This window comes from Tamandua tetradactyla, chromosome 13, assembly GCF_023851605.1.
Source record: "Tamandua tetradactyla isolate mTamTet1 chromosome 13, mTamTet1.pri, whole genome shotgun sequence".
Lineage (NCBI taxonomy): Eukaryota > Metazoa > Chordata > Mammalia > Pilosa > Myrmecophagidae > Tamandua > Tamandua tetradactyla.
Genome location: NC_135339.1, coordinates 17,679,022 through 17,823,200, shown reverse-complemented (window position 1 = coordinate 17,823,200; position 144,179 = coordinate 17,679,022). Strand labels below are relative to the sequence as shown.

The following is a 144,179-nucleotide window of genomic DNA, read 5'->3' as shown; positions in this document are numbered from 1 at the left end:
TTAAAGTACTTTTCCAAAGCATTCTAAGTTTCACAAAGGGAAGGAACCATCTCTTATTTCCAGGAGCTAAGACTATCTGACATGCAGTAGACCCTTAACAGACGTGTCGAGCCAATGAATGAAGGGTGTTGGGCACTGAGCTACGTCCCCCACTAAAGGCATGTTCAGGTCCCAACCCCTGGCTCTGTAGGTGTGAACCTATATTATTAAAGTGTGCCCGTGCTGAATGAAGGTGTCCTTTAATCTAATTTGGCTGAAGTCCTTATAAGCAAAGGAAATTAGATACAGAAAGAAAAAACCCACATGGAAGAGTAGCTAGCTGGAAGCCAGTGGAACCTGAAAGGGAAAGGAGAAGATGCCTTTGCGTTGCCCTGTGATGGAAAAGTCAAGGACCAAGGACCACTGGCATCTGGAACCAACACCACAGACTTCAGGGAGAAAGCATGACCTTACCGATGCCTTGATTTTGGACTTCTAGCTTCAAAACCATGAGCCAGTAAATTCCCATTGTTTAAGCCAACTGATTTTAGCAGTCAGGAAACCAAGACAAAAGGGTAAAGGAATAATACAAAATTGTTGGCTGACTAAGTGTACTGGACTTGTGTGCACTCCTTCAGATCCCCTGCAGATCCTATTCTTATGCCAGGCATGGTGGTGTTGACCTTTTCCCTGTCATCTTTGACCAGCATGGTGTGGGACAGCCTGGCCAGCCCCCTGCAGGCTTGGGATGCCTTCCTCTCACTTCTTCTCTGGGTCCATGGGGTGGGATGCCCTTTGCATCTCTCTGAACGCACTCATAGCACAGCTAGGAGGTATGGGGCAGTTTAGAACCACCTTTGACCACTGGTAGGCCAGAGCTGATGATAAGTGCCTTCCTGTTTCATCCCCCAAGAATTCATAATGCTTCCAGCCACCCATAATGGTGGCCAACTCAGGACCAGTCCTCGGATTGGCGTTCCCCCCCTCCTTAGTTCACTCCCCTGCCTCTCACTCCTGCTCACTGGGATCATTTCCTTAATGAGCTCCTGATGCACAAACCTTTGTTAGGGGAACCCAGACCAAGATGTCAAATGACGTACTGGTGAGAAAACTTCTTTTCTCAATCTTAGTTTCCTGCTGGCCTATGATTTAGGGATGTCCTCCTTCTCAAAAGCATCCTTGCCTCTGAGTGGCAGGAAGCAGATTATTCCATGACCTTTCTCCCCTCTGGAGGATTCCAAGGTCCAGACCTGGAGGGAGATACTGGGAGGTCTCATGTCCATACAATGTCATCTGATTTGGCTTGACCACTATCAAGACTGGAATGTGGTTGCCATCTGACCACTATATCTATTTCTTGGGTGGTCTATTGGGCCAATGGTAAGATTAATTAGCATTTCTCTAACCCTCTGAGTGCCATAAATGAGGTATATGTAATAGGCCAGGCAATAATGATATCCTAGGGTAGGGAGTGGTGAATGGTCAAAGAAATCCACAGAAAGAGGTATTATCTAAAGTGAGTTAGAGGAGCACATGAGGGCTGCTCATGGGAGAAGTTGGGGCTGGGCGTTCTGAGCAAAAGGACCACTCAGGGACCATGTAGGGACTTGCAGCCCCTTGTATAGGGTCATGCTGCTAGTTACAGGTAGTTCTAGGATGTGGATCCCACTCTTCTGTCCCGAAATCTTGAGCTCATGCCTATACCTAGAGTTCACTTGTTTTCTCTGGGTATGGATCATTTAGGAATGCTTTAAGCTGAAAATAATGGAAATTCTAACTTATGGGCACTTCGACAAAAATGATTACTTTTGCTTACATCACAAGATGTGGGGAGGAAAGTGAATGCTGGTGTGTCAGTGCTTCAGTCATCTCTGCGGGTCTCTTGGCTGATCCCTGATCTCGGGTGCCCTTTGATCATGGGATGGCCCCTCCAACTCCAGTCCTCATGTCTATGGTCATGGCTAGAAGGAGGGGAAGGGTGGACTTTCTGCCTCCTGTTTTATCATGAAAGAAAACACTTTCCCAGAGATTCCCAGCTGACTCCTTACATCTCATTCACCAGAGCTTGGCCACATAGCTCTCCCTAACTGCAACAGAAGATGATCATTTCATTCACGAAATGAAGGGTGAACTGAATGAGCTCAATGGCGGCCCTTTCAAGGCACAGGGCAAGGACCACCTCCCAGGGAGACACCACTCTGCTCACACCCAACCTCTGCTTCTCTTTGGACACATGTGAGCAGACTTGCCTTTGAGAATTCCCAGAGCTGGGGTAGGAGAAAAGCCATTCCATGCAGCTGGAGGTCTCCCGGCAGAAACTTCACTTCATGTGCTGGCCATGTTTTAAGAAAGTGGGGCCTGGGTGGGACTTGGAAGCTCAGAAATCAGCCCTTCCTGGCTGGCCTCACTCTCCCAGGCCCTCAAAGTGTAGCCCCATGAGGGAGACAAGCAACCATGCCGTTTATTTGAGATGACCCAGTGGTGGTGGTGGGGGGGCACAGAAAGGCCACCTGACCCCACTGCTGAGCCCTCAGTCCCATCCCCCACGCAGCTGGTCTCCATTCAACACTGGAATTGAGACAGAGTGGCAACCACAGACTGGGCCCGGAAAAGGCCTGGGCTCTAATCTCACTCTGCCCCTGATGGGCTGGATAGCTTTAGACATGCCTCTTCCTATTGCTGGGCCTCAGTTTCCCCATCTCTAAAATGAGTGCTGGCACTTTCCCTTTGATTGCAATGAAGGAACCATGGTGGACTGGACAGAATGTGGATCTTAGAGGCGCACATGCTGGTTTTGTGCCCCGCAGCACTCACTCTCCTTTTCTCTCTCAGGCTAAATCTTTAGACATCATGTATCATTACTTTCATCTTCCCTGTGTCTCATTTTGCCCATTTATAAAATCAGAGGGTGATGGCTGAGAAATCCTACCTTATTAAACGCATTTCAGCACTGGGGTCAGGGGTGTGGAGGGCGAAGATATGGACAGAAAGGTGCAAACCCGGAATGTTTATTGGATGTGGAGACTCCATCTGCCTGGGGCGAGACCTGGGGTGCTGCCCGCTGGCGTCTGAATGAGACTCATGGGACCTATTGCACAACAGTACAGGAAGCATCTGGGGCCTCCAGCCTCCTCTACACCCAGGGCCTGCTGCTCTTCCCCACCCAGCAGCCGATGCACCACCAAGGGGGCAGAGAGGGAGGGAGAAAGAGCAGCGGAGCCCTGAGCTCATGCGGTCAATTAAGTGATCTCTCTGGAATGGGGACCAGCCCGCCCGAGAGGGGCACGTGCTGTGTTCCTGGCGTATGGGAAGTGTGCAGTCCAGGGCCATCTGGGATGTGTTTTCAAGGAAAATCTTGAAAACTGCAGCTCCAGCCAGGGGTAAACAGGATTTCATTAAACCACGGCCTGGCCCCAGGGACAGAGAGTGGGTTCAATTTCACAAAAGCAGCCACATTCTCTGCGTAATGTTCCTGGCAGCCATTTTGGTAAAAGGAGACACCTCCTTGGAGAAGATAAAAAAGAGCTCTGTGGTGTCTAGGTCTGGCCTCCTTATTATGGCCTTGCCTGCTCCCAACTTCCATCCATCCATCCGAATGACATTTTCCAAACACCTACGATGAGTTACAGAGCCCAGGCTTTTCAACCAGCCTTACTGGATTTGATTCTCAGGATGCCCCTATCGGGTGGATATTATCAACCCCTTTTTCACTTTTTACAAATAAGAAACTTGAAACTTTGGGAGTTAAATGTGCAATGTAGTATTGTACAGTGAGGAACTGCAATGTCGAGTCTTTCTGTCCTGTTCTGTAGAACCCAGCATCCTGGTGGCTTCTCCAAGTTCTCTTATTCTGTTTGTTGAGATGACATTCCATGGCCCAATTCTATTTGATTCTCATGATGCCCCCAGGAGATCATCAGAGCCAAGTTTATGCCTATTTTGCAGATTCTGAATATAGGGGTCAGAGAAGCGTGGTTACTAGCCCAGGGTGACTTTGCCAATTTGAGGCCAATCTGGCTGTCATCTTAGAATGCTTCCCTCACCTTTGCTGTGCCTGGCAAACAGAATCATATGCTTGCTAGGGTAAAGCTGCCACTAATTCTTTAGACATTAATTCCTGGGGGAAAATGTGCATTTCCAGGCCTGCTGGCAATTGCTTGGAACATGTTCTCTCTATCAGCTCTTCCCTCCATGGCTGGGCCTTAAGTAGGATTCAAAATGACTTCATGCTTTGGGAGGTGAAGGCCCCTCTGCATCCATGGAGCAGAACCTGACATAGGGTCAGAATACACGAGTTTGAACACAGCGTGTTTCCTCACTGGCAGTCTGATCTTAAGTGGTTTTCTGTACCACCTGTGGCGGGACCTGCGTCTGGGATCTCTTCTCCCAAGGCCCACCGTGCTTGCAGTAAAATTGCTATTTTGCTGGATGAAGCTGCAGGTTTGCAGTTAAGGCAACTGCAAACCCCTCAGAAGCCTAAAGTCTATGGAAGGAGCTTCTCTCTCCCATCCAAAAGGAGAAGAGCGAATGTTCACTGAGCATCCTCTGTCTGTTCCCCTGGGTTTCGTGCATTGCCTTGCTGAGCCCTCAGACGATCCTTATGACGAAGATGCTAATTTCCTCTTTCAACAGAGATGGAAATTGAGGTTGGGAGAGGTTAAGCAACTTGCTCAAGGTCCCGCAGCCTGGAAGGGGCACAGCTGGATTTTGAACTCAGGGCTCACTCCTGTGTCCATGCACAGTCCCTTGTGGCCGGTGGCCAGTGAAAGAAACTGATTTGGCTTTTTGTTCCAAGAACAACAGAGTAAGGGGGGAGGACCTTAGAAGCCGTTTCTTTGCCTTTAGGAATTCAGCTCTAGAAGGGGCTTTGGATGCAATTGTGGAGTCCCACTCACCTATTTGTCCATTGGTGACCTGAAGCCCTGGGATGGGGAGGGATGGCTCAATGTCACAGCTCAAGCTGACTTTGCAAAAAGCAATCTTCAAGAGCCCGCTGTTAGCTGAGTCTTTTCCCAGGCATAGTGGGGGAGATAGCAGACAGTAGGAAACCAGTGCCCTGCCCTCCAGAGTTCTGGAAGGAGCCTATTCTCAGCAGGGGGAGGGTGGCCCAGAGCCCAGTATACGTGGGTCTTGTCCTCTGTGGCTTTATGCCTCAGGCCCTTTGGTCCCACACTTGCCTGGTGCCTGGCCTTGCCCATGAGTTTTTCTTCTTCCAGCTGCATTTGGAAGCTCCTTAAACCTTAGGCACCATCTGCCCCCTCATTCCTCCAGTGATACACGGCCTGTCCCCCACTCTCTCCTCTGTTTATATGGCATAAAGAGAGAAGTGGTTTAAGAAGTCCCAGTGGAGATGAGTTTAGCCCCTTAATTGAAAGAGGCACCTGACTTTAAAAGCTAGGAGCTTAGTCTGGGCTCTGCCACTTAAGTGATCTGTAGGTCTTTATAGCTAACCCATTCCAAGCCTGGACCCCTTCCTCAGCCACCCCCACCCCATCCACCCACCAGACACACTGGGACTCAGCCAGGACAGGAGCTTGGAGCTCCATGTGGAAGTCATAGAGTCTTGAGAACCCTAGTGTCATGTTATTCCTCTGCTGAATGCTAGCAAGACTTCTCAGACTCCAGGAGAAAGCATTTAGAGTCCCAAGCAAATTTCTAGCCTCTTTTCCCATAGATTCTTCACCATCATAAGGACAGCTCAATGGGGTGCTCTTGCTTCATCATTTGGGTCTCTGTGACTAAGAGATTGGTGAAAAGTAAAGATTAACCCAAAGCCTTATGAACCATGGTTGCTCCTAAGGATGTGAGCATGTGTGTGTGTGTGTGTGTGTGCAAATGTAAGACCTTGAAAATGGCTGGAAGTGACCAAAAGAAACTTGTAGTTACATGGGAACCAGGAAAAGTCATTGTCTCTGAGGGGTCATTTTGTGCCAGGGCCTGGTGATAAATGGTGAGCAAAGTGGATGCCTTGCTTCCTCAGCCCTTACAGTTGGGTAAGGAAGGCTGATAACAACCATGAAGATGAATATATAATTATGATCTGAGAAAATGCTAAGAAGGAAACTACAGGCTAATGTGGTTAATGAGAAGCTGGCCTAATGTGGATAAGAGAAGAACTCTATGAAAGAGTGACATCTGAACTGAAATCTGAAGGATGAGTAGAAGGCAAAAACAGGAGAAGGAGGAGAGGGAGAGAAAGAACATCCTTGGTGGAAGGCACAGCTTGTGCAAAGGCCCTGAGGCAGGAGGAGCATGGACTATTTAATGAGCTGAAAGAAGACTGAGTACGACTCAAGGAGTGGGTCAAATTGAGCAGGTAGAGCAAATTACGTGAGCCCTTGAAAATGGTCAGAGGCAGCAGACAACACTGTTGCCCACATTAATGAACTTGTCCTTTTTCATAAGCGCAGTAGGAAGTCTCCAAATAGAGAAAAATGGGGAGTTACATCATCAAAATTTTGTTCTAGGATGGTCACTCTGACAGGTTTGGCAGGAGTGGAGCAATAGAGGGTGGGGGCAGGCAGGTGTGGGGAAATTACATCTATTTAGGAGGACTCTAGAGTCATCCAGACAAGAGATGATGGTTCTTCGGCCAAGGGTGACAGTGAGAGAGATGGAGAGAAACAGATGAATTCCGGTTTAACCAGCATGACCTAGTGATAGATTGTATTGGAGAGGATGAGGGAATAGGAAGCATCCAGGCTGAATGGATGGTGATGCCATTGATGGAAACAAAAACAGAGGGGCAGGACCAAGTGTGAGCATGATAACTCTTGGCCTATCCTTCAAAAGGCAGGTGTGACCTCCTGGGAAATTAAAGGAAGATGAAAGTGCACATCTGGCTGAGGAGAAAATGGGACCAGAATAAGCTCCAAGTATGGGCGATGGGAGGAGACTGGGGCCAAATGACTGATTGATTGAATCCTGTCCCCAAACAAAGACATTCTTAATCTTCATCCATTTTCCTGCGGGTGTGAACTCGTTTGTAAATAGGACCCTTTGAAGATGTATTATCAGTTCAGGTGTCGACGTATTTGTGAATGAGATCTTCTACGACCCTATTTAGGTGTGCCCAGCCCTTAACCCATAAGATCTGAGGAGTCAGAAGCCAGAAGTCAGAGCAAACAGGTGGAGCAGACACAAAGAGAGAGAGGTTCTTGCCATGTGATGAGAGGTAGAGATGCCAGCCAGGTAATCCCAAGGATTGTGCCAAGCCAGCACTGCAGACTTCGGGGAGAAAGTATGGCCTTTCTGGTGCCTTGATTTTGGACTTCCAGACTTCTAAACTGTGAAACAGTAAATTCCTGTTTATTAAACCAACTGCTGTGTGGTATTTGTCATGGCAGCTCTGGAAAACTAAGGCACTAGCTTTGAAAGACCAGCACAAGTCCACATCCCTTCCTTCTTCCTTCTCCAGTCCCGGCCCTGCCAAGTCATGCCCAGAGTCTTCCTGGAAGTAGGCGCGGGGGGCTGGGGTGGGGGGTGGGGTGTGTGTGTTACCTTTTGATCTCAGGTTGGCCACCATCCTTGCCCCCCACCCCAATCAGTCCCTTCCTGCTCTTCCCTCCACTGCTCAGCCTCAGGGCTGTTCCTAAGAATGCCCCCCACCCATGCCACACTTACCCCCACTGGGGATTCTCTAGTAATAACAATAGTAGTTATTTACATTGGCCATCTGACTTAAGTTCCCAGAAACTCTCTAAGGAAAATACTACTCATATCCCCATTCTACAGATGAGGAAAATTGAAGCCCAGAGAGTGCCTTAGTTTAACCAAAGTCCTTCTACTAGCAGCGGTAGACTGGAACTGGAACTTGGGTCTGTCTGGCTCCAAAGACAGAGTTTAACCTCTAATTCCCACTTGCTTTCCTCTGCTCGTTCCTTAGCCAGGCCAAGTCCCAGCTAGGGGTGTGAGACTGTTTCCAGCTCCCCACGTTCCCCGAGGCCCTTCATTGCACCTGAGAGTCCCTGACACCTTTTGCCGTACAGTAGGGTTGTGATGTCCAGGCCGAGGAGTGTCTGGGACACATAAGGGCCCCACACTCCTTCCTCTAAGCTTCTCTTAGGAACCAGAGCCAAATGCCACCCTCATGCATGCTCTTCTCACCCCATGTTCAGCTCAGTCCTAAATAGTGAGGACTCCTGGAATGGAGGGGCACCCGGGCACCACGCAGCCTCAATAATTCCACAAATGGGATCACTGTATTGCCCCAAATTAGGCCTTAGAAGACTATCCCTAGAACCCTCGGATCCATGCGGACCTCACGCCCCAGCCCAATTATTTACAAGGACAAGAGCCCCCGGCTTCGTACCTCCGCCCGTGCTCCCCCACCTGCTAAGGTGTCAATGGAAACCAACACTTCCTCTCTGGAAGTAAGTTCTCTTACTGGACGAATGATGGATGTGGATGAGGGAATTCTAAAGTCACTTTCAACTCTAAAATTCTATGATTCTGTCTGGAAAATGACCAAAAAATAGCATATCCCAAACTAAATGAAGAAGGTATCCTGCTAGCCCTATCTACCCTCCTTGTCAGACATTTCTGCAAATTCCTTGTCCCTAAGAACAATAATCTGGTGAAAGTTCCACAAAGGCAGGGATTTTATCTGTTGGGTTCTCTTCTCTATTCCGAGAGACTAACCCAATGCCTGGCACACAGTAGCCGCTCAATAAATATTTATGGACTCACTGAATACATAGCAATAATGTCCTGGGACAGGCAACAGGAACTGTCTTGGTTCCTTCAGACGTCTCCTCCTTCAGCAGGGTCCCTGCTGAAGTGGGCTCTTTGCCACTTTCTGGCAGAGCCAGTGTTTCCTTTTCAGGAGCCAGCACAGCCTGGTGGGAGTCGGGGTGGGGAGTGTCTTCTATTTCCAGATCCCCAGGGCTGGAAGGAACTTGGAGACCATCTGGCCCACCCCCTCATGTTACAGTGGAGGCAACTCATCCAGGAACGGGAGGCACTGCCCCTGTCCAGGGTGATGTGGACCAGGTCTCCCCATTTCTGCTGTGTTCTAGAAAGAATACATATTCTTCCTGTATTCTAGAAAGGACTTAAGAGAGGCTGCTAAGGGGGCCAATATCTTTGCCTAAGTTTGAAGTGAGTGAATCATGCTTATGTCCGCGAAACTTGGGAGGAAGGAGCCAGAAGATAATTGCTCAAATTAAATATTTCTTAGGCTCACTGAAGGTCCCTCCAGAGGCATGTGTCAGGTCAACCTCGGATATCTGGATGTGGTCCCTGGTGTCAAAGTGTTTCTGGTATAGGGTGTAGGGAAAGAGACAGACCGACACTTACAGGGTCTCCAGATTGAGCCTGGGGCATTGGGCTCTGTCATGTCTGGGTGTGTTCCATGCGCCTGCCAGGAATTTGTAGCATGATGCCAATAGGAGTTTTCCACTGCTGCTGTAAAAATCCCATACACTTAGTGGCTTAAAACAACCCAAGTGTATTAGCTCACGGTTTTGTAAGTCAGAAATCTGGGTAAGCCTTGCCGGCATCTCTCCTTAAAGTCTCAAAACAGCCTAATTCAAAGCGTTAGGTGGCCTGAGCTTTTACCTCAGGTGCTGGAGGAAAATCTGCCATGAGGCTCATTCTGGTTGTCACTCATGACTGCAGGGTTGGGGTCCCTGTTTCCTTGCCTCTCTCAGCTCCTTAGCGTCACCTGCATCCTTATGGCATTGTCCCCTCCATTCTTCAAGGCCAAGACATCTTCTTTTGCATCCAGCCAAAGAAAGCACGCTGTTGTTAAGGTTGGGCCCACTTAGATTATTTGAGATAACCTCCCTATTTTAAAGTCCATAATCTTAATGACATCTGCAAAGTCCCTGCTGCCTTGTAATGTGACGTAAATGCAGATTCCAGGGATTAAGGCGTGGCCATCTTTGGGGCCCACTCTGCCTTCTACAATGACTGTGCAACTCCTGGGGACCCACTCATCCCGGGAAAGAGGACCTCGGTGAGCAGAGGGAAGGCTGACTCTGAGCACGGCTGTTTACTTGAGGGTGTGGATGTGCCGGTTTGTTTATCCATTCACCCACAAAGGACATTTCAGTTGTTTCCAGTTTGGCAATTATGAATAGAGCTGCTCTTTGTGTGAACACAGGTTTTTATTTCTCTTGGGTAAATACCTAGGGTGGGATTGCTGGGTCATATCGTATATGTTTAATTTTATGAAAACCTGTCTAACTGTTTTCTAGAGGGGCTGTTTCTTTTTGTATTCTCTCCAGCAACATATCCACATTTCAGTTACTCCACATCTTTGCCAGCATTTGGTGTTGTCTTTTTTTTCTTTTCAATTCTAATAGATTTTAATGGTATCTCATTATAGTTTTATTTTAGATTTCATGAACTTATTTGTCTCCTGTAGATCTTCTCTGGGGAAGTGTCTGTTAAAGAGTTATTTGTATATTCTTTAATTATCCTGGGTTCAAGATTGGATATGTGATCTGCAAATATTTTCTCCCAATCTGTAGTTTGTCATTTCATTCTCTTAATGGTATCTTTCATAAGGCAAAAGTTTAAAATTTTGATGAGGTCCAATTTATCATTTTTTTCTTCTATGAACTATGCTTTTGGAGTCATTTCAAAGAACTCTGCCTAACTTATGGTCATGAAGATTTTCTTACAGATTCAAAAATTTTTGTATTTTACATTTTGACCTATGATCCATTTTGAATTACTTTTTATAAAATGCGTGAGGATTTTTTTTCATTTGCTTTTATTGTTTGTGTATGTGTGCATGCGTGTGTGTGTGCAATTAATGTTTAAATGTGCCATCACCGTCTATTGAAATGATAACCCTATCTCTTTTTAATTTGTCAAAGATCACTTGGCCATATTTGTGTCACTCTATTTCTGGGTGGCCTATTCTGTCCCATTGATCTGCACGCCTTTTCCTTCACCAGCACCCTACAATCTCCTTTTTTGTTCAAAACTGTGATGGCTATTGTGATTATGTTTCCCTTTTCTGTAAGTTTTGAATCAGCTCATTGATAGCCATGAAAATTCCAGCGAGATTTTCACTGAAAGTGAATTATTAAATCTACAGAACAATTTGGAGATAATTGACATCTTAAACCATACTATGTCTTCCATTATAAGAACATAGTATGTCTCTCCATTAATTTAGGTGTGCTTTACTTTCTCTCATCAGGTGTTTGTGGTTTTCAGCACATAGACACTGCACAAGTTTTCTTAGATTTATACCTCAGTTTTTCATATTTTTTGGAGCTATTGCAAATGGCATTGGCTTTTTACAATTCTAGCTTCCAATTGTTTATTGCTACTATTAAAAACATGATTGACTTTTTCATGTTAACTTGCATCCTGCAACGTTGCTAAATTCAATTAGTTTTGGATGCTTTTTGTAGATTCTTTGGGATTTACTACTATCATGTTGTCTGTGAATAGGGGAGGTTTAATGTCTTCTTATATGTTCCGTATTCTTTTTATTAACTTTTCTTGTCTTATTACACTAGAACCTTTAATATTATGTTGAATAGCTGTGGTGAGAGTGGATAACTTTGCCTTTTTCTTAATCTTAGAGGGAAAGTATTCAGTTTCTCAGTATTATGGTAGATGTTAGCTGTGGATTTTTGGTGGACACACTTAAGTTGAGGATGTTCCCTTTTATCTCTAGCCTGCAGATAGTTTCTGTCATTAAGTCATATTGAATTTTGTCAAATTCTGTATTTTCATCGATTGATATGATCATGCAGCTTGTATTCCTTAGTCTGTCCCTATGATGGCTTATTTTGATTTTCAAATATTGAACCAGCCTGGCATTTCTGACATAAACTCCATTTAGTTGTGTATTATTCTTTGTATATATTTATGGATTTATTTTGCTAATTGTTTTGAGTAATTCTGCATCTATGTTCATGAGGATATGTCTATAGTTTTCTCTCCTTATACTCTTCTTATACGATTTTAGAGTCAGGGTTCTGCTGGCCTTATAAAATGAATTGTGAAGTATTCCCTATTCTTTATTTTCTGAAGCGATTACATAGAATTGATGTTATTTCTTCTTTAAATGTTTGATAGAATTTGACAAATCTATCATTTTGATAGATTGTGAAATCGTCTTGTTCTGGAGTTTTCTTTTGTGGGATGCGTTTAACTGCAAATTCCATTTATTCAATAAATACAGGACTGCTCAAGTTTATCTATTTCTTCCTGGGTAAGTTCTAGTAATTTGTTGCTTTCCAAGAATCGGTCCATTTATTTAAGTTGTAAAATTGTTTGTAGTTGTCTGTGAGTGTCATCTTTGTCACCTGCCCAGGATGGAATCAGGCAATAGTCTCTGATCCTGATGAAGGTATCTTGAAGGAAGTTGCTTAGTTTGGAACAGGAGACTTATCGACACAGATTGAATTGTACTGACCCTTCTAACCATAGTAGTCCTTTTAAGCACCGCCAACATGGGGTTGGTGGAGAAGACATGCTTTTTGCAGGTTAGCACAAGAAGACAAAGGAAGTAAGGTAGGTCTGGCAGAGGGAAGACAGGAGAGCTATGCTAGCAGAAGTCCCTCAGCACAGAATCTGGAAGCCAGGGGAAAGGAGACTCCCCTCCACCAAAAAGGCTCTTTGGTGAACTCACATGAGCAGCATGCTAATGACTCCAGAAATAACTGGGGATGAGGGTGTGGCCTGGAGGTCCTGCGATAGCTGGTGGGAAGACAAATCAAATAAAACTCCTTTATTAAGCTGATGCCACACACGGGCTAATGTCTAACACAGGCTAGAAAAACCACAAGGCAATGCACTAAATGACAGAGCAAAGATTTGTGACAACGTTGTGACTATATGGAGGATGTGGTGACTACGTGCTGGGAACAAGAGCCAGAGTTAGAGTGGGGTCATGCCAGGCTTTCATCAAAGGAGCATGACCTGTGCAGGGGATGGATGATTGGCCAAGGTGGGTGGAACTTGGAGGAATTGAGGGTGGGGATGAATGAAGGGAGGTGAGGAGGGAGAGATGGGTTAGAAAAAGACAGAGAAGGATTGCATATACCACGCTGAGATTTGGAAGTGATCTTTTAGGGAGGGGAAGCTAGGGAGGTGTTCATCATGAAACAGGACTGGGATAGACTCATTGGCTTTGGGGAAAATATTGAAGTATTTCTATCCCCTTTAGTAGGAAGCCACTACTGTAGGCATGCTAAGTTAAACCTTTCTCCTCCACATGTTGCACCATGCTGGTCTCCTCCTGGGACTGCTCAACCCCGCCACAATCCAGAAAATAAAAGTCAATGCCTAGGTGAACAGGTCCTGCTTTGGCCTGTAGCTGGTGTCCATCCTGACGTCCTGGTTGCCTTCTGTCTGTGCATCCTGGTGGTTTGTCTCTCCCCCTGGATCTGAGGGTTAGAAAGCATTCTTTGGCAGTCATGAGGAAGATGTTATGGAAAAACAAGGCTGTAAAGGGACTGTGCCCTTTAGCTTCCTGGCCCAGGATCCTCCAACTGATGATGGCTGGCACGAGACTTCAGACCTCGGGGAGTTTTCCTTATTTGGGCTTGAAAACATAGACTTTTCATTTTATTTTGTTTTCCGTCAATAAAATAAAAGTTATAGGTGGGAGAAGTAGTTCCTTTGGATCTTGTCCCCCCTTTAAGTCAAATAAACATCTGTCAAGAAGGAACAAGACAGAATTCCTTGTGATCAGATGCTCCTGGTTTCACGGCAATTTATCAAAGCCCTTCTCTTCAATTAGAGAAATATTTGAAAAATCATCACAGCTTCTGCAAGCATCTCATGTATAATTCAAAGCGGTGGCTCTGGATGGAGCAAGGAGGCTGTGGAATCAAGGGTTTGCTTTGGAAAGTACACCCGCCTATTGTCCCTTTCATCACAAACCCAGGAACAAACTCTGGGCCCCATGAAAATAGCATTTAGGCTTGAGGGTGGGAGGTGTAGAAATATTAAACCTGAAGTGTGGAAACTTCTTCTGCCTTCCTTTGGATCCCCTGTGGCAGGTCCAGTTCTCAGTTCTTGGAGATTGGGTCTCCTTATGACATAACAGCAGCAGGAAGTAATTCCTCTTATTTTTGCAGCATTTTGCCTTCATTCCAGCCTCCAGTGCTGAGTGGCTCAAAGAGGGATATAAACAAAGGGGAAAAAACACAACCAAATAAATGATCAAATTATATCACTCAAAACACGCTCACTTTGCCTTCCACCACAATGCAGGTCCATCCCTCCTTATTTTATAGAGGAGGAAACAGGAATGGTCACACAGCAAGTTAGCAGTGATTAGTGTTCGTGCCTAGACCACTCGACACTGCCTCTGGGGGTATAAAACTCATGTTTTAATTATGATTCTGTTGCTTTACTTGAGCAAAACAGAGGTTGATAAGTGGGATTTTTTTTTCCCAGTTTCTGTTCATTGAAATTTTTTTTTTTTTGATATTTGTTTTAAAGCGATGAAGTCTTTAAAAGAACATCACATATGCTTTTTAAAGTGCAGTGGCTACATTGCTTTGTTGTTTAAATGACCCCATGCCTGTACTTTACTTAATCAACATGTTTAATTGATTGCATTTCTGAAATGCAACAATGGTAGACAGAGTCTTTAGGGCCTAAGAACCTGGTCCTTCCAACTCAAGGCACTTACCCAAAGGCATGATGCAGGAAGGGGTTTGAAGACACACTTCTGCACAGTGGAGAAAACCCTGAGGTTACTCATTCTGCTCAAATACGGCCACCACCTGCCTCTGCAATGTGGGCCTGACCCACAGGAGGCTCTGAGAGGGACAGAGAGGACCCATGCCCTGTGCAGTGGCTCGCTGGAGCCAGGCCCTCCAGAGGGTGAGTGCAGAGGCAGGCAGCAGCCCTCCTCAGTTCTGTGCTCTCAGGGGAGAGCGGGACACCAGAAGGCAGGATCACTTCACTCTGAGCTCTCAGCATCCTGTATCATTGGTAAGGAAGGCCTTTGAAGGGAGATGAGACAGTCTAGCCCAACCCAAAATGGGCAAGAGAGACACAGGGCACAAAGAGGAAGGTCCAAGAGCCTACTCAGTGCAAGCAGAGACATCTCTGGGTCCAGGAAGAGGGGGGCAAGCGCCCAGGTAGGAAGGTTCATACAGGAGGGGTCTGTCCTCCTCACTACTCCATCCCCAGAGCAGCTTCTGGAACATGGGAGAGGCTCAGCAAAGTGAATGAAGTAGCTCCAGCATTACCTGCCCCCAGAAGCCAACCGAGATACCTCAGGCTGAGTTGGGAGCCCTGTCCTCTGCTAACTCAATATCCCGAGCTTGTTCTTCACCAGAGCACTGCCATGTTGATTTATAATGATCTGATTTCCAGATTGCTTCCCTCTCAGGACTTTCTTTTGCATCCTCAGTATCTTCTCCAGGATCTGGTGCATTTTAAGCTCAAATGGAAGGAAGGAAGGAAGGGGGATAGGAGGCAGGCAGCAAGGGTTCCTTTAGCTATACTGGACCAAGGGCATCACCCATAACTGAGTGATAAGAAGATACTGGAAGAGAACAGCAGGGCCTGCTGCATCTTCTCTAGACTGTGAAATGTAAGGAATTGCACTTGGTCCTGCATTAGAGGAGGTCCAACCGTCCTGTTATTCTGTGAGAGTGTAAGTCTCATGGCTTCAGGGTCTATCTCCATCATCATCCTTTCGCTAGCACCAGCACACAGTAGGCACCTACTATTTGCTGAATTAATGAATGAGTCAGTGAATGAATAAATGCTTGGGTGCTTTTGTGTTCTTTATGAAATCCTGATTTATCGAGCCTTTCTCTGGGTGGATATCTGGGCAGGGCACACCACGGGCAGTGGAAGCCCGGGGCCTGGGGAAAGCTCAATGCAGCTGCTGGTGACAGAGCACTGGACCCTCCTCTGAAATATTCGACCCCACAGCCACTCCAAGGGGAGATCCCAAACTGGAGAAGAACATTGGCCTGAATCCAGCAGCCCCTTTACTAGCGTTACCACATCCTACCTCTACAAGCAGGTGTGAATCTGGAAACCTCCTTGCCTTTTCTGGGTTCTCAACTCCCTGTCTGTAAAATGACAGGGCTACTCCAGACAATCCTAAAGCTTTCCTAGCATTACGGACCAAAATGGGGAGGGAGGCAGGATGCGACGATGTTGTCTGGTTTCTCCCCGCAGGAGCAACGTCAGCTCAGGGGAAGTCTGTGGGATTGGGGGCCATAGCCTGGGCCAAGCCTTGAGAAGACCCTGTGAGTGAGCATGAGTGAGCACCCCTGTGTGGGGCCCGGGAAAAGGCGTTGGAGGCACGGAGGGGAGACTGCCATCACCCCCACCGTCCTGCCACAGGCTGCGGCGCCAGCAGGCTCCCAGACTGAAAATAGGACCTGCCTCTCTCCTGCAGGGGTGGGCTGCCTTCAGGCTGAGTGACGAGAATAGCTGAGCACAGCAAGGCCGTGCCTGTTTTTAAATTTTTTCCTTAAAAAATTGGGGATGGAGGGTGGGGATAACATACCATCGGCAAACCTGATGAAAGCTGTGGATCCTCTCCAGGAAAATGCACAGACAGATGATATTTTGCACCAAATGTAAGGAAGGCCTGAAAGCCCAGTTCTGAGCTCTGGGACCCAGATAACAATCCCATCTGGGATTGAGAGAGAGAGAGGAGACCTGGAGCCCAGGCTGTCTTCAGCACTTGGCTTGACCTAATTTGGCCTTCCTTCATCTTGGGGGGCTTCAGTCTGGCCATCTGTAAAATGGACGGCCAGGAGGGGGTGAATGCTAAACACTTTCCAGGACTCCATTCTAAGATGCCGAGACCTTCCCATCCACCCCCAAATACCCGTGAGCACCTGCTGTGGGTTGGGGGCCCCTCTACTAGCTGCTGAGTACAGAGGCCAGGAACCGAGTTCTTGGGCCTTCAGAGTTGACTTCTTTTTTTCTAGGATTGCAACCGAACCTTTGCTCTGATGAAGGAGCCACTAGTCTGCCTGAGACCAAAATGGCTCTCTAATTTGAAGACGACAGCATTTTGACCCTCTCTGCCTCTCTTTCCCCCCGGCTCTGTCCACGATGGCTGAACAAGGGACTGGACGTCTCCTTTGGCAATGCGGGCTCAGCTCCTGGCTTCCATTCCAGTCTCCTCCATAAAGTGGGTCAGGAGCAGGGTCACAGCCAGACCTTCAAGAGTCAGAATGAACTCCAGGACTGCTGCTTCTTGCCTCAAGTTCCCGAGGCCGGGGCTGGAGCCGAACTCTCAGCAGCCCGACCAAGGCGGCTCCTGGCGCGCCCACTGCGCCATCTGAGCGGGAAGAAAGAGGGTTCTCGCTCCCTGCCCCAGACCGCCTCATTCCTGGGCCAGCTGGCTGAGGTCTCCTTTTCCTCCACCGCCCTCCTTCCCTTTCCTTCACCTCGTTAACTCCTAGGCCAAGAGGAAAGGGGCCTTTTGTTCAGTAGAGGCCTTGAAAGAGCCAGCCTCTCCTGTCGCACAGTAAGATGAAGGAGCTCTGCAGGGGGAGAGGTGCTCTTTGAAAGTCTGTGCCTTCTGTCCTCCCGGGGACCTCTTCCCACCGCACCCCCACTGCCACCCCCAAAACCACCCCCCTCACTCACTTTGATTTCCTTTTTCAGCTTCTGGTTGGGAAGGGAGCCACAGCTTCCCTCACAATCATATGACATTGTTGAGATGGAGGCCATGAATCCCCCACAAAATTATGATGGATTTGAAAGAATGATCAATGAAAACCCATGAAGCAAGGACCTAGCTGTCAACTCCTTCAAGACTGTCCTTGCTCATCCAAAGGAGCTGGACTTCTCCACCTGTTTCCCTCTGTGACCAGGTACAAACTTTCTCCACCTCTGGGCCATCTCCTGGGCTTCCCTTGGCCTTCTCCACTCATCTTTCAAGACAGTGCCACATATACATCCTCTATGCCTTAAAATCTGAGAACCTGGGTGAAGTTTCTGTCCACCTTAGCCACCCGGCCTGCTGGTGTCAAGAGGAGAGGGGGTTATGGTGTGCCTGGGTGTGCCAGCTGCTTAGAGAGGCCCTCAGCTCCCATGCAAACCCATGAAATAGGTGATAACTGAGTCCTGGGGAGGGGAGTTTGATTAGCTGACTTGCCCCAGGACACACAGCCCAGGAGTGCAAACGTTGAGCCCAAAGCCTGAGTTTTGTCCCCATGTTCTTCGCAGCCTATATCTGCACGGAGGGTTTGTTACATCCTGACTTATTTTCCAGGGGTTGTTTGTGTGGCTGCTTCCACCGGTCTGGGGCTCCTTGAGAACGCAGGCTGTTATTCTCTGTGCCTCCCTCCAATGCTGTGCACAGAGGGGCTGTTCCATCAGTGCTTGAAGGATTGAATTAAATCTGTCCACATAGTGGCTGGTATTTTCCCCATACCTAGAGCAGCAATAATGAAATTTCCACCATATGCCATAAAGAATTGAAATGTTGATAATGTCACAACCTGGAGGAAACTGGAGCGCTTGAAATTTACAAATTAAACAATACCTTCTGTTTTTGGAGCATGTGCCATGAGACCCATTGTGCACATTTCTTTCTTTCCGGAGCAGGCTGATATTTAGTTGGTTCCAGGAGGGCTGCCATGATGTTTATAGTGGACACTGGTCCTGAGTGGCCATGCCCTCGCGTACCTTTGATCAGATATTTGAATATCACACCTGCCTACAACATGCTGTTACAGATGCTCCCTTTTACAGATGAGGAAACTGAGGCTCAGAGGGGAGAAGTAAGTTCCCCAAAGCCACACAGCTCGGCTTTGGCAGAGTCGGGCGTTGAAATCTGGGGGGGTTGACTGTGGCATGCTCCACCTTGACCTTCTCACAGTTCCCCACAAAGTCAGGTTTTCATCATCTCCTTTCCTAGACTCAGTTGGGCCTTCTCCGGCCCTAAATGTGACTTGTGATCAGTGTCCACACAGGAGTAGGGGTTCACCTGCAAACCAGATCTCCGGGAAGTAAAGTCCCAGAAAACGCTTCCGTTGGGCCACAGCTTTACCTTTGGAGGGCAAAGATCTGCTTCAGGCTGGAAATGATGCAGCAGAGCCCAAGCCTGCCTGGTGCCAGACTGGAAGGAGGAGCGAAGGTAGAGGCTGAGATTACTTGGTAAATGGACTGCATGTGCTGATCTTTCATTGGTTGTGTTTTGGTAACTCCACAGGGGTAAATTTGGGCTCTCCATGGCTATGTGGTATTGGGCAGGGTGCTTGCTCTGTCTGGGTCTCATTTCCTACCTGTGAAGCCACCTGGGCTAGATGCATCCTCAGGCGCTCCCCTGCTCTCCTACTCCATGAGAGTGGAGGTGGGCTCTGGGGCCCAGTGGGCTGTGTTTAAGTCTTAGCTCTGCCACTGGCCAGCTGTGAGACCAGAGGGGAGTCTGCTTAACTTCTCTGTGCCTTGACTTCTGCATCTATCATATGGGGACAAAAATAACAGTAGTTACTTCACATGCACACTGCATGTGAAAGGCTTAGAATGGTCTCAGTTCCATGGTGCATGCTCTCTGACCTTTCATTACTATTACCTTAAAGCTCTGTTCCTTGCTCAGAGAATATTCGCTTCATCACACAAATGGAAAACAAAGGCCCAGATTGTTTAAGAAACTTGCTCAAGGTTCCACAGCTGAGCCAGGGCCTGGAGTCAGTCCTCTGTGCCTCTCAGGGTCATCGAGCTGTGCTTCCCTCACTGGTCTCAGCAGCACGCTCCTTCTCCCACAGCCCCACCTGGCCCAGGAAGGAGGTCAGCAGTCTGCACAGCAGGAGAAAGTGGGGTTTTCTCCAAGGTGGAAGAAGCAAAATTCTCTCTGTTTCTCTATCACCATTGCGAACTATCCACCGCTGTCAGCAGTGGAGGAATGAGGAGACCCTGAAATCTGAGCTCACCTCTAGTCCCTTTACTTGCCAGCTGTGTGACTTTGGGAAAGTCAGGCAACCTCTCTGGGCCTTGGTGTCACCATCTGTAAAGGGAAGGAAAGCAACTGCACCCTCCTCACTCACTGGATTGTTATGAGCATTAACCAAGATGCTGAATGCAAAATGGCTTCTCGGGGGTAAAGACCCACATGGCAAAGCCCTCCTGAGGAATCCCTGCAGGTTAGGGCCCCTGCAGGAACAAGCTGGTATGCTCAGATGGGGTAATTAGGGAGACATAATGAAGGGACCAGTCACAAGAGTGGGGCAGGGAAACCACACAGGACATGGCAGTATCCAGAAGCTGATAAGAGCAGGAAGTTCTTGCCTCCCTCCACCCCAGGCTGGAGGTACAAGAAAGGGAGCAGGCCAGAGCACAGGGAGACAGAGAGGGCTGGGCAGGGAAAGCAGGTGACTGCACAGGAGCTGTGCCCTTGGGTTGAGGGCTGCTGCCCCCCACCCCATGGCCCCAAAGGGAGAAGATAGAGGACCCAATACTCCAACTTCTCTTCCCTCCTCCCTGGGTCTCCTGCCTGAACTGCCCACGAGCTGACTCCACCAGAAGCCAGAAGGACTCAGAGTCCATGTGGGCAGGCAGTGGAGACAGAGTGGAGGGCGGGTCGACAGTGGCACACAGGAGATGCCCAGTGCCAGGTCCCAGAGGCCTCTCCAGAGAACGCCCCCACTCTGCTCTGCCTCTGCACCCCGTGAGCTGACTAGACAGCAGCGGGATATGTGCTGGGGAGAGCACCATATTCAACCTGTCAGGGAGTTTATTGTAAAAGGAGATTTAGTCTCTTTTTTTGCAAGTAAAACAATGGAACCTCCATAATTGTTCCAGGAGAAATAAACATGCCAAAATATTTAAGTACTAATAAAACTGAAAAATTATCCCGGCATATTTAAATATAGATGTATTTTTACAGCGGGCAATGAAGGCAATAGGCAGCAGCATGCATTTCATCCAGCCATTTAATACCAAGCCGCCCACCCCTCTTTGAGGCTGGCGTGGGGAGGGGGGGATGGTAAGTGAGGGGGTGGGGCCTGCACAGTGATGGGAGGCAGCGTGCGTGCACACAAGCAGGCTGCAGGCAGTTACTGAGCTGGGACCTGGACTCCGGGTACTGAGCTCAACTGTTTACCTCGCTGAAGAGTCCCTCCATCCTCACCTCAACCCAGGAAGTGCGATCATCACCTCTCTCTGACAGCAGAGGAATCTAAAACACAAGAAGATGAAAGAACCTGCCTGTGGCTACACAGCTGGAAACTGCAGGAGCTGGGGTGAGCCTGACACAGGAAGTCTCCTCTGGACCGGCTCTCATTTCACACTATGAACTGGGGATACAACTTTACCGGGAGCTGAGTTCAGGGTCCTCTCAGCTCTGGCCAAGAATATTTGAACAAGTGTCCAAAGAGCAGCCTCCAAACAAGCGTCCCAGACCCCATTCCTACCTGCCTGCCCCATCAGGGCTGGATCCATTCTCAGCACCGTGGCCAGAGGCTCACTCTTTCTATATTTGTGTGTGTGCATGTGTGTGTGCGTGTGTGTGCAAACCTAACCCTGTCAAGTTCCTGGCCTAAAGCCTCTCCATGGCCCCTTATGACCCACAGAATCAACCTGAGCCCCTGGGTGCACAACCACGGCTCTGCCCATTTCCCCAGCTTTCTCCTCTGCCCCACCTTGAACTCTGCACCTTGGGGTGTTTTGCAAGCACAGCCTGCTGACCTGGGTCAGGTGTGTTCTGGGCATTTACCTCTTTCCAGAATGTCTTCATACTCTTCCTCATCTTCACCAACCAGCTCATATACATGCTTTCCAGCAATTCCTCCCAGATCCTCTAGATAGTGTTACATACCCTCTGCTCTGGGTCTCAGTAATGCCTCTTAGCTCAGTGCTCACTATGAGTTATATTGGAAATAACTACCTAGAGGCCCGTCTCCCCACTAGCCTGTGAGTTCCTCCAATGCAGGGGCTGCATCTTTGCCACCTGCATGTGCAGCACCTGGCACCTGCTGATGGCCTGAACTACTGCCCCGAGGAAGGAGGCCTGGTCCAGAGCCTCTGAGGGAGGCAGCCCCGCGTTAGCATCCTGACTGTGTCCCTCGGTCCCCGTGGCGCCCTGGGCACGTTTCTTAACCCCTCCAGGCTTACCTGCAAAGCCTGGCTAATGGTGCCCACCTCACGAGGCTGGGTGTAGAGCCGAGAATATCATTTGTAAACACATGGCAGAGAGCCTGGTACAGAACACATGTTCCATAAATGCTGGTCGAAGCTGAATCTCTGCGCCTTCACAAATGTCCCATCCTTGGGGCTCCTCCATCCTTTAGTGAGATATGTACCACCTTTACTTTATATCCAATCCCGGTCCTCAAGGCCAGTAGGCCTGAGAAGTACATGGTTCTGGGAGAAGGATTGGTCCCTTACAGAGGCCAGAGAGGTTAGGGAATTATAAATGGAGCTAAATTGATACCCAAGTCTGTTGACATCCAGGCCACTGCTATTTCCTGGGGCCCACGGTTCAGACAACAAACAGAGTAACAACTCAGTGACTCCCTGGGAGAAACTCTTGCTACTCTTGCTTGTTGTCCCACCCTTGTCCACATCCCTCCATTTGTGGAGGACCAGGCTGCCAAGCTCAGCTGCCTCTGGTGAGAGCTCCTCACCCTCATTGGGAGTCGCATGGTCAGTCAGCTCTCAGATGGAAACCTCAGATAACCCAGATTTTACTGCGGGACTCTGTGCCGCTTCCAGTGTTCTGCCAAAACGCACAGTGACCAGCCTGCCCATCTCCAACTGAGGGTGTGTTTCTGGCTCTGCCAAACACACAGCTGGGTGGTCTCAGGCTTCATGCCTTGGAGTGAGTCCTTCTTGGTTTTTCCATCCAAAGAAATACGACTGTTTCCTTTGTAGGGAAGAAAGGAGATTGCATATGATGGGTCAAAAACTATGAAATCACTGCGATTATGATCATCACCATTAGTCATCAGCACGTCATCATCATCATCAGTGCAAATAAAAATCATTTAGGGAGTGTCGCCGTTCCCTTGGCAGTCCAAACCCTCCATGGAACTTGATTTCTCTAGTTGAAATAACATCACAACCCACGTCTGATTTTATTATCAAATGGACTTCCTATTGATCTTCCCCTAGGTAGCAGAAACAGGAGTCAGTGTGTGTCGATGGGTAAAACCTGAGCGTGTGGGATGTACTTTCCTTGTTCAGGCCTCCCAATAACGGTGTGACCCTTATGTGGGAGGAAGCCGAGGTTCAGAGGGTTTAGGTGACTTGCTCAAGGTCGCACAGCTGGTACATCAAGGAGAAGGTTTGGAACTTATCTCAGCACTTGCCGTAGCCCGTCTCTGAAGCGATGCAGTTCCTTTCTGCCCACTCCTCCCCACAGAAGCCAAGGATCCGGACACGAGAGAGCAGGAGGACAGCCCCAGCCAAGGCCAATCCATTACCATTATCTGTGCCAAAGAGACACCCCTAGGTAAATGATGTAACCAGGGGGTTCAGAGCGAGGCCCACCATTAATCTCGTAGTTACAAACAACATAGGAAGATTATGCTGGCCTCCAGCCCAGTTAAGTGGACAATTGGACTTTTTCCAAAACAAATGTGGATACTGTAAATACAGGTCAGCTGGTGTGCAGGAAATCAGCATCCAGAGAAAGCCGCATCCAGAGAGATTTTCCAAAAGTCCTACTGCAAAGAGTGTGGGAGATGGCCCGTTTGCAGTAGGTCTCGACCTTGTAAAAGCTGTTTTTCATTCATTCAACATATCCTTGACTTGCTGAGGTCCTTCTGGGTGCCCAGCTGTGTGCTGGGCTTGGGCTTATGTGTGAAGTGTTGGTGATGGGAAGGGGCAGTGAGTTAGGATTCTGGCAACCATCCATCACCTGTTCTCCTGAACAGCCCACCTTCAGACAGGAAATTGAAGCCCAGAGAGGTGAGATAACCTGCCCACAGTCACACAGCAAATATGTGAGCGGACGTCTGGGGAGGAGGTCCCAAGTCTCCATTAAGTCGCTTGACTTCCGTAAATACCAATACTGTTGGTGTTCAAAATATTGCAATTTCTAGATTGCCTCTCATTCTCAGAAAGTGCACAAAACTCCTTGCCCAGAATTTATGCCCTGATTTTGGTTTCAAAACCATAAAGGTAGTGTAACTCTGACACCATTTATTTCCTCTGGGAGCATGTAGTTAGAGATTAAGACTTATTCCCAGGAATTGTTAAAGTACAACACCAGAAGGAAACAAAAGTGAATGCTGGCAGCACTTTGATTAAGTGCCCCATGAATGGAACAGACAATGAGTCCTTTTAAATCTACTCCTCCTCAGGGTATAAGAGCAGGGATTGTCTTCCTTCATCAACACAAACCCCAGATGAGCTGTGACTTCACTCCAGGCTTTTTTATAAGGGTTGGATCAAGCGGTCCTGGTGGGATTCCTCAAGTGGCATCTTTTCCTTGGGGTGAGTAAGGTGGGAAGAGTGTCACCACCACCAGGCTGGCTCCAGGGTTGCTCCTCTCTTCATAAAGCTCAGCCAGGGATGGATTCAATGTTCACTTTTTGATTTCCATTAGCAAACTTGAGATGGGATGCATTTGAGCATCAAGGAAAGACAACAGGGGAGTAAACACAGAAGGTCCTAGAAGCACTGGCTCAGTCTGAGGTCTTTGCGGGGTCATTGCTGGCTCAGCCTCAGGGTCCTGCCCACACCTCATGCCAGACACCCTAGGGGCTCTTTGTTTGTGCTGTGGGATTTCTTTTGGTGGGAGGGAGCATTAGCCACTGCCTGTAGATCCTAAATTCCTCATTCTTTTGACACAGAAGCCAAATCTTCAAGAAGTCTATATCAAGTATAAATGCTTAGGAAATTTTTGAGGAACAAAGGAAGAGAGGGAAGGGAAAAAGGGAGGGAAGAGAAGGAAAAGCAGGAAGGCAGGAAATAAAGAAATACATACACAAATGAAGACCCAATAAAAAAATATTCCTTTTAACAAAATGCATGAGCTGCGCTCAGTCTAATTGCATTTTGGGGGACTGACAGATGTTTTTGTGGGTTAAACACCTGACATATTTATAATAGATGCTCAATTAGTGTTTGCCAAATGAATGCATGAGTGTTATGGAGATTTTATGATTTATTTACTTATGGGGAAGTTTCCTTATGGAATCACACTGGATATTATTAGTTAGATCAAGTGAGATGTTCAGAATAAGACCAGTTTTAAGTTACAAAGAAATACCTAAGTACGGGATGAAATCTGCCCATTAGGTGGCCAGTTTGTACTAAATGTAGTGACATTATTCTTCCTGCCAGATCTGTTTGGTGTGACTTCACCTCTCCCGGTCAAGCTCTTAAATGGACAGTGAAAGAGCTCTTGTCTGAACACAGCCGGCAATTCACCTCTTAACTCTCAAACTGGGAGCGTTGAGAGTCTCTGGAGCTAGAGGAGAAGCACTCGGGGAGACAAAAGAGAGAGAAAAAGTAGTGCTCGTCTAATCGCTGATGGAAAAGGACTCATTAATACCCAGACAGAAGAAATAAATTTTTTTAGAAGGAATTTCTGATTCAAAACTGTTTCCTTTCAATTAAAACCCTGGGATGATCTCTTTCTTCTAAGAGGTAGATCTACAGCCTCCTAAATAATTTCTCTTCTAGGGAAATCAAGACCCTCCTCCACCTGTATCCCACCTCCCAGTTCACGATTCAGAAACGAAGCCAGGAAAAGGCTTCTAAAAATAGGCAAGGAGTGAGGTAGCTCTGAGACCCAACATCCCGCCACATTAACCCTGAGAACTCAGCCCAAGCAAATGAGCCTGGGAGCCATTAATGACTAATGATGTTGCATTGTCTTCCAATAACAAACCATCTCACCAGTTGGTTTTATAGGGGACCAGCTGTTGTTAATTGGGGAAGATGAGCATGAAATGGCAGCTTTCACACCTGACCAAGAGAGCCGCAGCATCATGGGGCAAAATGGAAATCCCCTGCTGCAAGCAGGGAGCTCCTTGGCTCTGCTTTCATGAAGGAGAGACCCAGAGAAACGACGTTCCCATTTCTCCCAGATCCTTGGAGGGCAGGGAACATATCAAAGAGGAGGAAGTATACAAGAGTGTTAGGATGATTTAGCATTCCACCCTCTCCTTCCCCAGGTCAGCAGCATCTACTTGTCATGCTCTTGTCCTCCCCATTTGCCTAGGTGTCCTTCTAATGGGATGCAGGTAAAACAAAGCAGGCATATGACCTCTTCATGTTGTATACCCAGACCCTAGCCCAGGGTTCTGGCACGTTCCAGGCCCTGTGGAGGAGACACAGCTGGCTACTCTACCTGACCCTGGCTCTGCCGCCCAGCCACAGGTGACCGGCCAGGGGTGGATTATCTGACCCAAGGGCAACGGGTCTATAGGTCACTGGCAACCAGTGACATGTGGGTCTGGCTCTCCAACAGGAGCCAGCTCCATCACATTTTATCCATTGTCACTTCATCAAAGAGAAAGGACAGGTTGTGAAATAGCGGCGAAGGCAAAGGGTATGTGGAGTGTGGCTGCAGTGTAGAGGGACTGGGGTGGCCACTGGGCCAGGAGCAAGCAAACACGAGAAGAGTCCATAGGGATGGGAGACTGGTGCAGACATTTGGTGAAGAACAGAGATGCCAGAAGATTGAGAGCCCCTTACCAAGAATAGTGCCTTAAAGCCTCTCTGTTCCATGAACCACAAGACCGACTGACTTGGGTCCTGTCCTTGACCTTCCAAGAGAACTCATGGTAGCCTTATGATGCCCCCACCATACTAAGACTAGATGGACTCAGCCTCTGTTTCTTTGCAACCCAGAGTTCGGTGTCTAGGAAAGCAGCTCACATGGGGCATCCATCAATGTCAGATAAGAGTTGTGGATATAGTTCTGTGAAAGGAGATTCCTGAGGTTTTGCAATGAAAGCCTTTGGAGCTGGGAAATCACATGTCTGGAATGCCCATCGTGTGTACTTCGTGTGATCTCCTGTGGTCCTTCCTAGGAGCCTGAAAGTACCTTGTATTATCCCAGAGATGAGGAAACTGAGGCTCTGTGAAGTCAAGTTCCCTGGTCGCTCTCAGTAAAAGGCAGAGCATGTCCTTGAACCCACTCAGCTGAGCCCCTACCTGCATTGTGCTGTTACTGGTGGCCTGTGAGAACCACTGCAAACCCCTGCACTGGCCGGGAGAGGCAGGGAACCCCATTTCAGGGCGCTCAGTCAAGCTGCCTTGACTCTTGCAGGCTGAGAAAAGCACAGGCCTTGTCTGCCTCTATTTGCCTCTATTTTCAGCGCTGTGAGAGACGGGAGTGCGGAGCATTAAAACATGTAGTGTAAATAAACCAAATTAAAGTAAAATTGACTCATTTAGCAACCAGACTCTGATCTTGCATTAGAGGCAATTGAAGAGATTTCACAGATTTTAGTAACCAGATAAGATTATTATATAAACAGACTTTTGCATTGAATGATGAGCCATATCTTGAGGAGAATATTTGAAATCAATAGCAATACAGGCTGAGAATTAAGTAATGTGGTTAAGCACCTTTGAATGATGCCATTTTTACGAGCTGATTAGAAATAAATATGCCAATTGCAGCAGAGCTGATAGCTGGAATAAAGCAATGATTAATCAATTTGGGTCTGAGAGGCAGGAGGCCACCTTGGGGAGGAAGTTGGCGGCCCCAGGCTCTCACTCGCCAAGTGGACTCCTAGGCTTGGAGCGGCTTTGTGGCTATGCCGAGAGTGCTGCGGACCCAGGGAAGGGACCAGAAAGAAGCCGTCAGTGTCCTCGTGCAGAACCTCAGCTCTGCCCACCTAGGCGCTGACCACCGCGGCGTGGCAAGGAGGCCTGAGGGTCCAGAGGATTAGCTGTAAGCGGCTTAAGATGCTCCCGCGGGCGAGCTGGCAGCCCCGGGAGGGACTGATGCCTGCAGATACCGAGTGGCCGATTACCATTCAGTAGGGAAATAACCGGTCTTGTGGCTGTCCTGTAATCATTCCTCACCTGGCCACTTGCACTGGCCTCCTGATGGGGCCTCGGGTGCGCCCGGGTGATGTATTCCACGTGGTTCAGCGGAGCGCTCTTTCTAAAGCATTGCGCCGGTCCGGAGCCTGCCGGCTACAAACCGCTGTTTTCCCCCAGCCCTGCCCCTTCATCTCTGGGCTGAAGCCCAGGCACCTTAGCTTAGGGTTCAAGGCTTTTCATTACCTGGCCCAGTGGCCCCCATTTGCCTCATCTCTTTCTACTTCCAATTCCCATCCTCAACAAGCAAAAGATTTCAGTGTTGTCCCAGATGTGCCCAGCATTGTCTGCTCCTGCTGCACCCTCTCCACCTCCTCTGTCTGCAGAAATGCTACCCTTTCTCCAGCCCAGCTGAAAAGCCACCTCCTCCATGAAGCCTGCCTGGAGTACTCCTTCTTCTCCCAACCAGGCGGAACCAACTGCTGGCACTGGTTTACCACCACCTGCTGAATGAACCTTTTCCTGATTCACATCATAGTCATCCATTGTTTCTTTTTTATTTCATAAATATTAATTGGTACCTTTGAGGCACTGAGCCCTAAGGTTGCCCTGAAGATGCAAGGAGAAAACACAGCTGTGATTCTTGCCTTCCTGGAGCTCAGAGTTTCACAAGTATTTTTATACTTTATGTAGCTGTCTTGCTCTGAGAGGCAATTCACTTTTCCCTACCTAGCACCTGGACCAGTACCTGGCACAAGGCAGGTCCTCAATGAATGTTTGAATGAATGTGTGAATGAGTAAATGAATGACAGGTTAAACAAATGAATGACTGGTGAAGGTGGGTCAGCAGGAGGGAGTTGCAGTGAAGCAAATTTTAAAAGGATATTCTGATAGCTGCCCAGCACTGACAGAAACCGCCTTCCACAGGGCTGCGCTCCCAGGAACCCGGAGCATCCATGCAGAGGGAGGACCGTCTGTCAGGGAGGCTCAGAATGGTTGTGAGATTGACCTTGCACTGCTGTTAGCTCCACGCCCAGGCCATCACTGACTTGTTATGTGACCTCAGGTAGAACAAGCACATCGTCTCTTTGAGCCTGTTTCCCCTTCTGTAAAATGGTCACAAGTGGTCAATCATGGATCCCTTTACTAAAATGAAGACAGCCAGGGATGCTTTCTCATGATTGTTGGTGATTTCCAACCAATCCCTTCTAAAATAGACCAGGAATATGCTGAGATTGTGGTTATTGCCTTGTGTTGGGTTCAGAGAAAAACAATAGCATGTATGAGATCATGGGAGAAAAATTAAGTATAATATTGTCACAACAGGAGTATGATCAATTCTGAGAGGCATCCCTGTGAACGAGTGTGGGCTGGGAATGCTTCCTGGAGGAAGTGCAACATGACTGAACTAAAGGATGAAATATTTGGGGAAAGAAGCAAAGAAGCTGATATGAGAACAGCTCTACATCAGCTAGGCAATACTCCAAAGCCCCCTATGATGTGTTCACATGCCATGACTTTGCCCTCACCTGGAACATGCCGGAGAACGAGGCTCAGTTTAGGAGGTGCTTCCTTGCTGTTGGCCTTGTGCAGGCCTGCCTCCTCCGGCCACATGAACCTCTGTGCCAGCCCCTTATGCAGACCTGGCTTGTGGATATGGGGGCTGATGCTGAGCTCCTGGGAAGGGCCCCCACCTCTGGCCCTCATGGACCCGCAGGCTGTGGGACTCTTTGGTTCAAGAGACAGCTCCTTGAATTTCCTAACGGCTCCCCAGAAGGTGGCTAGCCAAGAACAGGCACGGGAGGAAACCCCCATTACCCACATCTTCAGCTAGGCCTCTGGGGTCTCCCCATGGGAGCTTGGGGTGGGGGCTCATGGAATGAATGTCTGTGCTAGAGCAGCTCATCCGGGCAAGGCTCTCTGTCTTCACTCTGCTGTCTGTCTGTCTCCAGTGATAACAGCTCCGGGAGTTCAGGGCAATGTTGGGGTACAAGGTGATGGCAACCATGCAGGGGCCCTCCCAGAATGCTGCCAAACCCACGCCGTGGTCCACAGACAGAGCAGGAGTTTCCGGGGGGTGGTATGATGGCTCTCTCTCGTCCCCCACAACTTGTCACCTCCCTCTGGTTGCCCCCTTTTACCAGGGCTACAATCTGAGCAAACCGCCCCTAAATTCAAAGGACATATTATATATGGGAAAATTGAGGCTGAGGGAGGGGAACAGATTTGCCCAAGATCCCACGATGAACAGCCAAAGAGCAGAGACCAGAGACTCCTGACACCCCCTTCAGTCTTCTGCCCTCCATAGCACGGTTCTTTGGTCTCACCCGTTGTCTGTGGAGTTTTGCTCGCCCTAGGTAGAAGGTCTGCATTTGTACCGCTGTCCTCCCCACAGCAGGCATGAAGCTGTGCAGAGACCAGGCCCTTCTCCCTCCCTCCTCTTCTGCAGCCTCTGCCTCCCTGCAGCACAGCCCCCCCACCCCCGCCTCTGAGGTCGGCCCTTCTCCGGGTTCTGCCCACTGGGCCCGCCCAAGGCTCTTCCTTTCCCTCAGTCAGTGCCTGCAATCTCCGCAGCTTCTAACTGTCGGCCAAACTTTGCTCCTCAGGCTGTAAACCTGGTTACACGCTTCTCTCCAGTTCTTTCTCTTCAGGCTGAGCCAAAAAAGAAACAGCCGCACCCAAGTGTTCAAGTGAAACACACGTGCCTGCTTCACTGTTTCCTTCCAGCACTCCTTGGCGAGGAAGGGGATGGGATGGGGGAGGGCCAGGCCACACCCCCAGCCTCCCCCAGCCCGAGGGGGCCTGCACAAGCCACCAGGGCAGGGAGGGGAGGGGCGGGTACTCATCTCGCCAGGCTTCTGCGCTGCTAGAATGGCAGGGCAACTTCTCCTGGCCTCGGAGACCCATCCGTCCACCCAGCAGCAGCAGTAGTGCAGCTGGAGATTTCTCGCGTGCCCAGGAAAGGAGATATCTTTCTCCCTCTTTGTATGAGCTAACCAGTCTACATGTAGCTCAGTTCTATTGGCTGCTGCCAAATAGGCCCAGCTATCTCTTTCCATCCCTTCTCGACAATCACACCTACTCATCCAAGTTCAAGCCAAGAAGTCTGTTATAAGAAATTTTTTTTTAGAGTTATAGGCCTAGAAAGTTCTACTGCAGGGATTCTTATATGACACATTGAGTTGAGAACCTCTGGCCTTATAAGTGGCGATCTGGGCTCCTCCAGGCTTCATGGATTCAGGAACGACGCCTTAGCTGACCACGTGCCAAAGTCCAACTTTCACGATCTGGCACGGCGTTGGGGTACTGTAATGCGGGAAGAGCCGGCCGAAAATAGGCTGCAGAGCAATGCACTGGAAAATGTAATTGTTTCTTTTTTTTTTTTTTTTTTTTTGTGGTGGTTATAGACTTGTCAGGAAGGCCTGGGAGCATTTATTCCTTGTTCTTCCCTCCCCAAGGGGGAAATAGCACCCAATTTTTTAAAACTATAAAATTTTGCCCCCAGGGACTTTTTTTTTTCTTTTTCCTTTTAATTTTGATGTTTCAGAGCAAGGTAGTGAAGTTTTGCAGTCTTTGGAGGAGGCTTTTGAGTCTGAAAGGAGCAGATTCCTTAGCCTGGATGGCCTGAGGAAGGAAGGGGATGGAGAAGGAGAGCCTTTGGGGTCCAGGCAGGTGTAGAATGAGCCTTTGGCTTGGAAACCCTGGGATGGGGAGGAGCCGCCAGGGCGGGGCCTCATGAGTGGGACCAGGATCCCAGACCAGAAACAGCAGCCTAAGACCTCGGAGAGGGTCCTCACTGCAGCCCTCGATGGACAAGTGGTGTGGAGGTGGAAGGGGGCTACCAGGAGATTTGGTCATTTCTGAAAAGTCCACAAAGGAAGCAACAATAAATTAACAAAAACAGGTGGCTGAAACTATGACATTTTATTTTTAATCAGATAAGCACGGGGGTCTTACGTGAATCAGAGGACTGGGGAGAGGGCTCGAAGGTGGCAGATATTGGACCCCTCATGCACCCTGGTGAGTGGGGACTTGAACGGGGGGCGGGGGTGGGAAGCACACAGCACAGACATCTCGAGTCATTTGCCACCCCTTTACGTGTCTCAGGAAGGAAGTCTGGACCAGTGCAGGGATGAAAGGAGGCTCAGAGCAGGTGTAGCAGGAGAGGGAGGCCTAGAGTTGCTCCCCGGAATTTAAGGAGGCTCCGTTCCCTCACGCTGACCCTGCACTTGCACCACCCGCCTTCTTAAAGGTTGCACCCTGGCCTCCCTTGCTTCACCCTAGTCCCTCTCCAGGCCCATTCTGATGTGGCCGAATGGAGAGGACCCACACTGAGCTTCAATTTCCTAGGTTCAATTTCCAACTGAGATTCCTCACATCCACGTGGCACTGAGAACGAGCCTCACTTTCCTCCTATGTAAATGAGGCTTAACAACCTCTGCGCCAGCTCAGCGAGCAGCATGTGGGACATATGGGACAGGTCTAACGCATGCGCTCAGAGAACACAGGATCCCTTTAGTCCTTAGAGTCCCCAACCACTGACACTCAACCAAGACAGCCCCCTCCTGGGGTCTTGACATATGACGACAGGGGTTTTGGGGGCTGATGCTGTTACTGAACCTTTGAGCAGCAAAAGTGCTTTCATGAGCTGCTCATTTGGGATCCCCGTTCTCACTTGAGGTAATAGCCATCATTCCACAGCATGTGCACGCCTCTCCATGGGACCTGAAGTTCCCAGAATAATTACTTATACCCGATCACTTTGCCCAAATGTTTATACAGCTGGAAAAGAGGAGAGCTTTGGAGAATAAGATTTGAAACCACGGTTTTCGGGAAAATCATTCTAGAAGATAGATGGCACCGTCCTTTAAATAGTCAATTATGGTGAACACGGAGCGAGTTTAAGCTGCTTATCCCATCCTAGCCTCTGCACCATGATGTCCGCCACCCTGGGAGTCAGCTTTTCCAAAACCCTTTCCTGACCCCACCCAACCCAGTGGCCCGGTCTGGGTTCCCGCAACACTCCAGCTTCCTTACTCTAGACATCGTCTTTATCTTACTTTATTGAGACCTTTCACATCTGGACTTTCCTTCCTCTATGAGCTCTTTCAGGGCTGACCGCCATGTCTGATTCATTTCCCTGTCGCGGTGCCAAGCACAGGGTCTAAAACAGAGGTGATGGCCAGTGATTTTGTGGAATATAGAAAAAAAAAGCAGAAAAGAAAAGGAAAACCTAGAGAGCACACTGGAAAAAAGAAAATGAGCCCAAATGGAAAGCCCTGGGTCGCATGTCCGGCAGCTTCTGGGTGCCACCCACCCTGTTTTGTGTCAGCCTCACTGGGGTAACCAGAGGCCAGAGCTGAGGCTCTCGGGGCTCCCTGAGACCTGCCCACCTGCTCCTGCTGACGAAGCTCAGTTCACCTACCCTCCTCCCCATCCAACAGCTGAGAACACCCAGATGTGAAACGCTGACTCTTCCCTGACTTCTAAGTAAATACCCCCTCTTCCCAGGCCCATGTGTAAGTAGCCGCCATTGCTGAAGCTAGCAGGATGCGGGGTATATGGACACCCTCACCTTGGATGTTGACAGCCCCACTCTTAAGGACCTTTTCGCAAGTCCAAACCTGAACACCTGACAGGCTGTCTTGTCCCATCTCTGCAGCTCCCACCTCTTCTCCCTCCTCTCCTATCCCTATCCTCCCTTCTCCCTTGATATCAAATTCTTCTTTCTCCATTTGGCAGAGCAATTCTGCCCTACCCTGCTCTTACACCTAAACTTGCACAAGCATATTCATCCAGGGGCTCGGTAGACCAAAGGGTCTTCTCTTCAGGCAGACCCACCATAATTAAAGATGGTGCCGTCATAAATATCCCACCTTACCACAATATAAGTTTACTGAAATTAAGGATCAACTATTACTTTTCTTTGTAAACTACTCAATCCCTTGTTTATAGTAGGGGCTCAATATATATTCCTTTGATTGAATCCAAGAACACTAGAAGGAAGGAGCTAGAAAGACTTTAAATCTCATACTCCAATCCTTTCCCTTAACACCTGGGGAAAATTGAGAGCCCAAGACTGAGGTCACTTGCACCAGAAAGAGACAGAAATGGGGCCACAGCCTATGTCTCCTAACTTCCTGGGTGAAGCAAATACTGAAGGGCTTCCCCTCCAAGCTTTATTTCTACAATCAAGGCCAGTTCCTCGAAACTGGGCCCCTAGCTGGCAAGGAAAAATAATTGTCCTGTGGTTATTTTTCCACAACTCCCTTTCTCAAGTAACTAAAGATGTCACCGCCCTGCTGGTGGTCAGTACTAATTGCAGGCGTCTACCTAGTGCATGCCACGTGCTGGCCCTTTGCAGGCACCGTTCCACATTTCAGTGGCAAGGAAAAGCTCAGGTGTGACAGAGGTAATGACGGGTTGGAAGCCCCACTTCTTCCTGGGGACCAGTCCGTGTGCACTGTTTGAGTGAGAGTTCCTGGGTCCTTCACAACTCCAGAGGAGAGGCACAGCTGCTGAATGAAAAAAGAGCACATTGCCAAACAGTACATAAAATATAATTTAATTATGTTAAACATACAGTATTCCCATATACTTATAGGTACGTATGTATACACATGCATACAAAACGGTCCCAAAGGACACACTCCAACCCACAATTATAGTTATCTCAGGGGAGGCACTGGATGGGCAGGTTGGTGGTCAAATGGTACTTTAGCCTTATCTGCAATATTTTAATTTTCTGTAAGAAGTGGTTGTTCTGATATTATTTATGTAATTAAAATTAATATTGAAATGAAAGGAAATGGCAAAAATTTAAATAGGTGCTGTGACAATTTTAGTGACTGTGAGTCTAAGAATCAAGTCTCTTTCTGCTAGTTTGTGAGCAAGATTTGTTACTGCCGAAGCACTGGGGAAAATTAAATGGTAGTTTGGGTAGTAATTTCTCTGGAAATTGAAGGTCCCAGCATGGGGACTAGAGGATTTTTTTAAAGCGTATATTTATTTTCTACTGACAAAAGTAACATATATTCACAGTAGACAATTTGCAAACTATAGAAAAGTATACAAAAGAAAGTGAAAATCCCTCATAATCTGACCATGGAGTAATGCCCATGGTTAATATTTTGACACAGGGGCTAATGTGGGTTTCGACATGCCTGGCCTCTTACCCTGCCTCTGCCACTTACTCACACTGGGTAAAACTTACTACTAGAACAGTGAGAAGGGGAAGATAATACCCACTTCCTGGGGTGAGGACCAATTAACTGAGAACACTGTGCAGAAACTTCTAGGGGAGGGCTCAGGAAACACAAGGACTCAGCACAGGGTGCTGGCTGTATAACACCTGCTTGATTTTTCCCTTCACCAAATGGGGACCCTACCATGTCTAGTGTTGATTTTTTTCCTTTCCATGTGCCACTTTACTGTATTTTAACTTGGGCCCTTCTTGAATCCTTGGGGGTGTGGCTGGGGCTGTGCCAGGTATTGCTGAGTTGCTGGCAGCAGGAACAAGCTGTGTGTCTTGCTCTGCCCCTGCTCCAGAGCCTTCAGTGGCTCCCTACTGCTCATCAGAGTAAATCTCGTCTCTTATTTTATGCCTGGCCCTGCATGATCTGGCTCTACTCCAGCCACTCTGCCTTTCCCTCCTGCTTGGCCTGCCTCATTCTGCACCTGTGGTGGCCCCCGAGTCATCCTGACACCTTCGTTTGCCTGAGCACCCATGCCACATCCCTTCCCTTCCAGGACATCTCTCCATCGATGTCCTTGTCCCTTGTCTTCAGTGACCATTCTTCCTCACTCTCTCACTTCCCAGAGTACTTATGTTAATCAAATAATTTAAACTTCAGCTAGCCTATCTCATTCACTGTTCTGTGCTAATTTTTGTGTCCCCAGCTACACTGCATGTCTCTAAGTACAGGGTCTCCTAGTGTGTCACTTTTTTTTTTAATTGAGCTTCCTAGCACTGTGCTGTGTGCTTGGGAGAAAGCCACACACATGTTGGCTGGTGTTTTTGCAACAGCTAATGAGGGACCTGGCGTTTGTTTGTTTGTTTTTCCTAGCTTCAGGAATGTCTCTGGACTGGGTTAGCTATTAGCTAATAAACATTAAGACTTGGTTCCAGGTCTTGGATATGTGTTCCTTTTGCCTTCCCAGCATCTGATCCTCTTCCTTTTCATACCCCGTTTCCCATTCTCTGCCCATGTGCTTAGAAGTGGAGTCCACCATGGCTTAGGGATGTAGCCTGACCTCTGGTCTCAGCGATTTGCTTTGGTGACCTGATCTTATCTGACCAAATACAATTCTGGGACTCTTGCTAGAAATAGGGAGAAAGAAAGGAGCTCTTTCTCTGCTGGTATGTGTGTGTGTGTGTGTGTGTGTGTATTTTAGGACATGGATGATACTGGAACTTCAGACACTCATCGTATGAGACATCCTGCCCAAGAGTGAAGGCATCACAGTGGAAAAACAGAGTCAATATATGGAAGGGAGTATGAGACATATCGGTCTTAGATGGTACATTAGAATCCAGATCCAGCCAGGCCTGAAACAAAATCATAGCCCTATCCTTTTTAGTTGTGCAAGCCAAAACATCCTTTCCACCCCCAGGCCAAGCTGGTATGGCTTAGGCTTTCTGTGACTCAAAAGTCTTTCTGTGACTTGTGACTCAAAGACTCCAGACTATCTAACCTTTCAGTTTCCTTTTCTAAGACTTTCCCATCTGAATTCCCTTTCTATAGAAATTGAGGATCTTAGAACTGTAAAGTGTCCTAGAGCCCAAGTCCATCCTCCTGGTTTTTTCCTCTGCTCCGCAATCAAACTCTAAAGATGAGGAACCCGTGATGGAATCATCCCAAGACCATGCAAGGAGCTGCAAATAGAGCTGAACTCTTAGCGCAGAGCTGCAGCATCTCACCCTAGCCCATTGGTGAGGTCTGTCTGTGCCCACCTCTGCTCCTCCATGCCTGCAGGTCTCGGGAGAAACAAAGCAGTCCACAATATCACAAGGACTTCCAGGGGAGGTCCTGGGGGACTTGACTTGAAGTTGCAATACACTCAGCCTGCTGCTCATGTGCATTCCAGGAAATACAAGGGAACTGATCTCACTGCTTATTCAATTGGTTCCAGATATCAGAGGATTTGTTCATAGTAACAGGCACACTGAACCTGGGCATAAAGCTAACAGTGCCAGGAGCACCCAAAAGCGCTTACTTCTACCCCAAAGGCCTATCTGCTTAAAAGACAGGCCTAGGCTTGCTGTTAGCTCAGAACCAACATAATCCCATAAGTATCACAGTCACACACCATGACATGCACCCTTTTCAGTGGGGACCAGTCACTCTGAGAATTAGTGGCTGATCTAGATCTAGAATTTGGGTCTCTTGGCTCACAGCAGTATCCTTTCCACTTCTTCTCAGCTTCACCCCTCAGACCTCATACCCAGCTCTGCCCCACTGCTGGCCCTTCTTCTGGATCCAAGAGTTCTTAAGTGAATATAGATTTAGCTGCAGAAACCATCAGAACCATGGATGAATATACCAATGTGAGAGAGTCAAACTCCTTTAATACAAAGAATAGGGTATATTAGTCAGCTGTTGGTACAATAATGCTTTGCAACAAGCCATCCTGGAGCTTGGGGGCTTATGGTGGTAAGGATTTATTTTCATCCTTATAGCTCTGCAGACCCATTGAGAATCAGTACTACATATCAAGACTGGACTTGGCTCGGCAGATCTCCCTTGGGGTGTAGGTTGGATGAACTTGGCTCCAGGCTGAGAGTTGGGATCTGAGTAGCTCCAAATGCATGTAATCCAGGGTTCAGGTTGAGGGGCCAGCAGCTGTCTGTGGAAAGCTCTTCTCATAGGGAATCACAGAAGCAGAAAAGATCAAGTGGAAGCATGATGGCCTTGGCTAAGAACCAACACACTATCACTTCTACCTACATTCCATTGACCAAAAGAAGTCACCTCAACGTCAATTGCCCAGAGAAATACACTCTATCACCAGCAGGCAGAAATGCAGAAAGTCTCATGGCAAAGAACATGGATGCACAATTCTATTACAGGGAGGCTACGAAGAATTGAGAACAATGATCTAGACTACCATGTGGAGCCTCAATTTCCCCTTCTCCATTCCTGACTCAATGTATTGCCTCTCACTTACATCTTTGGCCTTCCTTCTTCATCGTAGATCCTCAAACTTGCTTCCTGTTAAGTTAATGATCCTCAGTTAAACTCCTACAGGGGGCATTTAGCTCTCTTTCCAGAGTAGAATCGATGGAAGGGCACCTCCCTGCTTTCAGTTGCTCATTGCTCCACCTGATACTGCCAAAGAGCCAGATGAATCTTTTTGAGGTCTAGATTTTTATCAGTCCATAACCAGTGTAGAAACCTTCAATGGCTTCCACTGCCTACAGCATTGAGGTTTAGCTCATCAACTTGGCATTTCAGCTATAAAACATTATACTGCTTAGTCCAACTATTGACTACTGACCTACTGATGTGCATTCACAGTTGGCCTCTACAGCTTCCCCACAGATCTATAAAAGACCTGGCCAGCCCCTAGCAGGGCAGAGGAGGAGAAGGATTCAAGCTTAAATGATCTTGGGCCAGCCACTTCCCCCTTCTGGGCCTTGGTTTTCCAATCTGGATGATCGCTGACCTGCTTTCCTGCTGTGGATTATAGATTTTTAGGTATAGCATAACAGCCAAAGGTCTGACACTGTGCCCAGCAAAGCTTGGCTTGACCTAGAATTTTGCCTTCTACAGAGAGCTCTGAATTTCCTGCTCATGGAACAACTTGGTTTGCTTGGGAGCGTCTCACTTGCTCACTGGTGTTTGAACCCCTACTTTGCATGTCTCTACCAGAATGGACATACTGGCCACTGTGGCAGATGGTGTTATTGATCCCCATTCCTCACCTTTCGTGGTAGCCACACCCTTAGCCATGTCCCTCTGCAGTTCCTTCTGATGTGGGTGGGCACACTTGCTTCCTTCTTTGGCCATGAGACTTGCCTTGGGTAGTGGAAAGAAGTAGAAGTGAAGGGGCCTGGGCCAGGCTTACATTCTTGACCCTCTGTTATCCCAGGCTAGCCCACGGGACCCAGGAGGAGAAGGAGGAACATAAGATGCAGAGCCACTCCCAACCACTCAGCCTGGATCAGCTGCCCCCAGCCAACCTGCAGACTTCTGAGCTAAATAAGTGCTTTGGTATATGCTGTTGAGTTTTGCTGATTGTTTGTTACTCAGCATTTTTGTGGCAATAGATAACTGGTACAGCAGCTTGGAAAAGGTAATCTTGGCACCACCATCAGCAATCCAGCATGGAATCTTGTCTTCTAGCCTCACCTTACACACCTCCAGGGATGGTTGCTCCTTTAGAGAGGTGTAACTGCTAAACTTCTTCATGAGCCAGAGCCTCTCTTTTCACATCCACCCTTTGGCCCTTTTCCTCCTGATAGCTCTTCAGAGATGTGAGAAGTGCTCTCACATCCTCCTGAGCATTTCTTTCTTCAGGCTAAACATCCTACTTGTCTTCAACCATCTCTCACCCCAGTCAACCAGCCTAGCCATCCACCATCCCTGGAGCTCTGCTGAACTGGACCGGCTCTGTCTTTCTCACACTCCACCTGCCCAGAGGGAAACACACTAGCTCAGGTGAGCTGATCAAAGCAGAGTATCAGATGGTTGTCGCTGCCCTCACTCCAGACACTGCTGATGCCTCCTGAGAAGTGAGAGCGCTTCTGGAAGTCACAAGACCAGGACACAGCACGAGCTGCCCATCCCCGTGCATGCTTTTGTTCCACCCTCTTGCTCTCCTGGCATTTGGAAGTGTCCCGAGGCACTTGGAAGACACGATCCACTCGTTGGCTAACCGCACTTGTCTGCCAGCTTTCCCAGGGGAAGGGGGCATTTGCAAACAAGCCATTCAGTTGCATGCAGCAATGCCTGAGATATTTCACTGGAGCCTACCAGTACCTAAAAAGCAGGAACCAAGGCAAGGCTTTCTCAGCTCACTTGTACGAAATTAATGACACAGCCTCTCTTCTCCCCAACAGATGGAGAAGGGTCTTCTTAGGACCCCCAGGAGTTAGACGGGGATGAGTTGGAATCGGTTTCAGGGAGATTTCTCAATTCGATCCCTGACTTTCACGGCCTCCTAATCAATTATTTGGCCTCTTGGCCAGCCCACGGCAGCACTGTAAATGCACGCAGACTCCCGGCGCCTGGAGGTCCACAGAATTGCCAGGCACAGACCATTTGGCTCACAAGCCGTGCAAAGCCTTGTTTACAGAAGCCAGCACCAGCAGGGGAGGGAAGGGCCTGCGCCCCAATCAACTGGTGGAACCAGGAAGCTGTGTGACTGCCTGGGCTCAAGTGGGCCTGTCTACCTTCGAAACAAGCCTCATGTAATGTCCCACAGTGACTGCTTTATTGTCCATTATCTTGATTGGGCTAGGAGGTGGGGTGGCTGCTTCTGCACCCAGCCTGGGGCTGGTTAGGTATCACAGGATTCAGGGCTGAAAAGGATGTTAAAGATCACCTGTCCAGGGTGGGCAATGGTGGTGCAGTGGCAGAGTGCTTGCCTGCCATGCTGGAAACCCGGGTTCAATTCCTGGTGCCTGCCCATGTAAAAAAAATAAAAAACATAGAGAAATAAAAAAGATCACCTTGTCCACTGCAGGTTGACTTTTTTCTTTTGTGGCAGCCAGTCTCTCTTGCATTCCTCAGGTGAGAGGAAGCTTATGATAAGTGGAAATCAGCCTCCCCATGGCTGCCACCCATTGATCCCAGCTGTGCCTCCTGCAATCCCAGAAACCAGACCCCACTTCTCTATCTAGATCATCAGTGAAGACACCAACCATGCTTCTGCTTTGCTTCTCTTGTTCATACAAAACAGCTCAGTCCCTTCACTGGTCCCGTATTCCTCCTGGGACAAGATTTCTGGACTGTCACACTCCTGTTCCAGGTGGAAGTAACCTCTCTCTCTCAAATGCACCATGAGCCTACAACTTGGCCATTAGAAAAGGAATCAGACAAGCTGGCATCGGCACCTGATCTTTCCTATAACATTTGGCTTGAGCCTGTTCATTCACCTGGAAAATGGGATGATGTACTTGCAGCCGTGGGTATGCATGTGGAACTCAAGTGAAACCTTGAGTGTGTGGGGGCGAGTCTAAGCACACATTAGTGGCTGTGCATCGGTACTGTTATTCCATGATTGTTACTAACAAAGAAGGCCCATCTTTTTGTTGGGATTGTCAGGGAGACAGAACTGCGGTCAGTCATGTACCTGCTCCTTCCGGGAGTCAGCGGTCATTCATCCCAGAGATAGGAGCCAAGGCCTAGACCAGCAGCCTTGACCCAGCCGGGTGCCTGTTCAGCGGCAGGACTCACAGAATGCAGGAGGGACTTTAAATCTACTTGGAATGTTTTTCCAAAGGACCAAAAAAAAAAAAAAAAGCCAACCAACAACAAAAAACATCTTCCTCAAACCTACATTTACACGATCAAAAAACTTGGTGTGATGTTCACTATAGCATTGATAAAAATAAAAAGTGATTACGAAGTATAGTATAGTCATCCAGCCACCAAATTGATGTTGTGTAGTTAAATGCTTAGGCACACGGAAAGATGTTCAGTATGGTATGCATGATACGATGACTATTTATAATCAGTATATGGGTCATGTTCACCAAGACGTTGACAGAGTTCATCTCTAGATATTGGAATGATGGGCCTTTTCCCTCCTTTTCGCTTGCATGTGTTATGTGACGTCTGCCCACTTGCTTAGGAAAGCAATAAACAAAGGTTTTTTCAAGTAAACAGAATTATTTTATGTAGTCATCTCTGTCATCTAAAAATTCCAAAACAAACAAACAAAAACCCTCCAAAATATATATGGCAGGGTAGTGCAATGGTGGCTCAGTGGCAGAGTTCTCACCTGCCGTGGCAGAGTTCTCGCCTGCCATGCCAGAGGCCCAGGTTTGATTCCCGGTGCCTGCCCATGCCAAAAAATAAAATATATAAAAAATATATATACATTATAGCATCTCATTTGTCTTGAGTTATATTCCAGCAAGATTTAATGGAACTTTTACATGCCAGAGCCTGTGATTTTGTTGCTGATTTTCCCATCTTCGGTTGAAAAAAATGCTTTTAACATTTTTGATAAGATTTTGGAAAGCACTTCTGTATTAGTAAGGGTTCTCTAGAGATACAGAACCAACAAGAGATATCTGTAAATAGGAGATTTATAAAAGTGTTTCATGCAACCGTAGGGATGCAAGAGTCCAAAATTTGTAGGGCAGGCCATGAGGCTGGCAGCTTCGATGAAGTTCTTTGATGAATTCTCAGGACAGGCTGGCTGAAGAAGTGAAAATTCTCTCTTCTCTCTTAAAAGTGTTCAACTGTTTTGATTAAATCCAACTGAATGGATTCCCTCTTTTGTAGAAGACACACACTTGATTGTAGATGTAAATCAGCCACAGATGCAATCAACTGACTGATGATTTAACAAACCAGCTTTCTAGTTTATCAACCAGCCACAAAATATCCTTGCAGTAATGGTTAGGCCAGTGCTTACCTGACAGACAACTGGGCACCATCACCTGGTGAAGTTGACACCTGAATCTAACCATCACAGTCCACCCCTTTCAACTTGGCAGCTATACACATCACCTTAAACTATACTTAAGCTCTCAATAACAGACATGTGTTTCACCTAACAATACTCAATTGTCCTGTGTACAACCAAAAATACACTAAATCTCTCCAGGGTAGGGTGCAAGTCCTTAGGTAACATTCACACTTAAACTTGATATCCTATAACTTAAATACTATAACATGAATAATAACTTTGTCACATGATAAGAAAACACGATATGTGCTTTATGTACAAATACAAATATACTTATAATAAAACAAGGAGAAATATTCATACCATCACAACTTCATAGAAGTATTAACACCTGTGCACATATCAATCACTCCTAGAAGACATTCTGTCTTTTTAAGGCCATAATTAATTCCTTCTCCATCATGTTTACAAATAGGCATTACTTTTTCTACTCTTAGCTGTCACATCAGTTGAACCCTCAAGGCTGTTATCTTTTGCTTTTTCTCAATAATTATGTGGCTGAAGCTCTGAAGGAAGAACCATCTCATCTCTCACCTGAAGTCACAAGCACTGGCTTTATAACAGCTGTTTCTTGTCTTCTCGTTAGCGTAGCCTTACTGTATACCAGGATTTCTTAACCTCAGCAGTGTTGGCATTTTGGGATGGATGGTTCTCCTTGTTGGGGGCCATCCCGTGCATTGTAGGATGTCTAGCAACATCTCTGGTCTCTACCCACTAGGTCCCAGTAGCAACATCCCAGTTGTGACAAGCCAAAAAAGTCTCCAGACATTGTCAAGTGTCCCCTGGGGTTGGGGGATGGGCATTGACCCCGGTTGAGAACCACTGCTGTACATTATTAACGATCAACAGACTCTAGAACTGTAGGGGAAGAAAGGATGATCACAGAAGCCTCTGGAGGGACAGGGAAAGAAATTGCCCAGTGAGGTTCCTCCCCTCCCCCTCCTGCCTCCTTGTGCCAGTTTGATTGGATCAGGGAATTGCCTCTCTGGAACTCTTTCATAGACCCACTCTGTGGTAAGCAGGGCTACCCACTTTCTAGCAACACTATTCTGAGACAGGCATCATCTGCCCAGAACCCATCCAAGAGAGGTTGCTGCAAAGAGGAAGACACAGGTGGGCATGGGATAGGGTAAGGGAATTGGTGGGGATGTATATGTATTGGCAGGGCATTTAAAAAGCCAGAGGAAAATTAAAATGGACAACAAGATGACAGGGGATGGGTGGCGTCTTGCTGCTGGACCCAGGATTCAGCTGGGTGTACTCCTGCAATATCAACCAGGTGCTCACGGGACCTTCTTCCATACCTGTTCCTCAAGAGCTGGGTCTGCTTCCGGGGATGTGATTTTAGCAGTTGAGGGATTGTAGGGAAAGGAAATGAAAATGCCCTTCCAGATCTCTTTTGCATCTGCCTCAGTCATTTCTGTGCTACTTTTAGCCTTGGCATGAAAAGACCTGACCTGGGGCTTGGGAGATGATGAAGGGGGATCATGCTTGATACATAATGAGGCCTCTAAGAGGTGTCCTACAGCCCTGCCTCCAGCTTCTGCTGGTCCATTCACATCCTGAGAGCAGCCCATCTCACATATACTTCCAGAATATTCTTCCTTCAGCATGGAGCTCATATCTTTAGATGGTTCTCTGCTTTCTACAGGATCAATCTCAACAGCATAGCATGGTCTTTTTATTAGTTTCCTAGAGCTGCTGCTACAAATTACTACAAACCTGGTGGTTTACTTGGCAGGAATTTATTCCCAAATGGTCCCTATGGCCAGAAATCCAAAATCAAGGTGTCAGCAGGGGTAGTTCCTTCTGGAAGCTCAGAGGGGAATTTGTCCCATACCTCTCTTCTCCCTTCTGATGGCTTTTGGCAATTCTTGACATTCCTTGGCTTGTGGACACATTATTGAATCTCTGTCTCTGTCTTCTGATTGCCTTCTTCTCTGTACCTGTGCCTTCTCTCCTTTAGGTGTCTTTTACAAGGAACCTGGTCAGTGGGTTTAGGGACCATCCAAATAATCCAGGATGAGCTCACCTTGAGATCCTTAAATTCAAGACATCTGCAAAGATCTTTGTTCCAAATAAGGTTACACAAGTTGCAGGTGGATATATCATTTGGGGGGCTGCCATTCTAGACACAGTCTTCAAGGTCCCCATGGTTGGGCTTTACTCAGCCCATTCATTTGCTCACTCACTGACTTTCATTCATTCATTTAGTTAGTCAGTCAATGAATGGCACTTGCGGAAGTAGGAGAAAGGCTGATCCCTTCCCTTATCTGCCAGCCCTTTGCTGCACGGCTCCCATCTGAATCAGCCTCCTGATATTTTCCCTGGATTCTCCTATTCCTTCTACCTTCCATTCATTCTCTTATGCTCAGGAAACATTTCTTGTCCTTCTTCTGAGCTTTTCTTTGCCGCTTGTCAGGGTCCAGATATAGCCCTGCCTTCTCCAGGAAGCTTTCCTTGACTCTCCTAACCCACACTGATCCACGCTCCAGCTGCAGGATGCCATCCAGACCCTCATTTGGCTCACCACAAACTGAGGTTAGGCTGAGGCTGTTTTTTAGAGGCCCCTACAAGTCATTCCCCAAGCAGTTATTGACCCCATCCTAGTGGGACCTGGTCTCCCACCACATGGGGCCTGTGAAGTGGGAGGCCAGGGAGAGGTGAGGAGGCCATCAGAGCAGTGTCCCGTAGTCTCTCTTCTGCCCTTCCACTTTATTCTATCACCTTCTGACCCCTACACCTCAGCATTATTCCCTAGGAGAAAATGCAGTTCCCTGACTTGCTCAAATTTGCAAAACCAGTCAGTGGTAGATCTAGGTCTGGGGAGACCTTGCTACGTAGTCACAGCACCGATCTTAGGGGGGATGGCTAGGACAAAATGCCCTGTTCACTGGTTTCCAATTTTGAATGCTTGCCACAAGGTTTATTTGCAAACGCTCCCCTTCTGCACAGATTTCCTTTAGTCCCCTGAGTTCACCATCACTGTTTATTGGCACAGATTCCTGGTCAAAGCACAAGGAAGAGAGAAGCAGCCCCTCAGGTGGCACTGACAGTGTGCTGGCAGGGTAGCGCAGTGGGAAGACTCAGCACAGGGGCAGCCTCCTGCACCTGCCAGGTAAGGGGTTCCCCTCACAGAAGCCGCTGGGATAACTTCCCACTCCCATCCTCCATCCCCTTTCTAGTTACCTCCATGCAGCTCACAAGTGCATCTGCGGCACCCTCTGCTGCTGCCATAGCTGTTCACTCTGCTAGAATGCACCCCTCCTCCTTCCCTGCCATCTCCACTTGCACCCCAAGACCCACTGTATATAGGCTTTCCACTGGCTTCAGAGGCAGAAACCATTATTCCTTCCTGAGTTCCCTCCTCCCCTTGCTCATGCTTCTACTGCAGTGCCCAGCCCATTGCATTAGGGTTGCACAGGTGAAGGGGTGACGCCTCCCCCAGCCACACCCAACTCCCCAGGGTGCTGCATCCCAGCACCAAGAAGGGACTCAATAAGCTGTGGAGGGAACACTCCTTGATTGTTCGCAGACTGCACTGCTCCAGGCTGTTATTACACAGTCAACCCTCTTTACCAAACCCTCCAGGCACTGGTTGCTAGCCTCCTAGAGTCACAGAAGGAGCCTGGGCTATAGGTGCTTGCCACTTGGCTCTGCCTAACTATGGCTGGAGACAAATATGAGAAACAGTCGTCTATAGTAATGTGCCCTCCAGACACACACACATGCACACAGGCACACACGCACACGCACATTTTATGGGAAAGTCAGGAGACCCTTTGGCCAGTTTCACAAGAAGTCATGTCTGCCCCCTGACTCTGGTTACCCCACCAAGCTCAGTGAGTGGTATCCTTACTTTATGGGGGCAAATTGCTTAGACTACAGAAGGTCCTGAGAAAAACAAAAGCAATTGTTAGAATGGAGGTGGTAATAAAAAGCATTTGTTTATTTATTTTAATAGCTTTTTGAAAATATAAATGACATTAATAAATGGCACATAAAGTATACAATCTGATAAGCTTCAACAAATGTTATACAACCCTGAAAGTAATCAAGACAGTGCTAGCACCACCCCCAAAGTTTCCTTTTGCCCCTTTGTGGTCTCTCTTTCCAGCCCCTCCCCAAATCCTTACCCCAGTCCCAGGCAACCACTGATCTGATTTCTGTGACTGTAGATAGATTAGTTCGCATATCTTAGAATTTTATGTGAGTGGAGGGGATTCTTTTTTTTTTTTTGGTCTGCCTTCTTTCATTCAGCAAAATTATTTTGAGAGTCATCCATGTTGTAGTGTGTGTCAAGAAACCCATTCCTTTTGCCTAGGGATTGCAAGGTTAGTGTAAGGATATCCCACAGTTTGCTTACCCCTTCACCAAGCTTGTTAGAGCTTGGGATTGTTTCCAATTTGGGGCTGTTACAAATAAAGGCACTATGAACATTCATGTACAAATCTTTATAAAGAAACATGCTTTCATTTCTCTTAGGTAAACGCTTAGGATGGAATGGCTGGGCCATATGGTAGGTATATGTCCAACATTTTAAGAAACTAACAAATGGTTTCCAAAGTAGTTGTGCCATTTTACCTTCTCACCAGCAGTGTGGGAGAGTCCCAATTCTTCCATATCTTCACCCATATTTGGCATGCTCAGTCTTTTGTAGCTTCAGCTGCCTTAATGGGTGTGTAGTGGTATCTGACTGTGGCTTTCATTTGCATTTCCTTAATGAGTAAGGTAAGGAGCATCTTTTCATGTGCTGATTTTTCATCTGCATAGCTTCCTGGGTGGAGTATCTGTTCACATCGTTCCTGTTTTTTTACTGAGTTTCGAAAGTTCTTTAAATATTTGGGCACAAGTCCTTTTATTTCTCCCAATTTTTGTCTTGCTTTTTCATTCTCTTAACAGTGTCTTTCAAAGAGCAGACGTTTTTTGATTTTGTTCAAGTCCAGTTTATCAATTTATTATTTCATAAAATCATTAGTTAAAAAGACAAGCTAAGTGGTTTGTTGCATCCAATCATTCAGTGTTCAGGCGGAACCTACTATGTGACCAGGAACTGCTGGCCCCGTGGAGGGAAACATGAGGGTCAGCTCCCCAGCCTCAGGTGCACGGGTAGTTCAGTGGTTAGAATGCTCACCTTTCACGTGGGAGACCCGGGTTCGATTCCTGGACCATGCACCAAAAAAAAAGATTCCCGGCCTCAAAGCACTCACAGCCCAGAAGGGAGGTGAAGTGATGACCTCATTGTATGAGATACACATTGTCACTGCTGTCAGAGAGATGAAGACAGCAAGGGAAGTCGTAAGTCATCAGGAGCACAGGGAAGGAAAGAGATGCAAGAGGGTAAAGAGGGCATTTTGAGAGGGCATTTCTCACCCTGAAGTATATGAAGATTTGTTTTTCTTTTGCTTTTGTTTCGTTTTAAGGAAGGCCAGCCTGACAATTTGCTTTTGTTTTTTCAGGGAAGATTAAATATTGGGCAACAGACTTAAAACAAAAGAGGTTTGGATCAAATATGGGCAAGAGCTTGACAGAGAGGATGTCAAGTGGAGGAAAGAAAGGACTAAGAAAGAAGAAAAAAAGATTAGTAGCAAGGAAATATCAAGGGAAGTCTCTACTCATAAAACAGAAATGAATGGATTACAGAGCAAGGACATTAAGCAAGATCTTTAAGAGGTTGCAGGAAATGGGAGAATTAGGGCAAAGCTGAGCTGTCATGTGGAACATTTTGCATAACAAACTACTGGTTAAAGCTAATACAAGCTTTATATTATAAAGGGTAAGAGGCAGCGTGTGCCCAAGAGATATGAGATGAGAGAGGATATAATGCTTAGAACTCCAGCCACGACTCAGACGCAGTCAACTTTGCTGAGCTTTGTGCTGCACCTGGGCAGGGCCTTTTGTAACTCACCTGGACCCGAAATGGAAACTTCCAGTCCATAAGACTTTGGGGTAGAGGAACGCAGTTTTTTTTTACTGCAGCATCTTGCAAGATCCCTTGTGTTTTCCTTCAAGTTGCTTCTTTTCCCTAAGGGAAAACATTTTTTTTTTAATTGAGAGCTAAAAATCGTTCCTTCTGCTGTAATGTAGATCTCAACTACAACAGGGTGAGCCTTCTCTGAGAGGAAAGTCGCTCCTCAAATTCTTGGTGGGTTCTGTTCAGAAGGACAGGTCTCCTTGGTGCCGGCTCTGGCGGTCATCCTGCTGGCCAAAAGGAATGGGGATAGCTAGAGTTAGAGAAATAGGATTGGTGGAGAATTTCCAGCCAAAATGGAAACTGTGTGTGACGATAGGTAAATAACCATCTCTTTTTGAAATCGAAGTCCAGACATGACCATTCCAACTTAGAAGGGCAGTGACCGCGGGCCAGCCCGAGGCACAGGAGACAAAGGGGTGACTCCAAACTAAGGTCCAGAGGCAGACGATCCCATGGCCATCCTCGGGCCTTTCATTTTTCATCTCCCAAGTGTTAACGCCAGAGCCAACTGGACCTCTGTGCTTCATCTGTGTCATTGAGAATAAGGTAACACATCATTTCACATAGCATGACCATCATTCTCAACTGTTTTTATTTAGGATTAGAATTGCAATAATCAAAAAGTAAAATATAACAATAGTTCAAAGAAGGTCGAGGCTGATTTATGTTTTATATAGAGATCTGCATAGGCAGATCTAGGGCCAGCATAGCTTCCAGGTCAGGGACCAGGAACCTTGTCAGTCACCAGTTTGCCATCCCTGGTCCTTGCCCTCACACTCTAAGGTGGTGTTAATGTTCCAGGAGAGAGAAAATGATGGGGAAGAAGAACCATAGGGACAAAGGGTGTGCGTTCCCTTACACCAAAGTCTCTTCAGAAAGGGTCCTGGGAGGTATCACTTGGCACATCCACTCATTTCTCATTGACCAGGACTGAGTCCCACGGTCACACAAGGGAGAAAGGGCAGTGTAGTCCTTATTCAGAGCAGCCAGACCTCCTGGTAAACATACCACAGGAGAAAGAGAAACAGAAATTGGGTGACAACTAGTGGTCTCTGCCCCACTGGCTAATCCTAAATTAGAGATAACCAAGGCATCATAAAGTGTTAACGGCCTGCTAATGGGTTCTTGCAGTTAAGTTTTTGGCACCCAGAGTGGGCATGCCATGCAAATAATTCCCTGGGAGAAAGGTCTGGGGAAGGCAAATGGAGAAGTTATGAAGTTTTAGGATGCTTGCTTTCCAATGTGTCAAAGAAGATGAGGAACCTGGGAGAACAAGAAGAAGAGTGACAGTTTGCATGTGCTGCCTGGGAAAAAGGCAAGAAGAGTTGAGATACAGGCGCCACTGAAACGGGGTGTGGTGCTTGAGGGACCAAGTAATCAAGTAGTGAGTTGTTGGGCTTTCCACCTGGTGGTGGTTGCAAAAGAACTTCATGTGGGATAAGCTATTCCTGAGTCCCCACTACGGACAAGGTCTCGTGTTAGGATGGTGAGATGGAGAAAGAGAAATTAGACAGAGACCTGCCCTCAGAGAGCTTCCTGTCTCCAATGTAAACTTGTCACCCCACCCATTGTTTTTTTTCTTTTTTTTGGTGCATGATCCAGGAATCGAACCCAGGTCCCCTGCATGAAAGGCAAGCGTTCTACCACTGAGCCACCCATGCACACCCCCACCCTTTGCTTTTTAACGTGTTTTGAACTAACTACTTTGAAAATTTACCTTACTTGTAAATGGAGTGGCTGTGATCTACAGGGAAGGGATAGTCAGCTGTGCTGAATAGCTCAGGTTCTGGCTGACACCAGCTTCAAATCCTTCCTCTGTCACTTTTACGGTCAGGGGTCCCCAGGACTTTCCCATTTTGAAACTGAAAGTCCCATGTCCTGAGCAGACCCAGATAGTTGGCCACCTGAGCTGTTTACAAGCCATGTGTTCTTAGGAAGTTACTTGATATCTTTGGATCTCAGTTTCTTTTACCTTAAAATGAGAATAATAATAATTCTGACATTTTATGATTTTCGTGAGTATTTCAAGGGAAGAAGTGAGCAGAGCTTAGCAGAGAGACTGTCTCAGTAAGCGTTAATATTATCATTTATTTTTATTCTTATTAATAGAATTGCTTTGAACCTGGTAGATCCACATATATTTTCCCTGCATTCTCCTGGGTGGAAACCACATGCTGGAGTGGAGTAAATGAAACTGAGCATTTGTGATGGTTTTATAGCAAATTTCTCATGAATGGCAAGGAGCTACTGTTATTGGGAAATTTTCTTTTCAAATTTAATATAGATCTCCAATTTCCCTTCTTTCACTTTCTGTATTATATGCTCATCATTTTTTCCATTGTCACGGGATCTAAAATGATGAATATCCTGTGAACAGGCATGTGAAGTAATTTTCTGAAATGTTGTAATAAATTTGCTTTTAAAAGGCTTTTCAGGTAGGTTGTAGGAAAGGTAGGGAAAAGTTTTCAAGTTCCTGTTTCCATTCATTCATTCTTTCTTTCAACCACCATTTAATTGTGTTCATGTCAGTTGTCAAGCCATGTGCCAGATGCTGGGTACACCAGGACAAAAGCTTCAGCGCCTGTCCTTAACTGTCTAACTTGGGGGGACAGGCCTATGAGTAAACATGTAGCACTGTGCTATAAAACCAAGGCGGAGGGTCCTTGCTAGGATGGTGAGAACTCCTCAGTTTACCTGAGGAGTGGACTCAAGTAGAGCTTCTAAAAGCAGTGATGTGCGAGCCAGCTGCTGCATCCAGGGTACACAGGAGGAGGTGATCTAGGCAGAGGTCAGCACGTGGGCACAGGCTCAGCAATCAAAGCCCCAGAGGCCTTTGGATAATGGTTGGGACTCTGATGACCCAGATGGTGATGGACACCTTGTCTGCAAACTTACCCAACAAACATTTGCTGAGCACCTATTCCTAGGAGAGTCAACACTAAATACATAAGACACAGTCTTTGCTTGAAAGCCTAGGACTTAGAACAGGAATGGGACATGCACACAATCAATGCAAGATACCCTTGCTGTACCTCCTCTAAGAAGGAAGAAGAAAGCAGCCTGGGACTAGGGAGGAGGATAATGGCAAGTGACCGGAGATGCAAGAACCCCCTACCTGGAGCTGAGCCTTAAACACCTGGGAGCACTCAGATGGACATGAAATTGATGGTTGAATAACATTCCAGGAGATGGAAATATATTGGGCACAGCTACCAGTAGGAAAGCACATACACATCTTTTGGCTTGGCTGGTAAATCTGGTGCTTGTGATACAAAGAGTATGAAGGGCTTTGAAAGTCAGTGTGAAGACTGTGGGCTTCCTTAGACCAGCAGAGTTTCATTTAGCATGGTGCTTTCTGAGGAGTGATCTGGAGTTCCTTGGAGGGGCTCAAAACTGGAAACTATTGCAATAATGTAAGCGAGAGTTAGGGAGGCCTCAGCCTAGGGCAAAAGATGGGGCAGGGTAGGCATGAGATTCGGGGGGCAGGGGAGGGAGAGTCAACCAATGCTCCAACTGTTGCATGTGGACAGGAAAAAGATGGGAAGTAAATATTAATTATAGCAGAGATGAAAACAAGTTATGCTCACAACATTATTTTTTTGCTGACTTGTTAATTTTTTAGATTGTTTGCTCCCAAACCAGTTCCATCTTGAGGCTGTGGAAACAAACCCTAAATGGTTAACATTAGAACACAGCCTTTTGCTCTTTTCTGTTTGCAGCCTGCTGTTCAGTTTCAAGCTTGAGTGATGAGGCTGCTAAAAAAGATTGTGCAACCAGGAATAGAACAAGTTTGGGGGTAAAGGTAATGTCCTCCTTTTAGATCATTTGAGCCTGAGGTGGCATCAAGCAATTGGAAAAGTAGCATATCCTACAAGAGACTGAAGCTGAGAAAGTGGATTTGAATGTCCAGGTGTTGAGTGGCTGCGAGGAAACCATGGAGAAGAGCATGGAAACAGCAGAAGGCAGGGCTCTGGGGACAGGTTTAGAATGTCAGAGAAGGAAAGAGAAGCACAGGAAAGGACTGAGAAGACTAACAAAATCAGGATGCAAACCAGGATGGTGTCACATCAGGAATTCTCTGGAGGGAATTTCAGGAAAGAGTGGTCAATTGTATCAATGTCTGTAAATCATGGGAGAGTGAGGACTGAGGAGATAGACTTTTATTATGAGACCGAGCAGCCTCACTCTTTGGAGAAGAGAATGAACAAACACCTGCCCTGGTGGCTGGACTCCACCTGCCTGAAAGATTGGACCCGCTAAGCCCTACTACAGTCCATACACTTTGGGCTCCTGGACTCTTAATGGACCATCCTTCTACCCTGGCATGTAATAAAAGGTGTGCACAGGAGGGACAGAGAGCAAACCTGCACACAAGGAAAGCACTGGACCATTCCCCTGTTAAGGAATGTTGCACACCAGACTTCAAAGACCTTGCCCATTGGCTGCAGGGCTTCCCAAACTTAATTTTGTGTATTGGTCACTCGGTTTATGACCCAGGAGATCTGGGGCCAGGCCTGAGATTTCTGTTTTCCAACGAGTTCCCAGATAATGCTGAAGCATGGTTTCGGGAAGAAATCATAAACTGGTGGCCCTGGGACCACATGTTTCAAACAAGAATGTTTTCTTTGACCAGTAGAACGTTCTAAAAATTAAAATTGTCAACATTTAAAAATCTGAAGATTTCATGTTAAAAAAAAATCCCGAGTTCTGTCTTCTCTTAAAACCCTCGGTGTCTTACTTTGCCTGAGCTGCTATCACAAATACCACGAACTGGTTTTGGCTTAAATGACAGGAATGTGTTAGCTCATAGTTTTTAAGCTAGAAGAAATCCAGAATCAACATGTCAGCCTAGCTTACTTTCTCCCCAAAGTCTTTAGCCTTCTGGGGCTGGCTGCTGGCCATCTTTGGGTGCCTTGGCTTATCTTTGGCTCCCGTTACATGGCGGTGTTTTCTCCTTTCCGGTTTCTGTGACTCCCAGGTTCTTTCTTTAAGGCTTCCAGTAACCATCAACCAGTTGGGCCACACCTTAACTTAGAAACACATCTTCAGGAAGTCTTATTTACAATAGGTTCATACCCATAGGGACATGGATTACGATTAAGAACAAATTGGGATATGTAATTTAACCTACCACATTCGAAAGCTGTCAATGCTGGGCCCACAGTCCTGGGCAGCCGCTGCCTGCTTTAGATAAGGCACATGCCCTCCAGTTTGCCCCTGGCCTCGCCACCAGGGGCACCCTTTGCACCCTCATGCTGCTGCCTGCAGTCCCGAGACCCTGGGGCTTTCCATTCCAGCTCTAGGGCAAGCCTAGAGCAGAAGGGTGGTGGGGCATGAGCGGGCTGGTCGCTGCCACTGTAAAGAGTGTCTATGCTGTTTATGCATCTTTGGATTTGCACCAGGGGGTTCTGGGCAGGTATCCTTCTGCCCGTTACCCAGCGGGGTTGAGGGCAGAGGCTGGAGCCCACGTGCAAGCTCCCTCGCCTGAGCCCCTCCCCGCCGAGCATACTGCCCCGGTTCCATCTCCGTGATTCACCAATAGTGCCCCCACAGGGGAACATGAGCCTGCAGCCCCCACCTACCTCTTTGTGCCCTTCTCCAGATTTTTCCTTTTGTTTCCCGGGAAGGGGCTGAGACAAGTCAAGTCACAAAAATGTGCTTCAACAGAATGGGATCCTGGAGTTTATCTAATAGGCGGGTTGGGAAAAATGAAAACGCTAATTACCTGAGGGAAAGCATAGAAAATGAGTCAGCTGATTGGACCACCAGGCAGCCAGTAGGAGCTGAATTTTTTTTTTTAAGAGGCTAATGACTTATTCTAGGGGATTTCAGCCGTGCACACATAACAAAAATAATTCCAAGTGTCTGCTAGCAAAATCCCATGCTGCCGAACATCGCATTTGAAAATTAATGTGACAAGCTGGAGGCCCACGATCAGAAGACAATGAAAGCTTACTCCCCAAGAAGTTTTTTAGGGTAGATAGAACTAGAAAACCTGAACTGGAAATCCAAGTCGGGCTATGCCCCACCTGTGGTCCGTGGAGGTGCCTCCTTTGTCTGAAAGATGGGGCCTGGCCTCCGAAGTTATTGAAGGTCCCCTTGGAACCTGGGGGGCTGCACATCAATTGCTTCGCTCATCACATGATTAAAATGATCTGTCTCACCCTCCAGGGGGACGCTGCCTGGTTATGGGGCTGGGATACCTCCTGTATGGAAAGACCTTCCCGCCCGGCCCTGCACCTGGTCCTTTCTAAAGAGCTGTGCGGGGATTTGGGCATCATGCTGTCTGACTCTGGGATCCCAGGACCCCAGGGTCCTGGCTTCCACTCTTCAGCCCGGGACCAGCCAGCCCTGGAGGCAGGGCACACTCTGGCCCTTTACGGTTCTTTGTCTGTAGCACGGTTCTTGTCTTTCTGAGCTGGCTGCCTGCCCCCGTCTCTGGGACCGATGCTGCAGCCAGATAATGAACAGCATATCAGCGCAGCCTGCGGAGGGGGGCCAGGGGGACAGGGGCCAGCCAGAGCCAGCCGGCCTGACTTATTATTCCTTCACTCTCAAACAAAACAAAATCATTGGCCTGCCAGGGTCATTAAGGACCCCGGGGTTGTCATAGAAACGACCTTTGGGGCCCCGGTGGTTGTTAATGCATGAGTGACTGCCTGCATTGTGTGCGCGGGGAGAGGTCAGAGTTTTGTTGGTGGCTTAAGAAAGAAAGAAAGAGAGTGAGGAAGAAAGAGAGCGAGCACAAAGCCCAGGATTGAGCGGCGACATTCAGAAAGAGGGCTGTGCACCGGGCCGCTGATTAGATGTCTGCATCGTGAGCACCCCATACGGGCGCGTAGTAGGCGCTCAGGAAGGGACTAACTGCAAAGATGAGTGGGCACGTTTCTCTGGTTAAAAAATGCCCCCCCCCCCACCTCCCCGGCACCTCCTTGCCAATGCACTCACTCCCTGACACGTATTTAGACAGGTAACTGCCCCGGCCACGTTCCCGGTCAAGAATGGCAAACTTATCTACAAGTTTTATAGGAAACTGGTGTGTCTTCATCTTGGATGGGAAAATTCCCAAGGATCCAGGTGAGTAAAGCGGAGGGGGGGCAGGCAGGGACTGCTGCAGGGGAAACACATAGGAGAGCAGAGCCTCTGCTGCAAGCTATGGGCTTTCAACCCCTTTCCTAACAAGGGCTCTGTGTGTCCCCTGCCAGGGCATCTGTGAACACCACCGGGAGGCATAGCGCCCCCTACTGACTGATGTCCAGAGCACCCAGCTCAGTGCCCACCTTCCCCCATGCCACCCACCAGGAGCTTGGGTTTCAGTACCAGCCCTGCCACCAACAACCTGAGTGTCCTCTTACAGTTCCCCCTTGCCTCAGTTTCCTTATTTGTAAGATTAGAGACCGACCACACGGACATCTCTCACCAAGCCTGGGCAAGGTCTGGTTCCCCAGACAGGGCTCTCCCTGGATTTAAGCTTCAGTGAGTGACTATTCTGATTTGTATTTTCCAGGTGGGAAGAAAACATTCTAGGAGTGTTATCTGGGTAGATATGGAACCATTTCCTCTCTCTGGTGCCCTAGTTACCTTGGTGGTGTCTACCAGATGTCTTCCCAGTGAAGAAGCCAGAGCCTTCTCAAGACTCTCTATTGAGTTGGTAGTGTGGCTGGAACAAAGGGTTTTTGGATCCATCTGATTTCAAACATCCCCCGGCCAGGCAGCTTCCTGCAACCCTCACCTAACATTTGGAAGTTGGAGCTAGAACCTGCCAACTGGGAGACACTAGGGCATTCACGCCATAGAGACTTCTTTTCAGGAATGGTTCAGAGATCTGTCTGCCATGCTCTCTACTCACCAGGCGATTCTCGGATCTTTGCTTCAGCAGAACAGGCTTCACTCACAGAATCCCTTCATCAGCTCATTGGCTCAAGAGCACAGTGGCCACGACATCCAGGACTCTGGGGTGAGCCAGGAGTAAACACACAGCTCATCACTGTCTCTGTGAATTGCAAAGTCCTGCCATGCAGCTTCCTTGCTGTTTGCTGAGTGCTTCTTGAGCATTCTGTATGAGCAGGAATCCCTTGAGAGGAAAGGAAGGCCTCATTCTCTTAAAGCACTGAGTGTGGTGCTTGCTCTGGAATGGCAATAAGTTATTGGAATGGATGCTTGATTTTAGTCTTTCTTTTAATTCTTACATAAAGGCAAGCAGATTTGTATGGTAAGCACACAATTACCACATGACCCAGCAATTCCATTCCTAGGTACATGCCCCAAAGACTTCAAATGAATACTAGTACCCCCATGTTCATAGCAGTATTATTCACAATTGCCAAAAGGTGGAAATAACCCAAGCGTCCATCCACAGATGAATGGATAAACCAAGGGTGGTATAACCATACAGCACAATATCACTTAGCCATAAAGACAAATGAAGTTCTTCTACATGCTACCACATGGATGAAGCTTGAAAGCCTTATGGTGGGTGAAACATAGGCACCAAGGACAAATATATGAATTATCTCAAATGTGCAAATGCATAGAGACGGCAGATTAGAGGTTACCAGGGACCGGGGGAAGGGGCAATGGGGAGTTATTGTTTCATGGGTACACATGAAATGGGATGATGAAAAATTTCAGAAACAAATAGTGGTACATTGTAAATATGATTAGTGCTACTGCATTGTACATTTTTAAGTAGTTAAAATGACAAATAAAAAAAAAGAGAGAAGAAAGGTTCTTAAAAAAAAAACCACGCAGCTCTCAGCCCCTCCGGACAGATGAAGGATCAGACAGGAGAAGGGAGAAGACTTGGCCAAGGTCACACAGCCAGCACTCGTTGTGCAAGCTCCACTTCTGCCACTCATCCATCCACAGAGCTGCCCAGTTCCCTGCGTGAGTACCAGAGAGTGAGAATCAAGGGAGTCTTGTTATTTACGCTCCTGTCGCATCAGATATATGTCTGTCTTTGTTTTTAAAATCTGCAGCACTGATTTAGGTATCTGTCGTTGCTGTGGTCAGACCCCTGCTCCAGTGTGTACATTAGGAAGGCACCTTCCTCCCGGAGTTAAGCGTTTTCTCTCTCTTCCTAACAGGCTGCAGAAAGAGAAATGTCTGTGTTCAGCTTGGACACCAGCTGAAGCTCTGCGAAAACCTGCTGAATTTTGCATTTGGCCCTAAACACAAAACTCAGTGGTGGAGGGTTCTTCTCTTTTTGACAAACTGCATCTTCCTACTTCAGTGAGGAAATGAAAATCCCTTGGAGTGTACAGAGGAAAAGGGAATCTGAGAGTAAACATTTATTTCAGCCTGCGGAGGCTTAAGTTTCCAGGAAAATGAATGAGGAGTTGCCAAGTCAGTGCAAAGGCTCCAGGCCAGATGCCACCAGCACAACTGGGGTTGGAACTGTTTCTGGGCCATGCAGGGGACTTGTCCAAGTCACTTCTCCTTGTGGAGTCTCGTCCTGTTTCTTGAAAACGGGAGGATTTCCGAAGCTTTGAAATGCTGTAATTCTGAAGCGTAGATTTCTATGAAGGATGATAAACTCCAGAGAATTTGTATTTAATGAAGTTTAACACTAGGTTATAAAACAGAAGAGCCTCGTGGGAGAGCAAAGCATCATCTAAACCGCAGACTTGAACAAGGACGTTTTACTTTGCATTAATATCTTCCCTTAGGGACCAGGAAAAACTCAACATTTAAAAAAAACATCTTGAATGTTTGCATTTCACGTGTAGAATATTTGTATATAGTGTTTGTAGAAAGCATGGATCTTATTTGGGGGGCTTGAAGGACAGGGCTTTGCATACAGTATTGAATCTTCACAACCCAAAGATGCATGAATTCATTTAACACGCAATGAAACCGAGGCTCAGAGCAGTGACTTGCCTAGAGTTATGTGGTAAAGTATAGAGAATTCCTTATCCCTTTGTAGAACTTCTCCCTCCTACAACTTAACAGGGTGGGCACCACAGTGTTAGAAATATGCATGTAATGATGTCAAAGAAGAGTATTTATATCAGTGGCTTTTACTCCTATTTCTCTATAAGTGGGAAGTATGGACAAGTGGTCTCTAAATCCAATTTGCTCTTAAACCCTAAATTTGAATTACTTATTTAAAAGCATATATAAATATAAATTCTGCAGTGCATCACATTCAAGAAATTTTCCAGACGCATGTCTCATGGCCAATATGTTTGGAAAAGGTTACTGTGCCCCCAGTTGCAGACTTAAAATACACATTACAATATTAAAGGCTCTGATACGTCCTGCAACTAAAACCCCTGCCTAACTATTTAATCTATTGAATTCTGGACACTTTTCTCATCCACATAGTACTTATTAAGATTTGGTGAAACTGCTTTGCTGCTTATCAGTCTTTGGAATACATTAGAATAATTATAGTATTCACAAATCCTCACATCTTCCATTTCTTGTCTTTCATTCTTCCTACTGGCAGGAAAGCGATGCATAGGGAAGAGAGAGCCCAGGAAGAGTCATGGGCCAGGAATGGATGTGGGAAGAGAGAGTCCATTTTAGGCTGCCCAGGGCTCACCTCCAGCTCCGGCTTGGGAGAACAGCAGCACACCCACAGCTCTGAAAGCTCCAGGAGAGTTCACTCACGAAAAACAAGAATCTGGACTTGAATTTGAGTTGAGTTATTCCACAAGAAACAGACATCACCACAGCAGTTTCTGAAATTTTGATACATGAAATATTGTCATGCACACTCTGTATTTATATACAGTAACACATTTATAGATGAAGATAAAACATTATAGCCCTCCGGTTCCAATCGGCCCTTTTAAGGACTTGCCTGCCTCCTCTTACTGCTTACTGGGAAGCACCAACATCCATATAAAATGGCATCACTGCAGTGCCTGTCATTTATGGAAACAGTTTCCTCCACTTCACCTACTTGATTCCTATTTTTCCTTTACAGCACAGCTCAAATGCCACTTCCTCAAGGATGGCTTCCCTGACTGCAGGCAAGATCTGGTCTGCTTTTTCTGCTACTAAGGCAACCTGTGCTATCCTGTAAGAACAGTTAGTTCAGGCTGATAATTACATGTTTACATAGTTATGTTTTAATGTCTGATTCTCCCTTAGACTGTAAACTTATGAGGAGGCCATCCATGGCTGTTTTGTTCATATCACACACCTGACACCCGGAATAAAGTGGCAAGTAGTAAGAGCTTAAAAAAAAAAATCTGTTGAATGAATGAATTAATTTCTGTGCTGAGATGTAGGCCTCATCTCTCCAGGCGTTTCCCTGATGCCTCGAGCGCCTCTGCTACCAATTTTGGCATCTCTCTTCTATCTAAATTGTCTCACTCTTGAAGTTCGATACATGATCCGGTGTTTCTTGTCTGCCGACCCGGACCCCTGCTGCTTCTGGCAGCCCATCACCCACAAAACAACACAACCCACCCTCCATCTGCTCCAGCTGCCACAACCCCAATCCTATGTCTTACTTAGGATAAGAGGCGTTTATGACTTGTTACCTACAAATAAAATCTCTGACTTTTCAACATTGGAGTTACCTCAAAAAACATTTCTTCAACTTCATTTTTTGCTCATTGAAGGAGCTAGGAAGCAGACAAGACAGTGAATTGTCCTTGGGCAGAGAGCAGGATGAGAAGGAAGTCTCTGGGTGTAAATCGTTTCAGGCCTCTCTCTTCTCTGTTAGACACGAGCCACCTACAAGCAAGAATCATGCCTTATTTACCTTTGGCAACACCAGTTCCTAACACAATATGTTGGCACATAATAGGCTCTAAATAAATGTTCAATGAATGAATAAATGAATGAAAACATGAGTGAATAAATAAAAAGCTCGAAGCAGCACTTATCTCAGCATGTATTTCTATGAAAGTTAGGTAGGATAGAGAAAAGAAGACTATGCATTTATCAACAAAAAAATGCCTAGAGGCTGAAGATAAATATCTACCTCCTTAAGCTGAATGAAATTATAGACAATAATTTCTTGTGTCATTTTAATAAAAATCTGGATATATCTTATTGAAACAGTCTGTTATGGGCATAATTGCAGTGATGTGTTATTCTCCAAATTAAAATGTGGAGGTAGTGGCTGAAGGAAGGGAGGAACTACTGAGCAACTTATGACCTCTTCTTACAATTAAATTTGATATAAGTATATATATATGTATATGCACATATATACATGCACTCACAATTTAATGTATATACATATATATATATATATACACACACATTTATATTTGAGATAACTTTATGAAAAAATAGGCTGTTAGGAATTTGTATTCATGAATCTGGATATGTGGGAAGATGTGTACTTTTAATGCTTTCAAATGTATATATATATATATATTATATATATACATATATATATATAAACTTTCCCTTAGAGGTTCTTAAGAAGTATTTTCAATAAGTGTAATTTGCTTTGCAATTAACACATTGAGTGTTTCCAAAGTGCCCCTTGTTCCTTTTTTTATAGCTTTAAGCTATCGTATGTCATGACACTTGTCACTTGCTAAAAACAAACCCCCTTTTCCATCTATGTTACACAGGTGAACTTCACTCGAGCCCGATGTGGGAAACCCAAAGATGCCAGAAAGAAAGAGCATTGCAAGCTAAGTCATAGGATGCATGAAATAGTAGTCCCTGCCTCGTGGATTGTGACGTTACGGCACCACAAATTTCTCAACACACTGTTTGGCCTGCAGAATGCATGCTCAAAGCCCAGCAGCTGTCCATGGAAGGAGACATAGGTGGGGGTGGACGGGGCTGGAAGTGGGAAAGGCAGGGCAGACGAATGGTCTGTCGGCCAGATAATGTTCATTTCCTCCAGGTCTCCTGGGATTGTTTTGGTAATTACTCCAGCTTCTTCAACAGCTTGTGATTTGTCCAAGGCCACAGAAACTGGATTTGCATCGCACGATGCATAATTCATACGGCACGGACAGCAATTATGAGCTAATTGAGGGGTGCAATGTTTAAAGAAAGGATCCATTATGAGGAACATAAGGGATATTGGGCAGGAAGAAGCTCTTGAGTCCGTGGAGGCTTGTTCCCTCTAATTCAGATTTCCCTAAGATGACTGTCTCTTGAAGGGCACAGAAGTTCTCCTCTCCCACAAGAAGTCTTGGGGGCTGGGCTGCAGCATTTGCTCCTCCTGCTGGAGGAGGGCGCACAGGGTGCCGGAGTGAATGCCCCTCTCTCATGTTCGGCCTTCTGGGAGCATGTTGTGCTGATGCAGTTATCTGGGTTAACGTGCTTACCATCACCATATTTTCCGAATTAAACATCAAGACCACTTCCTAGGGGAAAAGATAGTCTGGGAAATATAGTTTGAGGCAAAATATTTCCAGTATGAAATATGAAATCATCTTTGGGGAAGGTTATAGGACAGATTATGAAATGGTAGCTTCTCTGGAAAATCCACGAGCTGGACTGTCAAACTCCAAGGAGCCCTGGGCTGCTAGCGATAAGCCTTGAGTCTATTCATGGGCTTCTTACTGAAAGCCTGTAGGCAGGTCTCTAACCTCCTGAGGCCTTGGTTTTCCCATGTGTACAATGAGGGAATTGGGCAACATGGGCCCCAGGGCACCTTCCAACTCTGATACTTTTTATTTCTGAGCATCATTCCTCTTCTTTCTGACTCCAGGTTCTAAACCAATTTGCTATATCAACCTTTGTTCTCTGGGTATCAACTGCATGTGCCTGGAAACACAGAGGACATTCACAGTGTAACATGCAACACAGGACACAAGCACATTTTTTTTTAATTGGCTACGAGGAGAAAGAAAATAACTAAATCATTTCCTTTTCCAATAGCTTCAATTACAAAGTTAGATGCATATCCCCAAATGCTGAATCAATGATATTTTGTAAAGAAAGAGATTGTGCCAGACTTGTGATCTCCCTGTTGCTCAGGAGGTTGTAGGAGTTTAGGCATGGTGTGTTGTTTTTGCTTTGTCATCTTTTCAGAATCCCAGAGACCTTGGCACAGCTCTCCTCTGAAGTGTGCTCCATCATAGTCATTGAGCCTTTGCTTACGTTCTACCTCTACCAATAATCTTTTCACATAAACATCTTAGTGTCATATGAAATACTGCCTAAATGTGCTGGCTCTCATCAGCATGCCTAGTTGAGCTGGGCTGCAATATCACAACTCACCAGCAGAGGCTGCTTTCTGGGATAGTCTATATGCAAAACCCAAATATTCAGAAGATCATGGAACACTAAAGACACAGTTTTTTTGTTGTTTGGATAGGCCTCATATATAGTTCTCTGCATTATCCTATCTGGAAACTAGACATTCTATAATACTGATCTGCTAAGGCTGAAGAGTGCCTTTCATTGACTCTCATACAACTAGTTTGCACCTTGTCTCTTCATTTAAGTAGAGAGCCTGGACGGTGTACATGCCTTTTGAGTAATGAGGGCATTTAGCATATGCAAGGTGGAGATTCTGTTGTTTTCTGCCTGTGGTGCTAATGCAGCTATTTATTCTAGGAGCCAAAACAGATCTTTCACCTAAAAGTTGGGCTGTCATGTCTGTTTAAGCATTCAGCAGGCAACCAGCTCCACAGCTTATTTAAGAAGACTTTCAAATGGGTTTTTACCCAGAGTAACTGATCACCTGTGGGCTAAGGAGTTCTTTCTGTTCTTTCTTTTTTCCTCAAATAACTTTTCCCACAATTTAAGAAATCCTTCCCAGACACCTTAAGAAAGCATGTCCCTGCTTGCAAGGTCTGGTCTGGGGAAAATCAGAGTCACAATAGGGATACCCCAGGCAAAGAAAACTTTTAATTGCCTTGGAGAATAAGCACCAGTAAGTTCACAGTTGACTTTTTTTTTTAATAGATTTTATTTTTTTAGAGGACCATTAGGTTTTCAGAAAAACTGCACATAGGACGGGGCAAGGAGCAAAGATGTCCTGCTTGTCCCCAACTGACTTCCATGGGCTTGAGGACTGATGGCCGGCCTCTGCAAGTTATATTGTGGTGAGATGACCACTCACGGACACCCCATATTTAATCTTCATTTTTGAGTCTTTCTTAGCGAGAAATCGCAGTAAAACAAAATTGCCATGTTGCTCCAAGGGTGAGTTAGGAACGGCCCAGGAAAAGCGATTCCCTACGTTCTGTCTTAAATTTTGGACTTCTCATTCTGAGTGCATGTTGGCTTCTGCCAAATGCAATAAGATAAACACGAGCTCCTAATTCAGACTTGCCTTTCTTCATTCCCAGCTACTGTTCTTTTCAGTTTTCCGACTGCTTTTTTCATTTATTTTTCCCTAACTCTTCATGGCTCAGCTTAAAGGTGTGTTTCTTCATAAAGCCAGCTAATGAAGGGGAGCCAGTCCTTATAGTTACCCCAAAAGTAAATGCTGCAAGATTGAACAGATCCCATTCTTTGCGCCCACTATTACCACCCATCTTTGGGATTCAGATCTTTTTCTTTCAGCTTTGCAAATGCCAGGGGCTCCTCAGCAAAACATGATGGGTTTCCCCTTTAGGAGAACCTACCCCAAACATGTACAGAAGAGATAGGTTAGTGCTGCCGCCTTCTCTGTAAACTATTCACAAGTGTCCCTACTACCTTTGAAATATACTTTAATTTACAAAATTAGCCATTTAGTGCTTTGCAGTTTAATAGGTGCCTTCACATACATCTGAGCCCCCTAATGACCCTGGAGCTAATACGAGTTCTTTCCTCATCTTTACAGTGCTATACACGCCTGCCTCAAGGTCACAGAGCCAGCAAGCAGTGGGGCTGGGGCCAAAACCCCAGTCACTTCCAAGCTCTTCTCTCCCCCTAACAAGGCTTGCCCTTTGTGCAGTGCTTCACCGTGTTTCACAAGCCAGTCTGGGAGATGGCCATCTACCCATTTTACCAAATCATAGGCTGGGACTCGGAATTATGGACGATGTGCCTGAGGCCACCCAAGGGCTCTGGGGACAGAGCTGAGATTTGAGCCTTGCTTTTCGGACTCCAACTCCAATACTGAGTTCACGAGTGCCTATTTCTCAAACCGAGGTTCTTGACACCTTCTCTGGCCATTCACAAGTTCTTGATGCAACTGACTTAACTTCAGTGATAATCCCTGACAAGTGAAGATGAGGCTATTCAGATAATTTACGCTGCTGCTTCCCAAAATGGGCTCCCTTGACCAACAAATGGGCAGCACTTGGGAAATCATTAAGACCCCTAATTGCTCAGCCCCACCCCAAACCTGCTGAATCAGAAACTCGGGGGGTGGGGCCCAGGCATCTGTGTTTTAACAAGTTCTCCACGTGGCTCTGATGCATGTTGAAGTTTGAGGCTCTCATGTAGCTCAATGGTTTTCAACTGGGCTGTACATTGGAATTACCCGGGGAGCATTTAAGAGATGCTTATTTAATTGGTCTAGGGTGCAGCCAGAGCATTGGGATTTTTAAAAAATCTCCCCAAGTGATTCTAATATGCAGCCAAGGCACCCCATACCTTCTCCGAGGCCCTGTTTGTGCCACGGTCATGATGGCCCCATACTCATCTCTGCAGACCTGTGAGGACACAAGGCAGGCAAAGAATGCCTCCTTCACCAGGCCACGGCCAAATGGCATTAAGGTATGTGGTTCAGCGGACGCTTTGCAGAAGTTCCAGGTAAGGTCAGGGGTGGGAAACTGACCCACCGGGCTCCACGCAGCCACCCGGTCACAATAAACTTAAAGGAGGTGCCGCTGCCACCACTGTCGTGATATTCAGGTCACAGGTACTGATTTAGGTGCAACAAAGAAACATGACCTTCCACTTTACAACTGATATTACTCATTCACTTTAGCTCACATCCTGGTTTGTTTTTAAATCTGTAAATACATTACTATTTCCCATTGTATATAACCTACAAAACAGAAGAAGTTTGTCCCTAGTTGTGGCTTATACAGACATAAGCAACATTAAAATACAATAATGTAAGTCAATATTGGGGGGCCCTATGAAAATCTGCTTTTCTTTACAAAGGGTCCCAGGCTCTTCTCAGGTTTGGGAAATTGTTAGTACTCTGCTTTCTGCAGAAATCGATTTTGCGCAGCCATACTTGGGCTCACAGAACCCCCTTTCTAAGTAGAGACTTGAGGATCCCTTTTTGGGGGGATCTTGGCAGGTCCAAGGATTTGCGGCCACTTTTGGGGGCACCTGCAGGCCTATGGCTGGTCCTCTAGCTCTCGGGTTTAAGCAGAAGTTCTTTTTGAAGACTTCCAGGCAATTATTAAGAGTAATTTCAGGGGAAAGAAATTTGGCCAGTTTCTATGCAGTGCAAATTGGCCTTCCCTATCTATCTTTGAGGGCGCTTTGTGTTCGGCTGTGTTATCGGGCTTTTCCTAGAAGCATTGTTTCCTGTTTCAATATAATTGCTTCAAAATAATGTGAAGAGATCAATTGCCACTTGTCAGCTGTAATTTTCTGCTTCTGAAAAAAAAAAATAATGTGGAGAGGAAGGCAAAATATGGGATGGGATAGTAACCAAGAGGGAGGGAGGGGACAAAGCTCGCCTCTCCTCCGAGTGGGTTTTTCGGGGAAGAGAGTGCCCTGCTTGTCCCCATCTCTGCACCTTTTGCTGATGGGTGGTCCCTGCCTTCACCGTTCCCTGCACCTTCTCTTCCTAGCCGAACCCTATTCATCTTTCCCGGTCCTGCACCCTCAAAAGCAAAGCTTTTCCAATCACTGCAGCCCATTGTGGCTTCCGCTCCCTCTCAGCTCATTCTCTGATCCAATGCACAGTGCCTTTACTCAACAAATATTAATCGAGCATCTAAGTATTTGTAGGAAGGCTTTGGGCTGCAAGAAAATGAAAATGTCATTTAAAGGGGTTTAAACAAATTGGTGTTTCTTTTCTTCATATAACAGGGTAAGTGCTGGACAACAGGCTTGGACTCAATGTCCTGGGAATTCTTTGGACTTTTCCAACATTCTGGCCACGGCTGGTTATCAGACACTCCCCAAGCTCCAGGCCTCTCATCGGCTTTGAGGTAGGAAGAAGGGAAAGTCGAGGCACGTGCCACCGTGGTCCCTTTGATCAGGAAAGCACTTCTTTCCCCGAGCCCTCTAATAGACTCTTTAGCAGCTTTACTGAAGTATAATTGACATCCAATAAACTGCATATCTTTAAAGCGAATGATTTGATAAGATTGGCGTATTTACACTCATGTGAAAATATCACCGCAATCAAGATGATGGGCACATCTTTTATCCTCTAAATATTTCCCAGAAACCCCTGTCTTGCCCTGCAGATTACTTTCTTGTTTTCATTTATGGTTCTTTGGCCAGAACTTGATTCTGGGGCTGCCTCTAACTGCAAGGGAGAGTGGGAAAGTCAGTATGTTGGTTTCCCAGCAGACACGTGAAAATGGGATCGAGAACGAATGTAAGGCCAACTCCTGAGCGTTGCCTTGCCCGGCCTCCTGCCGCAGTGTCCGGGACACATTAGAGAGCAAAAGTGCCCCCTCCCTTCCGCCCCACGCAGCAGGCAGCAGTCCTAAAGTGTGACCTGGGGCAAGGCATAGAACCTCTCTGTGCCTACTCTTGCCATCCATGAAAGGAATAATCCTGCTGCCCTGCAGGTTGGCTGTGCCATTCGAGATGATGTGTACCTGACAGGTCACCCTTAGTCAATGCTGGTTGGCCATTAGGGTGACCCCGGAGGGTAAGAGTTCCCCAGGTGAGTCAGGGAGCAGCTCACTCGCTACCAGATTCACTGGGATGTGGGGTGAAACACCACTCACCTGCTAAAGGGCCCAGTTCCATCTGGACACCCTCATATGATCCTCCCAGGGCTCTTCCCGAACCTGCTGCTGCAAAACTCGATTTGTAGTCCCTGCCCAGTGAGTCCCACCTCTCCTGGGTCCTCCGATCACGGGCAGCCAGGACCCTGGCTCTCACTCGCTTTGGCCTGAGTCTAAGCCTGCATCCTGGGCCCCAAGGCCTTTGGGCACTCCATTTAGAAGGGTAGAGGCAGTCCATGCACTTTGGGACAGGGGATTACTGCTGACAGTTGTGCTTTCCCAGCTCACTCACCCACTGGGGTCTTCTTCACACAGCCCAGGATCCTTAAAGAAGACAAATTTCAGAGGGGGAGGCTTTGGAAATCACACTTAACTCTTGCGGAGGCAAGAAAGTGTCCACAATGGGAACACCAGGGACTCAATGGATGGGAGCCTCTACCCTTCTGACTGGAGTGCCCAAATGCCTTGGGGCCCAGCTTGCAGCCCTTAGACTCAGGCCAAAGCAAGTGAGAGCCAGGGTCCTGGCTGCCCATGACCGGAGGACCCAGTAACTTTACAGACCAGTAACCCCCACACTTCCCACAAACTAATGCACAGGGTGTTGGTTGCTTGAAGACCAGGTGTTGAGAGAGAGGAACCGAGGTCAAAATCTGTTTGAAGAGGTCTCATGCTACCTCAGAGACTTGGTGGTGCTAACACACCTTGGGAATCTCTAAGAACAGGCTAGGAGATACAGCAACCCCTTTTGGTGTTGATCAAGTTTGGGGGAACACTGATCTCAGCCGCAGATCAGGAGTTGGCTGGTTGTGGGGGGTGGAGGTGAGACTAATCGAGGTGTGAGATTTTCCTGCCTTCTTTTTCCCCTCTGGGTAATGGGGGTGCTCTTGGAGGTCGCCAAAACGAGCCCAGGAGCCTGGAGCAGAGCCTTTAATGAGGGCTGCTCGGTGATGAAAGGCCCTGTTAAGTTTCAGCCACCATTATTGCCTTATGGAATAAACGTGGCCAACTGAAGAGACGTGCATGAATAAATTTGAATAGCAAGACACAAATGTGGCCCTTAACTCCGACGAGCAAATAGAGTTTAATAAAGAGGTAAACTGAGACCGCTTTTATTTATTGCTGTGTAAATGTATTTAAAAAGGTATTGGCTCTCTGCAGCTGCAGAGGCCAGTTCCTCCGCAGCCTGGCGCTTTAATGCCTGCCGCTGTTATTAGAGCTGTAATGAATGGGCCGCTGTGAGTGCGCTCTTCAGAAGGACTGCAGAGGTACAAGATTAATGAGATGAGAGCATTGAAAGGTACAGACGGCCCCTGTTTCCCAGCCGCACGCAATGTCTGCAGCAGCACCTCTGGCTTTGTTTGCTCCATGGTGGCGGAGAGGCTGCCGCATGGAAATGACCCCGGGATCAAGCTGGAAAGATGTGCATTCCCACCAGCTTACATCCTTGGGCACCGTACCTCCTCCCTGTTAGCGGAGGGGGGTTGCTTTTCCTGGCCCCCTCCCCCCAAGGCAAACTTTCACTGCTGCTGCCGCCCTGCCCCTCCCAACCTGGTCTGGATTTGGTCTTGGATGGATTCCTCCTGTTCTTTGGGTCTTGGTATGGTCCCACCTCCCACCTGTGCACCCCCCTTTAAGGATGCTCGTGGAATCCTCCATCTGACTCCCGCAACCAGCAGCTATGGGAAAGGGCAAGTTTTAGGACAAAGGTTGTGGCACTTTTAGTTGCCTGCTAACACCCATGGGTCCACGTGAGTTGATGGCTGTCTGATAAAGGGAAAGCATCAATGGATGCTGAGGACATCCCTGCATCAGTAGTGTCATAAATTATTTATGGAAAGACTGTATGGAGGCTGGAGCAAGTCAACTTTGACTGTAGTCCTTCTGTGTATCAACTGTGCTGTTTCATGACCCCCTGGAGGCAGGTATGAAATCCACTTCATAGATTTTCACAGAGGTTAAAGTAGTATGTCCAAGGCCACAAGGACAGGAAGTTTCTAAAGGAAACCTACTCCCAGGTGGGAACAAATCCCCTTGTTGTGTCTAGGAGATCTCTTAGTTGACAAGCAGGACCTTCTTGCTCGTGGCCCAAACTTCAAACATGACCTGGAAGGATTGTGGAGAGCTGGGCGCTAGCCAAAAAGCCAAGATCACCACCCACCAGGGAGAAGGATATGAAGAGTTTGAGTGGTAGGCTGTAGCAGAAAAGGCACCAATAGATAGAGGCTGTGTGTCAGAGGACTAGGAATTGTGGGAAGGGCATCACATTGAATGGGGTGATGTTTCAGGAATGGCCTAAGTGAGGTGGGCAGCGAGCCATGTGGATATCTGGGTAAAGAATTTTTCAGGCAGCGAAAGAACAAGTGCAAAGGCCCTGTGGTAGAAGTATGCCCAAGTGTTTTAGAGTGCCCAGTGTGACTGGAACAGAGTAGATAAAAAAGAACATAATAGGAGACACTCTGGAGGGGCAACAGAGAGCCACACCCTCTATGACTTGGAGACTCCCAGGGGCTTTGACTTCTACTCTCACTGCCATGGGGGTAAAAGGAGGATGCCAGAGTTCTCCAAGGACTGGGGTTAAACCATGGTGCAGAGCAAAGAAAACTCAGGGAACAGGGATCAGGGCTCCCTACCTGGGGAAACAGGCCCAAGTAAAGAACTAGTATAAGATGAGGCTGAACGGAGAAGTCCCAAACTGAAACCTTCTGCCAATTTGCAAATCCAGACCAGGGTGGGAGGGGCAGGGCAGCAGCAGCAGTGAAAGTTTGCCTTGGGGGGAGGGGGCCAGGAAAAGCAACCCCCCTCCGCTAACAGGGAGGAGGTACGGTGCCCAAGGATGTAAGCTGGTGGGAATGCACATCTTTCCAGCTTGATCACTGAGCTTATGTTCATGGAAGATTTTAGATGTGGCCAGAGGCTGGGAGGGCAGTTTATGGTCAGCATAGCCACTGAGGAGAGAGGCAAGAAGGGCCTGGACTGGGGCAGGGCCGTGCCAGGGGAGAAGACTGTGAGTGTGTGAGTGTGCGTATGTGTGTGTCAGAAGTGTATCGTGTGGGTTTGGCTGTCGGAGCCAGCGAGAGGAAGGATGGGAGGAGGAGGGTGTGAGATCATTGGAGGCCAACGTGGAAGCTGGCCCAGCACCCCCAGGCCCACCTTAGAGCTCATTAGCCCATCCTCTAAAGGGTTGAGAAGTTCAATGAACTACAAAATGACCAGTCATGCCCCGTGGATGTGAGCCCTGTCCATCAGAGCTTTCTGGGAGCTATGCTGGTCACCCCAGGACTTTCTCATGTGGGGTTGTTGGCCCACCCATGGGTAGAGCAGCTAATTGGTGCCTCAGTAGGTTGGGGTCCTTTTTTCCATCAGCTCTGCAGTTTCTGCGTAAACAGGCATTGAAGCAGCAGCCAGCATGCGCCAAAGGAAAGTTTGCACATTCACCATGTGGCTCAAATTAAGCGAGTGGTGCAGTCACCAAAGCATGTGCATTAGAAAATAAACATTTAGTATGTCAGGGCTGCGAATGTTTTCATGTGGCCTGGTAAGGAAGGCAGATGTCAATTCCCTCTTTTTTTTTTTAATTCCAAATAAAACTGTCACTGGCAATATTTCTGATACCCCTTCACCAAGTGTCAGCTCCACAATTGCCATAGTGTATATGTGTTTGTGAATACATATGATGGTGTGTTTGTCATGAGGGTGAGAGTATGGGATAAAGTGCCTGAAAAAAGTGTGTCATTGGGTAAGAGTGTGTGAATTTGTGTCACAGCTCATGTGTGTGAAAGTGGGTGGGTGAGAATTTGAGTGTGTGCATATTGAAGTGTGCCTATGAGGGCAGGCTGCGCTGGGGTGAGTATGGGAGTGTGAGTTTGCATGTACTGTGTGTGTGAAAGTGTCTGGTGGGTTGTATTGTAACGGTGTGAAAGTGTGAGTGTGTATTTATGTGTGAGGATGCATGAGTATGAAGGAGGATAAATGTGCATGAGTGTGCATGCATAGTGCCTGTGAATGAATGTGTCTGTGACTCTGAATTTGCATGGTTGTGAATGGGTGTGAGTGTGGTTATAAATGGGTGTGTGTTATGTGTGTTTGAATTTGCATGTGAGAGTGTGGATGTGTATTGTATGTGAGCCTGTGTAGGAAGGGGTGTGAGGATGTGTGGATGTGGCTATGGGGGCGAATGCACGCATGGGTGTGCGGGTGTCTGATTTGTCTGTGGCATGTGTGCTGCACAGGGCTGGCCCGGCACACAAACCTGCGGGGGCTCCCTGCAGCCCGCCTGTCAGCTCCCTCCCACCTTCCTCAGCTGCAGCTCCAAGGCTGCTGCTAAGAAAGCAATCAGCCCTCCCATTTGGACCCCGCCCGCCCATCACTCTCCGGGGCTGGCAGGCAGAATGAGGGGAAGGTTCTGAGACCTGCCCCTCAGATACAAAGCTTCTCCTAAAACCCAGGAGCACCTGGCAGGGAGGCGGCCGCCTCTGCCCAAGGCTTCCACTGCACTCCCAATTCCCGGCGCCTTCCCCGTGCTGGCGGAAAAGGCATCGTGCTGGCGGAAAAGGCATCGGTTGCCATGCAGAAGCTATTCCATTGGAGCCTTCCCGTTCCCCACAAAAAGAACCCTCCACATATTATACACATTTTTCAATGCAATTATCCCCAGCCCACACACACAGCTTGGAGGATGAAACATAAAATACAGTCTGCTCTCCACACAGAGACCAACACTACAACCGGCATCATAATAAATAAATGAAGTGGCCTTCTCATCCTGCCTCCTCCTTTCCCTCCTCCTCCTCCTCCCCTTCCTCCCGCCCTCCTCACCTCCTCTTCCCCCTTCTTCTCCTTCCTTGCCTCCCCCCCCACCCCACCTCTGCCTGGCGCTGGGCTTGTTTTTGCTCCTTCTCGTCTGGATCCCATCCATCCCCTTCCCGCCCCCTCCCGGCGCAGCCACGGCGGGCATCATCACCGCGAGCTGTCACCCCCTCACTGCTGCCACCGTGGAACGCGGGCTTTGTTCGACAAGCCACCCAGGGTTCCGTTCGCTGCGTCTGCCGCAGAGGGCTGCCTGCACGAAAGGCTGGCTGCGAGCGGGCGGGGGCGGCGGGGGCGGGGGGGAGGGAGGGAGGGAGGGAGGGAGGGAGGTTTTCTAAGCAAATGGCTTCGCGGATCATTGAAGGGACGGTGGAAAGCATCCCCGAGCACCTAAAGCCGGATGCTCCGGTGCAAATGGACCGACGGGCGGCAGCTGGGGACCGACTGCGCGCGGCCGTGAGCGCTCGGGTTGCTAGGGAACAGCCGGGAGAGCATTTTGTCTTCAGGCTGCAGATCCTGGATCCACCTGAGGTTTCTAGTTCTAGAGCCACTGCCAGCCGGTGTTGGCCACGTGGGCGGGAGATGGGCACAGAAGGCTGTTCAGCCCGGGCAAGGTCCCGCGGCCCGTGCTCAATGGGATTGCATCAGCATTTGCAGTCACATGTAGGGAGGAGGCTTTTTGCACCGACTGGTGATTTTCTTTAAAAAGAAAAAAAAAAAAAAGATGCTAGTGCCCACTTGGCAGACAAACCCCCAGGCCACTAGGGTCCCAACACGCTAACGATAATGCTCCAGTTTGGAACCCAGGGCTCGTTAGTTTTCCTGAGTTGGCCACCCCTTCTGTCCCTCTCCCCCCATTCCTCTCTCCTGGTGCGTTCTCTGCATCTGCCCAGCTCCAGTGGCCCTCACCCGTCTGCCGACCTGTGTGCTTTGGGGAGCAGAGATGGTGGCTTTCCCCTCTGAGACTTTTTAAGTTCCTGGTTTTAATTAATTAATTAATTTTAAATGGCGTGGGTGCGGTTCTTGTCTGCATGGATTAATTAGGCATTCCTGGCTACGGACAAGGAGGCTGGTTCTGTTCACATTGATTTTTACTAGGCATGGGTTGTTCTAGCTTTTGGTTCACAGCCCCGTGTCTTTTAAGGAGCTGGTGAAATACTCCCCGATGCTCCAGGTCCATCTTGAGCAGCAGGAAGGATTCGCCTGAGCCCTGGTCTGGACGGGCTCCACCCCTGAAGGTGAGGTCAGACAAGTGGCAGGCTCCAGCTGACCTTCAGTCTCCTTTTTTGAAAAATGGACTTATTGAGGATTAAATAAAATAATGCACAGCATGGCTATTGAGGATTAAATAAAATAATGCACAGCACAGCTAAGCACAGTAAACGTCCCCACCCCTTGGGCCTAGGCCCCAGGGCAGGTTAGAAGCCCCATGATTGGGGCTTTGAACATACGTGCAGCATCCTTGCTGACTTACCTTCTGCCCAGCAAGGCCCCACCCTCCAGTGCTGGAATGTACTGGGATTTTCCAATTTGAACCTTGGTCAGAACTTAACCTGCTGGTAAAGCACTGGATAAGGGTTTATGTTTTCTAGGAATTTGCAGTTGTTTTCCCTGGCTTTTATTGCTGCCCCATGGCCCGGCCACAGGCCTTCTTGCCTGGGACCATACCTCTTCAAGTCTGAGACTAGGGTCCCCCAGAATGCCCCACCTGGCAGCCCAGGCCCTGGGACCCCCAAAAACTTTGACCTGCATGTCCTTGGGGCAGTGGCACCAAAACTACACTTGTGTAATTTCCTCTCCAGCACAGTCTCCAGAACAACCCAGAAGAAAAGAGTATGGGTCTTTTTGTCAGCTCTTTCTTGCAATAAAGGGAAGTGGCATTAATTAAACAGACCATCCATTTCATAACTAATATGCTCCTGGCTTGGGGACTGGCACGTAGACCCAAGCCCAAATATTTGTTGAATGAAGGAGCAGGCCCTTTTAGTATCTGATCTCTTTGAAGGCCCGAGGTAAACCAAAGAGGTGGATTATCACCCCCACATTGCTGATGGAGTACCATGAGGCATTCTTGTCCACAGTTGTGCAGCCAGCTCATGGGGCTTAAATCCAAGCCTGGTAACCCTCAGTTCTCTCATCACACTTGAGCCGTTTTCCTGGTGTCAAGGTAACACAAGGGGTCAGGGAATGTAGCTAGGGGGCATTGGCCAAATGGAGGCTGACGGCATGAGTGGGATCATGATTTGATATCGCCGACAAGTCGACAAGGAGGAAACTCAGGGCAAAAGTGGGTAGATGAAAGAAGGAGCAAGAAGTGAGAAGTAAGGAAGAAAGGCTGAGATAGATGTCACCTGACCTGATTCAAAGACTTGAGGTCAGAGAAGTGATCATTTGTGGGGTACCCCAAAACATCCCTGGAAATGAAACAAGACAGAGTGAGTTCTGCACACTAGGACAGCACCCTGTGAGTTGTAGCAAGAACCCAATGATTGGCAAGAAAATTTCCAGTACCCGTGAGTGGTGAGGGGTAGGGGCAGAATGACCTACCAGGTCTCACGTCTCCCTACTACTCTGCCTTTTGAGGAGGACAAGCACAGTGTTGGCTGCAGAACCTCTGGCTGCTGTGTGGGGTGTGCAAGTTTGGACCAGAGCTGAAGAGTTTGGAGCAAGAAAGGAGAAATTAAGGTAGCCTCTGCCTTCCCCATTCTGCATCCTTCCACCCCAAAAAGATTTGCCTCACCTTTAAATTCCCATTAAACTAATATTTGAAGAACACTGATGAAAAGTATACTAGATTGTGACCTGCCTGGAGTTTCCAGTTGCCTTGGGGTGCTCAAGGCAGGGTGGCGGGGGGGGGGGGGGGATTGAGCAGAACCAGTCACTCTGGACTCCTCCTCTCTACCTATGAGAAACTGTGATTATGGTGAGCATCATGCCTGGCTGTGCTCAACCCAAAACATCTATAACAACAGACGGAACCGAGGGGCCGACCTTAAGCTGCACCCAGCTTCCATTGCTGGGAGGCAGGGGACAACTCAATGAGCTTGCTGTCCTGGTAAATGGTAAACAACCAACTTTTCTTGGGGGGTAATGTCCTGGTTTGCAGCATTTGCCAATTGCCGTGGTATAAACATTCTCACTATGACTGATTTCAAACTCCTTCCTTGACATCACTGCTTATAGAGCTGGGAAGAGACCTGCTCTTACAACCTGAATAAGCAGGCTCCAGCACACCAGGAACACTCACTGGCAAACCCAGCTCCTGTCTCCCCATCTCCACTACCTGGAGGGAAACCAGAGAGAAAGACAGAGATGAGAGAGACAGAGAGCATGAGAGAGAGTCAGAGAGAGATACATAATACATTCTGACGAGAAATTGTGCACTTGAAAAATTTGTTAAAACACTAATAAAAACACACAAAAAAGGAGCCAACATCATTAGGAGAGAGAGAGGAGTGGTAAAGTACCACTTTACCACTTAATTCCTCACTTTAATTCTGGCTCCAATTTCAAGCTTTAGTTGCTCAAGAAAGCTTGGGGAGGAAGCTAGTAGAGGGATATGTGTGTGCATGTGTGTGCATGTGTGTGTGTGTGGACACTGCTGTGCAAAAAATGTGGATATTTTATGTCTATGGACAGAGCTTATTCTTGCTGACCTGCATGCAAGTCCCCTGCTCATGGGCGAGAGGCACAGCAGATCATCTCTGCTCAGCAGCTTCCCAATGAGCAGCTAAAATTTAAGTAACCTTTTTGCAAAAATGATTAATGCAAGAGGGTCACATGAGGAGGGCAGCAAGGCCTATGGAGGCAGGGAAGTAGCCCAAGTGGTGTCTCTAAGGGGCAGAGGTCAGCTCTCCCACTTTGCCCAGACTTCCATCTCTCCTCTTCTAGGTCCCTACTTGGGATTTCTAACCTGGGAACAGGCTTCCCCAGGGGGACCAGATGAGAAGTTTCTGTGACCTGCAGCAGAACCTCCTGATGCTTCCCCCCCCCAGCTCAGAGGTTACTGGGATCTGCAAGGCTGAGCTCCATCCCACCTTTTCAACGTAGCTTTCCAGGAATTGACCTCTTCAACCCTGAGAACTCTTTAACTGGCTGTTTTCTTTGTCTTCTTCAAGAACAGGGCTTATGTCTGAATCACTTCCATGTCCACCATACTAGCCAATGCAAAATGAATAATCACCTCAGCAGAAAATTCAGCTCATTTACACATCCCATTTGCAGATGGGGAAATTGGGGGCTAGGTCCGCTTCTGTTCTATACCTTACAGTTTCCCTAAATGTCATAACTCCTTCTGGTCCCTAAGTGCTTTCTCTGTACTGGAATACCTTTCTATCCCTTGTCTATCTGGCAGGCTCCAGCGCATCCTTCAAAACTCATTCCAAGACCTTCCTCTGTGAAGGTCACTAATTTACCCCTCTCTCCCACCCTCTACAAGCAGTGTGATTCCTTGCCCTTTGAGTCCTGCAGCCACACAGTGCCCACCTCAGTGGCTGTCCTTGTGACATGAACTATAATTCTGTCCCCATGTCTACAGCTCATCCTTATGGGCAGAACTATGCCTGACCTTGGAAGGAACATCCCTGCATCCCTGGGGCAGGGGTTACGGCAGGAGGAGGCTGGACTTCTGAATCCTGGATAAATATTATCTGCTGCCTGGTAGAAGAGAATGCATGCCTCTCTCCACCAGTGTCCCCAGACACCTCACTTCCCCAGACCACACACATGCCTGGGAGGGCTTGTGGAGGGACATTGATGTCCAATATAATGGAGGTCCTCCTGGGTAGGACTTTTCCAGTAGGGACCTAGAATTAAGGCCTTTCTGTTTGTCCTTTTCACACTCTTTTCAGTCTAACTCTTGAAGGGAATAGAGCTTAAGACTATGAGTTTCTTGAAAAACTTGATAATCTGGACTTCACTAAAATTAAAAACTTCTACTTATCGCAAGATAGTATGAAGATGTAGGAGTCCCAAGTTGAAACTGTTCTTAATACTATAACTCAACCTCATCTGTGGTCTCCACAACTTCACCCTACTCCCTCCCGCTTACAGTAGTAAAAACACATTTTACTCTTTTGAGAGCTAAACTAAGTCATGTTTTTCCTTTGAAAGAAAAAAACATACCACAAAGAGAGTGAAAACTTAAGCCACAGAGCAGGAGAAAATATTTACAATGCACCTGACAAAGGACTTCTATTCAGAACATATAAAGAACGTTTCCAAATGAAGAAGTGATAGCTCCCAGAAGAATGGGCAACAGACTTGAATAAACACATCGCAAAAGAGTATATCCAAAGGCCATTAAATATAAGAGGCTCAATGTCAGTAGTCATTAGGGAAATCCAAATTAAACCCATCATGAGATACCACACTGCACCCTTTAGAATGACTCAAGTTCAAAAGCCTGATAATACGGAGCGTTGATGAGAAAGTGAAGCAACTGGAACTTTCTGCACTACTGCAGGGAGTACAAAATGGCCCAGCCGACTTGGAAAACTCTCAGTATTTACCAGTGTGGAATATAGGCACCCCTGTGAGGCAGTAAATCCACCTATGAAAAGGTGACATAAAAGCATACATGTCGGGTTTGATTCCCGGTGCCTGCCCATGCAAAAAAAAAAAGCACATAAATGTCACCAAAATGCATGTGCAAGAATGTTCACAGCCACCTCATTCATAACAGCTAAGAAGAGGACGCCGCCCATATTCACACCAATAGGAGAATGGATACACAAAACACAGAGGGTATACCATGGGATTCTATACAGCAATGAAACGAACAAACCGTTTCTGTACACAACATAGAAGAGTCTCAGAATCGTAATCTGGAGACAAGAATTGAGACACAGAGGACTACACACTGCATGACCCTGTTTAAATAAAGTCCCCAAACAGGCAAAACTGAAAGAGGTCAAGGGAAAGGAGATATCCTTGGACCCCGAGTAATAACTGAGAAGGAACATGAGGTGGGTCTCTCTTTAAAAAATACACACATACATACCTACTATACAATTTTTTCTTAACCATTTGAGAATTTCAGGCTTCCTGCTTCTGTACGCTAAATAAGACATAGGACAGTCTCTTACATAACCATAGCACAGTGATCAAAATCAGGAAATTTAACATTAATCTAATGGAATTATCTAATTCACAGCCCATGCTCTAATTTCATCAATTATCTCAATAGTGTCCTTTATACCTATTTGTTCCCAGTCTTAGATCCAGTCCAGGATCATGCATTGCCTTCAGTTGCTGCATGTCTTTGGTCCCCTTTGACCTAGAACATTTCCTCAGCTTTGCTTTCTGTTTCTCAAAGATGATGTTTCTGAGTCCCAGATGGTGGTTTTGTAGAATGTCCCTCAGTTGGGTTCATCTGATCACTTCTGGCAGGAATCCCACAGCAATGCTGATGTGTCCTTCTCATGAGGCACAGCGTATCATGGGGCCTGTGGTGTTGGCCTCACCTGATATTGGTGACGTTTGCTTTGACTCCTTGGTTCAGATGGTCCCTGTCAGGTCTCCCCACTCTAAAATTCTTATTTCTCTCTTTGAAATTAGGAAGAGATTTTCAGGGAGATCCTTAGACAATGCATCTATTTTCCTGAGCACCTGAGATGCTCCTGATGAACAGACAGCGATGGTTTGCAAAGCCGTCACACCCCTTGCAGGCTTGGCCCATGGAGGGAAGTGACAGATGACATTCAGTAGAGAGCTAACTTTGTGCCAGGCACCGTGCTAAAAGAGCTTGGTGCATAACCTCATTTAAACATCACAACAGCTTTGCTACGAGAAAACTGAGTGCCCACAATCAGGTCTTTTGGAAATTGCATTAATAATGGTCTTCATAATGGCAACAACTATAGGTGGCATCCTACAGCCAGGCCCTGTTCTAAGCGTTTCACCTTATTCCTATTTTATAGGAACTGTTTTCATGTACATTTTATAGAGGAGGAGACTGAGGCTCAAAAGTAAGTAACTTGTCCACAGTCACCCAGCTGGTAATTGGGATTCACATTCAGGTAATCCAAGCGAAGGCCAGGTTTTTAACCACTCTTCCCTATGATGCTAAATGGTCCACCTGAGTTAGTGGAGCCCAGTAAGCACCTGTGCCTGGACCAGAGAAAAACAGAGGGGAGCGGTGGATGGGAGCCACGTGGGAAGTGGCACAGGGGACCGTGGGTATGCCCAACGAGCATAGGAGGGACTGCCGAGTGATGCTCCCTTGTCTCGGCCACCCCCACCACACACAGCCTGGCCCCACAGGTGCATTTCCCCTGTTTGGCCTCCGCAACCTGGTCACTTACTAGTGCAGAAAATGGAGCCTTTGGTCTGGGGGAACTCCTTGCTTAACGAGCATGGGACTCTTCCGATGAGTTCTTGGGTTTCTGCTGAAAGCCCAGCAGTCACAGTGCCAAATTTTAGTGACACTCACTCCAGGCCTGCTTGCAGCACTAGCGCCTGCAGCCACTGATGCTGCCCCCTAATTTCTCCTAGTCACCGGCCTTATGGCCTCATTGGGCTGAGCAGAGGGAAGGCTGTGTTCATGGCTTGGCTTGGAGCTAGAACATACAGATCTCTGTTGCCAGGCTACACATGGCTCCTTTTCCCCCCAGAAGGGAGAAATAATGATTAAAAAATACTCAGTTGCCCAGCAAGCTTCTGGGTGGCTTAGCTGTGAATATTTCACAGAGTCCACTGTCTCCCTTGGTTTGGGATTCGAGTTTCATCCATTTTAAGCAGACAGAGCAGGGGCTGGCCTGTGATCAATGCGAAAATCAGCATCCTTTTTTTCTCCTCCAGGGACATGCACCCCTTGTCCTCTCTTTGAATAGCAAGCAGAGTTCCCAAAAGGACCAGCGACATCAGTACGCCCAGGGGCAAAGCAAAAATCAAGTATTGGGAGGGAAGTGTAAATTCAAGGCAAGAAGGCAGAGGGTCAAGGACAGAAGAAAGCACAGATTGTTTAAGAAGAGGGGAGATGGCAAGTAGCAGGAAAAAGACTTCAATGGAGGCAGGGAACACAGCCTGGACGCATGCACCTATTCGGATAATTGCCTTCTCCCTGGAACCAGCCCGGTCTGGCTGGTAGAAAATCCCCAGGGCTGACCACACAACATTTTGGCCCTGTTAAAGAATAAGCCTGGCTTGCTTACATTTGCAAACACAGACTGAGACCCCATGGCCACAACGCTAGAAGAGGTCCCGTCTATACAGGCAGGACCTGTGTCCTGGATTTCTGAATTGTTTTGTGTTACTTTATTGTTTTTGATAAACTAACATGCTCAATGTGAGTTAATTTGTGTATCTTGGTAAGGCTCTTCATAAAAATGTATTTATGAAGTGTACAAAATATATAGCCTTGGTCAGGCTCTGTAAACCCTTTGTTACAGTTCTTGGTTTTTTTTCCCCACGTGGGCAGACACTGGGAATCGAACCCGGGTCTCCAGCATGGCAGGCAAGAACATTGCCTGCTGAGCCACCGTGGCCTGCCCTGTTGCTGTTGTCTTGGTTTGCACTATGGGGGAAGACCCTGGCAATCACTGAAAACCCCACCATGACATCTGGACATCTTCATGAAGAATGCTGCTCCAGGAGAACTCTGGGAGCTGAAAGGTGGTTATCATTTTCCCCTTTCAACAAAAGGGAAAACAAAGCTTGGAGGGTTAATAACTTACCCAGGGCCCACACAGCTGATTAATGGTAGAAATGGGGTTCAAATCTGATCTGGGAGATGCCAGCGGTTATGCATTCGCCCTTTCATATAATTTCCTCAAAGGAAAAAATGCAGTGCCCTTTCTCTGGGCTTCCCCAATCCCAGAGAACTGAAAGTTTAATTCCCTTAGCCAATTATGTTACTTCTACAGCCATTTTCCGCTGACAACATTTATATCCCAGAACAAAGAGGCCTGGCTTCCCAGAAGCTACCTCCATTTTCAGAAGCATTTTCCTGCTTCATTGCTGGAGTCAAGGATGACTCTGTTCAAGGCAGATTTCTCTCCCCAAGGCTTTCTGACTCACAGATTGGAGCAGCGTGATTAATCAGGAGGGGTTTTGTGGCACATGCCGTCAGACGTCCCACCATCTTTTTTCAGCAGGGGGGGATGTCCTTTCTGGAGTTGGCATCATCTTGTAATCAGCACGACCTGTGAGGACACAAAAGTGAGGCAACTAATCAGCATCATCACTCTGTACCAGACAAAATATCTCCCATCAGGTCTGCAGATTTGCCAGCTCCATTAGGCCCATGTGACACAAATCGTGAAGTTTTCTGAGTCAGCACAATCCTAGCATGCCCAAGTGTGTTGCTCAGAAAACCACACAACTCTTTCGTGCTAATCACCTAGGAGTTGATTGAAGTGGTGGTTGATTGGTTAATTTGCTCTCGGTCTTGGAGAACCTGTGTAAATTAATGGCCTTATTGGGAGAGATATGGTTAACCACAAATGGTTAGGCACTGTTGATTCTTTGCCGGAATGCATTTTCAGAGATAAGTTGGCTTTGATATTAAAGTTGAGTTTCCCCTGAGTCATGGGTTTACTCACTCATCCTTTGAACAAATATTTAGTTAGTACCAGGTACTGTGCTAGAGTCTTGCTAGACATTGGGGATGCAGCAGTGAAGAAGATGTAGCTTTTGCTCCAGGGGAACTGACATCCAAGCTCCATTCTAGGGTAGATTCTGTTTACTTCACCCTCAGGATCAAATCCAATGCTTGAGAGTTAGTTGATCTTCCCCGTAAATCAAATCCCAGAACCCATGACTTGATCTCATTACATCTTGGAATTCTGCCTTGTAACTTGGTGTCTCTCACAGAAGAAAGAAATTGATGCCTGGGAGGAAAGGGGCCAAGTGTGAGATTTTGGAATAGCTACTGAGATGGGGAGGCAGCAGGGGAGCCAGTGCAGAAAATTTACTGTGAGGTCCGGGCAGGCCAGTATGATGTGAAGATTTACTTCATTTCCTGGCTGTATGATCTTAGCCCAGTCAATATCACCAGAGTCTCAGTTTTCTCATTTATAAATTTGGGGTGATATTATCTTTCTCAAAGGATTTTGGTGAGAACTCAATGAGATACCTTATCCAAAGCACTTGGCATTTAGTGAGGCCTCTGTAAATGCTGCTTCCCTTTCACTTTCTCCTTTTAAAACTTGTCCGTGGCTGGGGTAGAGTTTCACTTGCACTGACAGTGACAATAGCTTAGCTATCAATACAACCCCTTCCAAAACAGAAAGCTGCTTCCTTGAACCTAAGAGACAATATGCTTGTTCCTTGGTATAAGTGTTAATAATCATATTGGAAAAACAGGCTTAAACCAGGACTGCCCCAGTCTGCAGGGACTTGTGTCCCTATTCCTTTGCTGATCTTGTCGGCTACAGGGAAATGTTGTTTCTTCAGTGGAATTCTGATCATGTGTTTGGTTTTGCCTTATGGCACAAGCAGACAGACTGCTCAGTGGCTGAGTGACAGACAGAAGATTCCTGGCCCCTGTGGCATTCACGCTATATAATTCTCCCTTGAATGTGGGTAGGGTGATGTGTCACTCCTAGGTGATGGCGTGTCACTCCTAGGTGATGGCGTGTCACTCCTATGATTAGGTTACCTTTGGTGAAGATGAAAGGGATTTGCAAATGTACATAAGATCCCAAATCAGTTGACTGAATTAATCAAAAGGGGGCTTACTCTGGGTGGGCATGAAGGGGACAGATGAAAGTCCTGAGTAGAGGGTCTTGGCCCTTCCTGAAGTGAGAGAGTCTCCCTGGCTGGCCTTGAAGAATTAGGTGACCATGACATGGCAGGGCCATGTGATCAGAATCTAAGGTAGCCTCCAGGAGCTGGCAGGTCCCCTGGCCAACAGCCAGCAAGAAAATGGGGGCCTCCATTCCTGAGCCTGAGGAAAATTCTTCCAACAACCTGAGGGGCTCTGGAAGCAAACCTTTCCCTAGTTGAGCCTCCAGATGAGAACACATCTCAGCTGATCTTTTGATTTCAGCTTTGTGAGACTGTGAGCAGAAAACCCAGCTGAGCCATGCCCACACTTCTTCCCTACAGAAGCCAAGAAATAAATTGGTGTTGTTTTATGTCATTAAGTTCATAATGCAGTGATAAAAAACTAGAACAAACCCCAAACTCACAAGGGTACTTCCATCATCCTCCTGTGTGCTCACTCTGGCCTGTCCCAGGATCTCTCTCCCTCCACATTTTCAAAACCCCACTCCATGCCAAACTTTCCTCATGTACAACTCACTACTTCCTCCTTCAACACACTACTTCCTCCTCCAGGTTCATAAAGCTTTCTTGTACACACACCAACTCTGTTTTCAATGCCCTTTTTCCTGCTCAGACTCTTTCATGAAGTAGGTTGAACTGTGTCCCTCCAAAATTATACTGGAGTCCTGACATCTGTGTGATAGTTAGGTTCAGTTGAAACTTGGCCAGGTAATGGTGCTCCATTGTTTTGTTGCTATGAACTTAAATCATCAGCACTGGGATTATGGCTGATTACATCTATGGTTGACTAAGGGGAGTACCTTCCCTTTATAAAAACCAGTCCATCTTAGGTGTATTGCATTCCAGCAGCCTTAGCAAACTAACACAGATTTTGATACTAAAGTTGGATATGCCAGAAATAAAATGTTTACAGAGGGCATTTATTTAGTTACAAATTTACTTATTGGGAAGGCACATGGTGACATCTGCTGCCCTTTCTCCAGGCTTCTAGGTTCAAACAGTTTTTCCCAGAAGGTTCCTTTCTGCATCTCCAAACATCTGGGTCTGAGCTGGCTCTGAACTCTGAGCTGCATTGTGCTGGACTGTGCTGAGCTCCTCGGAGTGGTGCTGAGCTGTTTCTCTCTCTTCTGACCTCTTCTTTTAAGACTCACTCCTCGTGCAAGGTCCTCCCCTTAGCTGACAGCAGACATAATCCTCCATAGATGAAGTCCATGTGCTGATGATTTAAGTTCATATCAACAGAATAACTGAGCACCAACATCTGGATGAGTTGACACCTGAACCTAACAACTACAACCTTGTACCTGGGAATGTGACCTTATTTAGAAACAAGGTCTTTGCAGATGTAATTAAGGACAAGGTCATACTAGATTAGGGTGAACTTGATGGCTGGTGGAGACAAACCCACAAACCCACTGGGAAGAGGCCAGGTGAAGATGGGAGCAGAGACTAGAATGATGGTACCACAAGCCAAGGGACACCAAGGATGGCTGGCCACCGCCAGAAGCTGGACGAGGCAAAGGGAGATTCTTCCCTAGAGCCTTTGGTGGTAGGATGGCCCTATCTGCACCTTGGTTTCAGACTTCCAGCCGGCAGAAAATGAGGGAATACATTTCTGTTGTCTTAAACCACCCAGTCCATGGTAGTTTATTATAGCAGCCAGCCATAGGAAACACACTATTTAACCGTATTTTGTTGGGTGACTTCTGTGTGCATACACTTCTTAAAGGTGGTTTCTTATACCTATGAGGGTGTTTACAGTCTTCTTCTGAAGATGAGAAGATGACAGCCGCCAGGTAAAGTGGCTCACCCAGGGCCAACCAGACACCAAGCAGCTGAACCAGGATTTGAACCAGGTTCCCTGACTCCAAAGCCTGCTCTCCTTCTAGGCATGCTGCCTCCTGACCTGTTTAAGTGTTGGGGTGCCCCGGATCCCCAACAGGACTGCATTGCCATGTGAACCCTCTCCTATACTTTGTCTCAGTTCCTCCTCCCGGAAACTCTGTGGAGTATTTTCATCTGTAATTCACAGGTGAGAATAGGGAGACATGAGGAGCATCCGCCCATTCATTTACTCATTCCCTATGCATTTATTGAACATCCAAGATGTGCCAGGCTCTGAGATAGCGAAGTGCCAGCCCCTGCCACCCGTCCAGGGTATCACAGTACAAGGTGGGTTGCAGATGCAGAAACAAAGCCTGGTGACAATTCAGGGTGAGATATAGTCCTGACATAAATGGAAGGAGTTGCACCCAGGCTTAGTGTGAGAGTCAGAATAGAGGGCTTCTAGGAGGAGATGGTGAGGTGATGTAAGTTGAACTGGAAGAAGGAGTAAGAGCTAACCTTGTGGAGATCAGGGTGGCAGAATAGGGAGACTAGCCTGAGGTATACAACTGGTATCAGGGAGACACAGGCCTGTATGGGTGGGTTCCACCGCATCTCACTGCTTCTCCAGGTAGATAGGGGTCCCTGGTTGGATGGTGGCACAGCATTTTTGTCTTTCTACCTCCCAAGGCTTTAGCTCCTCTGGTCTTCCCTTATAGCACCCAATAGCCAAAGGAAAACATACATGCACACACATATAACTACATTCAGATGCATACAGGCATACATTTACTCATACTTATGCCCCAAACACACACACAGTCACACGCATACATAATCACACGCACACACACATCTGCATCTTCACACACACATATACACACATACAATACTCACATACACACGTACCTATACACACACAATAACATGCACAGTCATACGCACAAGCACATACAAACGTATATATCCATACACATACACAGAGGCATATACACACATATTCACACCCACAGGCACATGCACACATATCCACACACCAATGTATACTCACACACACATACACACAGACCTCGACAGGAAACCCAACAGCAGCCTCTAGCCTGACAGAGCCAGTGAGATGCCCCACGAATTGGCTTTTATTATGCAGAACAGAAAAGCAGGTGACGGACTGTCAAGTACAGTCTCGTCCCAAGTTGCCTATTGAGAATCCAGCAGACAGCACTGTGGTTTCCAGGCAAATTCCAGCTGCTTCCCTGGTGCTCAGGGTACATAAACCCAGGAAGCCAAATGATGATTTTCCCCTTCAAAAGAATAACATTGTCCAGCCTTCCCTCCCTAGGCTGGAAAGATTTCTGTGGCACGCAGCACCCCCGCACAGGCCAGGCAATCCCGTCAGGTATAAAATGCCAGCTGAGGAACCAGGCAGTTCCATCAATTTCTTCTGAAAAGCCCAGAAGAAATTTGGTCGTAGAAAATCCCTTCCCTCTCTGCTAATAAAACTTATCAGTGCAGGGCAGGAGGCTGGGAGGAGAGGGACTGCAGACACTCGCCTTGCTAAATTACTTGAAAAAATGGCCCTGATCAGCCATCTAGGGGGGGAAAGGAAGTAATATAACATTTACGGGTCCCAATTTTTTCCCTGAGACTCCCCCATTCGCTCCTCTCCTCTCAGTGGCGCCGGCGTTACCCGCTCCGTTGGTGAGGAAACCGATGCCCCACGGGGCACCAGACCTAGCGAGGCCTTTGGAGAAAGACCCAGGTTGATGTGAGCACCCACCCTGGCCCCTTGCTTGGGCTCGGGCTGCTCGCCTTCCCTCTGAATCGCAGCTCCCTTGGGGCCAGGGGGGCCGAATCAAGACACAATAGAGAATGTGGGGGAAAGTCCTGGCTCAGATCCCGGACAGGGAAGGCACTCGGGCTCACACAATCTGCGTCCTTTCCCTTGGCAGCTCTTCTGGGGAATCTACCGAGAGCCTCAAGGGCAGCTCACCTGGGAGCTTACCAAGCAGGCACTTCGCTGGCACCCGACTCCTGGTCAGAGCCCCAGCTTCCGAACAACAAAGGAGGACGCCCACAGAAGCGAGCCATCCCTCCCCACGACCCAGAGGTGTTCTCCAGGCCCTTGACAGGGAGGCCCTTGGTTTCCTGGTTCTCTTGGACCTGCCACGTTGGCTCCTGGCTTCACCAGCCCTCTCTAGGGGTCCCCATCGGAAGCCCTCGTCTGTGGGACTCAGGTCTACCCCGTGACCCAGAAAGAATAGCCCCTGAGGCTGTGAAAGCCCCTCATGGGAATTCCAACTAGGCAAGGCGCTCTGAAACTGGACGGCCCTGAGAAAGGGAAGGCCTTCAACGTGACAGGGAATGTGGGCCGTGCAGCAGGGGAAATTCCCTGTAGGAAGCTCTACCAGACTGTGAAACAGTATTCCCCAGGAAATGGCCGAGGGGGTGCCCGGAGGTATTTAAAGTCTTGTTGGCCTAAGTAATAGAAACCACGTGGTGTAGGCAGTGGCTGAGAACCAGCCTCAGGGGAGCAGCGACAGACTTAATTTCCAAGCCAGCCTTAAGGTTCGTGGAGCCGTGCTGCTCTCACTGGGTAAAGATGGAGCTCGCTCACAGCTCAGAATAAGCCACCAGGTTGGAAGTGGGCACGGCCAAGATGGCAATTCCCAGCAGGTGGCCGCAGCTTGGGGGCAGAGGGAGGGGGGCATCGTAAAGCGGGTCTGCAATCTGCTGTCCACACAAGGAGGACAGGCTCATCTGTCCCTTGAAGTCAGAACACCTGAACCCCCACCCCCACCCCACCCCAAGCTCTAGGGTCCAAGCAGGTCCCTGGGCCATCCTGGGCCTGCTTCCTGTCTGGAATATTATAATACAGTAACTCTGCAAAACAGTACTTAGGTTACATGTAAGCCTAAGTACTCTATGGGGGAGCATAGAGAGAATTGTGTCTGATTTCCCCATGGTTATGTACAATTTGAAATTTGTGGGAAAATGAGGTGGCTAAGTCCTTTTTTTTTGCAATGGGCAGGCTTGGGGAATCAAATCTGGGTCTCCAGCACAGCAGGAAAGAATTCTGCCACTGAGCCACTAGTACACTGCCCACTAAGCCCTTTTTAAGAATAGTGCTGCTTTAACAACTAGACGCTATATTTAAATCCAGGAAAATGTCTCCATTCCCACTATGACTGTACACTCCTAAGGATAGAGACTGCAATATATTCACTTATCTCTATCATACCCGTACGCCGTAGTCCCCTAGGGAGTAGTTTTCATATGGGTGACTTGAAGCGTCTAACATTAATACCAAATGTCGAGACTGTGTTACTCGTTTTCAGATCAAATGGAGTTAGAGGGACAGACAGACACCCTGTCCATTTACCATCTCCTACCCCCAAACCCACCAGCTGATTGGCTTTATTGCCCCCACTCGGGGTCCATGTTGAGTATAACTAAGTTGGAAATCAGCTGATGTTGACACACAGTTGAGCACCAACTTTGGGCCCAGACTTGGCCAGATGTTCTGGGGGACACAGAGGTAAATAGGGTTTAGTCACTGCTGTCCTTGAGGTCAAGGTATAGCCAAGTGATGCTTCACCTTTTTAAGTCCCAGCCCAGTTTAAGACGCAATGAAAATTATGGACCATTTCCCAGTAAAGGCCCATGAGTGCTCAAAAGCACAATATTGCCTGCTTTGGGGTGGGGGGGTGCAGCTTTTGGGGGGGTGCAGAAGAAGGCCCAGCTAGGAGTGGATTTCCAGTGAAAAGCGAAAACTAATAATGGAGTCCATGTGCTGCTAATTCTGAAGAATCTGCTTCCATTAAAACCACAAATATGAGGAGACCACTGAAAAGGCATTTCATTCTCACTGATGATTTTTAAAACCCCACAAATATTACCTGTCATTACGGTTCCAGAGGATTTTAAGTTGAATAGTGAAAACCAAGGACAATGAGACAAAGATTCCAAGAAATAGATTTTGGAAAACCTAGTCTCGTTTTTAGTGTAGTGACTCAGCTGGGATTAACTGAACATTTACTATGTTCCAGGCACTCTGCTACACCCCACACATGCAAGATCTTTTTAAAGCCATGTAACTCTGCAAAGCAATGTATTTATCCTCATTTTAAAGATGACAAGAGTGAAATTCAGAGAGGATAAGCCACTTTCCAAAGGTATGAAAGCCCTTAAATGAAGGAGCCTCAATTCTAATCAGGCACAACCTAAAGCCTAAGCACTGCCTACCTTTTCTCAGAACACAAATTATCTATTAGAACAGGCAAAAGGGCAACATTTTCTAAACAATGAAACCCAAGTTTGGTTCTTTGAAGATCAGTAAAATCAACAAACCTTTAACTAGACAGACCACAAAATAAAGGACTCAAATTATTAAAATCAGGAATGAAAAAGGGGACATTATTTCCAACTTTACAGAAGTGAAATGGATTAAAAGGAAATAAAGCAATTAATAATTTGGCCAACAAATTAGATGACCCAGATAAAATGGAAAAATTCCTAGGAAGACACAAACTCAACACACACAATGTTGGTCTATACCTCTCATTCTATAAATTATATTTTATATACTGTGTTCTTACTGTATATATAATTTTGTATCATGTCTTACCATTATGTCTTCCAGCTTTTCCTTTGTTTTTAAAAACCCTTCTTTAATATCTTATTTTTCATGGTTGCCTAATATTCCACCATGCAGTTGTCACTTCTTTATTGTCATGTTGTTGGGTATTCAAATTCTTTCCCCAGGTTTTGCTATTATAAATACCCTGCTTGTTGAACATCTGTGCACATAAACTCTTACCTATATTTTTGGGTTACCTTTTTTTTTTAATTTTAGGACAAATTCCTAAAACTGAGATTATTGGATAGAAGTGGTTAGCTTTAAGATCATGGCATCTGTTGATATGAGCTTCCTTCATTTGTCCCAAATTTTGTATATTGGGATACTTGATGCAGATACTTAGTTTTCTAGGGAAAAAAAAAGAGTTGCATCCATCAGAACAACTTTGTGGCATGCGGGAAACAATCCTTGTCTTTGAAGTCAGTCTCCTTCGGAACAGAGCGCTGAACTGTGCATCCTCAAAAGATATGCTGAAGTCCTAGCCCCGGTACCTGTGACTATCAGCTTATTTGGAAAGAAGGTCTTTGCAGATGTCACCAAATTAAGATGAGGTCATGCTGGGTAAGGGTGGGACTTAAATTCAACGACTGGTATCCTTCTGAGAAGGCCACGTGAAGATAGACATGGAGGGAGGACGGCACGGGAAGGCACAGCAGAAATTGGGGTGATGCACCTATAAACAAAAGAATACCAAGGAATGCCAGGAGCCAGCAGAAGCTATGAGAAAGGCCTGGAGCCGACCCGCCCTCAGAACCTCAGGAAGGGGCCAACCCTTCCAACACCTCGATCTCCACCTTCTGGCCTCCTGGCCTGGGAAAGCCTCATTGATCCTCGGTTTTGCCTCCTGTAAAATGGGGCACTTACCTACTGTAAATAAGAAATTGTCCTAAAGCGCCCAGTGCCTGCCCCTCAAAATTTCTTCCTTCTCTTATCAGCCCCCAACCACTTCCTGAAACTCTAGCCTTAGATTCTGAGCTCTTCTCTGTGTCCGACTTGCGGGGGATGGGGTCACTTCTCTGGCCACCAGAGTGGACAACGGCATGATGAGATTGACGGGGGGGGCTCGGAGCCTGAAGCTCAGGACTCGTGCCCCATTGACCACTCAGCCTAGGCAGACTCTGAACATTTTAAAATCTGTCCCATCACTAAAAACGGAGGCAAAGAGACAATTTCACATCAGACTTTCTGTGGGGGTTGAGAGGCTGGGGATGACACTGTTTGGTGCTTCCCCTGCCGCCGCCACCCCATCCCACCCCAGCCTCTATAAACATCAGTTTATTGTCAGCAACACACTTAGCATCTTCCGGGGTTTGCTTGGGCATACCAAGCACAATTCATTCTCCCCCACCAGACTGGGTAAGTGCCGAATCACTACATACTATAGTAATTGCTAATTACATGTTTCTGTGTTCTGTAGTTTATTAGTAAATTGCATGTAGAGGGATCTAAAAGTAATTGCCCTCCTCCCGTAACTTCAGCAGCCTGCAGAAATCACAAAGAATTGCCTTATTTCCTTCCTATGCGATTCCCAGTGGCCGTTTGTCAAATATACAGAAGAAAAAAAAATTACACAAAACCCAAATATTCTTCGGCTTACTAATGATAGATGACGGTCAGGAGAACTCTTGAGCTGGAAAAGGCTGTTAAACAGCTGCAGACTAACTGTATGTAAATATCCCCCAGTGGGTAATAGCTTAATTTTGATCATTGTTCAAAAGAGCAGGCATTTTAAATTATTAATAGGTGTCAGTTACAAAAAGAATGTTTAACTTGAAACTTACAAGAAGAGAGCCTGGTCTGTACAAATGACACTGTGTCATTAGCCATCGTGGTGTGGGGGAGGGAGGAGGGGAAAGAAAAGGACTAAGAGGCCCAAGAGGGGGGAAGTCACTCTTGTTTTCCCCTCGGGCAGGGGCTTTGTGGTTTGTGGATGGGAGATCATTTCACCACCATGAAAACTGGATTGGGCTCTTCGTTATTTATGTATTTTGGTTATAACTAGGTTCCCTCTTTTTAAGGAAAACTGATTCCCACAAAGCAGAAAAACTCAAAGCTGTAGGGAAAGCTTAACTGTAATACCAGCTTCCTAGCTTTGCGGTGATGAAAACTTTTTCACGTCCAAAGGCATGGTGCTGACACCTTGCATTCGGAGCGATGCTCCGAAAACTCCAGCAAACTGAAGATCTTCTTTTAAATGATTCATGCGACAGCAGCATCAAATTGCTGGCATGTGGATTGGCTTCTGTGATCCCTTTACTAAAACACATATAGTATCATGGGGTTTTGGAGTTAACAAGAAAGAAGCAAAGGCCAGCTTTTCTGTTTCCTTGTCTTGGTTTTCATGGCAGTACTGACCTCTGGCATTCGGGTAGCCTTTGTGTATTAGAGATGGAAAGAGAGGAAAAGGCAGGGCAGGAAGGATGAGGGAGAGGCTCCAGTAGGTAGATTATGACCTGTTATAATAAGAAACTCATGCGGGATTATTTTACTCTCTGTGCCCCTCTCTCCCTCTCCATACCTATAGCATGGAGTGCTGTTTCTTGAAGGGTTAATATGCCCAAGGAACAGCACTCAGAATAGTTTGTCAAGTGCTTTCATGCACACAGCATCCTTCGTGCCTCACCAAACGATTCCAAGTGATATAGGACAGAAACTGTAAGAAAATGTCCATCAGAGAGGCCCACCTACTGCCCTAGGGCCACCCAGCTACCAGACCACAGAACCAAGGCTTGACTCCTGTGAACAAATCCCAGAGGATTTTAACTTGGACTTGAATCTTTGAGGCTGGGAGACTTTTAGCTAGGGCTTGGGCCCCATCTGCATTGTGGGCATTGGGGGTGGAGAGGATCAGTTGCTTTGAGATTCTTGGGATTAAGACAGAGCCCTAAGTAGCCTTCCTGGAGGTAGGGGGAGAACCCTTCACTGCCCTGCCTTCCTGAGGTTGTCCTCTCTTCCAGGACACCCCCATCTCCTCCCTTGTCATACATCCATTCACTCTTTGGCTGCTTAGGTGTCTCTTCCGGCCACCCAGGCTTCCCTTGTGTTCCACAGAGCAGGACTCACTGGTCCCTGAGCCAAGCTTGAATTGTAAATGCCACTCTAGTTAAAGCTCACTATGGTTGTATATATGTGAGCCATCTAGACTCCTTCAAAGAACCAAAAGTACCCTAGAGAAGGAGGGAGATGCCAACTTCACCCTCCTCTTAGTGGCTGGCCCAAAGCTAGGCCCAAGGAACGCATGGTTTATGCTGAAGACACATGCATCGGCAATTAAGCCTCACACAGTGGGGACAGGGCTAAAGCAGAGGAGAGCCGGCTATGGCTGTGACATCGAAGCTGGAGTGACTACTAAATGCTCAGGGATGGTTTCCTGGAGAACGAATGTCCTGATTATATTTTGAGGGATGAAGAAGAGCTTGCCAGGCAGGCGGATAAGGTGGGGAGGGTGTTTCCACTAGAACTGCATCTTAGTTTTTTGGTAGTTTGTTGTCTTTTCTTCCCCAGCACCTCTGGAGTTTGTCTAGAACAAACTTGGGCCCCACAGCATGATGTCTTAGAGAATTTGGGTCCAAGTGGCTGTGTCCAAAGGCTTTACCAGCCTCAGACCAGGCTCTGTGAGCTCCTTGTCATCAATACTCTCTTGGAAATGAAGCCACTGAAACCAGAATGGCCGATTTGGGGCACTTGTGTGTTTATAATATTTGACCAATTGTCATAAAATAACAGCTGGCAACTTACGGAAACTTACTGTGTGGAAGGCATGGCGCCTCATGCATTAAGTGCCTCAATCCACTTTATCGAAATAACAATAACTTGGGTGCTATACATCATCACATTTCACAGAAGAGGATCGTGAGGCTTAGTGAGCACAGAGAATTTGACTAAGGTCACCCAACTACATAGATCTACCTGGAGTTTGCATTTATGTACTTAGCCATGTGCTTCCCACCATGGCACGAGGCAGGCAGCAGCCAATGAGATGACTTGTTCTTCAGCTATGGTCTACGTAGGGTCTCCTGTGCTCACAGGGTGAGGGGACACGCAGGCGAAAGGCATTGTTCCTGCCCTCAGGAAACTTCATCTATTCAATTACTCTTCATTGTGAGGAAGCAGGGAGGTTTGAAGCTGTGTGTACCCTAGAAAGTCATGTTCTTAAGTTTAATCCATTCCATTCCTGCAGGCGTGGACCCACTGTACGTAGAATCTTTTGGTGAAGCTACTTCAGTTTAAGTGTGACCCACCTCATTCAAGATGGGTCTTGATCCTTTTACTGGAGTCCTTTATAAAAGGAATGAATACAGACAGATAGAAAAAAGGCATGGGAGCAGGAAGCTGAAAGCAATGAAACCCGGAAGAGTAGAGTAAGACCAGCAGCTGCTGCTATATGCCTTGCCATGTGGCAGAGGAGCCAAGGATCGCCAATAGCGACCTTTGGGAACAAAGTCCTGTCTATTGATGCCTTGATTTGGTCATTCTCACGGCCTCAACCTGTAAGCTATAAATTCTCATTATTAAAAGCCAACCCATTTCATGGTAACTGCTTTGAGCAGCCTAGCAAACTAAAACAGCTAGCTAATCATTGGGCGCTGGACTGGGAACTGGATTACTGAGAAGAGACACACACCTACCCTCCAGAAGCTGAGACCAGGGCGGGGAGGTCTCCTGTGGTGCAGGGGTGGTTTGCCCATTTAAGGACATCATGAGAGAGAAGTAAACCCCACGTCCTGCCTTGGAGAGTGTCTTTCTTCATTTCCTTGGGTTGCTGTAGCAAAGCACCACACACTGGGGGGCTCAAGATAACAGAGGTTTATTTTCGTACAATTCTGGAGGCTAGAGGTCCAATATTAAGGTATTAGCAAGGCTCTGTTCCTTCTGTATCCCTCCTGCCTCTTTCCTGGCTTCCGGTGGTTGTCAGCAGTCCTCAAACTTCATTGGCTTGTGGCCGTTTCACTCCAGTCTCTGCCTCTGTCTCTATAAGGTATCTTCTCCCTGTGTGTCTCCAGCTAAATTTCCCTCTTCTTATAAGGACACCAGTCATACTGGATTAAGGGCCTGCCCTATTCCAGTATGGTCTTCTCTTAATACAACCAATTCCTTCTGCAACAATGCCATTTCCAAATAAAGTCCATTTTGAGGTACTGAGGGTTAAGACTTTAGTGTATCTCTTTTTGGGGACACAATTCAAGCTATAATAGGGAGTTAGCATGGGCTTTTGGGAGTGGGAAGTGATTAACCAGGTAGAATACGTAGGTGGACAAGACAGAGTAGAATAGCCAAGGCATAAACCCACGAAAGACCACAGTTCTATGTAGCCAGAGAGAAAGAAATGCCAGGGAGTGAGTGTGCTGGGGTGGAAAGACAAACTGTGGTCCAAGTTATGAAACATCTTGAATGCACTGGGAAAGAGTTAGGATTTTATCTCACAAGTAATTTAAGGCTTTTTGTGAGCTGCCTTTTAGCCAAGATATAGCCCTATCATCCAACCTGGACTTCTTGCTTGTCGGCTTGCTTGAATTTTTTTTTTTTTTTCTGCAGTGTGGATTCTCAAACTTTGGTATGCATTAGAACCACCTGGAAGTTTATTTAAACACAGATTGCTGGTCCCCAAGCCCAGAGATTCTAACTCAGCAGGTCTGGGGTGGGGACAGAAATCCTCATTTCTCCCATGTCCCCAGGTTGTGGTTGGTGTGACTGGTCTGTTATCTGTCCTAATCCAGTGACCACAAGGAGAGTGAGGGTCCCTGTTAGGATTAGGAATGGCAGAGGCCCTCAGGGAAGTCAGAGACCTTAAAAAGAGATGGTGGGCAGTGCGAGGATAGCTCAGTAACAAAATTCTCGCCTGACACGCAGGAGTCCCGGTTTTGATTCTCGGAGCCTGCATATGCCAGAAAATAATGAAAAGTTTTGGGAGTGCAAGGGTAGTTCAGTGGTAGAATTTTTGCCTGCCATGCACTCCCCCCAAAAACAAACAATCAAAATCAAACAAAACCAACCAAGTAAAAAAACATTCAACAAATGGTGCTGCAATAATGGGATACATGGAAAAATAATGAAATGTGACCCCACCATACAGCATACAAGAACAAAAAAAAAGGAGATAGTGTTCTTCCTGTGAAGATATTCATGTCCAGATGTGATACCTCAAACTGCTAAAACTATCTTGCATCTGTGAGGGAAAGCAGTAGGACCATGTCAACTCACTGAGTGAGGAGATGGAAAGCACATGGGTCCTTGGTAATGTTATTGAACCAGGAAACTAGCCAACCCTGGAAAACACCAGCCCACGGACTCAGAATGTGAGGCAATAATTGTGCTTTATTATTTAGACCATTTCAGATCATGTGCTCTGTTGCATGCAGCTGAAGCCGTCCTAATAGACCCAATAGTCCTTCTCTGCTTCATTTTCCTGCTGGTTAAACATCAGTGCGTTATGCCTAAGCCTCTTCATTTTCCTCACCCCTTTGCTGACCTGTAAAATAGCCTCTGCTTTCCAATGGACTTTTTTTTTGTTGTGAAAATAATATATATATATATATATATATATACACATATTTAAAAAGCTATAAATTTCAAAGCACACAGTAACTATTAGCTGTGGAACAGATGTCAGAGTTTGGTATGGGTTACAATTCCACAGTTTTAGGTTCTTACCTCTAGCTGCTCCAAGACGCTGGAGACTAAAAGAAGTATCAATATAACGATTCAGAAATCATCCTCATTTGTTAAGTCTTCTCTTCTCTTCCAGTGGACATTTTTGTGCAGCCACACCCCATCTCTCTGGCCAGCCTCTCTTCTCTGCTCACCCAACCATCTACTGACGGACGCTTTCTGTGAGCATCTCTAGTCTTCCTCACATGGGGTCAACATTTGTGGGCAGTCTTTATTTCCTCATTCAGCCTCCACATGTAATCTCAGGAGGAGCACAGTGCCTTTGCTTCTATGACAATAAGCCTCCTTTATCCCCTCCAGCCCATTCCCGCAGCCACTGTCCTGGTCCTGCCCCTCCGTCAGCATCCCATCATCTTCCCCCTTGAAGCTTCTCCTCCCCACCTGCTAGCTATCCTCTGTCCTGGCACCAAAGGGATCTCCTTAGAACAGCGGTTCTCAAAACATGCTGTCTGCTCAGCTCACAACCTGTATTGTGATGAGCGCTTCGAGTATTTCTGAGCACCCCAAAGTTTAGGAACTATTAAGTTAGACCCATCAGGTTTTAACCTTGAGCCTCATCGTCACTGAAGGTGGAGACCTCAGCTGAATCAGGTTTCATTTTACAAGGGAGAAAGAGAAAACAGGTCTTAGGTAAAGAAACACAAGGATCTACTTCGGGCACCCCGGAGAGAATATCAGTGAAAGCTGGGTAGGTAGGGAGAGTATAATGGCTGTCAGGATTTTAAAAGTCATTTCATAAATATTTATCATGTAGCTACTCTGTGCCAGTCACCTTTGAGTCATCAGAGAATTCTTCATGTTTTTGGCACCCCAGCACTGAGCGCCCTTTCTTTCAGCAGCACTGCCCAAATGCTCCCTTGGGAAGTCTGCCTTCCTCTTCGTTTCCGGGTTACCGGGAGCTGCCTCTAACCCCACCTTCAGGAGTGGGCATGTGACTCTCCCTGGCCAATCAGAGCGCGGCACAGGCTGGCAATGGTGATTGGGTCAGGGGTGGGCATGTGATCGAAGCCAAGGCTCCCCTCAGGCGTCATCCTGGTCCTGGTGAGTAAGGAGATGTTCCTCTTTGTTGTCTGAAACAATAAAGATATAATCCTGGAGTTTCTGGGAAGCCGAAGATGTCCTCTGAGAGTGACGCCAAGGACAACTGAGAGATAGACTAATCGGGTGCTGACGATGCTGTTTGCTCCCACGAACACAACAACTCCTGAAACGTGGTCAGTCTTGAGACTTTTCAGTTGTTCAAGCCAAAAAATTACCTGTTTATTTTTTTTTTTTTTTGCTTTAGCTGGTGTGCATTTGATTCCCTAGCATTGCAAATGCAAGAGTTCTAGTTAATTCACTGGTATCAAAAAGACCACAGCCCAGAATAGATAGAAATGTGGGGGAAATGAACTTTTAAATACATGCTCAGAGCAAGAAGGACAAGGACAAAATTAACCTGCTGCTCAAGCTCAAAAAGAGAATGCAGCTGTGCAATAATGGAAATGGACCCGTGTCATTCCCACCCAGAGGATGATGTTCTCTGGAATGAAAGGAGAAGCTCAGGACTGTGGAGGGGAGAGGAGAACCCACCTGACAGTTTTCGATTAAGACTTCTGGCCACTGGGTTAAAAGAGAACTTGAACTCGGATCATTCAACCTTGTCTGGAGAAGTGAAGGTGCTGAGTGTTTTGATGCAAACTATCCTTTGGACCATGGCTGCCAGCCCAGTGCTAGACAGACAGCAGGTCCCCTGAAAGAGTCTGAGGATGAATGAAGATGAGCAAGGCTGATTCAGTTTTCGAAAATGACATGAAGGCAATATTTAAAGGCTTATGCCTGATATTCCTCAGGGATGACCAAGCAATTGAAGGAATGGTTCATAAACTTATTCGGGTTCCTAGCAATCAGGGTGTCCATTTCAAACAAATCTTAGTAAAACCATCTGATTTCCTTTCCCCTTCCTCCTTCCATTCTTCCTTCTGTCTTCCCTTCCTTCCTTCTATCTTTACATTTCTTCCTTTTTTGAGTGTTTATAATTATTAGATCAGGAAAATGCAATTTGGCACAGTAATTTGAACTTCCAAGGTTTTTATGATATTCATTTGGATAACATGAAGAAAATCTAACTAAGGTAATACAGTTTAGAAGGTGGACTTATAACCACTTCAAGAACCATACCCTGGGCTTGCTGATTAATTCATTCCAGTTCAACTTGTCAGTTCAGAAGCTCTCCAGAGGCGTGAGATAAGGTTTTGTCCTTGGCTCCTTCCTGTTAAAACAAATGTCGTGAATACTTAAATGAAGGCATAGAAAGCTCCTTATCATGTCTATGGTTGCCACTGAACTGAGAGGGATGACAAATGAGGTGGCTGGGAGTGTTCCAATCCAAAAACCTCTCAATGGCTTCTAGTGATGCAACAAAACTTACATAGCAAAAAAAAAAAAAAAAAAAAAAAAAAAGATGAAGTAAATAAGCTTCTGCAATTGTGTCCAAAACTTGTACAAGCATAAAATGAGAGGGCAATGTCAAGGAAACAAGCTCAGTAGGAGAAGAAAGGAGGTTTGGGCATCAACTGTTGAATATACATCTGCATTTTGCTCTAGCTCTCAATGGCTAGAAAGAATTTGAAGTTGCACTAACAAAAGTAGAGTCTGTAGGACAAAGGTGGGCAAAACCCCATCCCTAGTCAGGCCTCACCTGAAGTCTTGTACTCAAGAGTCAACCCCAAGATTGGAGAGAAAAACTGACAATCTTGGACATGCTCAAACATTATCACAAGAACAGAAGCAAGTGTAGATGTTAACCTTGAAGAAAATTCAGAAGACCTACAATCGTTTTCAAGTCTTTGAAGGACTATTGCATGGAGAAGCAAGTAGACACAATGTCTGCTACCCAAGAGTTAGAATTGGCATCAAGAACTACAAGTCTTCCTTATTTTAGGTCCTTCCATATTTTGAGCCCAAACCCAGCAGTTATAGCTCCCCAATGTTGGAACAGCTGTGCTGGAGGGAAGTGAGTCCCCCACCAGCAGACGTGGGACACCAACTTAGCAGGGGTTCTTGTTAAGGAAGCACAAGCATTGGCTGAGGCACTTTGAAGTGGTAACAATCTCAAGATTTTCTCTGCCTCTGCACGTCTGGGTGTCAAGATTCATAGAGGGAGGGGACAGCCACAGTGCCCCATATTGCAGCAAGTAAGAAAAAAAAGCAATATGAGACTAGTCCACTGATCTGATATCTCAGTGGTCACTAGTGACCGTTTGGAAAGCAGTGGGGACATTTTTCTTTTCATTTCAGGGGGCACTGCTCTAATTATCTCACAAGTCTTCACAGTGATATGGAAAAATGCTTCCAAAATTAAATTTCCATTGAGAGCACACATTAATAACACACCAAAGGACACATAAATTACAACTACAAATCATATCCCATTGCAGATGAATATACTGAAAAATGTCACATTTCAACAGTATCAACAGGCATACAGTAATTAAGCAACCACTGGTGGCTGGAAAAGCTATATTGGATTCACTATGGGCACACATAGAAATCTTTATAGATAAAGTCTAACAAGTCTCCCAGTTTGGAGCCACACCTTAGAGTAGGATTAGATGTGCAGGTTCTGGAATAAGGCTGCTATGACTTTCCATCCCAGTTCTACCAGTACGGGCTATGGGACCTTGAGCGTGTTACCTCACCTCACTGACCCTCAGTTTCCTGATCTGAAAAATAGGGAGCTTACATAGTGTTCTTGGGAATATTGATTTAGAGAAGGCACGCAAAATGCTTGGACAAAGCGAGTACCCAGACAAAGTAGGCTCTCTTTTGGCTCTCACGGGCAACAATTGCACATGTTTAATCGAGGGTTAATGTCAAAAATCATCCAACTGAGACCACACATTAGTCTCCCACTTGACGAATGTTTAGTTCGAGTGGGTATTTCCAGTTATTTTTAAGCTGAAATGTGATTGCTGCTTTGACATCATGATTACAATGCTTGTGGTTGACGGGGTGAAGCCCTCGCACCTAAAGTGAAGGGATTGTCATCTGTTTTGATTCACACTCTTAGCCTGAGAGAATGACTAATAATCAGTGTCCTCTGTTCAACAACCAGGCTACCGCTGCACCATGTCTGGTGCGTGACTATTCCTCAAGGCAGTCATAGCATGAAGGAATATACCAGTCTGGTGTCGGCAGGCTGTGATCACCTCTTAGCATGTGGCTTTTGCCCATCCTCTCATCCCAGCCTATGATGATGTCACCTGACTCTCATAGCAACCCCCTGAGACAGGTAGAGTGCCCTGTTAAGGAACTCACATTTTGTTGACCATCCTTAAACCTTTAATCTGTCTCTGTACATATCTGCCTTTGAATACCACACTGGACCTGCTGTTTTGCATAAGGACACCTTGTCATCTTTTCTTCCCCATTTTCTCAGCTTTCCTCTCTCTCTCCTGCCTTCACCTTGCAATCTGTCTCCCCAAATCCCAGGCAATCAGCATCAATAATGTGGAGTGTGTCCCACATAGCTTCCTCCATATTCACGTAATCATATAAAAATATACTCTCTGTTACTCTTGATTTTACAAAATGGAACCATGTTATAATAACCTCTATGCATCAGAGGCCCCTCCAGGTAGACTGTAACATGCTTCTTTAAATGGCTGCACAATCTTCCATGCTATGAGACAGAGAGAGGTACAGCCATATTTCCATCCATTCCCCTCCTGCTGAGCACTCACTTTGCCATCTCATTTCTTAGTTCTCTAGAGACACTGAAGCATCCCTGAACACACATGCCCCCATCCTTTCTGGTGCTTCAGTGTCACTAGGCTAGATTTCTACATCTCTATTATTCAGAGAAGATCTAAAAAATAAAGGCATTAAGGGTTTTGTCTGGAGTCACACAGCCCATAAGTGTCAGAAGTGTTTCAAACCAGGTACTCTGTACACTATTCTGTCTTCTCTTTATTCCAATTGACACTCCTCCCTTAGAAGTTTAGAAATAAGCTTCTTTCCAGCAAACTGAGTCAAGACTTGCCCTGTATCTCCCATGCTCTGGGATGGAGATGGTCAAATGACAGGGTCTTAAAGTAACTCCGAGTGACACGAGGTGGCTAGAATTCAGTGCCAATGAGGTTGCCATCGGGTTTCCATGCTAGCTGCTGCCAGTGCCGGTATGTATCAAAGACTTGGGAAGATATACTACATAGATTTCATTTGCTCACTAAATAGTATCGAATACTGACAGTGCTCCAGCCTGGTGGGAAGCAGACCTTGTTTCAGCCCGGTTGGAAGGCGACATCCACAACCTTGGGCTTCCCATTCATTCCCGTCCTGGGAGGCATTAACAGCAAGACTTGAGGGTGCCAGTTCCTGGGCATATTGTCAAGGGGCTTCAAGTCCCTAGGGTCTGAATCACATACCCACAAAAGGCATGCTCAAGTCTTATTCTGCACTGCTGTGGGGTGAACCCATTTATAAACAGAACCATTGAACATGTTCCTATTAGTTAAGGTGTGGACTCATTTGTGGGCAGAATCTTCAAAGATCCTGTTTAAATGAGGCCTAATTGAATCAAGGTGGGCCTTCATCCATATGGCTGAAGTCCTCATAAGCAAAGGAAACTGGACACAGAAGTAGAAGCTGGAAGTCAGCAGAAGCCAGAGGAGCCGACACAAGGAGAGAGAGAGAGAGGGCTCCTTGTGATGGTGGCTTGATTGCTATAGACTCTGGGAGTAAGCAAGCCCTGCATACCTTGATGTCGAACTTCTAGCCTTCAAATCTCTGAGACGATAAGTTCCCATTGTTTAGGCCAACACGTGGTCTGATATTTGTCATAGCAGTCCTGGCAAGCCATGGCACTCATTTGGCCATGTAATTCTGTGGTCTAGATCCAGAGTCAAACTGTCCTCATCCATGCACGGAAGATGGGAAAGTTACAGAATGGAGCATAAGTGGTCCTTCAAACCTGCCACTCCTCCCAAGGAGAAAACTGTCCCAACAAGTTGGCAGTAGAGTTGGGATATGAACCCAGGGCTCCCAGCTCCACTGGGCCTGGTTCTTTGCTATTGCTGTTGCAGCTCTGTGTATGTCTGTGCCATGGTCCTTCATTTTCTACAAACCTTTATGATCTTGTGCACTGATTGGCAACACAAGTTATTGGGTCCAGGTAGGCCTGAATCTGAGTCTTAGCTACTGCCTGTTGGCTGGCCTTGGTAAAAATATTTAACCCCTATGGTTAATAATAGCACCCAGTCGACTAGAGTTCTGAGAGCTAAGTGAAAATGATTTTGAAGCTTAATGGGAAGCTTACCACGTTGTACACCTGCCATAAACACTGGCCATGGGTTTTATTTCCTACTTATTTCTTCTAATTTTTGCAAAACCTCTCTGCGATTCCCTAAGCCTACAAATACAACTTGTTTTCCCTGTACAATGCTTCTCTTGACGTGTATATAGATGTGTGTCTGCTCTGCAAAATGCTTCCAAATCCTCTTTTGCTGAAATCCCCGAGGAGTTGCTGGCCTGCTCTTAACTTCTCCAGAAGTAAAACTCTGCCAATGGCTTTCTGGTGAACACAGCAAGGCACACGTCAAGACACCAACCAGGAGGGAGGTGGCCAAGGGTGGGAGTAGCAGACAGGGACATTGTACAGTAGACCTGGCTGGGCCAGAGCCATCCATCTTGATTCTTGTCTCTGTGTCCAAGCCTAAAGGGATTTGTATCTGCAAGGCTGTCTTTGCCAGGCTCAGGGAAGCAGAGAAATTGTTTAATTTGTAAGTTTTATTTCTGCCACAGAGGAAAATTCTGGGGCAATTAAAGCTATTCTAATCATTTATTGTAGGCAGGGACTGTGAACAACCTTCCGAAACAGAAATAAATGGAAGCTTCTGAGTTCCATTGGCAGGGCAGGGCCCATGTGCCTGTACCCTCAGTGTCCGGTGATGAAGTAGGACCAATTTGGTGATGTGGAATGAGGAGGACATCATGAAATGCTCACTTTTTGTGGAAATCCAATAAAACGAACTCAAAGAGTGGGTTACTAACTCATCCTGCCGTGTGAATAATTCATTGTGAAAGTAGCCACGCAGCATCACATTTTTAGGGCCTATGCCCTCACCTGCTCTTGCCTTGGGAGAGATGGGTTCCCCCACCTGCAGGCTGCCGGCCGCCTGCTCCTGCGGGACACTGGAGCCTCCATTTGATGCTGATGTGAACTCAGAGTCCAGTGACCCCGGGGGCCTGCTGAGGTTTGGGTGCCTCCTAATGACTGGGGGGACTGGCTCGCAGGCTTCTGACTGCCCCAGGATGCAAGAGGAATTCCTGTTGTGATCAAGGCTGCTGCTGATGATTATATTTCGTTCCTCCAGGCGAGCCTGGGGACGAGGGCCCATCAATTATGCACTTCTAGACACACCTCAGGCTTGTTCCTCATGTAAGGGATGTTCCCGAATGGATCCGCTCTGAACAGGTGCGCCCCCACAGTGCTCCGAGAAAGAGAGAAGAGACAAGGCACTCCCAGCGAACAACCTCCAGGCAGCCAGGACACCAAGACCTAAGTGGACACAAAGGAAGGGCTGAGTTGTTCTGGAGGCTTCTCTCTCAAACATGATTAATGTACCATCCTTACTTTGGGTTCTGTGGCTCAGCGGTGCCCTGCACACATGTTCTCACCTGGATGGTGAGCCTAAAATGGATGCTGGGGGTGGGGGTGCAAGGGTAGTTCAGTGATAGAATTCTCACCTGCCATGCACGAGACCTGGGTTCGATTCCCGGCCCATGCATTTCCCCAAAACAAACAAGCAAACAAAAGAAAGAAAAACAAGCAAACAAAAATTCAACAAATGATGTTGCAATAACAGGATACTCAACATGGAAAAAGAATGAAATGTGACCCCCGCCATGCAGCATACAAAAAAAAAGAAAAAGGGATGCTGGGATGTGGATGGGCAAACCACTTTGGTTGGATAGATGAGGATCTGAAACTTGGAATGCAGTAGGAGAAAGGTACAGTTGCCCGGAAGTTTCTGGCTTGGCTTGAAATGGTCCCTGATCTGGTGGGCAAGTAATTCCTGTAGCTATTATTTAACCAAGAAGGATTCCCAGCAACTCTGCTCATTCATTTCTTGTGGTCTGATGCAGAGCCAGACCCCATGCTCAGGATTAGAGACCCTTAGATGAGTCAGACCTAGTTCTCATGCTAAAGGAGCTCCATTTTAGGCTGGAGGTGGATGCTGAATCACATCTCAGTGGTGGCAAAGGCTGTGCTGAAGTTGGACGAGACTCTGGGGGCACCAAGGGAGAGCAATGCTGCAAGTTGGTCCATTGCACGCCTCCATCCATCCCTTGCTGTCCCTCCCTCCCTCTTCCTCACCCATGCAACTTAAATGGGGGCTTCTTTTCACCTGGTATGTTTGCCCCACCACTCCACATTGCTGGCTTCTTCCCTTCCTTCAGTTCTGAATTTTACTGTCACCTTTTCAGAGGAGCAGTCCCTGGTCACCATATGACTTCTTTCCTTAGACAGCCTATCATATTTGTAATTAAATATATTTTTTTTATGTTCTCTCTCTGTATTAGACTTTAAGTTCCGTAAGGGCAAGAACCATGTGTGACTTGTACACTATTGTAGCCCATTGCATGGCACAAAGGGCTGTCAGTAAATACTGAATGAATGAGTAGATGAATGAACATAAGGCAGACCCAGAGGAGAACCAGCAGAGAGGTAAAAGCAGGCAGCCTTCACAGGAGGGTTGAAGAGAGAGCACTAACTCTGCCTTTCTGTTACAGAATGTCTTCCTTCCTCATTTGGAAGTCCAAAGACTACTTATTAATTCACAAGAGGGGACAGAATTCTGCAGTGACCAGATGGAGTGTATTATCCAAATGTCAAGAAACTTGTGCAACACTGTATGATTAGTAGGTTTCCAATTGAGCCTGGAATCAGAGTGTGTGTTTGTTTTTGGGGGGTGAGGGCAGTGGAGTTGGTGGTGAGGGGGCGGATTGCCAAGTAGATATGAGCAGGCTGTGGTAGAACTTGGTAACATAGCCCTTCTCTCATCCTTTCAGAGCCCATCCTTCCGGAGACCACAGCATTTGGTTTTATCAGACTCAACTTCTTTCCTCTGGACAGTGTTGGTAGAGACCAACATGTGCTGGACCTGAGAAGCTTTCCCGTGTGTACTCCAACACACACCCGTATCCCATCTGTCTTCATAGCTTTCACAGCAAGGGATGAGTGTGTGGACCTCATGTTTCTGGGCCTCAATGTGCAAATTTATAGCTTGGGGACTTAAAATGCTGGCCCTGTAGCTTAACAGAGAAGGACTGGGATGATAGAGACCATAGGCAGTAAAGAGAAGGCCCTAGGATTGCTAATGCACCTCAGAGATGAGGGGTAATTACCCAACTGAAGGCTGTTTCCTGATGGCTTCTGTGGGGATGGGGTGGGGGCCAGAGGGTGTCATTTACTACCCAGAAACCTCATCACTCCTTAGGGGTAAAATGCTGGCCTTGTATCCAATTCTAGCTCTCCCATAGTCCTTGTGTTGTGACTTCTCTGAACACCAATGTCTCCTTCTGTAAAGTGAAAAGAATGACAACTCCTTTAAAGAGCTACTGTGACTTCCAGAATTTGGCAATAAAAAAAAAAATATGTCAACTTCCCTGCTTAGAAACCAAATGAGATGGCCATAACTAGGGATGGGGAGACAAGAGAAACCAACAAAGTAGGAAAGCAACTAGTTAATCAATTAAGAAAAGCAGCAAGAAGTACCCTACAATGGGATTGGAGAAGGAATGACCATTATAGTTTGATATGGAAGACATTATAAGAATAATGTGAGAACATATGGACTTCTGGATGACCAAGATGGTTGTATAAAGACACTCCAGGATGTCATTTCCCCACAGATTCTTTGAACATCCAGCACAAACTGGCAGAGCCATCTTCCTCAGAATTCTGGAAAACAGCTTAAGGTATGCAATAATTGGGTGAATGCCAAATCAAGAAAATGCAGCTTTAAAAAAATAATAAGAGAAACCAGTGATATTCTTGGTGGCCTTCCTCTACCACCTCCCCAATTTGGTATGGAGCCAGCATGGTTCCCATTGTGGGTTCCTAGTCCTGTTCTGGAGGGAGCAGAGTAACCCCTATGCACATGCAGCGATGCTTATATGTCAGTGCCAATCTATTGGGTGGCAGCCTGAAAGACTGAATCAGGAAACTCATCTCTAGCTCACCCTCCCAGAACTTGCCTTATGGACAGAAGCAGAAGCACTGTAAACAAAGAAGTGTAAGAAACCTGGGGCAAAGGATTAACTACTTTAAATCATCACCTTCACCTTAGGCTGATCTTTTTACTGGGTGTGTGAAATGAACTCGGTTTATTGTCCCATGTTATATGTCCCGTGCATACTCCTACACATACCCATATCCCATCTGTCTTCATATCTTTCACAGCAAGGGATGAGTGTGTGGACCTCATGTTTCTGGGCCTCAATGTGTAAATTGATAGCTTGGGGACTTAGAGTGCTGGCCCTGTAGCTTAACAGAGAAGGGCTGGGATGATAGAGACCATAGGCGGTAAAGAGAAGGTCCTAGAATTGCTTATGCACCTCAGAGATGAGGGGTAATCACCCAACTGAAGGCTGTTCCTGATGGCCTCTGTGGGGATGGGGTGGGGTCATCCCATGGAAGGGAGAACAACAAGGAATGCAGACCCAATTTGCAAAGACTGTGAAAGTATTTGTTACTTTGGTTTGTTTATTTTTCTTAGCCCCGGCACTCCAAGAAATCTGCGTCATATCACTAATTGGATAGATATTTAAGGAGCAGACAGCTAAGGGACTAAGTTCCAGAGCAAATACTTTAAAATATTAAAATGTAGAGTATGTAACAAAAGATTACAAGACAAACAAATAAATAGGAAATAATGGATCATTCAAAGGAACAAAATAAAAATTCCAGAAACCATCAATGAACTCTAGCCTATGGACAGACTGGGCACAAAATGTTTTAAAAAGTCCCTAATATTCTTAAAGAGATAAAGGAAAACACAGAGAAACAACTAAAGGATATGAGGAAAATAATAGATAAACAATATTATAATCTCAAAAAGGAAATAGAAATTTAAAAAAGGAACAAGATGGAATCACTGGAGTTGAAGACTACAATAAATGAAATGAAAAATTCCCTGGATACTTTGAATAGCAGATTGGAGCTGGCAGAAGAAAGAATCAAAGAACTCAAAGACAAGGCAATTGAAATTATTGAGGCTGAGGTATAGAAAGAAAAAATAATGTAAAACAGTGAACAGAACCTAAGAGATCTGTGGATACCATTAAGTGTACCACTATACACATTATGGAAAATCAGTGGTGAAAGTCTGAAAGCTTTCCCTCTAAGATCAGGAGCAAGACAGGATGCCTACTGTCACCATTGTTATTCGATATTGTACTGGAGGTTCTAGCCAGAGTGTTAAGCAAGAAAAGAAATAAACAACATCCAAGTTGAAAAGGAAAAAATGAAACTTTCCCTCTAATAGATGGCATGATCCTTTTATGGAAGATCTTGAAAAATCCATGAAAAGCTATGGGAGCCAAAAAAAAAAGAATTCAGTAAATTGGCAGAGTATAAGATCAGCATGCAAAAATCGGTAGTGCTTCTATACACTATTAATTAACAATCTGAAGAGGAGATGAAGAAAAAATTCTATTAACAAAATAGCAACTAAAAGCAAATCGAATACCTAGGAATAAATTTAGTCAAGGATATTGTTTTAGTTTGCTAGCTGCTGGAATGCAATATACCAGAAACGGAATGGCTTTTAAAAGGGAGAATTTAATGAGTTGCAAGTTTACAGTTCTAAGGCCAAGAAAATGTCCCAATTAAAACAAGTCTATAGAAATGTCCAATCAAAGGCATCCAGGGAAAGATACCTTGGTTCAAGAAGGCTGATGAAGTTCAGGATTTCTCTCTCATGTGAGAAGGCACATGGCAAACAATCAGGTCTTCTCTTTCGGTTGGAAGGGGATATGGTGAATACAGCGTCATCTGCTAGCTTTCTCTCCTGGCTTCCGGTTTCATGAAGCTCCCCGGGAGGTGTTTTCCTTCTTCATCTCCAAAGGTTGCCGGTTGGTGGACTTTCTGCATCTCAATGGCTACATCGTCCTGCTCTCTCTGAATCTCTCATTCTCCAAAATATTTCCTCTTTGATAGGACTCCAATAAACCAATCAAGACCAACCCAAATGGGTGGAGACATGTCGTCCCTTAATCCAGTTTAACAACCACTCTTGACTAAGTCACATCAACCAGGGAGATGATCTCATTACAGTTTCAAATATACAGTATTGAATAGGGATTATTCTACCTTCATGAAATGGGATTTATATTAAAACATGGCTTTTCTTAGGGGGCATACTTCCTTTCAAACCAGCACAGATATAAATGACTTGTACATGAAAAACTAGAAAATATTGCTAAAAGAAATCGAAGAAGACCTAAATAAATGGAGGGATATTCTGTGTTCATGGATTGGAAGACTAAATATTATTAAGATGTCAGTTCTACCCAAGGCAATATACAGATTCAGTGGAACCCCAATCAAAATTCTAGCAGCCCCCTTTTCAGAAATGGAAATGCCAATCATCAAATTTGACCTTGAACAGACAAAACCATCCTTGAAAGAAGATTAAAGAACTCATACTTTCCCATTTTAAAACTTATTGTAAAGCTACATAATCAAAACAGAATGGTAGTGTCATTAGGACAGGCAAAGACACCAATGGAATCAAATTGAAAGTTCAGAAATGAACTGTCCAATATCTGGCCAATTGATTTTTGACAAGGAGACGAAGTTCACTCAGTAGAAAAAGAATAACCCTTCCAACAAATGGCAGTGGGAAAACTGTAATGCCATATGCCAGTGAATACAGTGAACCCCTACCTCACACCATATATAAAAATTACCTTAAAATGTATCAAAGACCTAAATGTGAGAACTAAAACTATAAAACCTCTTGAAGAGAACATAAGGAAGGCTCTTCAGGCCCTGTGTTAAGCAATGTTTGCTTAGACTTTAAACTAAAAACATGAGAAACAAAATAAAAATAGAAATGGCACACCATCAAAATTTAAATCTTTTCTACGTCAAGAACTTCATGATGTCAATAAAAAGAATGGAAGAAAATATCTGGAAATCGCATATCCAATAAAGGTTTAATATCCAGAATATATAAAGAAATCCTATAACTCAACAACGAAAAAACAAACAACCCAATTTAGAAATGGGCATAAGGCTTCTATAGAAATTCTTCCAAAGAAGATACATGAATGGTCAATAAGCACATGAAAATATGCACAACATCATTAGCCATGAGGGAAATGCAAATTAAAACCACAATGAGATACAACTTCACATCCACTAGAATGACTATTATTTTTTAAAAAACAAAAACTAATAAGTGTTGGAGAGGATGTGAAGGAATAGGAACATTTGTTCATGGATGGTGGGAAAATAAATGTTGCAGCTGCTGTTAAGATAGCTTGTGGTTCCTTAGAAAGTTAAACACAAAATTACCACGGTGATCCCTCTTCTACATATATGTCCAAAAGAATTGAAAACAAGGAATTTAACAGATATTTACACACTGGTGCTCATACTAGCATTATTTACAACTCCCAAAAGATGGAAGCAATCTAGTGTTCATCAAGAGATGAAAGGGCAAACAAAATGTGGTATATACACATATGATGGAATATTATTCAGTGGTAAAAAGAAATGAAGTTCTTGTTCATCACTCAGATTGAATAAAATAAGCCAGATACAAAAGGATGAACATTGTGTGATCTCATTGATATTAAATAATTAGAATAAGCAAATTCATAGAGTTAGAGACTAGAAAATAGCCAATGAATTATACCTTTTAAAAATTTGTAAGACAACAGGCTCAAATAGTTAGTTTCATAGGATTTTTTTTCCTTTTTTAAAATTTCAAGGAATAGGATAATTACTAAATTATATAAACTATTGCAGAATATTTTTAAAAGATGAAATGACTCCTAATTCATTTTATAAGTTATAATATTCTTAATACCTAATCTTTATGAAGGTAATATACAAAAAATAAGTCTACAAGATAATATCACATGAATTTACATGTGAAGATTCCAAATCAAGTATGTATATCAAATTTGAGCAAAACATTGACAGAATAATGAACTATGATTAGATTGGATATAATCCGAAAATGCTAGATTTGAAATCTATTAATATAATTTATGAAGTTAATAATAAGGAGAAAAGGTATTTCGCATTTATCCTGTTAAAATATATTAACATAAAAATTTCTGTAAAGAAGATTGCCAGATTGGACTTCATCAAAGTAAAAATCTCTCGCTCTTCAAAAGACCCCATTAAGATAATGAAAATATGAGCCGCAGAGTGGAAAAAAATTTTGCAAATCATATATTTGATAAAAGATGTGTAACCAGAATATGAAAAGAACTCTTACAACTCAATAAGAAAGCAAACAACCCAATTTTAAAAGTGAGCAAGAAATTTGACCAAACGCCTTGCCAAAGAAGATATATAAATGGCCAATAAGCATATTTGAAGGTGCTCACCGTAATGAGTATTAAGGAAATGCAAATTAAAATCAAAACAAGATTCCACTACACCCTACATAATGGCTCTAATCAAAGGGGCTGATAATGCCAAGTGTTGGTGAAAATGTGGAGACACTACAACTTTCATACGTCACTATGGGAATGTAAAGTGGTACACATACTTCAGGAAACCATTTTACAGTTTCTCAAACAAGTTAAACATACACCTCCCATACACACCAACAATTTCCCCCCTAGATAGCTACCCAAATGAAATGAAATCCTGTGTCCATACAAAGGTTTGTCTGAAGATGTTCATAGCAAAATTATTCGTAATTAGCAATATCTAGAAACAACCCAAATGTGCATCAACTGATGAATGGATGAACCAACTGGTACATCCACAAGATGGAATGCTCTTCAACCAATTAAAAAAAGGAATGGACCACTGATACAGGCAGGAACATGGCAAACCTCAAAAATATTATTATGTGCAGTTAGACACCAGACACAATAGACTACCTATAGTATGATTGCATTTACATGAACTTTCTAGAAAAAGCAAATCAATGGAGGCAAAAAGAACATCAGGGGGTGCCTGGGCTGGTGCTGGGAGCACGGATTAACTACAAATGGACCCAAGAGAACTTTGGGGGTGATAGAAGTGTTCCAAACCATGATTGTGGTGATAAGTTTACAAGTGTATAAATCTACTAAAACTCATCAAAGTGTACCCTGAAAACGTGAGTTTTATGATATGCAAATTATACCTCAATAAAACTCATAAGGGTTTCTAAAAGAATATACAGCAAACTGATAAACTATTGTCTCTGGGTGATAGAATTAAAAATGATGTGTTTTTGTGTTTATTTTGTTCTTGGGTTGTTTCTACTTTTTCCTCTCAATAAGCATATTAATATTTGTAATATTTAAAAAAAAATCTCCAAAGAGAACAGAGTGAGAAGGATGTGATGTACTAATCCTACCACAGTTCATGGCACAGAGCAGGTGATTGTTAAATGGCATGTTCCCTCTTTTTTTCTAACATCCCTCTTCTCCAGGCCATGCACCAGCCTCGGACCAGTTCTCTGATCCTTCCTGCAGATTCCAGGGCAGACAGAGCCTGAAGCCCACCTGATTGACTGATCCATGCCTGCACCAGCTCCCTGCAGTTGGGAGCTCTTCCCACCCTCTCCTCTGCAGGAAGCTTCATCATCACTCTTAACAGCCTCGCCTGCCACAAGGCCTTTTCTTCCCCAGTGACTCCTGGGCTTCGACTGCTCGTTCCCCAGCCAGAATCATAAAACGCTGCTGTAATAGCAGAATTGTTTGCTCCAGAGAAAAAAACTGTAATGTCACAACAAATAGAGACTTGGGGGCTTGGCAGGTAGATGTGATCTGAGCAGCTGTACATTAGAAGGAGGAAAAATCACCAGCATCTCATCACACGCCCTGAGGAATGGGGTGGAGTCTCAGAACCAGGGCACTTAAGAAAAGGGTCTGGAATTCATCCAACGCTAAGCAATTCCGGGCCTCCATGTTTTAGAAAATAGGAAGGTGCTTTGTCATTGCAATGCACTGCCCAAATTGTAAGCCACTCTTGTGCTGAATGCTCCTGGCAATGCAGGAAGCTCTGGGAATCCAGTTCTCAGGAAATGATGGAGTATGAAGTACCAGACTTATCCTCCTGATGTAAACAACTAGAAAAATGCAGGGAATATATGAAGTGACTCTTTTCACATGGGACAGTAGGCAGCACATGACACAGCATAGGACTGTGATCTCTGGCAGAAGGGAAACAGATTAAGTGCGCCCAAGATCACCCCAGAGAGGAAGAAGTCAAACAGAGCTCACAACCTTTACTAAGTTAAAGGATGGAAAGTGAAATTCAGGGAGACTGATGTGGTGAGCTACTCAAAACGAGAGCTCCTGAAATCTGCAGAGGGGTTCCTATTCCCTGCATCTTTGATGAGTACCTCACATGTTTGCCTAGCATGAAATTCCACCAAGCAAGGCAAACAATGAATGGGAAGTTGGAAGCTGAGCAATTCCCAGAACTCATGCAGGGTGGAGGTCGTTGGAACTCTGACAGTTTAAGTGAGGGTCCTCAGTGCTGGCCTGGGGCATGCAGTGGGGCCTCAGGACATTCAGCCTCAGTAGTTGGGTGAACTTCCCCTGGAATGAAGGCTACTCTCAATCTGCTCTAGCAAATCTCACAACAGGCCAAAAATGATCAAATAACCCACAAGTAGCTTAACTGCTTTCCAGAACAAAATCTGGCTCCCTTTAAAGGAACACCATAACATCCAGACACCCAGCAACACAAAACTCACCATGTACATCATGCCCCCACACACACACCAAATTGCCAGGCATGCCAAGAAGCAGGAAAATTTACACTTTCACCAGAAGAAGCATCCATCAATAGAAGGAGATAAAAAATAGCAGAGATGATGAAACTGGCAAAGGACATCAAAACAGCCACTATAGTCACGCTCAAGCCTTTAAAGGAAAGTAAGAACACAACCAGATGAGAAGTAGGAGATGTAAAGAAGAAATAATTGAAAATTCTTGAGATGAGGTATTCAAATCTGAAATGAATATTCTGCTGGATTGGATTAACAATGGATTAGATACCGTAAAGAAAAAAAGATCAATGAACTTGACGACTCAGCAAATGAATTTATCTGAAATGAAGAACACATATTTAAAAAATTAGCAGGAACTCGGTGAGATACAGGACAACATCAAGCAGTGAAATGTAAGTGTAATTGGAGTCCCAGTAAACGGAGAGAGGCAAAAAAATTTTTTGACAAAATAATGAATAAAAATTCCCAAATTTGATGAAATTTACAAACCCGCAGACCCAAAAGGCTCAGCAAACCCCAGGAAGGATAAACACAAAGAAAACTAAATGACAATACTTCATAATCAAAATGTTAAAAACCAATGATTAAGAAAAAAAATTGTAATGCAGCCAGAAAAAAAAAGACATTTCATATACAAAGGAACAAATGCCTGACATTGTTTTAGAACGCCTGGGAGGTAGTTCTCCAGAAGTGAATAGAGAGAAGCTGGAAAGAGCACAGCAGCCCAGAGAGGTTTGGCTCTCATTCCAAGGGCAGTTGAGAACCAGCAAAGAGCTTAGATGGGGGGGGCAACACCTTTGGGTCTGTCTGTGTGGAGGGCAGATCGTTGGCTGCAGAATGGAGAATGGATGGGGAATAGAAAGCCCAGGAGACGCGTTTGTGGAATGGGGCAGTGACAAGGGGACAGGCACAAGTGCGCCACCACATTTATTGTTATTTAGGATGCGGGGCTCCTGGACTTGCATGTGGAAGATGGAGAACAGGAGGTCTGGTTTGGGGCAATGGAAAAAGGAGCCCTGCAAATGGGAATACAAAGGAAGGAGCAAGTTTGGGGAGTCCAATGCTGGGCAGGTCGCATGGGAGGAGCCGTGGTGACCTCCCTGTGAAGTCGTCAAGGGAAGTACAGATACGTGCTTTGCTAAGATGGCATGGACCGAGGCTGCTCAAAGCCCATCACCTGGGTAGCTTGTTAAAAAACAGATTTTGATTCAATAAGTCTCTGGTAGGGGCCAGGAATCTGCACTTCTAACAAGTTCCTAGGATGTTGGTGGTTGGAAGACACCACTTGGAGAAGAGCATAGAGTAAGTCCACAAGTAAAATGCTTTTCTGTCACGGTTAGTATTTCTCTTTTTCTCATCCCAAGCTGTATTTTTCAGTTGCAGTCTTGCTCCCTCCAATGAAAGCAAAATCAAAAACAAGCCAACAAAAAGAACCAAATCTCAAATGGGCTCTCACCTCCCTGGAAGACACATGCCAAATTGCCCCTGCCTGGCTCACCAGCTCTTAAAATACCCTCGTCAGAGATGCTTTTGGGTATGAACTGCCCTGGAAGTCTACGTCCAGGGCAGCACTGCTTTCAAGTGGTTTCCTGGAACAAGAAAATGAGAGAGAGAGAAAGAGAGAAACGCATTGAGAGACAGAGACAGAGAGAGAGAGAAGAACATGTCTGAAAAGTGGACTTAGCAGATCACAGCAGTGGCAAAGAAGAGAGAAGCTTGTTTGGTAAGCCTAACAGCACGTACCAGTGCAACTTTCCAAACCTCAGTCTTTTCACCCATAGGATGCAGGCATAGCACCCACCCGGAGGAGGATACATGGTCCTAGATGTAAATTGGCCAGCAGGGAGAGTGAGTAAAGTGAGTGAGTAGTAGATGCAACCCCTTTCCACATTCTGCAGCATGATTTCTCCCCAGCATTGCATGGCCCTGGGTCAGGTATTCCAGGGTCACAGAACTGGTCCCATTGTTTACTGGTTATGTAGACTTGCAGCATCTTCCTTAACCTCTCTGGACCACTTACTGGACAAGGATAATAAAAGTCACCGTGGAGTTTTGTTTTGATGCCTAAAGGGGTTCACGTTCGCTGAGCACCTCACAGAACATCTGCACGTAAGAGGAGTGCAACTCATGTTAGCTGCTTCCTCCACCTTCCTCCACTGAACACATTGTGTTGAGAATTCACAAAGACCCCCATATATTCCTCCAGTTATTTTTAACACAGCACAAACGGCTTGCCATTCTACCATCTTATGCCTCTCCCATTCCCCTCTGACAGCCTCCCACCAGCCCACCTACATTGGGCCTGTGAAATTCAAAAGGGGAAAACAGCCCTGTGTGTGGATTAGCAGATGACAGCACAAAGCCAAGTCATTTTCTCGTCAGGCCTCCCTGATCTCGTGGCGGCTGCGATTGGCTGCCTCCTGCCTGTCGTTCTCTCTGTGTTTGGTGCACGCCCCCCACCCCCCACCCTGGTGCCAATTAAACTACTCAGTTTCCAGAGTCTGCCCATTGTGAGCCTTGGAGCCCAAGGCAAAGAAAGTGTCTACTTTGAAAGAAAGGAAGTAAGGAGTGTTTACAAGCCGACTGGATGGTCTCTGGGACCAGAGCTGTGTCCAGCAGCTGTGAGCTGCAGCCTAATTAAGCCCTGGATGCACAGACAGAGGGTCTGCACGGAAAGGCCTCATGTGGACACATTGGGACTGGAAGCCACCTGTCTGCTCAGTTTCTGTTACCCCTGCAGGCCCGGGTCCAGAGGGAAAGGCATCTTCCCTGCAGGCAGCATCTCCAGTTGTTTCTAGATGTGTGGAAAGTAGGGAGGGCCAGGGAGGAGAGAGCAAATTCCAGAGATGGAGATGTGGGCTACTGAGCCCACACCCAGAATGCCTCGTGCCCCCCACCCCCATCCTTTCGAGGGAGGGATGGGAGCTGTGGTGTGCTCCCCAGCAGGCCTGCAGATTACCAAGCTACTCTGGACACCCTTCCAGGAACAAGTTACCTGGATCTGGAGGCCCAAGTGGGCTACAAGACGCAGCCTTAGACAAGGCCCTGAGCTGCACTTTAGATTCCTCGTCTTGTAAAGTGACCAGTCACCATTTAAGAATCCATGGGTCTTTGTGGAGGCCAAACTGAAACATACAGAGACAGAGGCCTGTGGGTGACCAGTAATAGGGAGGCTTTGTCAGGCTGGAGCAGCCTGAGAACCACATCATACCCAGCTGGGCATGGCCTCACAGGGCCCCTCTCCGTGGACACGAAGACCGAGACTTCTAGCCCGTTCCCCTAGGTCAGCATGATGCCAACTCCCCAAAGCTGGCCCCTGCCCCATACTGCAATCCCCCCAGCTGGGTCACAGGAGGAGTGGATGGCGCGTCACTGGGACTTTCGGATCCTTTGTCCTGGGAGAGCATCTTGTCTTCCTCCCAGGGATTCTGGCTCCTCACCTCAACCCATAAGAACTGAAGGACCTGAGTTTTGTTCAATGCGTTGGCCTCAAGACCTTCTCCCATGTCCGGCGTTAATAAGTTTAAATACCTAGAACTGTATTGTCCAAGGGCAAGGGAAATGGTGCCTGTAGTTTTTTTTGGTGTCTAGCACCCATTCCCCTTTCCTAGCCACACTCTGATTTCCTTTTACATTTAGCATCACTTCCATACAGAAAGGTGAGCAAAACCATGAATAACCACAGAGCCTCATGCCTGGGTCAGCCCGCACAGGTCCAGATGTTTTTAGAAGTTTTATTGAGATATAATTCACCCACCATATAATTCATCCATTTAAAGTGCACAACTCACTGTTTTTAGTGTTTCAAGAGGCTTGTGCAACCATCACCACAATCAACTTCAGAACGTTTTTATGTTCTAAAACATAGAATATAACCCCCCAAAACTCTGTCCCTTTTAGTTTTCAACCCCTAATAACACACTTCCCTCCACCCCAACCAGGCCTAGGCAACTGCTAATCTACTTTTGAGCTGTATAGATTTGCCTCCTCTGAACATTTCATGTTAATGGAATCACACAATGCGTGGTCTTTTTGGCTGGCATCTTTCACTCTGCATAATGTCTTCAAGGTACAGCCACGTTGCTGCGTGTATCAGTGCGTCATTCCTTTTTATGGTTGAGATAGTCTGTTGTATGGATATACCACATTTTGCTTGTCCATTCATGGCTGACGGACATTTGGGCCTTTCCTCAGACAATTCAGAGTGTCATTCTCTCTGCTTCTCAGAAGTCCCAGTGAAGCTGGGGTCCCACTGCCTAGTGCAGTGACCTCACTAAAGAACCTTGGGTGGGCTCTTCCTATTTGTTGCCTCATTCTCCCTGCTTCTTCACAACTGCCTCCTGAGAGCACCTCCCAAATAAAACCATCCACAACCAGGCCCTTGTGTCAGGATCCGCTTTGTAGAGAGTTCAAACTAAAACAATATGCAAAAGCTCTTTAAGAACTCTGTGCTGCTCTACAACATGGTGCAAACCAAAGAGGACAGCCTGGATGTGGTGTCTGGATCTGGGACCCAAACCTAGGCTCCCTGTGGCCCAGGTGGACCCTTGGTTGTGACCCTTCAGGACAGGCTCCTTGGAGAAAGCACTGGCTAAGGCTTCTGCCGCCCATAAAGTTCTGAGTGTTAAGAGCTTTGTTGCCTCCTGACACGGCTCAGGGCATCAAACTCTTTCTTGAGTCTTAAGCCTGAGCTATCACTCTGCAGCCAGGCACATCTTCTGCCTTGTTGATGAATTTCACTGCTTAACTCATTTTCAGGACCTGTGGCTCTGCAGAGAGACAGTGCACAAGCTGAGCATCTGATATGCAGCCTCCCGTGACAGCTCACTCGGATCACTTCAAGCCTTCGCTGAGGTCATGCTTTGCAAAGGTCAGTTGCAAAGCAAGTCAGAAATCAGCCTCCAGGCATTTGTGTCATCCCACCCAGCAGACCTTCCCTCCAGACCTGGCTCATTCTCAAGCCGATGACAGATGGGAGGAGGCTGGTGCACCTGAGAGACTGGTCTTATCACAGCCCCAGGCAGATCCACGAGCAATGAGGTTAGGAGACCAGGTTCCAGCCAACCTCTGCCTCATCATTCATTCATTCATTCATTCATTCAACTAGCATTTCATTAAAAACCCAATCTGTTCCAGCAATTCTATGGGGTCTGAGTATACAGAAAAGAATAACACAGAATCTGCTCACAAGGAGTCACAGTCTCCTGGAGGGCAAAACCGGCAAATGGACAAAAGCAGAACAGGATGATGAGTGGAGGGGTGCGCAAAGGAGGATGGGGAGCAGAGGGGACTGAAGAGGTGCAATGTATCAGACATTCTAATGCTATCCCACATCTTCTTGGCCCCCATTTGCTCCAGCCACTGCAAAATAACCAGCAGCCCTGCAACGTGGCCTGACAGCACCAAAGCCCAACTGCACTGTGCATCTCCTATTTCCTGTCCCAAGGTTTCTCTGTCCACTCAGGGGTCTGATCAGCATTGCTGGCATGTGTGCATAACTAAATCTGTGAGGGGTCAACACCCCCAGGCAAGCTGGACCAACAGATATGAGCTGGTGGACAAACACTCCTCTCTTGGCCATCTGGAGACAACTTCCTCAGGCACCTTTTATAAGGTCCCCCAGCTGCACAAAACTGTAACCAGCTTGATGAAGCATCCTTGGACTAACTTTTTCCTTGTTTCCTTCTTTGCCCACTCTGGTTACTGGGGCCACTTCCCAAAATAAAGTACCTGTGTGCAAGCCTTTGACCTAAGGAGAGAATGAGATGGAATGTTCAGAGAGGCATTGGGGGGTCAGGAGGGCTTCCTGGAGGAAGTGACCCCTGCAACCTGAAAAGGGCCCCTGAATCCTGGCAGAGGGTCAGACACTAAGAGCAAGGATGTGGCTGCAAGAGAGAACATAATGTCTCCTTTGATGTGGGAGAGGTCCCCATGAGGGGAAAGGGCCAAGGTGAGAGATGGCACTGCAGACGTGGGCAAGGATTAAATCCTGAAGACCTTGAACTCCATGCCATGGCCTTTATTCAGACAGCACAGAGGAGCTGTGGAAATCATGATACGAAGGTTCAACCACCCAGGCAGGACCTCATCAGCATCTAACTTCTACAGGACTGACCAAGCACAGGGTTTCATTAATTACCATCCTCAAGAAAGTTCAGAAGCTCAGAAAAGGGACTACCATTGTTTTCTCCACACCTAGACAAAGAATCTGAGGCACAGGGAGGTTAAGTAACTTGCCTGTGAGCACACAGCTGATAAATGGCAGAGACAGGTTGTTGAGAAGGGTAGTTGGCTCCAAAGGCCATCCTCTCAGCCTCTAGACTATGCTACCTTATTCAGCTGAAGAGGGATGCGGTGACGTTTGTCTTTCAGAAAGAGTCCAGGCCCTCTCCTCCTCTCAGTTTGGACTCTTTTCCCTGGGACAGTGACACTTCGCTGGGAGTGCCTTTGCCCCCAGGAGAGGCTTGGCACCATCAGGAGACATTTTTGGTTGTCATTCTGGAGGAAGGGAAGCGTTTGCCGGTGGCACCTATAAGAAAGAGGCAGAGGTGCTGCTAAACACCCTACAAGGCACAGGATGGCCCCCTGCAGCAAAGAATCATCTAGCCCAAAAAGTCAATAGTGCCAATGTTGGAAAAGCCTGGTCTATGCAAGGCGAGCTGCACCCACAGCTCTTCTCCCCCATTCCACCTCCTCCTCAGCTGGATGAGAGCTGGGTGAAGGTGGCAGGTAAGGACCAAGGGAAGAGAATGGCTGTTAGGAGGGCAGAAGTAGTGGTCCAAGGAGACAGGGCCCCACATCACACTTTGGTGGCATTTGATGAATGGACACAAGTGACATGCTGCCAGATGGAAGGCCCCTGAGTGGTCCCATGGATAGGATACCACCAAGAAAGAACACTGGGCACTCAAAATTGAGTGTAAGGGACAGTGCATTTTGAATTTTTGTAATGGGAACTGCCGTGGGAATGCCACCATGTGGCCATCAGAGCTAGAAAACCAGAAACAGAGAGGTAGGTCCTCCTGCAGCATTCCAGCTCGAGAGGACAAAAAAAACTCAACTTGACTTTTTCATGAAACTATCATTTTTGACATTCACAGCAAGGTAAAGGAAAGCAGGGCCTGGGGTGGGAGTGGCCGAGGGCAGACCAGGCAGAGCAAATCAAGGGGGTTGGGATTGGGGTGGCACCCTGGGAGGGCGGGGAGGAGCTGCAGCAGCCTGGCCCCTTATCCTCCAAGTCCCCCCAGAACCCCTTATCTGGTAACAGGAGACTAGCACTCAACAATTAAGCCTTTCATTTTACAGAGAGTGAGATGGGAACATGTGGTCTACAGTGGGTGGGTACCAGGCCTTCCTGGACAGCCCATCTCTAGGGACCAGTCCCTCCTCACTGCTGGGCAGTGCTCCCGGGGCTGCTGGGGTATGTCTAGATTCCAGGGGAGAGTGAGACACCCCCTGCCCCACCCCTGTCACCACACCCCTACCTCCACCGCAGTCACCCAGGGCGGCCACAGGTCAGCACGTACCAGAGTCCACAGCACCCAAAGTCTCAGGTTTTTATAATAGTGTCCTCTTCAACACCCATAAACTACCAAAATAAATCCCACCATCATGGGAAGACTTCTCAGACTGCCACATCCTCCGAAGTGGCTCAGAGGTGGACCACGCCGACATCAGCCCCTCTGGCCAGTGGACCCAGCCAACCTGACCAACAATCCATCCAGACCAATTGTGCTGGGATGGGAGAACCAGTGCAGTGATTGGGACATTTGGCTTGCAAGGCTATAAGGCTGATGCTAAAAGAAATCCTCCTCAACAAGGAGTCTGCTGAGAGTTAAGTTGCCATTAGTGCAGCTCTGCATTCAGGCAGAGAGGAGCTGCCACTTCTTTTCTATGCTGAACCTACCTCTGCCCCTCTTCGCTTCTCCATAACCCCTTCCCCAGAGCCATTCAGCAGAAGACTTGCCAACCAGACAAGTCCAAGTCCAAGTCCAACATGCTGACTCAGCCGTGGTTACTGGAGAAGGTTCACCATCTTAAAGGACCCGCCCCCTGGACTTCTGCCTGGCCTCTTTTTTGCACCTCTTGCTACATATTGAGGGAGTCTGTGATCCCTGGGTATCAGCTGCCCCTTTATCTTGGGCATCCTATTTCTTGTGTCTTTTGTCCTCTGAGCTAGCTTAAATTTGCATGTGTCTTTCCTCATGCTACTGTCTTTTCTGCATGTGTAGCTATGTCAGTGTATTGATTAGGCAAGTAGCAGAGATACAAACTATTAGCCCCTTCCTAAAAGCCTTCCATTCCTAAGATCCCCTACAGTCCATATGGTTGTTGTGGCACCAGTCGGCACATCTGGGTTCAGTTTGCAGGAAGAAAGAAGAGCTGAACAAGGAGCAAAGGGCATGAGCCAATTGTCTTTCTTTTTTTTTTTAATTTAGTTATTAATTAAAAAATAAGAAACAAAATAAAACATACATAATCAATAATTCACAATATCATCACCTAGTTGCATATTCATTATTTCTTAGAACATTTGCATTAGTTCAGAAAAAGAAACAAAAAGACAATAGAAAAAGAAATGAAACGAACACAGGAAAGAAAAAAAAAGATTATACCTATCATACCCCTTACCACTTGCCTTCATTGATCATTAGCATTTCAAACTAAATTTATTTTAACATTTCTTCCCCCTATTATTTATTTTTATTCCATATGTTCTACTCGTCTGTTGACAAGGTAGATAAAAGGAGCATCAGACACAAGGTTTGCACAATCACACAGTCACATTGTTACAGCTGTATCATTATTCAATCATCCTCAAGAAACATGGCTACTGGAACACTGCTCTACATTTTCAGGCAGTTCCCTCCAGCCTCTCCATTACATCTTGAATAACAAGATGATATCTACTTGATGCATAAGAATAACCTCCAGGATAACCTCTCGACTCTGTTTGGAATCTCTCAGCCATTGACACTTTGTCTCATTTCCCTCTTCCCTCTTTTGGTTGAGAAGGTTTTCTCAATCCCTTAATGCTAAGTCTCAGTTCATTCCAAGATCTCTGTCCCACGTTGCCAGGAAGGTCCACACCCCCGGGAGTCATGTCCCACACAGAGAGGGGTAGGGTGGTGAGACTGCTTGTTGTGTTGGCTGGAGAGAGGGGCCACATCTGAGCAACAAAAGAGGCTCTCTTGGGGGTGACTCTTAGGCCTAATTTTAAGTAGACTTGATCTATCCTTTGTGGGGTTAAGTTTCATATGAACAAACCCCAAGACTGGGGGCTCTGCCTATAGCTTTGGTTGTCCACACTGTTTGTGAGAATATCAAGAATTCATCTTGGGGAAGTTGAATTTCTCCCCGTTCTCACCACTCCCTGAAGGGGGCTTTGCAGATACTTTTCCGCTCACTGATTGAATCACTCTGGGATTCATCGGGGCATCACTCTGGACAAACCAACACAATCTCATGTCCTACCTAAGATTTCAAGTACTTATGACGTTCAATCAAACTATCTACATAAGTTATATTAGGAAATGCACTAGTCAAAATATTAATTTTCTACCAAATAAATATTTTTTGCTTTAGTCTCACACAGAAGGTGACATTTTAAAATATTAATTACCATCTATTTTCAGCACCCTGCAATAATGTCATTCCTTTTTTCTTTCTCATGCAAAAACATTTTTAAAATTGTACTTTGTACATTTCACTATTATTATACACTCTAGGCATTCCTAGATTATACCATCTCAATCTTTAACATCTATCTTTCTTTCTGATTTCAATATGTCCCCAGCCCTCCTCCCTCTATCATTCTCACATGCAGCTTCATTCAGTGTTTTAACATAATTATATTACAGTTAGGTAGTATTGTGCTGTCCATTTCTGAGTTTTTGTATCCAGTCCTGTTGCACAGTCTGTATCCCTTCAGCTCCAATTACCCAATATCTTACCCTATTTCTATCTCCTGATGGTCTCTGTTATGAACAAAATGTTCCAAGTTTATTCACTAATGTCAGTTCATATCAATGAGACCATACAGTATTTGTCCTTTAGTTTTTGGCTAGTCTCACTCAGCATAATGTTCTCGAGGTTCATCCATGCTGTTACATACTTCGTAAGTTTATTCTGTCTTAAAGCTGCATAATATTCCATCATATGTATATACTATAGTTTGTTTAGCCACTCATCTGTTGATGGACATTTTGGCTGTTTCCATCTCCTTGCAATTGTAAATAATGCTGCTATAAACATTGGTGTGCAAATGTCCATTTGTGTCTTTGCCCTTATGTCCTCTGAGTAGATACCTAGCAATGGTACTGCTGGGCCATATGGCAATTCTATATTCAGCTTTTTGAGGAACCGCCAAACTGCCTTCTACAGTGGTTGCAACATTTGACATTCCCACCAACAGTGGTTAAGTGTGCCTCTTTCTCCGCATCCTCTCCAGCACTTGTCATTTTCTGTTTTGTTGATAATGGCCATTCTGGTGGGTGTGAGATGATATCTCATTGTGGTTTTGATTTGCATTTCTCTAATGGCCAAGGACGTTGAGCATCTCTTCATGTGCCTTTTGGCCATATGTATTTCTTCTTCTGAGAAGTGTCTGTTCAAGTCTTTTTCCCATTTCGTAATTGGATTGGCTGTCTTTTTGTTGTTGAGTTGAACAATCTCTTTATAAATTCTGGATACTAGACCTTTATCTGATATGTCGTTTCCAAACATTGTCTCCCATTGTGTAGGCTGTCTTTTTATTTTCTTGATGAAGTTCTTTGATGCACAAAAGTATTTAATTTTGAGGAGCTCCCATTTCTTTCTTTCTTTCTTCAGTGCTCTTGCTTTAGGTGTAAGGTCTATAAAACCACCTCCAATTATAAGATTTATAAGATATTTCCCTACATTTTCCTCTAACTGTTTTATGGTCTTAGACCTGATGTTTAGATCTTTGATCCATTTTGAGTTAACTTTTGTATAGGGTGTGAGATACGGGTCTTCTTTCATTCTTTTGCATATGGATATCCAGTTCTCTAGGCAGCATTTATTGAAGAGACTGTTCTGTCCCAGGTGAGTTGGCTTGACTGCCTTATCAAAGATCAAATGTCCATAGATGAGAGGGTCTATATCTGAGCACTCTATTCGATTCCATTGGTTGATATATCTGTCTTTATGCCAGTACCATGCTGTTTTGACCACTGTGGCTTCATAATATGCCTTAAAGTGAGGCAGCGTGAGACCTCCAGCTTTGTTTTTTTTCCTCAAGATACTTTTAGCAATTCGGGGCACCCTGCCCTTCCAGATAAATTTGCTTATTGGTTTTTCTATTTCTGAAAAGTGAGTTATTGGGATTTTGGTTGGTATTGCGTTGAATCTGTAAATCAATTTAGGTAGAATTGACATCTTAACTATATTTAGTCTTCCAATCCATGAACACGGTATGCCCTTTCATCTATTTAGGTCTTCTGTGATTTCTTTTAACAGTTTCTTGTAGTTTTCTTTGTATAGGTCTTTTGTCTCTTTAGTTAAATATTTCCTAAGTTTTTTATTCTTTTAGTTGCAATTGTAAATGGAATTTGTTTCTTGATTTCCCCCTCAGATTGTTCATTACTAGTGTATAGAAACACTACAGATTTTTGAATGTTGATCTTGTAACCTGCTACTTTGCTGTACTCATTTATTAGCTCTAGTAGTTTTGTTGTGGATTTTTCCAGGTTTTTGACATATAATATCATATCATCTGCAAACAGTGATAGTTTTACTTCTTCCTTTCCAATTTTGATGCCTTATATTTCTTTTTCTTGTCTAATTGCTCTGGCTAGAACCTCCAACACAATGTTGAGTAACAGTGGTGATAGTGGACATCCTTGTCTTGTTCCTGATGTTAGGGGGAAAGTTTTCAATTTTTCCCCATTGAGGACGATACTAGCTGTGGGTTTTTCATATATTCCCTTTATCATTTTAAGGAAATTCCCTTGTATTCTTATCCTTTGAAGTGTTTTCAACAGGAAAGGATGTTGAATTTTGTCAAATGCCTTCTCAGCTTCAATTGAGATGATCATGTGATTTTTCTGCTTTGATTTGTTGATATGGTGTATTACATTAATTGATTTTCTTATGTTGAACCCTCCTTGCATACCTGGGATGAATCCTACTTGGTTATGATGTATAAATTCTTTTAATGTGTTGCTGAATTTGAGTTGCTAGAATTTTGTTGAGGATTTTTGCCTCTATATTCATTAGAGAGATTGGTCTGTAGTTTTCTTTTTTTGTAATATCTTTGCCTGGTTTTGGTATGAGGGTGATGTTGGCTCCGTAGAATGAATTAGGTAGCTTTCCCTCCACTTCAATTTTTTTGAAGAGTTTGAGCAGGATTGGTACTAATTCTTTCTGGAGTGTTTGGTAGAATTCACATGTGAAGCCATCTGGTCCTGGACTTTTCTTTTTGGGAAGCTTTTGAGTGACTGAGTCAACTTCTTTACTTGTGATTGGTTTGTTGAGGTCATCTATTTCTTCTTTAGTCAAAGTTGGCTGTTCATGCCTTTCTAGGAAGTTGTCCATTTCATCTACATTGTTGTATTTATTTGCATAAAGTTGTTCATAGTATCCTGTTATTACCTCCTTTATTTCTGTGTGGTCAGTGGTTATGTCTCCTCTTGCATTTCTGATCTTATTTATTTGCATCCTCTCTCTTCTTCTTTTTGTCAATCTTGCTAAGGGCCCATCAATCTTATTGATTTTCTCATAGAACCAACTTCTGGTCTTATTGATTTTCTCAATTGTTTTCATGTTCTCAATTTCATTTATTTCTGCTCTAATCTTTGTTATTTCTTTCCTTTTGCTTGCTTTGGGGTTAGTTTGCTGTTCTTTCTCCAGTTCTTCCAAGTGGACAGTTAATTCCTCAATTTTGCCCTTTCTTCTTTTTTGATATAAGCATTTAGGGCAATAAATTTCCCTTTTAGCACTGCCTTTGCTGCATCCCATAAGTTTTGATATGTTGTGTTTTCATTTTCATTTACCTTGAGATATTTACTGATTTCTCTTGTAATTTTTTCTTTGACCCACTGGTTGTTTAAGAGTGTGTTGTTGAGCCTCCACATATTTGTGAATTTTCTGGTGCTTTGCCTATTATTGATTTCCAACTTCATTCCCTTATGATCTGAGAAAGTGTTTTGTATGATTTCAATCTTTTTAAATTTGTTGAGACTTGCTTTGTGACCCAGCATATGGTCTACCTTTTAGAATGATCCATGAGCACTTGAGAAAAAGGTGTATCCTGCTGTTGTGGGGTGTAATGTCCTATAAATGTCTGTTAAGTCTAGCTCATTTATTGTAATATTCAAATTCTCTGTTTCTTTATTGATCATATGTCTAGATGTTCTGTCCATTGATGAGAGTGGAGAATTGAAGTGTCAACTATTATGGTAGATGTGTCTATTTCCCTTTTCAGTGTTTGCAGTGTTTACCTCATGTATTTTGGGGCATTCTGGTTTGGTGCATAAATATTTATGATTGTTATGTCTTCATGTTGAATTGTTCCTTTTATTAGTACATAGTATCCTTCTTTGTCTCTTTCAACTGTTTTACATTTGAAGTCTAATTTGTTGGGTATTAGTATAGCTACTCCTGCTCTTTTCTGGTTGTTATTTGCATGAAATATCTTTTCCCAACCTTTCACTTTCAACCTATGTTTATCTTTGGGTCTAAGATGTGTTTCCTGTAGACAGCATATAGAAGGATCCTGTTTTTTAATCCATTCTGCCAGTCTATGTCTTTTGATTGGGGAGTTCAATCCATTAACATTTAGTGTTATTAATGTAAGGGTAGTACTTTCCTCTACCATTTTGCCTTTTGTATTTTGTATGTCATATCTAATTTTCCTTCTTTCTACACTCTTCTCCACACCTCTCTCTTCTGTTTTTTCATATCTGTCTCTAGTGCTCTCTTTAGTATTTCTTGCAGAGCTGGTCTCTTGGTCACAAATTCTCTCAGTGACTTTTTGTCTGAAAATGTTTTAATTTCTCCCTCATTTTTGAAGGACAATTTTGCTGAGTATAGAACTCTTAGTTGGCAGTTTTTCTCTTTTAGTAATTTAAATATATCATCCCACTGTCTTCTAGCCTCCATGGTTTCTGCTGAGAAATCTACACATAGTCTTATTGGGTTTCCCTTGTATGTGATGGATTGCTTTTCTCTTGCTGCTTTCAAGATCCTCTCTTTCTCTCTGACCTCTGACATCCTGACTAGTGAGTGTCTTGGAGAATGTCTATTTGGATCTATTCCCTTTGGGGTACACTGCACTTCTTGGATCTGTAATTTTAGGTCTTTCATAAGAGTTGGGAAATTTTCAGTGATAATTTCTTCCATTAGTTTTTCTCCTCCTTTTCCCTTCTTTTCTCCTTCTGGGACCCCCACAACACGTATATTTGTGCGCTTCATATTATCATTCAATTCCCTGAGTCCCTGCTCATATTTTTCCATTTTTTTCCCAATAGTTTCTGTATCTTGTCGGATTTCAGATGTTCCGTCCTCCAGTTCACTAATTCTAACCTCTGTCTCTTGAAATCTACCATTGTAGGTTTCCGTTTTCTTTTTCATCTCTTCTACTGTATCTTTCATCCCCATAAGTTCCATGGTTTGTTTTTTCAGACTTTCCATTTCTTCTTTTTGTTTGTTCTTGCCTTCTTCATATCCTCCCTCAATTCATTGATTTGGTTTTTGATGAGGTTTTCCATGTCTGTTCGTACATTCTGAATTAGTTGTTTCAGCTCTTGTATCTCATTTGAACTATTGGTTTGTTCCTTCGACTGGGCCATATCTTCAATTTTCCTGCTGTGATTTGTTATTTTTTGCTGGCGTCTAGACATTTAATTACCTTAGTTTATTCTGGAGATTGCTTTCACTTCTCTTACCTAGGGTTTTCTTGCTAGATGAATTTGTTGTCTATCTGTTCTTTGACCTTCAGTTCAGCTTTTTCTGGACCTCTAGCTTAAGTTTTGTTTAACAGCGGATAATTTTTCAGTTCTTGTTTTCTTGTTTCTTGCCCTGCTTGTATGGTACCTTTTCCCACCCCTCCCTTAGGAGGGTCTACGTAGGTATTATAGACTCCAGCCAGGTTTTCCCGAACTAAACTGACCTCCTACCAGGGGTAAGGAGTCACCTGCTTCAGTTTTCCCTGAGGGTGAGACCGAGCAGGTTAAAAGACTTTCCTGTGAAGTCTCTGGGCTCTGTTTTTCTTATCCTGCCCAGTATGTGGCATGTCTGCCTGCGGGTCACACCAGCAAAAAATGTTGTGGCACTTTTAACTTTGGAAGACTCTCCTTGCTGGGGGCGTGGTGGAGATGGAGGAGAGGTTGTAGGCTGGTTTAAATGGCTTGAAATTGCCAAGCCCTGGGGTCTGAATTCCTTGAGGGAGGGATTCCACCTGAGTTGGGCTTCACCCCTCTCCTGGGGAAGGCACAGGTGGGAGACAGCCCTGAAAACAGCCCGTTTCTGCCTATGCTTGGGGCAGTTGCAGCCTGAGAAGTCCCGCTGCTGAATCCAGAGGCTGCCAAGTCTCCGTAGAGACACAGACACTAAAGCCTCCGTTTCCTCCCCTTTCCTCTTTTTCCGTGAGCCCAATGAGCGACCTCTGCCTTGACCAGGTTTAGAGTCTCTTTCCTTTCCCTCTGGGAAGCCGCCTGTGGGGGAGGGGTGCTGGGCGCCAGCCGCCGCAGCTTGGGGAACTCATGGTTTTGGGGGGGCTTGCAGCTGGTCCAGCTGGTTCTGACTGGGGTACGCTGTGTGTCTGGTCACTGACGTGGCTCTGGGAGCTGTTCTGTACTGTTTCTGGTTATTTAATAATTGTTCTGGAGGACGAACTAAAATGCGCACATTGCTAAGCCGCCATCTTGGCCTCTCCCTCCAGGAAAAGAGCCAATTGTCTTTTAATGAAGGTCCTAAAAGTGGCATCTGTTGATAACAACTTAGTCAATTTTTAAAGGAAGCTGAGGAAAGTGATTTTCCTTCATCAGCCAGGTGTTCAGATGAAAATGGAAGGTCCTTTTACTAAGGACATTCAGTGGTCAAACAGCCTGTGCTATGGTGGGTTATTTGAGCCAGGCCTGCCCCCTCCTAGCCTTCCAACTTTCTCCCTCCCTGTGCACAGCTAAGCAAATTCCAATACCAAAAGATGCCTTTCAGAGGGAGGGAAGTGGGAGGCACTGCTTAGGCCTCCATGCCTAAGCCCCACGCTTCCAGCCCACCTTTCCCCAGAACTCTCAGGGAAGTGGCCCTGAGATTCCATCCTCCTCCTGGGTCTGGACTGTGGGCCTCCTGAGTTCTCGGTGACGAGCCAGAGCATTCTAAGGTACCAACTCTGATTCCATTCCCCCTGCCTGGAAAGGTCCCCCTTAAACCTTCCCACCGCTCACTCCTTCCCTGACCCCCAGTCAATATTTAGCTACTTTCTTCTATCACTCCATTTTGTCTTCTTCACTTCCTTTGTTCTGCCTGTAGTCATTTGGCTTGTCCTGTTTGTTTTCCATCTCTCTGCTCTGCAACATAAAGCACAGGACGTATGGATCCCATTTGTTATTCCCTGTGCCACCTAGAACAGTGGCTAGTGCCTAAGAGGCAATCGATAAATATTTTTGAATGAATGCATGATGAATGAATAAATGAATGTGTGAATTGATGAATGAGTGAAAGGAACTAGTCAAACCTTATCCTTAGACTCACGAATATGTGTACCCCATTTTTCCCCGCAGCTGCTTGCTACCCTGTCCCCCAAATTGTACCACCCAGGACTGGAGGAAGGCTCAAGCTTCCTGGCTCCCCCACCTCCTCGCACCCAAGATGGCATAGGGAAGCTGAAGGAGGTGAGTTCATGACCTATGAATCCAAGGCTCCAGGATCTGCTCCACTACCCAACAGCTGGGTGACTGGGAAGAAGTGATCAACTGCGCCTGGCCCTAGCTTCCACATTGGCAATGAGTAATGTGCTGCCTTCACCTGGTTGTTGGGAGGGGCACAGAGGTCAGGTGTGTCTAACACCATTCACGATGGCACTTTTTCTTGGTTCCCTCCTCCTCGCTGCCCCTAAGATCATTATGGGTCCTCCTCATTGCAAAGTTCACCCAAGAGGCAGATACAGGGTATGTGCCAGCCCTGCAGTTTAAAGTCTCAAGCACGGACACTTGGACTCCCTTCTCCCAAACTCAAGGAAGGAGGCTTTGAGGTGTGGTGAGTATGGAAAGCGCCCAGCACTCAGAATCAGTGCAACCAAATGCAGGTCACCTCACTCACTGTATAACCTTGTACAGGTAACTGCCCACCTTGGAGACCCCCACCCACACACCAACACCCAGCACAAATGTCCTCTCTCTCCCCTTCTCCTTCAAATAAATGAGTTAGGTACCTCTGCTTCCTTCTGTGGTACTTGGTACATTCACCTACTATCACACTTACCTTGCTAACTGGAGCCAGCTCTTCAATCCATTTACCCACCCACCCTTCACCCATTCACCCATTTATCCATCCACACATCCGTCTATCAACTTAGCAAGCATTTACTAAACGCAGGTTACTGTTGAGGAGAAAAAGACAAACAAGGACATGGTCTTGACTCCTACCAACTCCAAGCCCATAAAAAGCAATATCTGTGAAGTGGGACAGGCAAGAATGGACTCGCCAAGAGGGCCACTGATCTCGGGCTGCTGTGCTGCTTTGGGAGGATTCCCAGGGCAGCTGCACTTAAGTTCTGAGAACCCAGCCATGGGGCAAGGAGAGGAGGTGAACCTTCCAGAGAAAGAGCAGGGAGGAGTAGACATTCTGAGAACATAGTGCCTTACACAAAGCAGCTGCTTCCTAAAGTTATCACTAAGGGACAGGAGGAGTTCAATGAAGGGTGGTAACAATATCGTGTGTTTTGAGAATGTGTGATCCAGGCACTGTAATAAGTGCTGTGCACAAATTGTTTCTCTGAATCCTTTGAATAACCTTACAAAGCATTACTGTCCTCTCTGCTTTCAGATGAGGAAACCAGTGGGCACTTTCTAGAGACATGTCAGGGGTCATACTGCTAGTGCAAGCAACGTCAGATGTCAGGCTGGGAGTGTCTGCCTCCACAGCCCCTGCCCTCGCTCTCAGGCTGCACCACTGCCATCAAATCGTCCCGCGTCGAGAGGAAGAGGAAGGGGAAGAAAAGGAACCGGAGCACTGCAGGGCATCGTGCCCAAGGCAATGGGGAGCCACTGAGGATATTGAGTGGGAGCAGGGTACATTGTCGGCATATTTGACTCTTCACCTGGGCAGGGAGCTCTTAGGTGACAGCGGCTGGGTGTCATACATCTTCAGAGCCTAAACATCGAGCACACTGATTAGCACAGAGAACATTTATTGAATGAATGAAAAAAATCAGTGAACTAGTGAATGAACAAGCCAACATAGTGTTGTAAATCTGTTGGGATTAGATTAAGCAGTTGTTCGTGGCATAAAACCCTTAATAATAACAACTTAAAATATTAGTCTATTTTCTCTACTGTAAAGAAGTCCATAGACAGGTATAGTAGTGTCTCGAAAGGGGCAGAGAAACTAAAATGCCAGTCTCGCTGCCCCACCTTTCTGACACATAGCTCCTATGGTGTGGGTCACCTCGAGACCCAAAAATTAGTGCTGAAGCTCCAGCCATTACATCTTTATTCCAAGTAACAGCAAGCAGAAAAGGAAAGAGAAGGGCAGGCACTCTCCCTCTTAAGATTTCCCAAAGTTAGGATAAAACTGTTGCTTATACCTCATTGCTCAGAACCCAGTCACATACAGATCCCTCTGAGTTCAAAAGAAGCTGGAAATCGCAGTCCTTTAGCTAAATACATTTTGTTATTAAGGATAAGAGAGGGGATAGATATTGTGGAAAGCAACCTGCAACCTCTGCCATGGGTAGTAAGTGGCTTTGTGCAAATATGTGCACAGATGGCATCTCTTCCTGGTGAAGGAAATACCCCTTCACCTCCCAGAGAAGCAGTTATCTCAGGGGACTCCGGGAAGAGGAGGACTTGGCAGCTATTCGAGGAGATTACATCTGCCTGATAAATAGAAGCCACTGAACTCGAGAGATTGCCTGTGAGGACAGAAGATGGGAGCTCTTGACTGGTTCCAGGCCACGGTCCCCTGCAGTGGGGCCTCTTTATCATGCTGGGTCAAGGCCTGCTTGACAAGACCCATTAAAAGGGCCCGGCTGGGACTCCACTGGTGCCCTGGAGCTGGTGTTCAAAAACACCTGCCTTTGGACAGGAAAGATAAAGCTTGAGCCAGAGAATTTGTCCCTGGGCATCCTGTGCCCATAGGAGAGTTAAGAAGCTCACAGTGAGGGAAGGTTCTAGAACCCTCCGTAGACCCCCCCCCAAACCATTGGCCACCAGGCCAGCCAAGTTCAAAGGCACCTCCCACAGTGGAATGAAAACACTGTGCTGAAGCCACAGAGAGGCAGGTGGCTCTCCCTTCCCCTGAGCTGAGAGAGCTAGTGGAGCTGGGGCAGGAGGCTCAGGAGACAGCAGACTGCCTGGAACTAGAGGTGGCAAGCCAGGAAAATAGCCTCTTGGCAGCTGTGCTTTCAAAGGGATTGAGGGGTGGGGCCAGGGTTTGGACCTGGCTACCTGGTTGGTCCCAAATCTGCATTTCTGTGGGAGAAAACGCAGGAAGCCATTGGTAGAAGGGACCTCACTGTCAGTTTCTTTTTCTCCTTAGGCCCCTGGATGCCCCATTTTGGCCACAGGCCATCCCCTGTCTGCACAGCAGTCAACCACCCCCATTGACTTAAACAGAGCTTTGAATGGTCCTTCATTCATTCCCACAGGGAAGGTAAACTGGGACTTATTATTGTGCCCATTTTGCACATGAGCAAACTGAGGCCCAGAAAGGGTCAAGAGATCTATCTGAACTCATCCTGTCCAAGGAGGAGGCCTTCACTAAGAAAGGGGAATAATAGAGTAAGAGCCCCTCTCCCAACGGGACTCACACCCATCCACCTCTGCCCCAGCTGAAATGAACGGCTAGGTGCAGTCAGGTCTTGCCTAGACTCTCCCAGGAGGCCGTGGCTTCCCTCCCTCTGGAGCCTCCGCCAGCTTTCCAGCGAGAGCCCAGGACTGGGCAATGCCCAAGGTTGCCCGTGGAATGCAGGTGCCTGTGCACCTTTGTGTTTGGCCGATATGAGCCGGCATCAGCCTCTACTCCTGGCCTCGCAAGCCAGTTTCCACGGGAACAGCTGGGTGCCATCCATCTCCACCCTGCCTGGGTAAAGGAGGAGGAGAGGCAAATGGCTGCAGACAATAAGGCTTCAGTTCTAGCCCCCCAAGTGCCTGCAACAAGATCAGGGAAGACAAGGTCTCAGGGGATCCCTGCAGTCCCCCTACACCAGCAGCAGCACAGACAGGGCCCAGAAAGTTCCACCGTGAGTTCTCTTGAGGCTGCAAGAGCCCCCTTTTCCAATGCAAATCCTTCTATAAGGGGGATTGCCTGGAGTGCCCAAGCTTCAGGTTCTTCATTTCTTTGGTAAAGTAGGCATCAAAACCCTTCCCACACAGGGTAAGGAGACTGTAAGAGGTGACAAAGAAATTGTCAGCCCAGGAACTGGGGCAGAATCTGTGAGCCCCAGATGTTTGGAAACATGACTCAGAGGTGGGACTGAGCCAAGTGGGCTAGGGGCTGACTACCTGCCCTGAAGAGCCATCAGCCTCTTAGCTGTTTCCAGCACCTCCCAAACCCATCCAGCCCTTCACCCAAGAGGGGCTCTGGAGCAGGAGACTCTTCTTTGGGGCTGTCACGGGGTGATGTGGGATAAGGACTGGCCAGAGAGCTGGAAAGGGATTTGGGGCAGGGGGAGATGGAGGCTGCTCTGCATGGACCAATGAGTAAAATCAGTTGCCCTGATGCGGAGACCAATTGCCCCTCCCCAAGCCCCTGATTTCATCATCACCATTCATCCATTCTTTGAGCAACTTGCTTCGAACGTCCTTTTTTCTAATTAGATTTACTCTAGGTGCATATTACAATTTTACAAATGAGGAAGGTGAAGCTCTGGGACCCGACAGTCCTGTGAGAAATCAAACAGAATCCAGGTCCCCCTTGTCTTGTGTTCATTACCCAAATTAGAATGCCTGGTTCCAGGACCCACAGAACAGAGCTACGAAAGGTTCATGGGGAAGGAAAGGGAAAAGTTGATCAAAAATGATTGATTGTGTGTGTTTATGTGCACGCAAGCATGCACATGCCCCCCCCCCCCCCCACACACACACACACACAGAGAAAGAGAGAGAGAGAGAGAGAAGAAAACATACTGATGATTAGGTCAAGCAAAACATTTTGGTACCAAATTCATTTTGTGTTTCAGTGTGCCTTCTGTGCTCCCCACAATACTACCTTTGCAATTAGTTGCTAAAAAGAAACAACAAATGTTATTAAACTACCTTTAAATAATGCAAGAGGACAATTGGGTTATAGTGAAAAGAGCATGGATTTGGAGTCTGGAAGCTCAGCCCATGGCCTGGAGACTTTCTCTGCCTGGTGTCTGACTTTGGCCTTGGAGCTCCCTCTCTGGTTTCAATTCCCTCTCATGTAACCTACCCTCTGGCATCTCTGGGTCCTGAAACACCACTTAGAAGGGAGCAAGCAGATCAGGGATTCCCATTTCTGAAGCCCTTAACTCCAGACTTCCAAACCGAGTCCTCTTCTCCGGGTATCTATAGGGGGGGCAAGACCACAACCCCTTCCCTGTGCCCTTCCCTGTCCCCCACTCCTTGACCCCTGGGTAAAAGTGAGAAGAGACAGGACCCTGTGAATCTGACAAGCTGTTTCCAGTGGCTGCTGTCATGAAGATTTTCCTAAAATTCACATCCATGTTCCCAAGCCACACAGGCGGGGCATAGTGGGTTCCTTGCCCTCTTTCTTAGACCCCAGAACTCAGGACCTGGAAGGCAAGAGAGCGTGCTCTGGTTTCTGATCAGAGCATTGACTCTCCGAGCTGGTTCCTCCCAGGTTACAGTCTAGAAGCCTCCCCGAGACGTCTGGACGTGCTGATCCCTGCTTTTGCTCTGGGGCTGTGTCTCTACTACTTCCAGATGTTTACACAGCTGGCTGGATTACTTAACTGCATTGACATCATACACCTTGATATTTCCTCTGCACACAAATGGTTCAGATGGGGGGGAAACTGACTATTGAGAATTCAGGCCCCACAGAACCAACCAAAATAACATTCCAATTCACCACAGAGGCTTTGAATGCATTTGCTTGCCTGCACTGCCCCCAACACAACTGCATGGGCCTCAGTTTCCCCTTCTGCAAACTAAACAGGTGGGGTTAGACTGTCTCAGATTTCCTTTGGGTGCCTAGGATTGACCTGATGTTGACTCAGAGAGTTCAATTGCTTCATCATAGAAATTTGGAACCTGAGTCCTGGAGTGGGGAGCAGATTTTCTTTAACTGCTGACTACGTCTGCCAGGTACTGGGGTAAATAGGCACAAAGATGGAAATACAATCACGCTAACCAATGCCCCCTGAGTGATTCCTGTGTACCAGGCATCGTCATGCCCTTTGTGGGTGGTGTCCCTTTTAAGTTCCACAACAACTTTAACAGGTCCATATTAATATCTTGGTTTTATAGCTAACGGCACTGAAACATAGAGCTATTAATGAGTTCATACAAGGTCACAAAATCTTGCGCATGTAAGGGATTCCAAACTATGTGTGACTGATTATAAGTCACATCCTATAGTGTCACTCTGTACTGTTCTCTGAGTGTTTTCTGCCCTCCTAGACCTTCCAATCCAAAAGAGACACAAGTGCAGTCGACTAAAGAACTAGCATTTGTACTAATAGAATTTGGCAAGTGCTACAACAAAGTGCTCGGATAGCCCTGGCTGAGTGGAAAGGTTTCTTGGAGAAAGGGACATTTGGACAGGGCTTTGAAGGCTGAGCAGGAGTCTGTCCGTCAAGGTGTGACTTGCCTCTGTAAATCCAGTCTCACAAGCTGATGACAATGGTAGGCCCTGACACACGGTTCATTGTCCCCCCTGCACACTTCTGCTTTCAGAACTTTCTCATTTTCCGAAAGGCCCAGAGGGTTCTGAGTCAAGATGTCACTCTGGGCCAAGGGTAGCTTCTTGGCACAGCCTCTCCCTGCCTGTCAGCTCCTTCAGGACAGGGCCTGTCTGTGTTTTTGCACCGACACCTGGCAAAGGGCAGGGCTAACTCCATATTTGCTGAACAAATCAGGGTTTCATTTTGCAGGTGCCATTTGCCAAGCAGCAACAGCAGCAGCAGCACACAACTAACACTTATTGGTGCCATGTGCCAGGCACTGTGCTAAATCCTTTTCATGCATCATCTTATTGAAACTGTCCAAAGCCACACACTGAGTGCAGAACTATTATTTTCCCCACTTGACACATGAGGCTAAATAACTCGTCCGAGGTCATGCAACTAGCAAGTAGCAGAGCCAGGATTCTTGCCCAGGCTTGAGGAACTTCAAAGCCCGTGCCCTTAACCCTCCTGCCACCCGGCTTCTCTTTGTCTTGGCCTCTGAGACCCTCTTTGTTCCCCAGGGAGAAGGGCTGCTGCAAGCAGGCCTGAGGTGCCACAAACTTTCCAGCACATCCTGCCCCTTTGTCCTCTGACATGTGTTTATCATTTCCCCCATTCTGGAGCTGAGCCAGCCCTGCCTCCTGCCTTGCGGTAATTCAGATGTCAGGGAGGATGGAAGCCAGCCCCCAGTGTCTGAGCATTTGAACTGGTGGAGAGTAAGGACAGCAGTCTGAAGCACATTCACATTTGTTTGGTCAGGCTGCGGCATGACATTTGTCAGAGACAGAGCCTCGTGGATGCCACCCACACCTCCCCAGTCTTCTCTCACTGCACCGCCCAATAGCCCTGCACCGCACTGTGCTCCTTGCGTGCTCCACAAGGTTCCTGACTCTGGCAAAGATGAGAGAAGAGGACATGCGACCTCCCAACCCAGCCCTGTGTCCTGCACCCCACCCCACCCACTCAGCTGCAAGCCTCCAGCAGGATGGAATTCCTCTTTCACTTTGAGCAAGAACAGGGACAGCTCTGGAAATTTTTGAAAGCAACCTTTTATTCAGAGTATGTTCTCCCAAAACTCTGGCCCTCCCCCACCTCCATCCCCCACACAAAAGGGCCTTTTGGTCCAATAATTTGGGGATGCTGGATATTCTGTCCTGCTCTTATAGGTTCCCAATGCATGCTCAACGGATAAAGGTTCTGCAGCCTTCCCCAAAGGTAACCTTTTCCCCCTGGAAGACTCGTTATAAATGGGTAAGACACACTGCAAGGCTAGTAAGGAAACCGAAGCTCAGGCAGGAGACATAACTGCCTGCAGGAAACCCCCCTGCTCTACAAACTTAGTGTAGCGTGGAGCCTGCTGAGATGTGCTCTGTGCTTCTCTCAGTGACTGAGCTTCCTCCAGTCCATTTTTTTGTGTAAGAAAGGCTGCAACCATTCACACTCAATCAGGGACTCCCTGAGTCACCCAAAAATCCAGAAGGGGCTTTTCCTGAAAAGTCCCAAGTGCAAGAACAAGATCAACATGGGGAAAAGGAGGCAGGGAGAGACTCTTTGTAAAGTGTATTCCTTTATCCAAAGCTATTCTGGCCTGTACAAGCTCCCTGAGGACATACCAGGCCAGGTGGGCTCTTCTTCAGGGCTTGGGGCTCAGAAGGGGAGCTGACCCCGTCCCAGCTTTCAGTTTTAGGATACTAGAAATGTACTAAGGGAAAAGCGAGTATTCCTAGTTCCAACCTCCAGGAGCAAACCCCTCTGGCATCAGCCAGTATCCTTCAGTACACAGATGCATCAGACTCCCCAATCAGATGGGAGCGCAGGACTAAGGTTCATCCAATTACTCTGTGTATATCTGTCCCCTAAAAGGAGCTAGATGCAGATTATTGACCAAGTGTTAAATGTAGGTCAGTTCTGTTGCAGGTTGGGTTCCCTGGGAAGCCGACTCTGAGCTGTAGATGAGTGTGCGGCTGCTGATGGGGAGATGTCCTTGGGATCAGAACCTGAGGGATAAGGAGAGAAAGCAGGGGTGGGGCTGCACTGGACCTGGCTGGCCCACAGGGAACCCGAAAGCCAGACTTGCCCCATGAGCAAGGGACCAGGACTTTCTACCTCCAGGGAGACCAGTCATTGAGGGCAGGCTGGCCCACAAAGGGGGCACGACTTTGGCAGCATGGCTTTCTTTAACTGAGTCTTGCAGAAGACTGCTCTCAACAGACAACTGTCCCCGTGGCTGGGGAGAAAAATCCCCTGGGCCCGCAGGGGAGATGTAGGCAGGAGCACAGTTTTATTTCAGTCCCACACAGCGGAATCCTCCCCTGCAGTTTGGGCACCCACTGATCTGGGCTTCCTTTTCCCAACCCTTCTACCCAGGTCAACTCTCCCCTCCCCTTCCTCCAATTTCCCTCCATGCAGGCCACAGTTTCCCTCTGCCCCTTGCCCTGGGAGCTGGAGCAGTGGTTCCTCTCCCTGTTCAGCCCTTGCATTCCAAGACCTTGGAGCTGAGAGGAGGGCCCTGGCTGCCCACTTCCATGTGGAATGCCCTCCTAGGCCCCTGGGTCTCATAGCTGCCATGCAGACTGTCCCTCAACCAAACCCTGCCTCCCTGGGCTTGGATGCTGACTCTGTACCCTGTCGTCCTTCTGCTCCTATCCTTAGGCAAGCTCTAGGCCTCCCCTGCCTCCCTGATCTTATATTCTGGACACAGTCCAGTGGCTCTGCTCTGAATTTGGAGGGAGAGCTCCTGACCCCCGTGCAGTGTTCACTGAGAGGCGTCAATAAGTTGCAGAGAAATTGGGCTTTGAGAGATCTCTAGCTCCAGTTTTGGGGACATAAATAATTGTTTACAATTATGTGGCCTCTCACATCTCTGAGTATCAGTTTCTTTATCTGTAAACTGAGATGATGAGAACAGAGAGTAGGCACACCATAGATGCTTGTGGGGCAGGTGAGTGAGGTCATGGCCCCAGGATACTGGGCCCCAAGTGTCCCACACAGGGCTGGAATTACAGCCAGGGTCCGGGATGGAGATTCCGAAAGAGGGGAGAGTCGGGGCGAGTCCCTCTCCCCAACACGTATTAGCTGTGTGACTTTGGCAAAGAGATGCGCCTTCTGTTCCTGGTTTCCTCTTTGTGGAGGAGAGAGGTAATAGGACCTTCCAGAGGTGTTAGAAGGGTCCTATTTGGCAAGACACACAAAGTCTAGTGCCGGCGCATGGTCCACATTCAGCCAACGTAGGTTTTTATTCTGTTATGATCAATTCCGCCTGACTGCATGTCCACAGATCCTTTCTGCACCCCACGCGGCCTGCCCCATCCCCTCTGGGGATATTCATCATTTTGTGACTATAACTCACCAGCCAGCAGCCCTAATAGTGCAGCCTGCCAGTTTCAATTGGGGTCTGAGTTTGTCCTTCCTGTGTCAAGCCCTTTGGAGAAAGCTGTGAGGTTCCTGAAAGGAGGGAATGAATTGCTCAGCCTGCAGCTTTCTCCTGTTGTTCTCGGAGCTGGCTGGGGGGCCCATTAATGAAACAGCCCTGCCTTCCCCCAGCAGGAGAGGAGGCAAGATGTCTTAGGGTAGCCCGGAGCCACGGCAGCACCCAGATCCTAATGGAAAGGGTAGCAATTCCAAAACACTGTCCGTCCATCGGCAACGCCTACCATGACCCCAGCAGCGGCCCACTGTGTCTTGCCATCTCCCGCTGTCTTGTCTTTGCAGATGGTGGGGCTGTTTATCCCCTCCAAGATTTATCATTAACACTCATCGAGGCTCTCAAGCTCAGCAGGGCTTGACTGCAGGGCATGCAGAGTCTTTCTCAGCAGACTTGGGGATGGACAAGGGAAGGATATAAGGCACTGGATGGACAGTGGGCTAGGGTCCCAGAGTGTACCTGCTGGTCAATCCACAATGGTCCATGGGCTTCACTGGCCCCCAGCCAATGGGAGGGCATGCAGCAGCAGGAGTCCTCACCTCGTGGTGACATCTGGAGTTTGGGAGGAGATGGCTTTGTGACGTGGGAGTCGGCATGGTTGTGAGGGATCTATTCCTTACAGAGGGAAGAAGGGACAAAGGCCAGCTTGCAGATAGGGTGTGCAATGTACTGGGAATTCTGACACAGGGACTACTGAGGGGCAGGGCTACAGGCACGGCATGGGGCCGGAAGCTGGAGGACTAGCTTTCTCATGGCCGTCCAAGGCAAGCCCATGGGGGTGAATGAGGAAGGAGGCCACACTCCAGCACAAGGCCTAGAGAAAAAGCAGAAAGACCTTTTGTAATCCCTAATCAAATTGCATCTTTCTGCTGCTTAAAACCCTCCAGTGGCTGTCCCCAACGCTGTGTGACCTGGCAGAGTGCTCGCCATGCCTCGTACCACCCTCCCCTCTGTCCTTTAGCCTCTGCTCATTTCTCTCAATTCTTCAAAATGCTACCAAGCCTTTACCTGCCCCAGAGCCTTTGCATCTGTTGCTCTCGCTGCCAGGAAAGCTTTACCTCTTCCTGGCTTCATTACCAGCCCCATCCTGCCCTCCCCAAAGCCTGGACTCAAAATCACCTCTAGCCAGGAAAGGCTCATCCCCGACCACTTTCTCTAATACAATCCCCACCATCCCTTTGGCCTCTATTCCAGCATTCTGTTTTGTTTCCTTGTGGCCTCTGATCATTATTTATAATGGCTTCATTTATTTGGTCATTTGCTTATTTCTTATCTGTCTTTCCTTCTAGCTGGAAAACTCTAGAAGGACAGGGGCCACCTCTCTTACATTTTCCATTATCGCCAGACCTAAATATTCAGGAAGCCCTCAGAAAGTCAGCAGTTATTTCTACCCTTTTATGACTGCAGAGGTGGCTGTTACTGTGGGCTTGCAATAAATATAGCTTGGATGGTGAATGAATATCAAGATGTCCTCCCGGCCACACTAGCTGGGTGGGGTGGGGTGGGGGTGGGGAATTCGGGCCCTGGGAGGACAGGGAACTCCTCACTGCCCACTTAGCCCTGCTGGCCCTTCGGGGGGGAACCAGCCCGGCCCAAGGCGGTGGGGCCTGGAAGCTCTCACCGTGCAATCACTCAGGGTCCATCCGGCCTCTTGCAGGCTTGCCCAGCTGCCAGAGTCATCCCGGAGATTCCCCCCATCAGCACACATACTGTCATCTCTTCACCGTGAACTGTATTTAAAATGTAAATAAAAAAAGGCTTTTAGGAGATTTAACTGTTTCCCTTGGTATTTAAATTATTCAATTATAACTAAAGCTATTAAAATACAGTTAATTAAAATTGTTAGATTGTTTTCCTTTGCACTGATCACAGCATTGCCCGACTTCTCCCTCTAGCTGTTTAATTCCTATTAAAAATGATAATGCCTTGCTTTATTCATAAATGCAGCAACCTTCCCGCACATCCTTCAAGTGATCTCCTCAATACGAAGCGCACTGTTTTCTTTTCTTCTAGCAGTGAAGCGGAAATTCTGCTGTAGTCTTTAGAGGTTTAATCAGCAGTAAAAGGACTCAAAATTTAAACATTAGCATTACTGAGTCACAACAAATAATACAGCCCCCTGTAAAATATCTGTCTAATTCTGATGCAATGTAATGTCATTAGAGACCCAGAGAGAACCCTGAGGCTTAATAAAAGGTGGAACCTAAATAAAGGTTTCATAACTCACAACATAGAATTACCGGATCCACACGTTAAATATTTTATTTGAAAGGTTTCACGGCGTTTCTAGTGGGAATAGCTCCGTAGTGGAAGTACAGATGGGTAAGTGCTGCTGGAACAAAAAAAAAAAAAAAAATGATAAAAAAGGAAGGAAGCAAGGAAGGCTTCTAGGACAGACTCATATCTTGTTGAGTTTGGCGTGTTTAAGACGATGCACCCCGAGAAACTAATTGGTTATAGTGTTTAAATTCCCAGGCCATGTGTTCACGCAATGATAATGGCTGTTGCGGATAATGGCGGGCAAGGTGGCAAAGGTACTTAACTTTCCTGAAGGTAGCAGGTGCCACCTCCGGCATTTGGAGTGATTTGTGAACCGTGAGTGGTGGTGGAGGAGGGCAAGCTTTCTCCTGTTCCCCAAACGGAGAAATGGAGGTAATGGTGAAAAAGCAACTCAATTCAGCAAATGTTTCCTAGGAGCTTTCCATGTGCTAAGACTGGGGTAGACAAGGTAGTCCCCGTTCCTAAGAAGCCTGCAGCCCACCATGGTCCTTGTAAGTTGTGTGTGGGATACAAAATCAGATGGTGTGGCTGCAGTAAATTCTTCCAGTGAGAGCATGGAAAGCTTCAAAGGGAGAGCTGGTGCTTTTGCTGCCTGAGAAGGCTCCCAGCAACCGAGAGTGAAAAAGGCTTGAGAAAAGACCAAGGTATGGAGCAAAGCAGGAACTGGCCAGCCTGGCACACTGGGCATTTGTTAACGGCAGGAGCAGAGGCTGGGTGGAAGGATGTGGGGAAAGCAAAGTTGAGGAACTTGATCAAGAAACACAATGAACATCGTGTTGAACATCATGCCTAGGATTTCTGATTTTATTACAAAAGTTTCAGACCACCTACGGACCAACCAGAGACCATCAGAGTGTTCCACTGGTCACTGATATGGCACTTGGAATAGACTCAGTGGTTGCTGAGTAAATGAGCAAAGTCCTGAGGTTAGAGGCTGTTCACGAGCCACATGGAGGACAGGCCCAGGTTTGGTCACTGAGCTGGTGGATGGCCCAAACCAGTGGGTGTTACCTGCCGATCTGAGCTCCTGGGTCAAGACAGCACCTCTGTGCTCTCACTGGGGCTCCCGGCTCCCCAGGACCCATCCACTTTTGTGTGCTCTGTTGGGGAGAGTGTACTTCCCACCTTCGGCAGCAGTAGAGAGACAGTCACCGAGCTTTTCAGGTTCACCCCATGTGCCTCTTCATCCAGAAGGACACATGCCCTAGAGAAGTAGAGAGGGTGGGACATGAGGTTAATACTGATTGCATCACTTGTTAGGGAAATGCAAATTAAAGCCCCAATGAGATCCTGCCTTGCATCCACTAAAATGGCACCAATCAAATAGACAGACGATGCCCACTCAGCCCACGCCAAGGTGAGGGCGTGGAGAAATCAGAATCCTTGTACACTCCTGGTGTACTGTCACTTTGGAAAGTGGACAGATTCTTAAAATGTTAACCACATCTACCATAGGGTTCAGCCATTCCATTCCCGGGAAGAGAAAGGAAAGCACATGTTCCCATGAATTGGTGCACGTAATGCTCCCAGCAGATTTATTCATAACTGCCCCTAGCTGGAAACCAATCCAAATGTCCATCACCAGCTGAATGGACAAATTAGCTGTGGTACATCCATTCAATGAACAAGTGCTCAGCAATGAAAAGGAATCCACTGTTGAAACATGCTGTAACACAGATGTGTTCCAAAATAATTACACTGAGTGAAAGAAGCTAAGCAAAAAGGAACTCATCCTGTCTGAGACCATGTCTACAGAATTCCAGAAAATGCGAACTAACTTATGGTAACAGAAAGGGTAGTCTGGGGAGGAGGGGATGTGAAGAGAAAACCAGGAGGGATCACAAAGGAGCACAAAGGAACTTTTGAATGTGACAGTCATGCTCATTCCCTTAGCTGAAGTGATGACTTCCCAGGTGTATAAATATGTCAAACGTATCAAAATGTACACTGTATGTGCAGTTCGTAGTATGTCAACTACACCTCAATAAGGCTGCTCTTTTTTAAAAAAAAAAAAATTTTTTTTAATGAAAAGAGCCAGAACTTCAGGGTTTTGGTCTTTAAAATCTTCATTGTGATGTAATTTCAGATTCTGGCCACAGAGGAGTGGCGTGCTTCCAGCGTACTTTTCACCCAGACTCACCAAGAGCCCCATTGCGACCCCTCTGCTTTATCATTCCCTCCATACACATATCGTTTCTTTTCTGAACTATTGGAGAGTCAATTGGAGACATCGTTCGCATTACTCTATTTCACTGTCATTCTTAAGAGCAGGACGTTCTCCTACATTTCCACAGTGCAGTTATAGAAATCAGGAAATTGAACATGTTGCAATATAATTATCCTATCTGGCCTCCAACTTCCACCACCAGTTCCCACAGCGTCCTCTATCGCGGCCTTCCCTGCGGCCCAGGGCCACACATTCATTGGGCCGTCATGTGTTTTGGGTCCCCTCTGACCTGGGTTTGGATACTCACGCCGCCACTGACACATCCTGTGGCCTTGGACCCTTTATCTGTACAGCAAGCACAGTGCCGCTGCCACTCTCGTAGGGCCTGGGGACAGAGGAAATGAGATGAGGCATGTCAAGCGTCTTTC

At 46.5% G+C, this 144,179-nt stretch overlaps 3 long non-coding RNA genes across 6 annotated transcripts; 2 read left to right on the top strand and 1 right to left on the bottom strand.

Moving 5' to 3' along the window:
• Positions 1-59,974: 59,974 nt before the first annotated feature.
• On the bottom strand, positions 59,975-96,745 carry LOC143653635 (uncharacterized). Its single transcript, XR_013161430.1, has 3 exons — positions 96,636-96,745; positions 81,025-81,149; positions 59,975-60,148 (listed from the first exon to the last, which is right to left on the bottom strand). It is a non-coding gene; the product is annotated as an uncharacterized LOC143653635 (long non-coding RNA).
• On the top strand, positions 72,329-80,666 carry LOC143653634 (uncharacterized). Of its 4 annotated transcripts, none has more exons than XR_013161428.1 (6): positions 72,329-72,462; positions 73,151-73,244; positions 74,590-74,691; positions 75,898-77,972; positions 78,927-78,974; positions 79,807-80,666. It is a non-coding gene; the product is annotated as an uncharacterized LOC143653634 (long non-coding RNA). The 4 variants fall into 4 exon arrangements; XR_013161427.1 differs by having other exon boundaries at positions 72,329-72,537; positions 74,593-74,691; XR_013161426.1 differs by having other exon boundaries at positions 72,329-72,537; positions 77,119-77,972.
• Positions 96,746-96,837: 92 nt separating the features above from the next.
• LOC143653041 (uncharacterized) lies at positions 96,838-105,608 on the top strand. The gene is made up of 3 exons (XR_013161047.1): positions 96,838-96,904; positions 104,639-104,767; positions 104,918-105,608. It is a non-coding gene; the product is annotated as an uncharacterized LOC143653041 (long non-coding RNA).
• The last annotated feature ends 38,571 nt before the right edge of the window (positions 105,609-144,179 follow it).